Source organism: Rattus norvegicus, chromosome 18 (genome assembly GCF_021556685.1).
Source record: "Rattus norvegicus strain SHRSP/BbbUtx chromosome 18, alternate assembly SHRSP_T2T, whole genome shotgun sequence".
Lineage (NCBI taxonomy): Eukaryota > Metazoa > Chordata > Mammalia > Rodentia > Muridae > Rattus > Rattus norvegicus.
In genome coordinates this window covers 56,174,363-56,315,937 of record NC_141551.1, presented here as the reverse complement: position 1 = coordinate 56,315,937, position 141,575 = coordinate 56,174,363, and the positions used below count along the sequence as shown (strand labels likewise).

Below are 141,575 nucleotides of genomic sequence, written 5' to 3'. Positions count from 1 at the left end.
CTGCTGGCCCTGATACTCACCGTAAGCAGGTGCATCACGTGGTCCTGGGTCATGTTGCCATACTTGGTAACATTCTTCACGGGCTGTGGTAAAAGAACGGGGTTACCGGGACTCCAAGGACTGGCAGCTAGAGTCTAGTAAGAGTCAGGTCCTTGCACTCACCAGCTCAGATCTGCCACCTCCTGACAGGGCAGCATCACCCCTCCTCACGCCCTTCCTTCCTCCATGTCCTCTTGCTTGCATATGTTATATGTTTATGTATATACATATATATGTTTAATAAAACTGTTCAGTCTGCATCATGCTACCTTGTGTATTTCTAGGGCTGACCATTTGGCACTGTCCAATTGATATGCTCTTCCCTGGATAGGGTACCATTAGGTAATTATTTATGAGTAACAGCATTATTGTTACCAAAGGCTTGGAGGAGGTGAGGGTCTATAGGACGCTAAGGAAGGTGAAGCACTTTGCAAGCTATGGAATTTGCCCTCTCCCAACCAGGGTAACCCCTAAGAGCTCTGGCCTCCATCACCTTTGGTAAGTCTCTCTGAGGTGGGCCCTGTTCCTCCCAAGCAGTTAGGACCTGGATTCCTTTACACTGTTCCTTTGGCCCCTTCCCTTTAGCCCCTGCCCTTGGCCCACACCAGATATTATTTCCTTCCTGCCGCCTTCCTTACCGCTTGGAGCATGTTATCCATGGACAGTGGGCGCATCAGCAAGGGAGTAGCCATGCGCATCGGGCTCACAGGTTTGGCAGCTGTGGGGCAAAGAGGACAGCATGAGTCCAGGTCCCAGGGAGTAGGGCACCCAGGGGTTAAGCTCTGAAACCCAGGGAAGGGGAGGAGAGGTTGGGGGTATCGGGGTATCGGGAGGGACTAAATAGAGAAATGAGGTCTGTGACGGCGAAGTGGTCAGGGCAGGTGGAGCACGCACATTTCGGAAGCTTCATGCGAAGGTTCTCCAGTTGCAGGTTCTGGGAGGTGACGGTCAGCTTGTCCAGGCGGCCCTGCTGCTGGTACAGGAAGTAAGCAGTGGTGGCCTGCCCAGCCAAGAGCAGAGCCACCAGGACAGAGACACTGGTGTACAGGACTCCACGGTTGCAATTGCTGTGGGGAGGGAGTAAGAGCTTGAATCAGAGTCGGAGGCTGACTGGAAGCGGGGACGTATGCCCACTCAGACTTAAGCCCTCCCAATACCCTGGCTATAGAGGTACATGTGAGGACATCCACTCCTGTTGACCCCAATGTATTTCCCAGGAAGAAATCAGATCCAGGGCCCAAGCTCAAGGGGAAAAATGAGCCAAATTCCTTGCCTCCTCTCGGTTTTGGTGTCCCATCTGTGTATCGAGTTCCCTCTGTTAGCATTCTATCTAAGTTCCACCCCCACAATTACCTGGCATCAGCCAGGTATGCCTGACACTATAAAAGGGGCTGCTCGCCCCCTCCTTACTCTCTTGCTCCACCCCCACCTCCCTCTGCCCCTACTACTCTCTTAACTCCCCTCCCCATGCCCTGAATAAACTCTATTCTATACTATATCATTATGTGACTGGACCCTCAGGGGGAAGGGATGTGTCAGCATGGGGACCCACCAAGGAACCCCCTTCCTCCACACCTCCATAAAACATATCCCCCCTTTATCCTTTTACAAACACAAACATTGGTGCTGAAACCCAGGATACATCCTCTCTTTATCTTTTTATAAACACATCACCCTCTACTCTGGAGATCTGAGGAGCAGATCCCCCCTGGGAGGCAGGGAGGGGAATTTGATTTTGTTTGTTTTCCTTGGCAGAAAAAGGTAGGTGAATTTACTGTGTGGGAGGAAGAAGGGTTTTCATCCAGCTACGCCATCCCAATCCCTGCAGTGATGTCAGGTTTAAAGAGAAGAGGGAAGGAAGTGTGCTGGGGATGCCGCATATCTGAAAAGGAGAAGTGGGGCCTGGAGCAGCAACAGGCGCGCACACACACACACACACACACACACACACACACACACACACACACACACACACACTCCAGAGTCCCTCTGTCCCACAGTCTCTGGAAATCAGAACAGATCTTCACCAGTCTCCCAGTTCTCTCCTGTCTCACATGAGTAACCCTTAAACCAACAATGCTAAGATTTGGCTCTCTTCCAACATATGTGTGTGTGTGTGTGTGTGTGTGTGTGTGTGTGTGTGTGTGCGTGTGTGGCGTGTGTGTGAGTTTACATGTGCATGTGCATCTCCACGCATGTGTGGAGACCAGATGTCCATCTTATTTTTGAGGCTGGGTCTGTCACTGAACGTAGAGCTCAAAGATTCAGCGAGACTGCCTCAACACTAGGATCACAGATAGTTGATGGAGATTCAAACTGTGGGGGGTCACGCTTGTGTAGCCAGCACTTTACTAACTAAGGCACCCCCAACCCCCGCACAGTTTTCTTTTTTGAAACAAGATCTGCCTGTGGCCATAGAAGCATCTTGTAGTGATGAATTCAACAGCAACATAGATGCCTAGGCCTCTTGCTCCTGGGTGGCCAGACTTTCAGACTTCACTGAGTCCTTACAGTTTGGGGGCTCTGAGTAATGTTTGGGGGTGCATGCACACGTTGCGGTATGGAACATAAGGATCCTAACTGGGGACCCTGGGAGTTCCTGTCCAGTCTTCCCCCCATTTACCCCTTGGGTGGGAGGAACTGTCAGTGCTGTTGTTGAACACATCCCCTTTAAGATTCTAGTGTTTTCGTGAATGGAGTTAGGCACACCTGTACGACAGCTTAACAGGGGGAGTTGGTCTCCTGTCTTTCCACTGCCATATATTTACAACACAGCAAGAAACGCATCGTTAGATGCCAGCACCTTGATCTTGGAACTCTCAGCCTTCGTAACTATGGGAAATAAATTTCTAGATTTTTTTAATTATTTAAATGACCCAGTCTGTGGCTTTCTATTATAGTAACACAGACTCAGACTAAGACAAACTCCACTTGAAATCCTCATGATGAGCATGATGTGTTTGCATCTTGCCTATTCCAGCAACCAGGAAGTGTAATTTAGGACACGCCAGAAAACCTGTCTGCCTGGTAACTTATGATGTCACAGACACGGCTAATTTTCATTGGCTCTATGCTTGCCAACCCTCTGTATCTCCTAAGTCAAGGGCTGGAGAAAGAAGATCAGACAGAAGGGAGAATAAGTTCAATTTCTTGACCTTCTGAAGGAAGATGGAACCTGGGCTCAAGGTTGTCAGATTTATCTACTTTGGTGATTCATGGGACTCCTGAACCTCTCTACCACCCCATACTCAGATCTAGTCCCAGCTCTACCTGCTGCCACATGAGCTTGGGGAAGACAGGTCCTCCCCTTTCAAACTTCATTCTTTCGGAAGGCCAGTGGGCACAGGTTTGTATCGAAGATGAGAACCGTAACTAGCGCCCTGGCTTGTCTAGCTCTGGGCTCGTGAGCAAGTCAACACTTCTGTGTGCGAAACAGGTTAGAGCTTAGAACAAGAGGTTGTTAAATAACAAAGGAGATGAAACTCTTGGCGCCCGCCACATCTACCACACATTTTCTCTATTGCTAATACTGCTCTCAGGAGGCCACTAGCAATAACAGAGCTGCCCTACGGGAGGCTAGATGTCAAGTGTAGCATCATCTCTCCTTCCTCTTTTATTAAATTTATTGTTATTTTGTTTTTCTGAGATGGTCTCATGTAGGTGAGTCTGGCCTTGAACCCCTGATCCTCCCGCCTCCACCTCCCAAATGCTGGATTATAGGCATCCATAATCACATCCAGCCTCTTACTGCCTCTAGATTGGCTGGGTCTTGGTTCTGATTGAGTGCCAACTCTTGCCACCTCCTGGTTTTACTTCCTCTTTTGGACTTCCTCCTTGTGTTATTTAAAAAAAAAAAAAAGTAATTGGCCAAAGTCAGAAACCAATCAGAGCTATCAGGAAGCATGACACATATGTTGCCAGGCAGAAGTGTTCACAAAAGTGCCCCAAATCAAACCTGAAGGGAATGGCCTGAGAGCTTAAGGCCTGGTCAGTTTTAGAAGCAGTAACTGAAGTAAAGTGGAGATTCTCATGGATTTGATGAGGAGGCATTGTCTCTGAACACAACCCCGACTGAGGGGCCTGAGATCAGAGAGCCCACCTCCTCGCTCCACAAATGAGGCCTATACAGGACCCAGACAGGACTCAGACTGGTCCTGGTTCAAGTGCTATATCCAAAACTCACCAGCTGAGATAACCTAGAAGTTACTTACCAGAAATTCCTTATGTGTCATAATGCCAACCATGGTGACACACATCTTTCATCTCAACACTCACGAGGCAGAGGTAAGCAAGTTTCTGCTAGTTCAAGGCCAGCCCAGTGGCCAACTGTGAGTTCCAACCCAGTTACATATTAAAACCAGTCTTTTTTTTTTTTTAAAAAAAAGGCAGAGGCAGGAGGAGATAATAAAATGTCCAACTCCTAGCTACAGTAACTCTAAGGATTAAGATAGAGTCTATAGTTTTCTTATCATTACCCTGATGATCAACATTGTCTGAGGACCGGTGGAAAGGACCCAATAGACCGACTGCTCTCATTGCCATTGCTGTTAAGCAGTGGGACCCAGAAAGAGGCTGTGGTTTTATTGTGGTCACCCATGGCAGCAGTAAAAGTTGCCTTAGAATTCTCCCCATCACTCTAATAATCCACATCTGATTACCTTCTTTCCAGAACGCCATTCCTGGGCAATCTCCCAGAGTCTCTTTCAAACTCCTTTCTGCCTGGAAACTGCTGACGTCACATCTGGTTTTAGTTCCCCATAGACAAGCAAAAAGGCAGCTTGGGGTTTGGGGGAGCAGGACAAGAGGGAAGGGGAATTCTAACCCCTTGTTTTTTGGGGGGGTGGGGTTGGGAGCATAAGGCTGAGGTCATTTAGGGCCTGGGAGAGGAGCCAGGAGATATCTTTCCCTACACACACAGAAAGGCTCATCCTGTCTCAGGTGTGAACTCAGGTATGGTGAGGCTCTGCTCATCTGGGCTCATACACGTCTTCTAGCGATAAAAAGAAGACTATAAGTAATTACTTCTACTCCCCTCAGAAGTGGTTTCTGAGACCATTGGCATTGGAAAAATTAGCATTTTCCAAATTAGAGACCAGGAAAGCAAACAGACTTATTGAGGAAAAGGGAGACCAAATCCAAGGGAGGAACACTATGGTCTTAAATCTTCTGACTTAAAGTCATGGCCTGGCTTCCGAGAACCTGTGAAGCCCCTTACATCGTGAAACTCTGGGGAGTGAATCCAGGGTTCTCTTAACACAAGTCCTGAACGAGGCCCTGGGTTCACAGAGGGGAAGACAATGCACTCCGCAGGTTGTATAGAGGACGGGGGTGGGGGAGGACAGACGCAGGGGTGTCCAAGATTACTCAGAGCCAAGTGTGGTAAAGCATGCCTTTGATCCCAGCTCTTGGGAGGCAGAAGCTGGCAGTTCAAGGCCAGCCTAGTCTACATATTGAGTTTCACTATATAGAATTCCAGGGCTGTATAGATAAACCCTGTCTCAAAAGAAAAAAAAATGCACTCAGAAAGTCAGCACTCCAGGCCACTCAAGGTAACCTTCCTGCAACTCAGCTCTGTGTCCCTTCCCAGGCCTGCATTCTGTGCCCTCCAGAGTTAAAGGCTCTCTGCTAGATCTCACACATACCTTTCTGGGGCTCTAGCACGCTGGCCCAGGATGGGCAGCTGCTCATGGTTAGAGATGAGGTCGCGCTGGTCATCCATGACTCTAGCCTCTAGCTTTTCCCCCAAGTGCTGCTGGTGCTGCTGCTGCTGCTGCTGCGGCTGCTGCTGTGTATCTGGGACCCTTGAGCCCCGGGATCACCTCTTGAAGCTGATACTGGGAGGAATCTGATTCGTCCACAGCAGGTCACTCCGCCCACGTTGCTAATGTGGAACTGAAAGCCACAAGTCTGGAAATACCCCACTCACTCAAAGCTGCCCTCCCTGAGCAGGATGAAGGGGGAGTTCCCCAAACAGGTAGAAAGGTCTGCATGATCCCATTGGCTGGCCAGGGCCCTCATCACCTGTTTCTAGGCAGACCTCTGGATTCATAAGGCTCTCTGGATGTTTCTAGAAACAGGCGATTTCCCAGGCAGGAAATCATTTTGAAGCGGAAAGTGCCTTTGTCTACCCCTTCCCTCCCCCTTCTGCTCCTTGTCCATGCATAAATGAAGGAAAAAAGGGGGCCTAGATAAGTCCCCCTCTCTCTGGTCTGCAAGTCATCTCCAAATTGGAGATGCAGGTTAGACTTGGTGTCCTCTCTGCTCCTATCTACACAGTGTCCATGTGTGAAGGCTCTCGCGCTGACCCCGCCATCACTGTCTAAGCCGTGCTGGTGGGACACTGTGATCAAATCATAACTGGTGATGTTTTACATGATCTTTACAGTGTCTCAGAGGAGTGTGCCCTCTCCCGTGTTTCAAGTGGAGACTGTGATGTGTGCCCAGGCGCATACACGCAAACAGGGATGGATGGAGCCCAGATTCTTAGCCATTCTCTTCTACTTCCCAAGGCTCAGACTGTGTGGTGTCAGTGTGACAGAGACAGGAAATAGAGGCTGGAAAAGGGAGCCGTGGAGATTTAACTGTACTGACAAGGTTTCATCACCCACATCTGTGCCTACACTGTGGCCCAGCAAGAAAGATCTTCAGTCTCTGCTCTTGGTCTCTGACAAAAGAACCACTAAGGCCTTGGGATCTAGAGTGGCAAGGGCATTTTGTTGTTGTTTTAGAGAGGGTCTCATGTAACCCAGGCTGGCCTCAAACTCACTAAGTAGCTAAGGATGGCTCTGAACTTCTGATCTTCCCCCCCTCCACCTCCTGAGTGCACCACCACACCAAGTTTATGTAATGCTGGGGACTGTGAAGTAGAATAAGGTAGAAAAGGCCAATTATTATTGTTATTAGTATTATATATTAATTTATTGAATTATTTGGTGATTTATTTAAAGTGCTGCTTATACTTCCTATTTGCCCCCTAACAACCTGCTGACTGCCAAGTTCACTTCTGTAAAATCTTTCTTGCTTGCTTGCCCACCCCACCTTGTGATTCAAAAGCATAAACTTAGAGCCAGGTGGTGGTGCTTTAATCCCAGGAGAATCTATGTAGTTCAAGGCCAGCCTGGTCTACAGAACAAGTTTCAGGACAGCCAGGACTACACAGAGAAACCCTGTCTTTGTGTAACCAAAAGAGCATAAAATGAGAGAACATAAACTGGACCCACTATCAAAAGCTTTGAGGAGCTGTCCTCGCTTCGGTCCACGGTGACATCATCTCTTTTCCACTGGTGACATCATCTCTCTTCTACTGGTGACATCATCTCTCCTCTACTGGTAACATCATCTCTCTTCCACTCTCATTGGTGTCAGAGTGCTTATTTCACAAAGATCCCTACAACAATTAAACCCAGGGCTTCTTTCATGATGTGATAGACAAATACTTTATCAACTGATCTACATCCCCCAGCCCAGAGGATATTTTTATATGTTAATTAGGGTGGAGGTTTTCTGCCAGAATGACCAACCATTTGACAAGAGGATAAGGACTTGAACTTTTTTGGGGAAAGAGATGAAGATGAATCATAATCACATTAGCAAATAACTTTTTTTTCTTTTTTTTTTTTCCGGAGCTGGGGACCGAACCCAGGGCCTTGCACTTGCTAGGCAAGCGCTCTACCACTGAGCCAAATCCCCAACCCCACATTAGCAAATAACTTAATCATATTTTCATAAGCAGAACGTTTATAAAAACCCCAGTGGACACGGTCTCAGGCAACACTACAACAGAAGTTCCTGTGCCAGGGGACTATTTCACATTCCTCAGGTCATTTACTTCTTACCTCTGCATCTGGCTCTTTTAGGATAAGGCGGTAAATAGAGTGTTTCCCTGAGTGCCCATTTTACCCTCCGAGATGGTTTGAATAAGAATGGCCTGTGCCCAGAGACTCATATATTTGGAAGCTTAGGCACCAGAGAGTGGAACTGTTTGAGAAGGATTAGGAGGTGTGACTTTGTTGGGAGTAGGTGTTCACTGGGTGTGGGCTTTGAAGTTTCAAAGGTCCACCTCGGGTCCATTCTCTGTCTCTCTGTCTCTGTCTCTCTGTCTCTCTCTGCCTGCTGTCTTCAGATTAAGATGCTCTCAGCTACTGCTTCAGCTACTGCTCCAGCACCATCACTGTCTGCTTCCTGCCATGATGATCATAGACCAACCCTCTAAAGTTGTAAGCAAGCCCACAATTAAATGCTCTCCTTATAAGAGTTTTCTTGATCGTGATGTTTCTTCCATAGCAATTGAACAGTAATCAAGACACAGTTTGAGCCGAGCAGTGATTGCTTGTGCCTTTAGTCGCAGCACTCGGGAGGCAGAAGCAGGCTAACCTGGTCGATAGAGTGAGTTCTAGGATACAGGGATACACAGATAAACCCTGTCTTAAAACAACAACAGCAAGGACAACAACAGATGCAGTTTGAATCTAAATTGTTTCCCTTAGGCTTTTGTTTGGGTCCCTAGCTTGTGATACTACCCTGAAGGCTATGGAACCTTTAGAAATTGGAGTCTGTCTGGCAGTAGTAGGACACTAGGGGGTGGGCCCCTAATTGTGCCCGCTCTCTCTGCTTCCGAATCCAGTGTCAGTAAGCACTGCCTCCCAATTTCACTGCCATGGCTGAGCCACTGTGTCTCAGTTTCTTTGACCATCAGCCAAAATAAATCTTCCCTTACACAAATACTTTCTGTTGGTTGTCTAGTCACAGTGACCCAAAAGCGACTAATTCAGCCCTCCCTCCTATAAAGCAGCCTGACCCCTGACACAGAAAGGCACAAGCCCATCCTGACTTTAAGTATCCATCTTCCCCTGTGGCAGAATACCAGAAGTTAGGCCTTCTTCCTCCAGGGCACTGACAGAAGGAAGCTTCTTTGGAGATCATGACCATCACAGGAGAAAACATTTAAAGAATCTGGAACTGTTCTTCAGTAAGAAAACCCAGCTGGATAACCCTAAGCAGGCCCTCACTGACCAAGCCAAGTCCTACTCATGGGCCACACCTTCCACTTCAGAAAGCCAAAGTTCACAAGGCATCTAAAGGAATATGCACTACCATTAAAGAGAGCGTGCAAAAACAGTCAAGTTGAGAAAGCACAAGGAAGAAACAGGCTCGCTAACCTTCTAGTGCTGTAAAGTGTTGTGGTTTGCCCTGGAATTATCTGTATTTTGATGCTAATCCCACTACCCCATGGATGGTTGCCTAGCCCCACACTCAGGACTCAGGTGACTTCACCAGAACCTTCTCCCCATTTATGTAAAATACAGGTGAGGGGCAGGTACAGGATAGAAGGAGGCCTGTCATTGTACGAGAAGGAAGGATGGACGGGAGAGAAGTTTAAAGGAAGAGGAGGAGGAGGAGATTGGAACGGAAAGAGGAGAGACAGGAGCCACAGAGGGGGTAGTCATGTCAGAGAGAAAATGAAAGCTGACTTAAAGATTCCACTCTGTGTATTTACAGGTTGTTATTAATGTTCTTAAGGGGTGGATGTGTACAGGGCTTTGTATGCTTAGGTGGGCAATTATATCTTATCAATTGGGTCAAAGGTTATTGTGTTGTGTGGTTTTTCCTGTGGAGAATTGAGTTTGGAAGAGTGTGTGGCAGCAGAGGGCTGCCACGGAGTTGGAATGTGTGTTTCTAGCATGGAAATCTGCCTTGGGAACTAGATAGGTAGAGAGATTGCTGCCAGGCTCAGAGAGAGGCCTTCGGCAGTGTGATATGGGATGGAGCAGAGCGGGTGAGAGGCTTTGCTGACTGAGATTAAGATATCCGGGTGAGAGGCTTTGCTGACTGAGATTAAGATATCCGGGGCTGGGGATTTAGCTCAGTGGTAGAGCGCTTACCTAGGAAGCGCTAAGGCCCTGGGTTCGGTCCCCAGCTCCGAAAAAAAGAACCAAAAAAAAAAAAAAAAAAAAAAAAAAAAAGATATCCGGCAGATATCTTGGGGCGCTGAGGTGCTGGACCTAGTGGGGGATAAAAGAATGTTTTTTTTATTTTTTATATTTTCACAACAACAGTAAAGGATGGAGCTGTGTCTAGGGTCACTAGAGGGTGCAAACAAGCGTGACTGTGTTGAAGAATTAAGAAGAACTCTTGAAAAATTAAAAATAGAAGCGAGGCATGGTGACACACACCTTTAGTCCCAGCACTCCAGAGACAGAGGCAGGCAGATCTCTGAAGTTGAGGCCATTCTGGTCTACAGAGAGAGTTTCAGGGCAGCTAAAGCTGCACAGGTACACAGAGACGCCTGCCTTAAAAAAAAAAAAGAAAGGATGTGGATGTGGGTGGCAAGATGTCTCAGTGGTTAAGAGCACTTGCTGCTTTCCCAGAAAATCTAGGTTCAAATTCCCTGCACCTACATAATGGCTCACAAGTCACAAGTACTGGTAACCACAACTCTGTAATTCCAGTCCCTGGGGATTTGACACCCTCTGTGACACCTTCTTCTGGTCTCTGGAGCACCACGCATGTGCATGATTCATAGACAGACATGCAGACAAAACATCCTTATACATAAAGGAAATGAATAAAGCTTTTTTTGAAAGGCATGCATTAATCAATAATCATGGATTTCCCCCACAATTTCCAAGAAAGTGGTTGAGGAAAAAAATATCAGAAGGAGGGGTTGGGGATTTAGCTCAGTGGCAGAGTGCTTGCCTAGCAAGCGCAAGGCCCTGAGTTAGGTCCCCAGCTCTGAAAAAGAGAAAAGAAAAAAAATATATCAGAAGGAAAATATTAAGAAAATAACTTAATTACCAATCTAGAAAGGCCAACAGTCATATGCCAGAGTTCTAAAAACAGAGAACAGAGAAAATAGAGGGGAATAAATTACCAGTGACCTAAGTCAACACAATTCCCAGAAGTCAAGAACTTAAATTTCCAAACTGAGAGGACCCAGCAAGTACCAAGAACAAAATAAAAAAAATTAATGATTTTATAGCTGGGTGGTGGTAGCACACGCCTTTGATCTCAGCACTCCAGAGGCAGAAGCAGGCAGGTCTCTGAGTTCAAGGCCAGCCTGGTCTACAGAGAAAGTTTCAGGACAGCCAGGGCTACACAAGAGAAACCCTGTCTTGAAAAAAACAAAATAATAATAATAATAATAATAATAATAATAATAATAATAATAATAAATAATTTCACACAAAGGCATGAAGCTCCAGAAAAATAAAAACTAAGAATATTCTGTGAGTTTTCCGAAAGATAAAATAAAGTATACACAAAGATTCGACATTGAAATGCCTATTTGACTCTGGAAACACAGATAATGGAATAAGGCCTTCAAAATCCTATGGGAAAAATAATTTCCATTCTAAAATCTTCATGGACAGACATCATCACAGAGTGTATGTGAGCTTCCCAATACTGTGGCAAGTGCCTGATGAAAGTAAGTTCAGAAAGTGGTGACAGGGCTGGAGAGACAGCTCAGTGGTTAAGAGTACTGGCTGCTCTTCCAAAGGACCTAGGTTCAAAATTCCCAGCACCCACAGCTCCCAGCTGTAATTCCGGTTTTAGGGGTCCAGACTCCTCATTCAGACATATGCACAGGCAAACAGCAACTCCCATAAAGAGTTAGTGATTAATCTTGTCACTTTGATGGAACTTAGAGTCACCATGGAATTCCAGCACTCAGAGGGCAGAGGCAGGTGAATCTGAGTTCAAGGCCAGCCTGGTCTACAGAGTGAGTTCCAGGACAGGCAGGGGTAGACAGAGAAACCCTGTTGGGGGTGCAGGAGGACAAAAACAAAGAAACAAAAAGCTATCCAGAAAAGCCCTGTCTACAGTGTAAAAAAAAAAAAATCAGAAGACAGTATCTGAAAGTTATTCACACACACAGAAGCGAATTACTGAAAACAGGTGCTGAAGTCTGGAGATTTTATGAAAAGGACTGAGAGGGTCTGTTGTTGTTCTCACAGAAAACCTTAGCCTTATAGAAATATTTTATCCTTTTCCTTTGTTTGGTTTTCTGTTTTTTGAAACAAGGTTCCTCTGTGTGGCGTTGGCAGTCCTGGAACTCACTATGGAGACTAGTCTGGCCTCCCATTTACAGAGCTCCCCCTGCCTCTGCCTCCCAAGTGCTGGGATTAAAGGTGTGGTCCACCACTACGGAATTAAACTAGGTAAACTTTGATACAAAGTAAAACTAAATTTAAAACGAAGACAAAATGTATCAAAATCAATAGAGTCTGAGCGATCGTGGTAAAATGGTGCACAAACTCTTCTTCCTGGGAAGGAACTTTGACCCCCTTTCCATGAGTCTTTCAGGAGGTTGGGTCCCAGCTCCCAGGGTGGGCTGGACAATAATCCTCCCCAAGACTTCTAACAGGACCAGAGGTCACAGCACCCCAGACATCAAACAAACTCATTGCAGAGCAAGGTATCCCTGCTTCAGGACTCCTGCCTACGTAGGAGGAAGGCAGTTACCAGAGGCAGGAAGGGTTGACTATCACGCCCTCATGGGGAGGTAAAGTCGAATCCAGTTCTCCAATGTTGTAGGAAAGCCTCTGACTCAGAAAGGGGAAAGGAGTTGACTCCTGTCACACAGCAGGATCCATAGAGCAGGAACTGGCCCCCACAGTGTGTCGGTGGGAAGCACAAAGGCGCTCTGTCAGAGTCCCCAAGTCACAGCCAGAACTGGGCTGGTCAAGAGAAAATGCAGCACCCTGCAGCATCTATTTTCCCCACAGACCCTCAAATGCTCAAGCTCCTGGGTCTCATCAAAAGGACTATGGACCAACTTGAAGGGCCACCTGCCAGCCACATAAAGAACCATGCCATACCCCAGAAGAATAATTTGCCTGCTTCTGTGGACAGAGTTAAGGCTCCATCTAGTTGACTAGGAAAAAGCTTTATGGAGACAAGGCAGGAGAGGAAAAGGCAGACCGTGAGGATCTACTAGAGCTCAGCTACCTCAGTGTTTGTCCGCATTTCACCCCAGTGCCCCATGACTAGCCAACATGCTGGCACATGCCTGTAATTCCAGAATTCAGGAGATAGAAGCAGAAGGGGCGGAAGTTCAAAGTCACCAGGTGTGGGAGCACAAGCCTTTAAATCCTGGTACTGGAGAGGCAAAGGCAGGTGGATCTCTGAGTTCAAGGCCAGCCTGGTCTACAGAGGGAATTCCAAGACAGCCAGGGCCAGACAGAGAAACCTGCCTCAAAGAAACCAAAAACACAGAAGAAGAGGAAGAGGAAGAGGAAGAGGAAGAGGAAGAGGACGAGGAAGAGGACAAGATTAAAGCCATCTTCAGCTAAACAACAATTTGTAAAGATTTATTTATTTAATGTATATGAGTGCAGTGTATCTCTCTTCAGACACCAGAAGAGGACATTGAATCCCGTTACAGATGGTCGTGAGCCACCATGTGGTTGCTGGGAATTGAACTCAGGACCTCTGGAAGAGCAGTCAGTGCTCTTAACCGCTGAGCCATCTCTCCAGCCCCAAATAACAACTTTTAAATTTTAATTTTTTAAAGCAAGGTCTTCCTACATGGTCCTGGATGACCTGGAACTCTGTGTAGACCACACTAGCCATAGACTCATAGAAAGCTGCCTGTCTCTCTCTCCTCAGCGCTGGGATTAAAGATGTGCTACTCTGCCCACGTCAGAGTTATACTGATATGTGAGATGGTACTCTGACACAGCATAGGCTGAAGATGTGTGTTTTAATCCTCAGAGAAACTCTAGTAACCGTGAGGTTTTGTTTTGGCGTGAAACAGCCTCAGCTCCATCATTTTATAGATACAGGGTTTGGAGCAGGATAGTCAACCCCTCTGTGCCTTGGTTTCCCTACCTGTAAAGCAGTCATGCTAAGACCTGTCTCACTGGGCTGCTGCACAGGTTAAACACACACGTGTCTGACATGGAGAAAGTATGCCCTAAGACTTAGTCTGCTCAGCGATGCAATTTTCTTCTGGCAGATTTATTCAGTCTGACGGCAAAACCTGACATAATATTTGGCACCGCTCAATGGAGTGAGGGGACCTTCCTCTTCCTCTCTGAACCTTCCTAGAGTCTGGTCCTGTGCTCTTCTCTCACCCATACAATAGTTTGAATGTCTTCCTGAGATTCCTGCCTTCCCCAAGTGCATCTGGGCACTTGGGCTCCTGGAAGTATGACTTCCCTCCAGTTTACTTGGGTGGGTTCATCAGCTGGCGTGTCCTATGACCCCCTCCACACACGCGCGCGCGCGCGCACACACACACACACACACACACACACACACTGTTTTCCTCCTTGCCCTAAGTCTCTGATCTGATGACCTACCCCAGATCTCAGATCTCAAGCAGATCTTATATACCATCTCCCGAGGGGGTGACTGTAAAGGCCTTAACAGAGCCCAATACACCTTTGACCCTGACAAGGGATCTGAAAAGGTGCAATTAAAACCATCTCTTTTTATTTCTTTTTGTGCGTACCACATGTATGTGGACCAAGGAGGGCCAGAAGAGGGTGTTAATCCCTGAAGCTAAAGTTAACAGGTGGTTGTGAGACGTTCACGAGTCCTGAGACCCAAACCTAGGTTCTCCATAAAAGCAGCAAGCTCTCTTAGCTGAACCATCTCTCCAGCCCCTGGTCGATATTGTGTTGGGGGAGGGAACTGCCTGGGCTCTAGTGCTGTCCTCTGGTCAAGGCAAAATGGCAGAACCAAAAAAGCAAGTTGAGGAGAAAAGGGTTTGTCTTTTTTTTTTTTTTTTTTTTTTAAGATTTATTTATTTTTATTTATGAGTACACTGCAACTGTCTTCAGACGCACCAGAAGAGGGCATCAGATCCCATTACAGATGGTTGTGAGCAAGGGGTTGGGGATTTAGCTCAGTGGTAGAGCGCTTGCCTAGGAAGCGCAAGGCCCTGGGTTCGGTCCCCAGCTCCGAAAAAAAAAAAAAACAAAAAAACAAAAAAACAGATGGTTGTGAGCCACCATGTGGTTGCTGGGAATTGAACTCAGGACCTCTGGAAGAGCAGTCAGTGCTCTTAACCGCTGAGCCATCTCTCCAGCCCATTTGTTTGTCTTAATACTTCCATATTGCTGTTCTTTATTGAAGAAGTCAGGACAGGAATTCAAACAGGGCACAATCCTAGAGCCAGGAGCTGATGAAGCGGCCATGGAGGGGTGCTTCTTACTGGCTTGTTTTGTTTCGTTTTGTTTTTGTTTTTTTGGTTTAGCCTTTCTTATAGAACCCAGGATCACCACCCCAGGGAATGACACACACCCCCCATCATGCCAACACACAGAATGGGCCATGCCCTCTCCAGTTGATCACTAATTGAGAAAATGCTTTACAGCTGGATCTCATGGAGGCATTTCCTCAGCGAGGCTCCTTTCTCTCTGATGACTCTAGTCTGTGTCAAATTGACACAAAACCAGTCAGTACACCCTGTATCTGATATATCTGCCCCAGACAAGGGAACGTCCCTTTGGTCATTTGTTTTTTTCAATAACTGTTTATTGAGTATCTACTTTGTGCCTAACTCCGACCCAGGTGCTTAGGATACACGCGGACATGGTGTCCCTATCCATACAAAGGTGGGAAAGCAATCAAACCAAATTATGTGTTGCATAGAGGTAGGTGTTGGTGCGGAAAGAACGCTGGAGAGGCAAGGTTGGGACAGGTTGCTGTGTTCACGGGGAGTGAATAGGCCTGGCTGACAAAGGTCAGATTCAAGCTCAGGCTTGAAGGAGGTAAGGCGGTTAACACAGCTTATCTACGGAAAGCAAGCTCCAGGTGGCTGTTGCAGCCAGAGCAAAGGCTACATGTGATGCTGTGGTGCGGTTGGAAGGAGAGCCTGGAGGCAGCGTGGCTGCATCAACCATCCACGTTTCTTTGGCTTTACTCTGCAAGCAGCTGGGGGGAGCCTTGCGTGGAGAACGTTTATCAGACGTGTACTTTAGAAGGCTACCCGTGTCTGTCACATTGAGAGTCTGAGCTAGCTGAAGGGTCTCATGGGACAGCAGTGATGGTCGACAGGGAGACTGACTAGGGAGGATCTGTAGTAAAGGGCCTCTAGGTGGTCACGCTGTTACTGGGAGAGAGAGCCATCTATTCCCGCCCATCTGGGGGTGGGGGTGGGGGTGGGGGCTGGGCTGCTGAATCTAGTAGCTGTTAGGATTTCCCCATAGCTGTATACTTTTTTTTTTTCTTTTTTCTTTTTTCTTTTTTTTTTTTTCGGAGCTGGGGACCGAACCCAGGGCCTTGCGCTTGCTAGGCAAGCGCTCTACCACTGAGCTAAATCCCCAACCCAGCTGTATACTTTATATAAGCAATTTACAACCTGGGGCTCCCCAACTTTTCTCCAGTGGGAGGTACCATCTGGCAGGGAGGAAGGAAGAGGACACGATCCTCCAGACAACTCCTGAATCTTTCCTCTGGGATTCATTCATTCACTGGTGAAGCAGCAGTTCTATGCCAGCACTGACGTGGACCAGAAGCAGGGTCAGAAGGCCCCAGAGGCCCCAGAGGCCCCAGAGGCCCCAGAGGCACAGGCATCCGGGTGGGGTAATAACTGAGTCTGTCCAAAAGTCAGGTACTAGCCATGGCTCAGGGTCCAGGGGCCTGGAAATCAGAAATTTGTCTGTGGCTCCTCAAAGCTAGGGAGCCTTCAGGAGGCCTTGGCAAGAGGCTCCCATTTGGAGTGAGGAAGGGAGAGAGAGTCTAAGGTCAAATGGACTGACAAGAGACCGAAAGCAGGCTCTGCACTCCACTGAGTCTTCTTGCTTGGGTGATAGAGAAAGTGATGTTTATGCCAGCAGAAAGTCCTTGTCATATTTGAGGAACAGAAAGCAGCACCATGTGTTTGAGTGAAGCAAGCTGCCCAGGGGGAAATGGTGGGGAGAGATTTGGATATCACCAATCCAAATCTTTTTTTTTTAAGATTTATTTATTTATTATATATAAGTACACTGTAGCTGTCTTCAGACAGCAGAAAAGGGCATCAGATCTCATTACAGATGGTTGTGAACCACCATGTGGTTGCTGGGATTTGAACTCAAGACCTCTGGAAGAGCAGTCAGTGCTCTTAACCACTGAGCCATCTCTCCAGCCCACCAATCCAAATCTTGAGCCATGAGTCCCTGCTAGATTATGTCAAAAAACAATAGAAGATAGAGGGGGGTGCTGGACATGAAGGTCCTGGGTCTGCTTCATGTGTGAAGAAGATGTATGTGACATATATGTGACATGCATGTGACATATATGTGACATATAGGTCCAAGGAGGGCTAGAGGGGGAGCCAGGGACCAGAGAGATGGTGCTGGATTCAGGTGGAGATGGAGAGATCTGGGGGAGGGGTGCATGAGGGGAGGGTAAGGGAGGGGTGGGGAGGATGGGAGTCCATGATGATGGTATTCTCTGAGATGGGCAGGTCTGGGACAAGGGCAATGGATGGGACCCGGAGTTCCATCGAGCTTCTGACAGCTTACCGACAGCTGTGTGCACTCTTGCACTCTTGGAATATGGAACAGACAACAGAAGGTAGCTACCACGATGAAGCTTGAGAAGAATGAGCAGATCCCTCTGTACTGTCCTCTGCATGATGTCCTCTTCGTGTCATCCCTTCAGATTGGCCTCTGAAGCTTTGAGACTGGAAAAGTAGACCTGAGCAGTGATGAGGGAGGGAAGAGGGTACACTAAGGAGTCCTCACACAAGCCCGAAAGAGGGAATGGCCACCTATGTCAAATACTGCCCGGAGGCCAGGCAATAGGAAATAGGAAATGCCTATTAGACTTGGCCACTTGGTGACAATGATGAGGGCCGGTCTGAGAGCAGGGACCATGATAAGGAACTCAGGTGTGTGATGTGCTTGTCTGTTTGGAATACACCAATGGACTGGTTGGTGGCTGAAAGAGGAAGCTCACAGGTAGATCAGAAGCCCAGCTGGAAGGCACAGGAAGAGCTCTAGTTGGGCCACCGGAGTATCTTCCTCAGCAGCCAACCAAGATGTCTGCCACCTCTACATTCCTGCTCCTAGGACTCAAAACATCTCCATGCCTCGCTCCCCACTCTGCTCAGAGGGTTGGAGGCAGAACTGAGGGTTCATGAAGGCTAGCTCTGGCTGTCGTTCCATTCCAGGGAGCTCATGCCAGCTCCTTGGCGGCTCGTAAATGACTCCCGTGTGCTCTCTTGCTTTCCCATCACCACAGCCCTGTGGCTGTCAGTGGTATCGTGCTAAGTGCAGGAAGCAGAGAAGCAGGCTTCCAAGGCCAGGCCCGTCTGCTGGGCTCATTGTGGGACCCACCTCGCACACTGTCTTGCATAGGACCCCTTATTTTCTCCAAGCAGTCTTTCTTAGATGGTTTTTCCCATCCACTTATTTTGTGTGTAAGGATGCTTTGCTTGCACATGTATGTAAGCACCATATATGTGCCAAGTGCCCAGGGCACCTAGGAGAGGGTTTCAGATCTCCTGGAAGTGGAGTTACAGATGCTGGCGAACTGCCCTCTGGGTTCTGGGATTTGAACCCAGGTCCTCTGGGAGATCAGCCAGCTCCTGGCTACTGACCATCTGTCCAGGCAGCCTTCTCTGGGACTCATCTAGAGTTGTGGAAATACTTGGGAGGGAGAAGGAAGCAATCAGGCCCACAAGTCTCTGAAATGCCCATGATACCCCCTCTCATATTCCAGGAGACAGAGAGCCCCACAGGGGAGGACACTCAGCTTCTGAAGAAGCCAGTAGAGACAGAGGCTGCCACAGAGCTTGTCTCTGTGGGTCCGGATAAAAATTGCCTTCATGGGGCTGGGGATTTAGCTCAGTGGTAGAGCGCTTACCTAGGAAGCGCAAGGCCCTGGGTTCGATCCCCAGCTCCGAAAAAAAAGAACCAAAAAAAAAAATTGTCTTCATGCTTGCAAGACAACTTTACACACCAAGCTTTCTCCCAGGCCCTAAGCTGTTGTTTATCGTACAAGCATGATTTTCCTAAGATCAGGATTTCAACCTTACAGAGTCTCTGGTTGTCTGCCAGGCAAGCTCAACATTGCCAGATACACGAGGGGGAGAAGGGTAGCTTCAAGGTCTCCTTCCTGCCCTCAAAAGCATGCCTGTCTGTTCCCAGCCCCTGCCGTCTCTGCTTGGAATCTCTGCCAACAGGCCCCATTGACTGCGTACACTAAGCACCTACAGTCAGGGTGAGACCCTGCTAGGATGATAAAAAATAAGAAATTCAAAACTCAGCTTCGGGGTTGGGGATTTAGCTCAGTGGTAGAGCGCTTGCCTAGGAAGCGCAAGGCCCTGGGTTCGGTCCCCAGCTCCAAAAAAAAGAAAAAGGAAAAAAAACAAAAAGAAAAAAAAAAAAAACTCAGCTTTACGTGGCAGTACATGCCTTCAGCTGCTCTTGGGAGCAGACGCAGGCAGATGACTGAGTCAGAAGCCAACCGGGTCTAAACAGAAGCCATCAGGACTGTAATAGAGAGACCCCCCTCCTCCATCTCAAACACAAAGACATACACACAATTTAAACTCAATATATTATACTAGCTGCATATTATATAAAATACACTTTTTAAATTTATTTATATTAGTACACTCACTGTCTTCAGACACACCAGAAGAGCGTCAGATCCCATTACAGATGGTTATAGGCCACCATGTGGTTGCTGGGATTTGAACTCAGGACCTCTGGAAGAGCAGTCAGTGCTCTTTTTCCTTTTTTTTTTTTTTTTTTTTTTTCGGAGCTGGGGACCGAACCCAGGGCCTTGCGCTTCCTAGGCAAGCGCTCTACCACTGAGCTAAATCCCCAACCCCATGTCAGTGCTCTTAACTGCTGAGCCATCTCTCCAGCCCCAAAAATATACTTTTAAAATTAATGTCATTTTGTACTTTGTTTAGGATTTAAAATGGTTTTATTTCATGTATATATATGTGTGTATGTGCGTATGGATAGACAGATATATGTATTTTGTATGTGTGCCTGTGTGTGGTGTATGGATGTCAGAGTGCACTTGTGGAGGTCAGAGGTCAGCTTGCAGGAGTTGGTTATTTCTTTCCACCATGTGGTCCCCAGGGGTTGAACTCAGGTTATGGTTATGAACTAGACCCAAGGCCTGTATTTAGACCTTCGTAAGACAGGGTGTGGCCTTGACAGTATGTACTATGTAGCTGAGATTGGTCTCAGCTTCTGTCCTCCTGCCTCTGCTTACTGAGCTGAGATTGCAGGCACACACCTTTTTACTTTTATATTTGCATTTTGAGTGTTTTTTGTTGTTTGGGTTTTTTTTTTTTTAAGATTTACTTATTTTATGTGAGTGAGTACACTATCAATGTCTTCAGACACACCAGAAGAGGGCATCAGATCTCATTACAGATGGTTGTGAGCCACCATGTGGTTGCTGGGATTTGAACTCAGGACCTCTGGAAGAGTGGTCAGTGTTCTTAACCGCTGAGCCATCTCTCCAGCCCTTAAAAAAAATTTTTTTTTGGTTCTTTTTTTTTCGGAGCTGGGGACCGAACCCAGGGCCTTGCGCTTCCTAGGTAAGCGCTCTACCACTGAGCTAAATCCCCAGTCCCCTTAAAATTTTTTTTAAAAGATTGATTTCATTTTATGTGTATCACTGTTTTGCCTGCATATGTGTCTGTGCACCATATGAGAACCTGGTGCTGTCAGAGGTCAGGAAAGAGGGTTAGATCCTGAATGGCTATGAACTACCCCGTGTAGGTGCTGAGAATCAAACCCAGGTCCTGAGCCATCTCCTCATCAACCCCCTTTTGAAAAGATTTTATTATATATTATGTGTATGAGTGGTTTGGTCTGTATGTGTGGAAGTCAGAAGAGGACCTGGAATTCCCTGGAACGGGAGTTATGGACAGGTGTGAATTGCCATCCTGGTGCTAGGAACAACAAATACTCTTAACTACTGTAGCAGCGTCTCTCCAAACCCTTCGTGCTGCTTTTGTAGCTCAACCAAAAGGGCTCTTTGAATATTACACAGCGCCAACCTCCTCTCCGAAAAGACTGAAAAGAAACCGAGGCCCAGAGAAATGGCTGTGCACCACAGAACCTGCACCTCAGGGCTGAGCAGCGCCGCAGACTGTTTCCTATCGGAATGGTGCTGCCACCTGGTGGTCATCTGCAGAAAACAGACACGTGCGTATAGCAACTGGCGCTCTTCCTTCAGACTTAGAACTTCACTCCCTTTACCTCTCAAACCCCTCAGATGCTGGGTCACCAAAAGTCTACCTCTTCCGTGAACTCCGTGGCAGATTTTCCTCACTGAGCTCCAGCCTGCTAGAGATGAACTGGTATGACCCAGGACTGTGGACATAGATGGTTTGAATTCTGACTCAGCCCACTTCTACTGCTCATATATATATATGTATGTATGTATGTATGTATGTATGTATGTATGTATGTATGTATGTATGTATGTATGTATATATTGTTATTTGTTTGGGGGTTTCATTTTTTTTTCCGAGACAGGCTTTCTCTGTATAGTCTTAACTGTCCTGGAACTTGCTTTATTGACCAGGCTGGCCTCCATCTTCCAAGTGCTGGGATTAATGTTTCACACCACTACTGCCTTGAAAAACCCAGGAAGGAAGGAGGGAAGGAAGGAGGGAAGGAAGGAAGGAAGGAAGGAAGGAGGGAAGGAAGGAGGGAAGGAAGGAGGGAAGGAAGGAAGGAAGGAAGGGAGGGAGGGAGGGAAGGAGGGAGGGAGGGAGGGAGGGAGGAAGGACAGAGAATGAAAGGAAGAAAAGAAGGAAGAAAGAAAGAAAGAAGAGAGAGAATGAAAGGAAAAAAGGAGGGAAGAATGGAAGGAAGGAAGGAAGGAAGGAAGAAAAGAAAGGAAGGCACGTCTAAGCCTTTCCCCCAGAGTTCTGAAGGCAGAAGCCATGGCTGAGGTCCAGGGATCAGGATTGCAGATGTGCTCATGTCCAAGAAACACGTATAGCAGGTGGACTTAAGCACTCTACACAGGCAAGATAATGGCTAAATGGCTTAGGAATAAGATCATGGGGAAGGGGTATTAATGACAGCCTGGTGTGGTGGTCAAGGAGATGCCTGCTAAAATGACATGTTCAGAAGAGATCTGAAAGTGTGTGTGTGTGTGTGTGTGCGCGCGCACACACACACGCACAGACACAAGCATTTAGAGGGCATCAGGTGCCCTGCTCTGTCGCTCTCTCTCTTATTCTCCTGAAACATGATCTCTCCCTGAACCTAGAGCTGGGCTGGTGGTCAGCAAATCCCAGTGATTCTGTCTCTGCCCTACTCAGTGCTGTGATTATAGGTGTTCATGGCCATGACCAGCTTGCTTGGGTGCTGGGGGTTTGAACTTAGGTCTTCATGCTTGTGCAATAAGCACTTCATCCATCTCCCCAGTCCAACAGTGATAATACAAGCTTTATCTAGTTGCTTGGAAAGATTGAGAGCTGCAGTCTTTATGCTTTGGCATTTGGAGAAGGGACGTAGTGATCAAACCAGTGCTATATAACTGAGTTATACCCCAACATGCAGGCTTTTGGGTTAGTCACAGATCCAGTTCAAAATTGAGATTCTTGTCAGGCATAGTGGCATGCTTCTCTACTCCCAGTACTCCAGAGACAGAGATAGATGGACCTCTGAGTTTGAGGCCAATCTGATTTATATCATGAGGTTCAGGCCGGCCAGGTCTACAGAATGATACCTTGTCTCAAAACAAACAAACAAAACAAAACAAACAAAAAAAACCACCAAAGGGGGAAGAATGGGAGGAAAAGATGGAGGGAGGGAAGGGAAGGAGGAGGGGAAGGGGAGAGGAAAGGAGGGAGGGAGGGAGGGAAGGAGGGAGGGAGAGAGGGAGAGGGGGGAAGGACCTATTTACAATAGAGGATAAAGGATTGTCTCTGCCCCACCACTATTTCCCATATCACTAGCCTTTGGTGACCTGGACTACCCTTGTATCGCTGCAATGACAGTGACGTCATTATCTCATGAAGTGATTTTCTTCCAAAAGCATTGATGTTCAAGTCTATTCCTCTATAAACTCCCATCTATGACAGGCTTCTACCACTTTAAGACCATATGCATTTCTTCAAGGCTACCTGTTTCCGTCCCACATTCATCCTGTGTAGAAAGACAGACAGCTTTGATAGTGTTTCTCTGGATTACAGGGGGCTTTATGCACCAGGGAATGGGGGCTGCATGAAAGCCAGGAGCAGTCAGCAAGCCATGCAGAAAGGAAGCCTATGGGGTTGGGGATTTGGCTCAGTGGTAGAGCGCTTGCCTAGCAAGCGCAAGGCCCTGGGTTCGGTCCCCAGCTCCGAAAAAAAAAAATAGAAAAAAAAAAAAAAAAAGAAAGAAAGGAAGAAGCCTATTCCAATTCTGTTGCAATCTTCTGCTATCTTATTTCCAATTAAGCTATTCTTCTTTTGGCTAGCTCTAATATCTACCATTCAACTCATCCACTGTGTGTTTGATTTTTTGTATGTGTCTATATTTAATTTCAATCATGTATTTGTTCTGAGACTTTCATTTGGTCTTTTTCAAATATACTTCCATTTTTCTTTTTCTCTTTTCTTCCTCTCCTCCTCCTCCTCCTCCCTTCTCCTCTTCCTTTCCTCTTCTTCATTCTCCTCCTCCTCCTTCTCCTCCTTAAGACAGGGTGTCACTGTGAAGCCAGAGCTGTTGTGGAACTCACAGAAATCTGCCTGTCTCTGCCTTCCAAGTCCTGAGATTAAAGGCTTGCGCCAACCTGACTGGCTTGGATGTCTTTTTTCTTTGATTTCTTCAAAGTGCTTGAAGGTTTCCTTTACTTCTCTGGAATAATGAAATGCATAGGTTTTTTTCTTTGTTTCCTTTCATTTTACTGGATATCTAGGGAAGCCCTTCAAAGTACTGACTTGGCTGAGAGCAAAGGAGGGAGCCCCTTCCTCTACTCTTTCCATGGTTTACCAATCCTGTCAGACAAGCCCCTGCTTTGTACAGACTAGGCGGGAAGCTATAGAGGCAAACTCAGTACAGGGTCTATCCCTCCCTCCAGAAACAACACAGCAGTGGGGAATGGGCTATTGCAATAAATAAGTGGCCAGTGGGCCACTCAGAAACAAAAGGCAATATGGTAATTCAAGGGAGGAGTACCCTGAGGAGCCTCTAGACCAGAGATTCTTAACTTTCATAAGGCTGTGACCCTTTAATATAGTTTCTCATGGGGTTGGGGATTTAGCTCAGTGGTAGAGCGCTTGCCTAGTAAGCGCAAGGCCCTGGGTTCGGTCGGTCCCCAGCTCTGAAAAAAAGAAAAGAAAAAAAATATAGTTTCTCATGCTGTGGTGACCCACAACCTTAAAATTATTAATGTTGCTACTTCATGACTGTAATTGTTTTATGGCTATGAATTGCAATGTACCTATCTGATATGGCCAGATATTAGATATGAGACCCTTGCGGAAAAGTCATTTGATTATCAACAGGGTCTCGACCCACAGGTTGAGAACCACTGCTCTGAATGCTAACTTTGTGGGGGAAAAAATATATTCTAATAGGTGAGTCGGAGGGAGTTGAAGCCCAAAGAGCAAGAACTACCTGATGAATGTAGGAGTGGAAATTCAGAAACTAAGAGGAGCTGGGTTTGGCTTGGGTAGAGGAAGAGAGCATGGGGTATGGCCATGCTAGACCAAAGGCTGGGAGACTCCCTGAAGAGAGATTCTATCCTGGAGAAGAGCCAAAGGGTATGACTAAGTAGAGCAAAACAGCTTCTTTTGCTGAGCTGGGAGGCGAACACTGGGCCTGTCGTATTAAACCCTCCACTGAGCGCCCCAGCCCCTCAGTTTCGTTTCCACCGGCTACAGAAAAAAATAGGGTGACTAATTAGGAGAGAGACCATTCCATGAAACCCTGTGAGCAGGTAGCCAGAAGCAGGACAATGCTGGGCAGTGGCCATCTCCAGAGGGATGATAGGGTTGCCAGTTTCAAGCTGAGCTTCTGAGGTTGGGTTCCCATGCTCTATAGAGGCCAGGTCGGTAACAGCGTCTGTATCCTCTCATCTGCCTCAGGAGCCCATAGACTGCTAGGGCCCAAGCTGACCACAGCTTAGCTGTCCTTGAAAAACAAAACAAAACAAACCCCAAAAAAACCAAAAGTACCAATCCAAAAGCCAGTCAACCCCAAAAGAACACTCAGTGACCCGGCTGACCGCATCCCTGGTTGCCAGGCAACAGGACAAGTTGCAATGTTCCATCACAGGAAATAAGGGAACGCTCCAGGAACCGCCAGCGTGTTTCCACCAGGACCCCAGCCAGCTGTCCTTTATACGCTTGGCACAAGAACCGAACAGGCTTAAGAATAGCAGCAGCTTGTCTGGTGCTAAACACTTCATCCTGTGATCCCTTCCGAGGCGCAGCATCCCAGCAGTTGTCGCTAAAAAGGCTGAGTTGAAGTTCTTAGTCCCAGCATCGCAGACGGAGGCTGTGGAATGGCTGCCTCTTGACTGCGTGCCACATACACCTAGAAACCGGACCGACAGGATGAGACCACATCCCTTCAGTCATTACATTTGGTAGTAAGTTAAAGATATAACTTGGGTGTTCTCATCTACGACACCCCATCTGCCACTGCTGTGATATTTTTTTTTCAAAAGAAATGACACGGGTACATGTCCTCAATCTCCTCCGGTCTTGTCTTTGATGTTCAATAGGACGAATAGGACTATGATGCTCATGAGTGTCTAACTCCGTTCCAGGTTTCTCTTGTCTAGGTTGAGGCTCTGAGTCCTCTGGAAAAATTCTGTCGTAAGGTGCTCCTTAGGTCAGACTGGAGGACCCATCCATGCACGACATGATGATTTCCCTGGTGCTCTGGGCTTCCTCAGCTACTTCTAATTTCCCTTTGCCATGTTCTATTCACTGGGAAGTGAGTCACCCTCCATAGCCTACTATTAGAGGGAAGAAGTTCTTTCCAGTGAACTGATCTTAAATTGCTTTCAATTCTTTAATTAAGGAAGATTTGTGTCCACCCCCAACCCGCACTTTTGAAAACTAAGTTCAGCATGGATTTAGTTTATGACCTGGGTTTAGCCACACACTATTTTTTTTTAATGTGCTATTGCATTTATGTGTGTATGTGTGGGGGTGCCATGTTCCATAGTACCCTTCTGGAGGTCAGAGGACAATTTGTGGAAGCTGGGCTCTCTTTCCTCCATGCAAGTCCCAGGGACTGAATTCAAGTCAGCAGGACACCAGTGCCTTTACTTGCTTGACCCACACCAGAATTTTTAAACATTTAACTATTCATTTAAATGAACCACTCATAAATAAAATAAAATAATCTTTACTTTAAAAAAATTATTAATGTATAGGGGTACACTGTAGCTGCCCCCAGACACACCAGAAGAGGGCATCGGATCCCATTACAGGCGATTGTGAGCCACCATGTGGTTGCTGGGAATTGAACTCAGGACCTCTGGATGAGCTCAGTGCTGAACCATCTCTCCAGCCCTACTAATTTATTGTTATGTTCATGTATGTGCCTACTTATGCATCCATGTACCACTGTCCATGGAGACCAGGAGAGGAGTCTTTGACACTGTGAGCTGCCATGTGGATGCTAGGAATTGACCCCGGGTCCTTTGCAAGAGCAAGTGCTCTTAACTGCTGAGTCGTTTCTTCCGCGCCCCCAAGGCTCCCCAATTTTAAAGGTTTTATTTTGTGTGTGCCTGTATGCACATGTATATGAGAACATCAGACTCTAGCCAAGCTAGAGATAAAAGCAGAAAGGTTTCTGAGTCTCCCACACCCTATGAATACTGCGAATTTTGTGAATTTTTGTTCTCCACACACGTTCCTAACCTGAGCCAGCTTTTTTTTTTTTTAAAGATTTATTCATTTATTATATATAAGTACACTGTAGCTGTCTTCAGACACACCAGAAGAGGGCATCAGATCTCTTTACAGAGCCACCATGTGGTTGCTGGGAATTGAACTCAGGACCTCTGGAAGAGTAGTCGGGTCTGAGCCAGATCTTTATCCCATTTAATTTTCTCAACTTTTGTTTTGAAATTTATGTGTTTTGACTGAATTTATGTCTGCACTCCATGTGTGTTCAGTGCCGTTGGAGGCCAGAGAGGCATCAGATCCCTTGAAACTGAAGTTGCAGACAGTTGAGAGCCACCATGGCAGGGCTGGAATTGAACTTGGGTCTTCTGAAAGAGCAGCCAGTGCTCTTAACCACTGAGCCATCTCCCCGGCCTCCATTTAGGTAAAATGTGTAGTAGTTTATGCATCCAGAAAACTCTGTATTATCCAACAAAGGAATGGGGTGTGTGCATGTGCCACAATATGGATGAATCTTAAAATACTATGTCACCTGGATAGAACACTCCAGTAATCCCAGCACTGAGGAGCCAAGCAGGAAAACACAGACCATCCTGGGCTACATGGGGAACCCTGTCCCTTCCAATCAAAACAAAGTGCAACTCAGGAATCAAATATTTGGCAATGGGCTTGAGAGAACTCAGCAGTTAAGGCCTCAGCACCCAGGTCAGGTGGCGCTTACAAACCCCCTGTAGCTTCAGCTCCAGGATAGCAACCTCCTTCAATACACACAGCAGATGGACACACACACACACACACACACACACACACACACACACACACACACACACACACACACACACACACACAAAAGAAAACCAAAACGCCTTTGCCAGTGAAACAGGGTCTCAGTGTATGGACCCAATACAGAGTTCTGCCTGCCCTTGCCTCCCAGAGTTCTGGGGTTAAAGACATGCTCCCACTGCCTTTTTTTGAGGCAGGTTTCAAATTGTAACTCAAGATAGCCCCAATTGCATGGCAACCCTAACTTTACTAGGATTACAGGTGAACCACCAAGAGCGACAACTTTGCCAAATTACTTTTCATACCGGCTTTCTTAGCTGTATTATAGGAGAGTGGCACCTAAAAGGCTTAAGACTGATCTTTAAGACTCAGCGCATGGAGTTGGTGGGGGGTTGGGAGAGATGACTCAGTGGTTGAGCACTGGCTGCTCTTCCAAAGGGCCTGGGTTCAATTCCCAGCACTTACATGGCAAATCAGAACTGTGTCTACTTTCAGTTCCAGGGGATTCAACACCCTCACAGAGACATACGTGCAAGCAAAGCACCAATGCACATTAACTCAGTGCATGAGCGTGCATGGCAGCACACGCCTTTAATCCCAGAACTAAGGAGACAGAGGGAGGCAGTTGGATCTATGTTGAGTTCCAGGCTAGCCAGAGAGACACAGTGAGACCGTCTCAAATAGAAAAGCAAACCCTTCCAGAACGCTCAGTTCCTGATAACACTGTGTCCTTGGAGCTGGAAGCAAGCTTCTGGAAAGCAAGAACCGTTATCTGTTTTACTGCTGATGAAAATAGGACTTGGTATTTGTGGGGTGACTGGTTCTTAGGTACTTTATGTACCAATGTGGAACAACCTCAGAGAACTGCTAAGGAAAGCAACAGAAGTACAAGCTACCCATCTCGCACAGCCGGTGTTGGGGGAAGGAACACACCCACACAGGTTTATATATGGCTCAGGTCTGGAAGGCTCCTCCAGCTCAGGCTGTACTTGGATCAAGTTGCCCCTGCTCTGGCCCTTTAAGAACAAAATAGGAAGCTTGGTGGTGGAATGTGCCTTTAATTTCTACCTATTGGTGGAGGCAGAGACAGGCAGATCTCTGTGGGCCAGCCTGATCTACACAACTTATTCCAGAGTTAAAACTACACAGTTAAGACCCATTTGAAAACCCCGAAGGGGCTAGAGATGGCTCAGCGGTTAAGAGCACTGACTGCTCTTCCAGAGGTCCTGAGTTCAAGTCCCAGCAACCACATGGTGGCTCACAATCACCTGTAACAAATTCTGGTATATCTCAAGACAGCTACAATGTAATCATATACATTAAATATTTAAAAAAATATAACCAAACTGGCTAATTTATACCTGTAACCCCAACACTACACTCAAGAGAATTGAGGCCAGCCTGAACTACAGTGAAACCAGCCAAGAGAAATTGGTTCATGTGTAGATCATCCAAACAGCCCCACCTCTCTGGTATCTTACATTCCAATGTCACCCTGGCCTAGAGGTCCCTATGTAGACCGGATTGGCTCCCAACTTGTGGTCTAGCCCTGCCTGCTGGGGTTTGAGTGTCCCCCATTGCCTGGGTTATGAACAGGAAGTTTGGAGACTGGCTGGCAAATGCCATAGAGCTACTGTACTGCCTCAGCATCTCACGGTCCCAGTTTCCCTTTCCTAGAAAACAAGTTTCTAGAACCTAGGCTTGCCCAACCCACACCAGAAGCTGAGACAACCCTACTGTGTCCTATAGTAGTCTTTGAATCCTCTCAAACAATATACTATTTGCCTTGTTGTGTACCTCAGTGACAAATGACAATACCAGAATTGCAGGGCATGGTGGCAGAGCTTTAATCTCAGCACTTGGAAGGTGATCTCCTTAGTGTGATACCAGCCTCATCTACACTGTTTAAGGACAGCCAGGGCTATGTAGAAACCCTGTCTCAAAAACAAACACCAGGGCTGGAGAGATGACTCAGTGGTTAAGAGCAATGACTGCTCTTACAGTGATCCTGAGTTCAAATCCCAGCAACCACATAGTGGTTAATAATAAATTAAAAAATATACTTATTTATATACACACACACCAGGGGCTGGAGAAATGGCTCAGTGGTTAATAGGGTTAATACTGGCAGCTCTTCCAGAGGACTCTGGTTCAATTCTCAACATCCATGGCAGCTCACAATTGTTAACTCCAGTTCCAGGGAATCTGATACCTTCACATAGGACAGACACACAGGTCCTATTAGGTTTTATACATCAACGTGCAGAAAAATAAATTATTAAAACAAACAAGCATCAGAACCAAAATAGCTTACAAAGCAATTTATTAACAGAAAATAACTTGAGAAGTCCTGTTCACAGACGGCGACCCCGACGACCACCCTTCCTTCGAGTGCTGTCAGAGGGGATGGGGGTGACATCCTCTGTGAGAAGGAAAAAAAAAGTCATTGCCTGTAGCCACAAGTCTAACTAGCAGTAGACTTTATTCTTTCCCAAATGCATCTCCAATGGTCAGCAATTCCTCATTCCAACTCCCTTTTGGAAGGGGCCACAGGCCCTGAGAAGGTGCACAATCAGAGATGCAGGAAACCAAGTTCCTAAGTCAGAGCTACTGCTTCTAATAGAAAGTGACCCTACACTGATCAGCTGTGGCTGTTTGCTCTTTACACCAGGTGTCAGGAGCGACACTGTTACAAAGGGCCAGCAGGGAAGAGATGTGAGGGCAATCAAGGAAGTCATGGGTTAAGAGACAGAAGGCTGCTGAATCAGTCAGAAATGTTTTCCCAACATAGATGGGGAAAAGCTGTACCATTTAGAGATGAACTCTCTCCCATAATGCCTTTTACAGGCTCCTTAACAAAAGCCAACCAAAGCTGACCCATTAGGCATGTGGCATGGTTTGGAAGGGGTCACTGCTTCAAAGCAGCCCCAAGTGTTAACCAGAGGGGACTTACCAATCCGCCCAATCTTCATCCCAGAGCGAGCAAGAGCTCTGAGGGCTGACTGGGCTCCAGGTCCAGGGGTCTTGGTCCTAAAAAATGAAGACCATTGGCCAAGTAAGTCAGCAGAATTTTTTCTAATTTCAATCCACTTCTGAATTGGGGAAACCAACAGTTAAATACTTGTACACTGAAAGGGAGCCATACTTAATCTCCAATTATACAACACAAAACCCTCTTCAAGGGGGCTGGAGAGATGGCTCAGCGGTTAAGAGCATCCGACTGCTCTTCCAGAGGTCCTGAGTTCAATTCCCAGCAACCACATGGTGGCTCACAACCATCTATAAAGAGATCCAATGCCCTCTTCTGGTGTATCTGAAGACAGCTACAGTGTACTTATATATATAATAAAATGAATAAACAAAACCCTCTTCAAAATTGCTAAATGAGGCTGGAGAGATGGCTCAATAGTACTGAGACTGTAGCAGAGGGCCTGGACTCTGTTCCTACTGCCCACATGGTGGTTTACAACCATCTGCAATACCAGTTTCAAAAGAGTCACTGTCCTTTTCTGACCTCCGCAGGCACCAGGTATGCACATGGCACACACAGGCACGTATTGCACTCATGTAATTTTTTCTACCCTGTTTAAGGGCAGGAGGAGGACAGGGCAGAAATATGCTGGGATTAAAGATGCACCACAACACCTGTAAATCCTTAAAAGGAAGGGGGTGCACAAGGCACCCCTCACCTGGTCTGTGGCTAAACTCTTCCCCTGGCTCCTTCACTGCTGCATCTGAGACGCTGCTTCTTTACGGGACTACCTCGACAGCTTCCTCAAGCGGCTGCCCGTGGAGTGGCTTCCTGCTCTAGTTCTCACACCATGTCCTTGCTCTGTCCCATTAGGACCGAAGACCTAGTGAGGCCCTATCCCACTCTTGGATCACACCTAAGCCTCTCATTCCTCCAATGCCCAACTTTTTTGTCTCTACTGGACTATGTACCCCACCTCATCATGTAAGGACCAGTTGTATATAGACTCCCATCAGCCTCAAAATCATTGTGTGACCAACCACCAACCTCAAACGCTGGATGCTCCCCACATCCATTTCCTGGTGTGTACCACAGTACCCAGCCATGTGGTGTTGGGGAAAGGAGCACTCTACTGTATTTAATAAGTCATTCCTACCACCAACTCCACACTCTGCTTCCTAGTATTTACCACAGACTGAAACCATGCAACCTCCTGCATGTTAGGTCTGAGTTTCCTGCAAAGGTGAGGTGCCACCCAAAGCCACTACCTGGCATTCAGTGGTTAGTCAATAAACACAAAAAACAAATCATCTTTTTTTTTGGGGGGGGGGGGAGGAACTGTGTAGCCCAGGCTAATCCCAAATGTAGCTCCTCCTACATTTGTTCCTGTGTGCTGGGATTATAGGATATCAGCTACTATGCCTAACTAAGAACACCCTTCCATAGATAATAGCTTGCCCTGAGACAAAACAGACCTTAAAGCCACCCACAATATTCCGTACCTGTTTCCTCCTGTGGCCCGGAGTTTGATATGCAGGGCAGTGATGCCCAGTTCCTTGCACCTCTGGGCCACATCCTGGGCAGCCAACATGGCTGCATACGGAGAGGACTCATCTCGGTCAGCCTTCACCTTCATTCCACCAGTTACTCGGCAGATGGTTTCCCTAGGGACAAAAGCAGAAAACTATGTCATTTTCCAACAAGGATGCTTGGAATACTGTGATTTGTATATGCTTGGCCCAGGGAGTGTCCGGATTAGAAGGTGTGGTTCTATTGGAGTAGGTGTGTCACTGTTGGTATGCGCTATAAGACCCTCATCCTAGCTACCTGGAAGCCAGTATTCTGCTAGCAGCTTCAGATGAAGATTTAGAACTCTCACCTTCTCCTGCATCATACCCACCTAGACACTGTTCCCACCTTGAAGATACTGAACTGAATCTCTGAACCTATAAGCCAGCCCCAATTAAATGTCGTTCTTATGAGTTGCCTTGGTCATGGTGTCTGTTCACAGCAGTAAAACCCTAAGACAAATACTTATTGAACCCCCAATGAGCAGTGTAACGGTGTATCTATGTATGACAAGGCTGGTTAGCCTGAGCATATAATCTGGTTCTGAACAAGACAGTTGTATTTATAAGGGGGGGTGTGTTTCAATCTCTAGGGTTACATAAAAATCACAGCAAGGGGGTAGAGGAGACATGATCTTAAGTTCAAGTTTACCCTCAGCTCCAAGAAACACAATGTGTTTTCTTATAATTCATGGCAAATTAAGCAAAAACAGTAATTCTCTAGGGCAAATTCCATCAACTATAATAACCTTTCTTTACAGTCAGTCCCTTTGAGGCTTGTTTTATGCCTTTCTGAAGTACTCACTTGCCAGAAAGATCAGTAACATGGACAAAGGTATCATTGAAGGATGCAAAGATGTGGCAGACACCAAATACATTCTCTCCTTCAGCCACCTGAGGTCCAAGGCTGATGACCTGTTCTTCCTTCTTTTCCTTCCCCTTGCGAGGTGCCATTTCTAGGTGGAAGAACCTCAATGTTAGCAACAGGCAAAGGGTCCCCAAAACATTTTCTCTTTACCTAAGGGAAAAACCCAAGTATTGCTCCTAATATCCTGTCTCTGCTCTTAGCATTTACCAAATCATACAATTTCTCAAACCTGCCTTTAGGGTGAGCCTATACGGTCCTAGTAACAAGCCACACGCATTCCTAACATTCACGAGTAGCTATGCAAAACAGACAGCATAGAAGGCAGGTCTCAGGCCAGAGTTAACACTCCAACTCTCCTCCTCCCTTCCCTTCTGCCTCCATTTGTTCTGTGTAACCCAGCAGACAGGTAAACGGAAGAGACAACAACCAAGTTGGGGGCGGGGGTTGGTCTCTGCCCACACATAACGCTTAAAACCCAAGTTTCCTGGGCCCAGATACCATTTACAGTTTAGGCCCAAAGCAGCCTAAAAAGACCAAGAAGTCAAAGAACTTTCCACTTTATCCTTGCCCACACTGCTGCAACATCCTATCGGATACCTCCCAACACAAGTTCCTCACAGCGTCACTGCTCAGAAAGCAAATTTTCCAACTTTTCCTAGTGCCAAACGTTAAAAGCAAAGTGTGGTGGCATGTAACTTTAACTCCAGGACTGGGGAGACAGAGGCCGGAGCATCTACACACAAATTCTAAGACAGCCAGGGCATGTCTTCCAGGAAGTCTAATCATGAGAATGGTGGACAAACCAGTGAGTGTTTAGATCACTTAACTCTAACCTATAACCACAGTGCATTCATGGGAAGAAGGGAAAAGACACAAACAAGGAGACTGATTCTTTTTCTCCAAAAGGCCCAGGCAGTCCTTTGACCAACCCAAGGGGAGGTAGTAGAACAAACTATCACCATTTCCAGAAGAAACTAGTTATTGAGCAGCACTCAAATTACATTAGGCTACCTCCCAGCAGCTAAGAAAACTAAACAGGATCGTCTGTCTGGAATGATACTGTGCCAAAGCCTGCCTTGTAGTCTCTTCCTAGTACCAAGATGCCCCTCCTACTCTCCCCACAATCCCCAAACACCACAGGCCTTAGAAATAGGCTTCTAGGTCCCTGGGATCTCTCTTGAGCCTCTCTCACACGCTACTTGGGGTCCACTTCCCAGATGCACAAGGGCAGGTCTAGAAATGTACAGTCACCTCAAATTAGGCTAACACGCGATTCGGTAGGGTACAAATCGTCTGGGCAGGATGGTTACTCAATGCAGCTTCGCTGTCCTCGGTGGGGATGGTTATCAGAAGAACATAAACATATGGCATCAGTCCCACCGCACTACGGAGGAGCACGACAGGCAATGTGTCCGACTCGGGAGTAGCCGTCATGGATTAGGATTAGAAGCACTCCACACAGGAACAAGGTTTAATGTCATCCCTTTTAATCTTCGATTTACAGAAGGGATCGGTACACATCCTGCTCGTACTTTTCACGAGAGGAACGAGGTTAGGGGCAGGCCGGCGACTGCCTATAACTTAACAGGGTACAGGCGGCGGCCCACGCGCGACCAGGGACCCGCTCCCCGAAATCACTCAGTGCAAGACTGGCCAGAGGCCCAGTGCAGGACCCGCACCCACTTCCACTTCTGACTTCCCCCATCTCAGGCCAGAGGCCGCTACCGGGACACAGCGGAGCCCTGGACCGGGATGGGTCGGGGAGAGCGGGCGGCTGCTCGTCTCCACCACTCACTAGGCTCGGCTACCGCACACAGACCCCGGCCCAGACCCCACAGAGAGCCCTAACCAAAGGATGCCTCACGATTCTCAAGGCCTGGGCCTCCTACCTGAACGTCGTCTCCAGACTCCTCCACCGGAAAGAGAGAGACGGAAGGGGCGGGCAGACGGGTCACTTCCGTGTCCCGGAAGTGGAAGTGTACCTCTGAGGTCACGGAGAGCGGTAGGCTCCCGGAAGAAGTCTCTATCACGGTTTCCAACGAAACTAAAACCGCCCGTAAGGAAGATGGCCTATTGAGGAAGCCGGTGCTGCGTGTTGCTGTGACCGGATCTGCCTATGAGAACTCACGGAGCGGACACGCGTGGAGAAGAGGCGGGCTATACTCCAGGTCTCGGTTGCCGCAGCTAGACAGACTTCCGCCAGCAGAGCCTCAGGCCAAGCAGCCTGGGAGCGACAGCGCTCCTTGTGGTGCGGAGGAGAATAACAACAGCAAGCAACCTTGTAATGCAACTTTACCGTATTTAGCACAGCACAGAGCAGCGTAGTGATAAATTATTCAACACTTCCCTGCTACCCTGCACTATGCATCTTATGTTCGGTGCTTCAGTTAATTCTCACAACATAAACTAGATTGATTTTTATTTCCATTGTACAGATAGATATATGAAACCATTTGTGTGAGGCAGATTTGGGGTTATGACGTAAGACCCAATATCTAATAGTCATTTCGTATAACCCTCTAATAACAATATTGCAAGACATTGAATAATTGGGAAACTTTGTAGATGAAAACATCGAGGGAAGCGCAGACGTATTACTAGTAGAACTTGAAAAACATGGGTGCAATATTCATAAACAAACACTAGCATGTATATACATCTTTAGAGTCATATTACATATATAACCACATGTATATATTTCAGAGCACGGCAAACAGTAGAGCTACATATATATATTGAATATAGCTCTGTTTGTGTACTGGAATTACTGCCATTCTGAAAGACTTCAGCTTAGGGAACTTTTATTTTTTGTTGTTGTTTTAGATACAGGGTTTTAGTGGGTAGCCCTGGCTGGCCTTGTACTCACTCTGTAGACCAGACTGACCTCATACTTGGAGATCTGCCTGCTTCTACCTCCTCAGTCCTGGGATGAAAGGCATCGTGCACCACCATCTCCCAGCTAAATTTTTATTCTTTTGAAACAGGGCCTCACTGTGTCACCATTACTGGCCTGGAACTTCCTATGTAGACCAGGATGGCTTGGAACTCCCAGAGATCCCATCCATCCACCTCTGTCCCTAGACCACTAGGATCAAAGGCATGTTTTACCATGCTTGAAGGAAACTTTCCTTTAAAAAAAAAAAAGTATCATTTGCTTTCTGCTTTGTAAAAGCAGCTACAGAAAACCTATAAAACAGACACCCTAAAGTAAAGGAAAAAGAAAAAAAAAAAGGAAGCCAGGTGTGATATAATTTCAGCACTTGGGAGGCAGAAGCAGACAGATCACTGTGAGTTCAAGGCCAACCTAGTCTACATAGTTCTAGAATAGACAGAAGTACCCAGTCTCCAAAAAGACTCAGGACCTCTGAAAGAACATCGGGTGCTCTTAACCACTGAGTCATCTCTCCAGCCCATTTTTGTTTTTTTGTTTTTTTATATTTTGAGACAGGATCTCATGTAGTCTAGACTGGTATGAAACTTGGTGTGTAGCTCAGACTGTCTTTTAACCCCTGATCTTCCTGCTTCTACTTCAGACACATTACACATGTATGTTACTGCAGCCAGCAGGGTGGTTTTTTTTTTTTAAAGATTTATTCATTTATTATATATAAGTACACTGTAGCTGTCTTCAGATACACCAGAAGAGGGAATCGGATCTCTTTACAGATGGTTGTGAGCCACCATGCGGTTGCTGGGAATTGAACTCATGACCTCTGGAAGAGCAGTCGGGTGCTCTTAACCACTGAGCCATCTCTCCAGCCCATGCAGGGTGGTTTTAAAAAGCCATGTTTATTGTAGACAATTTACACAAAACAAAACATGGGTCCAGAAGCTAGCAGTGGAGAAGCACACCTTCGATCCCAACATTTAGGAAACCAAGGCAGAGGTTTGTGAATTCAAGATCAGCCTGGTCTACACATTCCTTTAAAGGGGACAGGGGCCAGCACTAAAGAGATGACTCAAGGGTACTGGCTGCTCTTCCAGTGGACCAAGGTTTGATTCCCAGCACCCACATGGCAGCTCACAACTGTCTGTAATTCCGTTCTCAGGACCTAACACTCTCTTTAGACTTCCATGGCATTGGTGTACATATACACAGGCACATACCCATACACATAAAATAAAAATAACATTTAAAAAAGAAATTTTACATACACACACACACACACACACACACACACACACACACACACATATATATATATATATTGAGTGTGTATGAGTGTGTGTGAGGGAGAGAGAGAGAGAGAGAGAGAGAGAGAGAGAGAGAGAGAGAAGGACTGAGTGGTAGAGCATTTGACTACAGTGTTTAAAGCCTTAGATTTGATCCTTAGTACTTTAAAGATATAAATAAATAATAAAGTCAGCTGTCACCCCCAGTCTCCCTTCTATAGATGCCACTGTTATCAGATCTCACAGTTTATTCTAGAACCGTCCCATGTTTTTTTTAAATTATTTATTATATATAACTACACTGTAGCTGTCTTCAGACACACCAGAAGAGGGCATCAGATCTCATTACAGATGGTTGTGAGCCACCATGTGGCTGTCGCCATTTGAACTCAGGACCTCTGGAAGATCAGTCAGTGCCCTTAACCACTGAGCCATCTCTCCAGCCCCTACCATGTTTTTATGTCACCTACAGCTTATAGAATTCCATTTTTAAACTATTTTTACTCAACATTATGGACACCTTTTCATAGCATATGTATTATATATATTATGTATATTACATATACAAATATGTTGACACCTTTTCATAACACTAAAGATCTTCAACAATTTAATTTTTTTTAACAGCATAATTAGTGGTGGAACCCACCATGCGGGTTCTGAGATTCAACTCATGTCCTCAGGCTTACTGTAGAATGCCTTTCCTACTTGGGCAGCTCTCTAGCCTATGAACTTTTTATTATTAAAAAAATGTTTAGGGGTTGGGGATTTAGCTCAGTGGTAGAGCACTTGCCTAGCAAGCGCAAGGCCCTGGGTTTGGTCCCCAGCTCCGAAAAAAAGAAAAAAGAGAAAAATGTTTAGCTGGGCCGTGGTGGCACACACCTTTAATCCCAGAACTCTGAAGGCAGAGGCAGGGGATTTCTGAGTTTGAAGTCAGCCTAATCTACAGAGTGAGTTCCAGGACAGCCAGGACTACACAAAGAAACCCTGTCTCAAAAAACAAACAAACAAACAAACAAAAAAAAAACAAGAAAGTTTAGATGTATTACTTTATTTTACATATATGAGTATTTTGCCTACATGTGTGCACACCACATGTGTGCCTGGTGCCTGTGAGAGTCAGAAGGGGGTGTCAGAGCCCATGGAACTGGAGTTATAGACAGTTGTGAGTCTGGGTACCAGGAGCCAAACTGAGTTCTCTGTTAGAGCTGGAACAAGAGCAGTTACAATAAATGCTCTAAACCACTGAGCAGCTCTCCAACCTCACAGCCTAAGAATCTTAGCATAGATTTACATGAAGTTAATAGGAAGGAATGAGTTCAGAAAAGGAAGAAGAGGGGGCACAGCAAGCATGTGTGTGGCTTCTCAGGAATCAGTCATCTGTTTTCTGGTTTGGGTTGTGTTTTGATTTGTTGGGATGTTTGAGACAAAGTCTCTTTCTTTTGGTTTTTTGCTTGTTTGTTTGGTCCCTGAGTAGCCCTGCCTGCCCTGGAACTTGATTTGTAGTCCATGCCGGACTCGAACTCAGAGATCTAGCTGCCTCTGCCCACTGAGGCCATTGCTTACACATTGGCAACACTCACGACCTGTTAGTCTTTCACAAAACACCATCATACTCTAGATGCTGATCAAAACCGGCAGGCAATGTGTTGGGTTTAACCACCCCTTGGTGAGTATTCCACTTAAACATATAATCCGTTCTTCCCACTGTCTCCATGCTGTCCCTCATGCCCCTGACATTCATTCCTCCAGCTTCCCAGCATGCTCAGTCCCTCTCACAGTTTCCTTCCTCCTGCTTTCTGTTCCCTTGTCTCCTCTTGAGGAAAACCAGAGCCTCCAAAATCTATGCAGCTGAGGAGAGATGCAGATCTGAGGAACAGACTGCAGAGGGGCTGCCGGCCCCCCCCAGACTAGCATGTGGGCAGGTCTAGGTATCATGAGACGAGTGAATGTGTTCAGTGGGTCGTAGTGGGGACTGCTGAACCCCCATCACAGCCAGTGACTTGCATCCTCATCTAACTGAACTTTCCCAGTGACCAGTAGAGGCAAGGTGTTACATTTTACAACCTAAGAAACAAATAAAATTCTGTGAGGGTGTGGTGGCACATGCCTGTGGCCTACATACTTGGAAGGCTGAAGGAAGAGGATTCCGAGAGTCTAAGGCCAGCCTACCCTATACAGTGAGCTCCCAGCTAGCCAGAACTGTACAGCAGTCCCTGTCAGAACAATTAAAAAAACAAGTGTCTTAGCTTCTCTCTGTGTTTCTGGGATTAAACATCTTGACAGGCCAGGGAGGGATAACACATGCCTTTACCTTTAATCCCAGTGCTCAGGATGACAAAAAGCAGCTGAGTCTCCGAGTTTGAGGCCAGCCCAGTCTACAGAGAGAGTTTCAGGATAGCCACAGGTACACAGAGAAACCCTGTCTCAAAAAACCAAACCGAGACAAAACAAAAACAAACAAAGCAACAACACCAGAAACCGGAATAAAAAAGCTAAGGAGGAAGGGTTTGTTTCAGTCCACCGTCCACAGAGGTGTGAAGTCACTGTAGCAGGAACTTGAAATCACTGGTCACAGCAAATCTATTTCCGGAAGCAGAAAGCAGTAAATGAACGCATGCTGCCCCCAAGGTTCCCAAGCCCAGAGAACAGAACCACCCACTGAGAAGGTCTTCCCAATTAATGTAGTTAAGAAATCTCTCACGGCCAGGTCTGTCTGGTCATGCAGACCTTTAATTCCAGCACCTGGAAGGCAGAGGTTTGAAAGTTTAAGGCCGACCTGATCTGCATGTGAGTGTCAGGCCAACTAGAACTACACAGTGAGACCCTGTCTTTAAAAAGAAAGAAATCGGGCTGGAGAGATGGCTCAGCGGTTAAGAGCACCGACTGCTCTTCCAGAGGTCCTGAGTTCAAATCCCAGCACCCACATGGTGGCTCACAACCATCTGTAATGAGATCTGATGCCCTCTTCTGGTGTGTCTGAAGGCAGCTACAGTGTACTCATATATAATAAATAAATAAAATATTGAAATGTAAATAAAAAATATGCAATAAAAATTAAAAAAAAAAAAGAAATCTTTAACAGGCACTCTCTGGCCTTTCTCTCAGATGATGCTGGGTGGTGTCAAATTGATGATTAAAACTAACCGTCCTGGGCTGGAGAAATGGCTCAATGGTTAAGAGCACTGACTGCTCTTCCAGAGGTCCTGAGTTCAATTCCCAGCAACCACATGGCGGCTCACAACCATCTGTAATGGGATCTGATGCCCTCTTCTGGTGTGTCTGAACACAGCTACAGTGTACTCATATACAAAATAAATACATCTTAAAAAAAAAAAACAAGCTAACCATCCTAACTCCACCCCTTATCAATCTGAACACACTAATGTATCACTTTAAACTATAGTCCCTTTGCCCCTTTGTCCCCATAAGTTCATGGTCACCTTCTAATACAAAATACACCAGGCAAAGTTTTAAAGTTCAATCGTTTAATACCATAATGCCTAACAGGATTCACACTTTAAAAGTCCAAAGTCTCCTGAGTTCCTATAAAATAAACCGCAAGTCGCATCCTTCCAACACTGCAATGGCACAGAGTACACACCCCTGCTCCTCACACCACAGCAGAGCCCGAGTCTGTACGGCAGACACTAAGTTCTAAGGTTCTGGGTCCTGGATATGGGCCTTGTAGTATAAACACCTGGGCTCTGAAAAGGCTTCTGTCGCCTGGCACCTCCATCTCCTCTGCCCTTGGCACACGCAGAATCTAATTAATTAGTACTATCGCATGTAAATCTCCTCAGCGCATGGTCCAATGGTCCTGGGGTTACCGATATTCTGGGGTTACCAATGTAGCTTTAGGCTTTAACTTCATGGCTTCACACAATAGCTTCTTGGGGCCTCTTGCCAGAGCCTCCATGGCCCACCCCCAAATCTTGCAGCTTTTATGCCTGAAGGCATTAAAGGCCAGTAACACTTGGACAACAGATGTAGCCCAGCCCCCTTGGGCCATAGCTGCATCGTCTTATGCATGGTGACCCCAGGGAAACATTGTTTCCTCTCAGTATGGAGTATCAGATTCTCCTTTTAAAAAATTACGGGGTTGGGGATTTAGCTCAGTGGTAGAGCGCTTGCCTAGCAAGCGCAAGGCCCTGGGTTCGGTCCCCAGCTCCGGAAAAAAAAAAAAAAAAAGAAAAAAAGAAAAAAAAATTACATGGAGTATGGGCTTGGTGGCACATGCCTTTAATCCCACCACTTAGGAGGCAGAAGCAGAAGGACCTCGGTGATTTTGAGGCCAACCAGGTCTTGATAGCTAGCTCAAGGACACCAACACTACACAGAGAGACCCCATCTAAAAACATTTACATTGCTATACTCTGTGTGTGGGCATGTCTGTCTGAGTGCAAATACTGTTGTGCTAATGTGGTGATCAGAGGACAGCGTGTGGAGTTGGTTTCATTCTCTCCTCTCACTGTGGATCCTAGGGAGTGAACTGTGCTAGTTTGACTTTGACCTTCTCCCACTGAGCTTTCCTGTCAGCCCTAGGTTTCTCTTTAATGGTGATAACCTCCCTCCCTCTCTCCTCATCCCTCTCTGGGGCAGATACTATGTAGCCCTGGCTAGCCTGGAGTTTGTTATGCAGATCAAACCAGTCTCAAACTCACAGGCATCTGTCTTTCCCTCTCAAGTGCTGGGATTAAAGCATGTGCCCCCACACCCGGCTAATTTCTTATTTAATAGTTACAGCTGTTTTGTTGCCTACATTTACCTTGTCTGAAACGTTGAACTTGCCTACACTACATCTCCTTTTGTTGAACAAATTAATTCATCATTATCTTTCTATTCAAACTTCACTCAATTCTCAGGACATAGGCAAAATGCGGTCACAGTCATCCCCAAAACATCACACACAAATTGCCTCTCGCTTGGTTCATGATGCCATTCCTCTTCTCCTCTGAAACCTCGTGAGCCAGGAGCCCACTATCCGAATTTATGTCATAATTTTTAATGTGCATTGGTATTTTGCCTGAACGTACATCTGTACGTATGAGAGTGTCAGGTTTCTTGGACCTGGAGTTACAGACAGTTCTGAGCTGCCGTGTGAGGGCAGAGATTTGAACCTAGGTCCTGTGGAAGAGTAGCCAGTGCTCCATCTCTCCAGCCCTCGGTCAGCATTTGTAGCTTCCAGGCTTCTACCAGAATGGCCCATTAAATCTTGCTTCTAGCATTAACTGTTTTTCTAGCCCAATGTTCCAAACTGATACTCATTCCTCCCCCGAGACAGTTCCGAGGGCCCATGATCAGGTTTATCACAATAACCATTCCTAGTACCAATTTCTGTCTTAGTTTATTTTCCTGTTGCCATAATGAAATACCCTGACAAAGGCAATGTAAGGGAGAACAGATTTATTTCTTCTCACAGTTCAAGGTGTGGTAAAAATGTCAGGAAAGCAGCAGCTTGAAGCAATTGATCACACCAAATCTACAGCAGGAAATAGAGAACAACGAAGGTGTGCACTCTGGCTGCTAGCACTCAGCCCCTTCTCTACATTTAATACAACCCAAAATTCCCGAGCCTAGGGAATGGTGCCACCCACAGTAGATGAGTCTTCCCATATCAATTGGTTTAACTAAGGTATTTCCTCACAGACACTCTCAGGGGCCCTTCTTTTAAGTGACTTTAGATTGTGTCAAGTTGATGATTAAAATTAACCCCCATAGGAGTTGGGGATTTAGCTCAGTGGTAGAGTGCTTGCCTAGGAAGCCTGGGTTCGGTCCCCAGCTCCGAAAAAAAGACCCCCCCCAAAAATTAACCCCCATAAAAATAAAGCAAAACAAAATACAAATAACTGTAAGTTGGGCACTGGAATCAGATCTTTCAGTGTTTGAAGATCTGAAGACAAAGACAGAGGTCTCGAAGACACAGGAGTAGGGCTTCTTGAAGGGTCCTTAGCTCCATCTCTGAGAGCTGAAACTCAGAGCAGTGACTCTTTTTTTTTTTTTCCCGGAGCTGGGGACCGAACCCAGGGCCTTGCGCTTGCTACCACTGAGCTAAATCCCCAACCCCAGAGCAGTGACTCTTGTCGCTGTGTCCTGCCTAGCACCTAGGAGGTTATGGGTTCAATTTCTGTCAACCAAACAAACAAAAACCCATAGACAGTGTATGGAGCCTGGCATAGCCGGACATACTTGTAATCTCAGCACTTGGGGAGTAGAGAAGAGGCCAGGAGAAAAGTTCAAGGCATGTCTGAGATACATAGTAGTCAGCCAAGGCTACATGAGATTCTATTTCAAACAAAACAAAAGATTACCAGTGAGTAGGAGGACTGACAGAAGATTATAGATGAAGGGAAGCTAGGAAATCGGGGTAGAAAATTCCTGTTCTTACTCAAGTATCCACTAGATGGCGCCTGGCTCCACGATGCTGGTAGTAGGACCGGGTCTTAGCTCTGGAGTTTGTTTATCCATTCCAGCCCGTACATCCCACTTAAGACGTGTGATGTGACCAAGGCTATAGAGAAGCTGAAGCAGCACTCAATCTACTTGCCCGCTTCAGAGATGAGCAAGGGGAGACATTTTTTGCATCCGCGCCTTTGTGCACTCAGCCACAGGCTAACTTGCAGGGGAACTAGCCTCCTATGCTCTCTCAAAGGGAAGAACCACACCCATTGGGTTGTCTGTACTAGAATATACAGCCTGTACCACGTGTTCAGTCCACACATTCAATGAACTCTCGTTATGTAATGAATGACAAAGTAGTGAGTAGGGAAGTCGTTATGTCTTCTCTCCCCGTGGAAAACACTATCTAGTGTAATTAACAGGGCATCGTGTAAGTACCCTGGCCACAGTCATGTCATTACAGACTGTGGGAAGTGCTGGGAAGAAAGACGTCCAGACAGTAGTGGGCCACTATTCAAGAAGCGGGCAAAGACTGCCAGGGCCAGGAAAGCCTTGTAAAAGATTACGAGGAGGTAGAGAGAGTTAGGGCAGGGGGAGATCTGGGAGGGATGTTAGTGAGGCCACTGAGGATCGAACACAGGCACTCTGCAAGAGAAACAAGTGCTCTTAACAACTGGGCCATCTGTCCAGCCCCCTAAATGGTGTTTTATAGGTCTGTTCTGGAGATGAAGTTCAGTTGGTAGAGTGAATGTCCAGAATATATGAAACCTTGGGATCAATCTCAAGTGACACATAATCCAGACATGATAGAGCAGGGCTGTAATCTCAGCACTTGGAAGGTGGAGGCAAGAAAGGTCTAAAGTTCATGATTACCCTAGCTAGTAAATTGGAGGGCAGCATGAGGTACTTGAAACCTTTTTCAAAAACAGATAGATATGTAAGTAGGTAGGTAGATGGGTGGGTGGGTGGGTGGGTGGATGGATGGATGGATGGATGGACGGATAGATAGATAGATAAACAGTAAACTCTGGCTTTGGTGAACGAGTATCAGTAGAAGGGTAACAGGAGCGGTTAAGAGCCCTGGCTGCAGGGGCTGGGGATTTAGCTCAGTGGTAGAGCACTTACCTAGGAAGCGCAAGGCCCTGGGTTCGGTCCCCAGCTCCGAAAAAAAAAGAACCAAAAAAAAAAAAAAAAGAGCCCTGGCTGCTCTTCCAGAGGTCCTGAGTTCAATTCCCAGCAACCACATGATGGCTCACAACCATCTGTAATGGGATCCAATGCCCTCTTCTGTCTGATGCTCTCCTCTTTCATGAAGACATATTTTCAAATAGAGCACTCATGAACATAAAATAAATTAGTAAATCTTAAAAGGGAAACGAAGAAAAAGAGAAGGAGGAGGAGGGGGAAGACAGCTGTGTAAACAGAGATCACCGTGGTTCAGACAATAGCTATGGAGAGAAATAATATAGATTTCAGAGGGAGGTGGAGGTGACATTGTGCAAACTCAGAGCCTCAGAGACAAGTGCTCTATCATGAAGCTACACGCCCAGGGCAGTATCCACATTGGAGACCAATTTTGGAAGCAGACTCTAACCTTTTAAAATTGGTTGGCCTAATCCAGGGCTGAGAATGATTTAGGCTTGAAAGGTGGGTGAAACTGAGACCTTGTGTCAAGGAGGAGACCGGAGCTAGGTGCTTGCTCCCTAAGTGAAGGTATGCATTGAGCTAGGCCCTGCCATCCTTGGTGCATCACTGGGACACCCTAGCAGAAAGACAGTGGTCTAGCGTTTGGAGGTTATCGGAAAGATTAAGCCTGCTAAAGTGTATCAGCAGCCTCTAGATTCTACTCCATACCAGGGTGTTGGAGGAGACCTCTTTAAACACCCTCTAATCTAGATACCCAAGGGGTAGGGGGCAGTGAGGACCATTACTATAAGTAGGGGCTAGCTGATGTTGGTCAAGGCTGCTGGAGAGAGGAGGCTTCTTAGGCAGGAGGTAGAAGGAAGGTCACCCAAAGGATATGAGAAACCGTGCGACTCTTGGGCAATGTGGAGGGGTTGGCCATACTCTAGCTCTTTGTGTGGTTACATCAGTGGTCCCCTTCCCCCATGGCCATATGGCAGGGCCCAGCTGCTCGAAGATCTGGGGAGGGATGGCGCTAGGTGCAGCCTCAGGGATGAGGCTGTAATTTCAGCTGGAGACAAGGCTCCTACATTTCAGCCTTCTGGTTCATGTTCTTTCCAGCAGTTCTCATGTGACTATCTGGGCAGTGAGACTCCCACTCCACCCCATCTCACCCCCCGCTGCCCCAGAAACTTCACCTCTCTCCAAGGGGGTGCCACCTGCTGACTCCCAACCGGAAAGGTGGCACAGCATCCCTAGGGACCAGAGGATAATTGGAGGGGGTTGCCAAGTTTAATGAGTGGTTATGAGGTGTTGGAACCTGCATCTGAAAGTCCCCACACAGTGTCTTTCATCTTCAAAACCTCCCCACCAGGCTGGATGAAAGGGCTGCGTGGAGGGGAGGTATTAATAATAATTACTAGTTGCACTAATAAAGTTGGAATTATCAGCAAGCTCCTTCCCTCGCCTCTGTGGATACTCCTCTTCCTCTTTTTCTCAACACTTCAATTTGTTCTCTTTCTGTCTTGAGGCCCTTGGTCTCATCAGTATTGGGGGGGTACTAGGACAAATGGAGAACAGCCCTATGCTAGTCTGGGTGGTACAGAAAACAAAGAGGTAGGAGATGTGAGGTAAAAGGTGCATGCTTTTGGGGGCTGGGGATTTAGCTCAGTGGTAGAGCGCTTACCTAGGAAGCGCAAGGGCCTGGGTTCGGTCCCCAGCTCCGAAAAAAAGAACCAAAAAAAAAAAAAAAAAAAAAAAAAGGTGCATGCTTTTGAGTATCTGTGTTCCCTCAGCCATCCCCATTACAGATGGTTGGTGGGAACTGAACTCCGGACCTGTGGAAGAGAAGTCAATGCTCTCAACCATTGAACCATTTCTCCAGTCCCCTTTATTCACTGTTAATAGGGCTTATACGAGATAGTCGAGATAGTCCCGCTATGGGAGCTGACTGTTACTCATATGCTACCTAGGTTGGCCTTGAGTCTGCCCAATCTCCTTGCTCTGCTTCCTCAGTGCTAGGATTAGGGGTGTGCCAACAGGCTCAGCAACAAAGTCTTAAAGGAGTAGTACACCAAGTGCTAGATTAGGCACTGGGGACTCAGTCTGAGCAGGACAGACGTAGGCTTTGCTGTCACGAGTTAATGTTCTAGTAGGGAGGGGGGACAATAAACAGTAACTGGCCAACACAAATGATGTCATAGATCAGGATGCACTCTGTGAAACGCCAGTTTTTGTGGCATGGTTTGATTTGGGGTGTTTTTTCATTTGGGTGATTTTTTTTTTTTTTTTGTTCTGTTTTGTTTTGGTTGGTTTGGAGTTTTTGAGACAGGGTTTCTCTGTGTAGCTCTGTCTGGAGCTCACTCTGTAGAGCAGGATGGCCTTGAACTCTACCTGCCTCTGAGAGGGAGAGGAGAAGAGATCCACCTGCCTTTGCTTCCTGAGAGCTGAGATTAAAGGTGTGCACCACCGTTCTCTCTCTCTCTTTTTTTTTTTCAGTGCTGAGACTTGAACTCAAGGCCTTAGGTGAATGTTAGGTAAAGTGCACTAATACTGAGCCAAACTCCAGGCTCTAAATAGAAATACCAAGGAGAGCTATGTGGGCGGCTACTTTAAATTAGGGAACCATGTTGGTTGGTGACATTTAGACATAGTCTTGAATGATAAGAAAGATCCGTTAAGGGGTGGGGTGATTGGAGAAAACAGTAGGCAAGCCCTCAGCAGGAGGGGTGAACCAATGGTTATCAACCGCCAATGGTTCTCAACCTCCCAACACTGCGACCCTCTAATCCAGTTCCTCGTGTTGTGACGACTCCCCCCACCACAAAATTATTTTTTGTTGCGATTTCATAACTGTAATTTGCTACTGTAATGAATCATAGCGTAAATATTTTTGGAGATAGAGGTTTGCCAAAAGGATGTCGACCCGCAGGTTGAGAAGCTCGCTGTTTAAGGAGGGGGAGGGCAGGAAAGATGGCTCAGCGGTTAAGAGCAAAGGACCTTTGCTCTTGCAAAGGACCAGAGTTCGGTTCCTAAGAAGCCACACTGGATGCTTCACAACCGCTGATAATTTTGGCTCCAGTGACGTGATCCCCTCTTCCGGCTCATTAGGTATCTTGAACACATGTTCATGCACACAAATAAAAATAAAATAAATACTTCTTTTGTTTTAAAGATTTTTAAAAGTACGTGTTGGTGGCGGCTGTGCACATTGTATCTTACAGCAGTTGTGGGTGGCTGAGTTCGTTCTAAACTTCTTAACTTGCTTAAATAAGAAAAGGAGGCCTTTCTTTCTTCCTTCCTTTTTCAGGAGTGACGATGATTTTGAGTTAGGGTCTCTCTAGGTAGCGCAGGTTAGCCTGGAGCTTGAGGTGATTCCCCTGCCTTTTTGTGCTTGGGTTTATATACCTTATTATAGTTCCTGGCTTGAACTGGGCTCTGCGAATTACAGAGTTGGCCATTGTAGGAAAAGCTGGCAAAAGAAGTGGGTGTCCATGCACGGAAGTGTGTGGGCCAGTTGGCTGGTGTTTGATGAATGAATGAGTGAACGTGTGGGTGAACACATCTAGAAGCATTCTGGAAGACTGTCAGAGGGCCACATAGACCAGAGAATGAAGCCACTTCCACCCAACAGATACTGCCCCTTTTCCGTGGCTCCCAAACTCTGCACCGCTGTTACATTTATTTTTAGGGGCTGCTACGGCACCCAGGACTATGTGGACCCTGCCTAAAGCGATGCAGTGGATATCTAGTAGGGGCCAGCTTTGCCCTATTTATTGTCTGAGGAATGGGGTAACCCACTCGCCGTGGGTGATAGGGGCCGTGTCTTAGCTAAGAGCTCTGAGACGTTGGAGCTAAACAATCTCGAGAACATGTAGATGATTTACTTCTCTAAGCCTTGGTTTCTCGTCTGTGAAATGGGAATAACTACTTACAACTGTTGAGAGGACTAAGTAAGGTAACGAGAGGAAAAGTCCTTGCAGTCAGAGCCCCGCTTTTGATAGTAACGAGATTCTTGTTTGAACAGCAGAGCTGACTCTGGTGGTGGAGGAGCTGGTGGGAGAGCGGAAGAGCTGGCCCCACTTGTCTACTGTGAGGTGCGGTCGGTCTGAGATGCTCTTCCCCCCCTACCCCCACCCCTCACTCCTTACCACCTGTGGCAGTCAAGAGAGCTGACCCCAGGGTCTGAGAGTGGGTGAGCTGGCTCTGTCCCTAGCCATCTGTAGCACTTGGGAGAGTGGCCCTGGTGGAAAGAGTGTAGGTGAGTCAGCCCTGAGGGCAAGAAAAGCCTGCCTGCTGTTCCTGTGCCCTGAGGTGGTGTGGGAACCTGGTTAGATGCCCTCCCCCTTTTCTTGCTTTCCACCTTCGGTAGTCAGTAGGAGAGCTGGCCCTGGAGCGGGCAGCAGCGTGAGATTTCATTTCAGTCAGGAGAGCTAGCCCTGCCCACTCAGTGACTGCAGCAGGTGCTGCACCTTGCCTGGGTAACACATGGAGCTGGCCCTGACGGCAAATCAATTTGTGAGCCCATCCCAAGGGTATGAGAGTTGGCGAGCTGGCACAGCCCCTGGTGAGCACTGGGAAAGTGGGCTGGCTGGTGGCCGGCATTGGGTGGTCTAGCCGGAGCAGTGCTAGAGGGCTTGTCCTGGTTGTTCCGCTAAGGGAGAGCTGACATGCTGACCAGTTCAGCTACCACACAGGCCCAGATCCAGGGCTCGAAGTTGGCCCTCGCCAAAATCTATATCATCTGTGAACAATCGGAATCATGAAAGGGCCAGTCCTGCTGATCCAAAGCTGTAGGGTCACTATGACACAGGACAACAGCAGGGTAATAAGAGGTATCCTGGTGAGGCTAATATTGATGGTGTCACAGAAGCCAGAGATCTCGAACCAGAACATGAACATTTTGAACATTTGCAAGTGAAGATGTGTGGACAGAGAGGTGTACTGTGAGACACACTATGACTGATGTACTATAGCTTCCCCAGTAAGATGGTTTCTGTGCTCTCTCTCTCTCTCTCTCTCTCTCTCTTTCTCTTTCTGTGTGTGTGTGTGTGTGTGTGTGTGTGTGTGTGTGTGTCTGTGAGTGTTTCTGTGTGTATTTTAGGGGCAGTGACAAGAGTGAAGGGTAGATATGAGGAGACAGGAAGGTGAATGGGACTGGGGTACATGATGTAAAACTCACAAAAAAAATTAATAAAAAGTTAAAATAAAAAAAGGGGGGGCTGGAGAGATGGCTCAGCGGTTAAGAGCACCCGACTGCTCTTCCAGAGGTCCTGAGTTCAATTCCCAGCAACCACATGGTGGCTCACAACCATCTGTAAAGAGATCCGATGCCCTCTTCTGGTGTGTCTGAAGACAGCTACAATGTACTTATATATAGTAAATAAATAAATCTTTAAAAAAAAAAATTGGGGTTGGGGATTTGGCTCAGTGGTAGAGCGCTTGCCTAGCAAGCGCAAGGCCCTGGGTTCGGGTCCCAGCTCCAAAAAAAAAAAAAAAAAAAAAAAAAAGTTAAAAAAAAATTTAAAAAAAAAGTTAAAAAAAAAGATTCTTGCTAGAATGTGGTTCAGTTGCTAAAGATGAATGCATGAAGACCCGACTTAGAGGATCCAAAAAAACCTATGTGTGGTGGCACAAGTCCATAATCCCAGCCCTTGTGGGGAGGAAGCAGGAAGTTCAGGATCAAAAGAGAACAACACAAACAAAACAAAACCACAAAACAAAAATACCAGCTACTGTTAGCCTCCAGTTTCTGGAGACGGCCGAACATTCTGAGTCATAATGAAGAGGTCCCTTGGTCCTCCTGGTCTCGCTTTCCTCTTCTGTTAGGTCAGGGTCATCACAGTCGAACCCATCTCTACTCTGGATGGCTGAATGATCCACCATCCTCGCTAGGAAAAAGTCCACAGATTTTGGACACGTGTGAGTTTCACACAGGCCAACCTCCACCCCTCCCTTTTGGGACGGGCCTTTTCCAGGTCTGCCCACTCAGAAGGTGTGTGCCTCGCAGCATTTCCTGTCAGCATCTAGAACTCTCTCTCTCACTCTGAAAAGTGTGCCTGGAGTGAGCCTCAAGCTCGAAGTCTAGAGTTGGGCAAGAAAGAGGAAGGTCGGGCAGATGGGGGAGGGGGAGGATCAAGGAGGGAGGGGTTAAGGAGCTGAAGCCAAAATCGCCAGTGGCTTTCTTCCTGCGTCTCTTGGGGGCAGGAAGCAGTGGAAAGCTGCAGAGAATTAGTCTGACAAAGGGCCTACTTTGTCTCCACATCTGCTCCCCAGAGGTGGATTTGCAGCAGGCCTCCAAAACTCTTGAATCCTGAGCAGCGCCCACCACGGGGCCTTGATGGTGAGGGCTGACAGGCTCTAAGTCAGCTCAGGGTGGGAAACTTTAGTTTTGGGGTCAGGGCTGTTTCAAGTGTGGGTCAGGCTGCCAGTAAGACCTTGGAGGTTACTCTCTTTTTTTTTTTTTTTTTCGGAGCTGGGGACCGAACCCAGGGCCTTGCGCTTGCTAGGCAAGCGCTCTACCACTGAGCTAAATCCCCAACCCGGGGGGGTTACTCTCTTGTGTTTCAGTTTTACCGTCTGAAGCATGGGGACAACAGTCATGCCTTCTCAGCCTCGGTGGTGTCGCATGTCTTACATAATCACAGCACTCAGGAGGCAGAGGCAGGTGGATCTCTGTGAGTTTGAAGCTATCCTGGTCTAAAGAACATGTTCCAGGACAGCCAGGGCTATACAGAGAGAAACCCTGTTTCAAGAAACAAACAAACAAACAAACCAGACAAACAGTCATTTCTTCTCATAGCGCTGTGGGAAGAAGTGGGGGTTCTCAGTGCTCAGCAAATCCTGGTGCAGAATGGGTGCTGTGGGAAGGTGACTTAGTATGGTGTTTTTGCAAAACTGATGCTGTCCAGCAAGTTGGGAAGGAGTCTGCCACATCTTGGGTACCAAAAGCCCCACCACACACACCTCCCCCTACAGTTGTCTTGCCGCACGACTGCATGCAGGTAGGCATTTGTTTGCTTATTTAACATGCATATAGGGAGTATATAGTAGCATGTGGTGGCAGATGGTCCTTGACAGATTCCTGGAAGTGTATCAGAAGTCCAGGGTCATTCTTCTCTGCAAAGTGATTTTAAAAGCCTTGAAGGGCTATCTCTGTAAGACCTTGTCTAAAAAAAAAAAAAAAAAAAAAAAAAGCTATTGCTAACCTCCTTTGGGAAACAATAGCGTCTACCTCTAATTGTCATGAACAAGTCACTCACATTTGCTAACTATCTGTGGGTGTAGCTGCCAGAACTTAGCTTCTTGTTACCCTGGACACAACATTGCAGTTAGAGGAGGGAGTCGGTGACTGAGTCCCTCAGACCACACAGCTCTCTGCACAGAAGTTCTGAGTACTTGATGACACGCCCCCTCCTCCCTGCACCGTTTGTCTCAGATCTAGATTTAGAGACTGCCTTCCTGCTGGACACCCCGCCCCTGCCTGCCTGCCAGTTTTCTTTCACCTCTGCTTGGTCAGAGCTGGATCCCCTGAAGCCCCAGGCTGAGCTGTTTTCTGTTGCCTTCCACAGGATTTTTGTCATTTCCTCCCTGATTCTCCTGACCACAAAGAACCGTCCTGGGGTTTTCCTTGCATGGGGAAGCCCAACCTGGAGGCAGCCCATGTTCATGACAGCTGTGGGCCATCTCTGGACATTTGTCTCCTTAGTAACAGAGCACAGGGTGTCTGGGAACAGAGTGGTGAACCTCTTGGGATGGGTGCCTAGTCAAGGTCTTCCGGCTGCCTAGACTCCTCTGGCTTTGAGATGAGTCCTTTGCCTCAGGGGCTCAGTTTCCCTGTCTGACCAAGAGGGGATGCAATAAAGTCTCAGAGCTGGCCGAAGGTTGGGTTTTATCTGCAGATGGCAAGTCGTCCTGCCTGCTTTTCCTCTTGGGTGTAGGGGCTGTGGCTAGGAAAGGCCTTGAGCCACAAAGAAGATAAGGGGCAGATGAGGAAGCTGGCTTCTGCTGGCAGAGACCCTTCTGTTCAAGCTGCCACCTGGAGCTGCTTGCCTCTTCTAGGATGGTGACCAAGCCCTGCTGAAACTGGGCTCCAGGCTCAATGGGAGCCTAGATTAAGTCTTTAAAAACAAACATGTACTCATTTAATGTGAGTGTATTTGTGTGCATGTATATGTGTGTGGTGTTGGGAATTTAACTCCGCCTTGTAAACAAGGGCCTTTATGTGATAAACTATCATATCTCGACCCCACCCCCACCCCTTTTTTAGGTCTAGGACCTCACAGAAATAAGTAAGGATTTTCTTTTCTCTTCCTCCTTTTTTTTTCCTCAAGGAGTTCTTTATTTATTTTATGTATATAAGGTCACTGTAGCTGTCTTCAGACACACCAGAAGAGGGCATCAGATCTCATTACAGATGGTTGTGAGCCACCATGTGGTTGCTGGGAATTGAACTCAGGACCTCTGGAAGAGCAGTCGGGTGCTCTTAACCGCTGAGCCATCTCTCCAGCCCCTGCCCCCTTCTTTTTTAACAGTCTTAGGCTGTTAAAAAGTATTCCAGAGTGGCCTTAAACTTGGTGTGTAGCCACACCTTGAATTTATGATCTTTCTGCCACAGTCAGGGTTACAGGTGTGTGCCACCATACCCAACGTATGCCATGTCAGAAATTGACTCCAGAGTGCCATGCACGGTTGGCTGACACACTTTGCCAACCGAGCTACATCCCCAACCATTTATAAACTGTGAGGGGCTGAAGATACAGCCCAGTGGAAGAGCACTGGCTGCTCTTCCAGAGAGTGTAGGTTTGAATCCCAGCACCCACATGATTACTCACAACCATCTATAACTCTAATTCCAGGGGGGTCTCAAGGCCCTCTTCTGGCCTCCACAGGTACCAGGCACACACAAGTCATGTACAGGCATACACATAAACCAAAAATTCCATACACAGGAAAAGTAAAAGTCTTCTTTGGGCGGAGGCATTCAAGACAGGGTTTCTCTGTGTAGCCTTGGCTGTCCTGGAACTCACTCTGTAGACTACATTGGCTTGGAACTCAGAGATCCACCTGTCTCTGCCTCTGGAGTTGATGGGATTAAAGGTGTCTTGAACTTTCTCTCTTCCTGTGGAACCAGGTTTCAGCAGGATGTTATTTCTGGGCCTATCTGAGCTTCTCCCTGTGTGAAAGCTGTGTGGCCCCAAATCTGTATGTTGAAATCCTAACCCCAAGCTCATGGTATTATGAGGCGTGAGCACCTACGTGTGGGATATGGGTAGGTCCTAAAAACTGAGCCCTCACAACTGGAATCAATGCCCTTACAAAATAGGCCCAAGGAACTTGTCTTCTCCACTATAGGAGGGCAGAGCAGAGTCATCTATGATACAGGAAGTGGCTTGCCTCAGACTCAGAATCTGCCAGATCCTTGCTCTTAGATATCCCAGCCTTAAAATTGGGAGAGACAGATTTCTGTAGTGTACAAGCCCCTCCATCCATGAGATTTGTTCTGGCAGCCCAGACAAAGAAACACCCCAAAGCCAAGAAGGCACTACCAGACAGCCATGTGTGTGGCCTCCCACAGCATCCTTGACATCCAGCCATGCCCAGTTTGCTCCTTGTCCTCCCCCACAGGAAAGTGGTGATTAGGATGAGGAGCTTGGGGGCAGAGGAGACTGTTGCTAAGCAGATGTTCCTGTGGGCATAGTGCAACACTCACCTTGGGCCTAACTTAGGAAAGCCCTCTGTGCTTAGGTCTGCTTCCCCATCCTCACAGTGAAAGGCACAGCACCTGTGACCTTCAGAGACGTCTGACTCTCTGCTGCAAGGCACAGGCTCCTGACTTCTGTCCTCCCAGGTCCCCAGACTCCAGCCTTGAGCAAATGGAAGCCTAGCTCACAGCTGGGGAATTCTATCTGGGCTTAACTGACCTCAGATGCTGTCCTGAACCCCCAAGGGAGAACCCAAGAGAGGGAGGCAGGGGCATGCCTGTTTCGCACAAAGACTCAGGGCACGAGTCTCCCTTGCAGACTTATTATGCACACGGGTGGAGAAATGAAGAACTCCAGGGATGACTGAGAGGCAAGGTCCCCCACGTGGAAAGGCACACCCATCCTCTCTCCCACAGGCTGGGCCAGATGGTGCAGGCAGCTGAGGGGAGGCTCTTTGCTCCCACCTTCCCCCACTGGCTCTGTAGGGAGCTGGATTTATTTCCACAGAGAGCCATGTGGAGAAAAGCCTTCTTCACAGGCAGTCCTGGGGCTCAGGAAACATTTTTAACCCAGTAGAATCACAGTTGTAGCGTTATGGAGCCTTTAGCAGACTGCCGGATACCAGACTCTCAAAGGCCCAGCATCCTGGAAGGCTGGAAAAGTGAGTCACAGGATTTTAGGCTTTGAAATCACGCTCTCCAACACTGTAGCCATAGGCACATGTGGCTTCAGAGTGTTTGGGATGTGACTAGCCCATGTGTTCTATGGGTAGAACGTATAGGTTTAAAACAGCTCATTGACACTCTCTCTCTCTCTCTCTCTCTCTCTCTCTCTCTCTCTCTCTCTCTCTCTCTGTGTATGTGTGTGTGTGTGTGTGTGTGTGTCTGTCTGTCTGTCTGTGTTTTTGTGTGGGGAGGTATTCTTTTTTTTTTCTTCTTCCACTTAATGCTTCTCAAATCCAGAATCCAGAAAAGAATTTTGTTCGTGGTATCTCATCTGGAGTGTTTTGTTTGTTTGTTTGTTTGTTTGCTTTGATGTGCCTTTTTGAGACAAAACATCTCCCCTAACTCTTTCTTTATAATAGCCCCCACAATGTTTGAAATCCTGGGTCCATGAATCCCTCTGTGAATGACCTGTCTTCCAGATGGCTCGTCTGCCCACTCTACTCACTCACCTTCTACTGCAAAGTCTCGGCGGCTCTCTGTGAGCATCAGAGATAGTCAGAACCTAACCTTATGCTAGGCTTCCAAATCTTTTCATCAGACTGAGCCTTGAATACATACGTCATGCCTCTCATTCACAGGCCCAGTCTGCCTCCTCCTCTCCAGGGATCCACTGTGCTCCGTGCTGCAGGACATCGCTCAACACGTGTCCCCAATGGTGGGCTTCAGGGAGCTCCCACTTGGGCCTTCTGCTTCTGATGAACCTCTCTACTGTTCTTTCCTCAGAAGAACCAGTCCTGGGGATGCCAGAAAAAGTTGGGGTCCTTCAGGTCTCTTCATTCTTCTGTAGTCTTATTTTATTTTTTTTCTCCTTGGCAACCAGCTGCCCTTTGGAATCTCCAGAGCCTACTGGCTGCTGGTTCCAGAAAGGCCTGTGAAGGCAGGTGAAATTGGGTGAAAATAATATTCATGAGGATACCTGTGGCGGACAAGGTGCTAAATGGTTTCCTAATATCTCATATAATCTCCTTGGTGACGCTATGAAAGAAACCATCAACCCTGTTCTATCAATACCTGGAAGCAAGGCAAATGCCTGTACGTGAGGGCTGGCCCTGGATTCCAAAAGAGAACCATTTGGCCTCAGTGCTAAGCCCTGGGCAAGGTCAGCTTGCAGGAAAAGGGTCCAGAGCTATGGGGAATGTGTACCTTGAGTGTGACAGCATCTGCCCTGTGTGGACATCCTTGTTATGTCCCTCGATTTTCCCCACCTAGTCTCCAACTCTTACTCCATCTCATATCCAACCCTGACAGGTGGACATGAAAAGGGTCTCGGGATGATGAGGATGCTCACATTGAAGCAGGTAGGCTGAAACAAAGGGCTAGCCATATTGCTGGTCCCAGGGCCAACTTTCCTTCAGGGTCCACACTGCTCCCCTTCCCTTATGATAGCTCTCCAAGGACCCAGAAATAGCATCTATATTTGGCACTAGTTAGTTATGAGAGGGAGGAGCCTCCCTTGAGGAAATGCCTCCATGAGATCCAGCTGTAAGGCATTTTCTCAATTAGTGTTCAATGGGGGAAGGTCCAGCTCATGGTGGGTGGTGCCATCCCTGGGCTGGTATCTTGAGTTGTATAAGAAAGCTGGCTGAGGAAGCCATGGGAAGCAATCCGGTAAGCAGTAAGTCCCCTCCATGGCCTCTGCATCAGCTCCTGCCTCCAGGTTCTAGTTCCTGTCCTGACACCTCCTCCAGTGATGAACTATAATCTGGAAGTGTAAGCCAAATAAACCTTTCCTCCCCAGTTTGCTTTCTGGTCATGGTGTTTCATCGCAGCAACAGAAACCCTAAGACCCCTGGTCTAAGCTCTTCTTTTTGCCAATGGTGCTCTGACAAATTCCTACCCTCTCTGGGTCTTAGTTTCTCTATTTCCTTTTCTTAATTTTTTTTTTTTTTTTTTTTTTTTTTTTTTTGGTCAGGCAGTGGTGGTGTGCACGCCTTTAATCCCAGCACTCAGGAGGCAGAGGCAGTTGGATCTCTGAGATCTCTGAGTTCTTGGCCAGCTTGGTCTACAGATTGGTTTCCAGGACAGTTGGGACTGCACAGTGAAACCATGTCTCAAAAACCAAAAACCACCCACCCACAAAACCTTCAGCCCAAATTGTGTCCTGTCTACAAGGTGTACAGGGACAGAGATGGAGAAGAGAGGGAGGGACTGGCCCAACCGGAGACCCATCCCTTGGGCAAGAACCAATCCCTGACAGTATTAATGATACCCCCTAATGCAATGCTTGCAGACCGGAACCTAGCATAACTGTCCTCTGTGGGGCTTCACCCAGCAGCCAATGTAAAGAGATGCAGAGACCCACAGCCAGACGTAGATGGAGCTGGGGCAGTCTTGTGGAAGACTTGAGGAAAAGATTAAGGGACCTGGAGAGGATAGGGACTCCACAGGAAGACCAGCAGAGTCAACCAACCTTGACCTTTGGGGGTTCCCAGAGACAGACTCACCAACCAAAGAGTGAGCATGGGCTGGACTTCGCCCCTCCACCCCAGCACATATGTAACAATTGTGCAGCTTGGTCTTCATGCAGGATCCCCAACAACTGGAGTGGGGTCTGTCCCTGACTCTGTTGTCTGCCTGTGGATCTTCCCCTAACTGTGAAGACTGCCTTGTCTTGCCTCAGTGGGAGAGGATGTGTCTAGTCCTGTAGTGACTTGATGTGGGGGCGGGGAGTGAGGGGTGGACACGGGACGGACACATGGGGGGGACAGGACAGGACAACGACGACGATGACTCCCCCTTGTTAGAGGAGAAGGGGAGGGGGCACGGGATGGGGACAGGAACTGCGTGAGTGGGGGACTGGGAGGGGGGTCACTGATACTGGAATGTAAAGTGAATAAATTAATGGAACAAAACCAAACCAAACCAAAAACCAAACCAGGCCAAACGCCAACAACAAGTTTATTTTCCGTTATGAATGTTTTTTCCTGTATGTATCTATGTGGACCATGCCCAGTGCCCATGGAAACCCGAAGAGGTGGGGAAGGGTGCAGGTTCCATGGGTACTAGGAGCTGAACTCCAGTCCTCTGCAAGAGCAGCAAGTGCTCTTAACAACAGAGCCGTCTCCCCAGCCCCTCTCTTTCTTTAAGGAGAGCTGGAGTAGTTCAGAAGTCCGAAACTCAGTCACCAGTAGGCTCAAGGGGAATAATGAAAATATATGATATGAGCTGGGGTGGGGGTGTGGCTTAGCAGCAGAGAGCCTGTCTAGTCTGTGTGAGGCCTGGTATCCCACCATTAGCTCCCACTGTACAACAAAGGGAAGGCGAACTAAAGGCTGGAATGTTAACTCAGGCGGTCCGTAGGGTGCTTGCCTACCATGCATACAGCCCGGGGCCGGGGGATGGGGGTGTTCCAGGGGATCTGATTCCTCAGCAAGGCATAAAAACAGGTGTGATGGCATAGGCCACATTAGAGGTAGAGGAAGGAGAGTCAAAAGTTCAAAGTTATTCTAGACCACACAGCTAGGTTGAGGCCAGCCTTGACTACATGCGGCCCTGCCTTAAAAAAAAAAAAAAAAAAAGTCATCCGCCCTGGCAGCCTGCTCCTGGGTCTGCAGCCTAGATAGACAGAGGCTGGGCTCCTCCACCTGGTGTGTCCTCAGGGAACCTTGAGCCACTGGTTGATAACCGTCACTTAGAAACCGCTGGCCCCTGAGAGTGGTTTTCTTTGTCCTCCTCCAATTGTAATGGGAGCATAACAATAGCGGTGTTAAAGGGGGGATTACGGATTCACTGAGGCTGACTTGCTTGCTAGAGGCCTCTCTTCTTTTCTTTTCCTCCCTCCCCTCATCTTCCACCTCAAAACAAACTTTGCTTCCCAACCCATTTCATTTTATATCCATTGTCCATTGGATTACCTGCCCATTTTACAGGATGGTCTCCATTTGCTTAGTGGGGAATCAGGTTTTTCCGGTCCTTGCCACTGAACAGCCCCTCTGTCTCTGTGTCTCCGTGTCTCTGTGTCTGTCTCTCTTTTGGGGGTGTGGTGGGGGAGGGGAACTGTTACGCCATGTGCCATGTGGTCAATGCTGTAATTATGGTGACCATGTTCTCCAGACCACAGATCAGGTCACATGATCTGACACAGGCTATTTTCTGCCTCCACTGCAGTCCAAACATAAAATCAGAGGTGGTTATACATTCATCAAATCACCTTTAATTTCTTTTTAAAAAGCAAATGACATGACATTTGGATTATCCTTGACAAATCCCACTATCCACAGGAAATCATTAAAACCGTGATCAGGGCCTGGGCAGGCCTCTGGGCAGAACAAGGTTTCCTGGATGAGGTGCTGTGGATCTTTGGAGGCTGAACAGGTTTGCAGAGGGAGAAGGAAGGTGGCCAGAGTCTATTCTGCACAGGGCCTACTCTCCCTGCTTTAGAGAAACGCAGCCTAGGTTCTGTGGAAGCTGACTGAAAAGGGGGGTGCTTATGTGAGTTTTGCTCCACTTACGTGACTCCAAGGACCCTTCGGAGCCCACAGATGCTGCACCTTTCTATGTGTTTACATGCATGTCTTTGCAGTAGCTAATACTGTGTATTGGCCTTACCTTTCTCGCTCATCCCTCCTCCCTGCCAGTACTGTGTGAGGAAGACTCTAAAGGATAGACGCCTCTGTGAACAAAGGCATGGACCGCCTTCAGTGGGCATTCTGCGGATAGACACGGTACTGGCCGTGTCCTAGTACTATGCAGGGCGCTGAGCCTCAGCGGGGTTCCAAAGTCAGTCCTCCCTCCAGTGTCCTTGGACTAGAGAGGAGAAAGCTGGGTAGCTGGCAGGCACCAGGAGGGTATGAGGAAGGGAATGGGAAGTGTACACCAGAAGGCCTGTGCTGTGTCAGGGGTTTAGGAAAAGCCCAAAAAAGTTTAACCTGAGGCCTAAAGGATCTTCATTTTCCGTTAGCATTTTATATAGCGCTTATCATATGATAGATACCGCATGAAGGGCTCCCATATTTAATTCTCACACAGCTCTCCAAAGCACCAACGCTTATTACCCACACTGCAGAGATGAGAAAGCAGTATAGACAGGTCGAGAGGATAACCTTGGCCACATAGTTTAGATGTGTCAGAGCCAGGAAAGACTGGCCTTGGGACATTCCTTTAACAAAAATCAGCAGCCTGGGGGCTAGGCTTTACGGTGAATGCCTTTGATCCCAGCACTCTGGAGGCATAAACCAGCCTGGGTTATAGGGCACATTCCAGGTCAGCCAGGGCTACACAGTGAGACTGGGTCTCTAAATAAATAAATAAATAAATAAAAATAAATAAATGGACAGGCAAAGTGGAAGGTGGGGCTCTGTTCACTGAGGATGAGTAGGTAATGAACAGACACACCCAGGCAAGATTTAGCCTCGGAGGGTGGGAAACTAAGCTGGTGTGGTTTTCAACAAGAATTGGGCATGGAGAAGAGGGAAGGGTGGAGCAAGCTAGGGAGGCTCCGGAACAGGTAGAGCAGATGAAGGAGAAAGGGGTTGGGAAAGAAGAACCCCTTGGAGGCAGGAGGGATGGGAAGGCTCCTAGATGAGAGGTGCGGGATAGAGCCTGAGGAATGATGAGCTCAACCTTTGCAAAGATGGAGCAGAGGGGAAGCCCCTGACAGCAAGAAGGCCTCAAGCCTGCAGGGGGCGGGGGCGGGGGCGGGGGCGGGGGCGGGGGCGGGGGCGGGGGCGGGGGCGGGGGCGGGGGCGGGGGCGGGGGCGGGGGCGGGGGCGGGGGCGGGGTGAGGGTCACTGGGCCTGAGGAGTGGCCGTAAGGGTAGAAAGGGGTAGAGTCTTAATAGTGTCTAGAGACACTATGAAGAATGTAGATTCCCGGGGCTGGAGAGATGGCTCAGCGGTTAAGAACACTGACTGCTCTTCCATAGGTCCTGGGTTCAAATCCCAGCAACCACATGATGGCTCACAACCATCTGTAATGGGATCCGATGCCTCCTTCTGGAGTACATGAAGTCAGGGTACTTTTTTCTTTCTTTCTTTTTTTTGGAGCTGAGGACCGAACCCAGGGCCTTGCGCTTTCTCGGCAAGCGCTCTACCACTGAGCTAAATCCTTAACCCCTAATAAATCTTAAAATAAAAAAAAGAAAGAAATGTTGTCAGAGACACGGGGTTACCAAACTCAGGTTAGCCCTCCAAGTCTGCTTTGGACATGTCCTTGACCTGACTGGCTGCCTCCTGCCTCATTTCCCATGAGAAGACGTCTCTTTACAGCAGGACCTCAGGATTACTTTCAGTCCAGGCTGTCCTGACACCCTTCGGTCTTTTCTGAGTCAGCCTTTCCATCCTGCTTCCTCTGCCATGCCCCACACAGCGGCTTTTCCAGAACCACTTCCACATGGTCCCACAGATCGTTCCTCATAGTAGAGGAGTCCATCTTCCTTCCCCAATCTCTCCATAGCTGCTGTTCTTCTGATCCAGCTTAAAGGCTCAGTTCCCAGGAGCCCCTCTCTCTTTTGCTCCTTCAATGCCCCACCCCACCCCCACCCCCTCAAGATTTCTCTGTGTAGCTTTGGCTGCCTCATGTGCAGGCTGGCCTCAAACCCAGCCTGCCTGCCTCCTGTCTCTGCCTCCTGAGGGCTGGGATTAAATGCCCGTGCCACCACTGACCGATATTCCTTCATTCTTGAGAAACCATAGTCCTTGCACTTAACAGGAGTGGTGGGGGTGCTCATGCCCACTTAAACTCTTTCAACACTTTGATCCTGCCGTCTCAACTTCCTGAGTGCCGTGGAATCATAGGCATGCACCATACACGGGGACCCAACCCCGGGTATCCTGACAACTAGGCAGCATCTCTACAGACTGAGCTAAATCCTCAGACCATAGCTTAAGCACGAACTTCTGTCCTTTTCAACCCTGCCCCTCCCACACAGTTTCTAGAACACAGAGCACGTTCACAGGGCTGCACGCGGATGGATGGGATGGACCTTCTTAACTGACCCAAGCCTCAGCTTTCAAGGACTTCATGCACTGCCGGCTATGGAAACTCAGATTGCCAAGAATCTGCCGGTCTATGCTGTTTTCCCTGGCCAAACTGGTGGTGGCTGCGGTATGTACTTGGGTCACATCCTGTCCATACATGGCCAGCAGTAGTGAACTGTGTCCCTGTCTTCAAGTTCAGTCCCATTTGACTACATTCTCTCTGAGGTATATCCTGGGCACAGAGAGGAGGCAGAAGCCTGGTAGTGTCTTAGCTCCTAGACTTGCATCTCTCTGTGTTTAGGCCTCAGCATCTCCATCCCCTGGGAGATACAAGTAGACTCACTAAAGAGCTCCCTGATCCCATTGGGCAAATCCAAATGGGCCTGTCCTGATCTCAGTGCCAGCTGCCTTCTCTGAACCCTCCACTCTGCTCTGACAGCTCTGGTTTGGTTGGTTTTGTTTTCAGTTTTGTTCCTACAGCTAACAATCCGGAGCCTCTGATGGTGCTGGAGAGTCCAGACCGTTGTTTCCCGTGGCCTCAGTTTGCCTGGTAATCTCCCCTGCAGTTTACTGAGGCTGAGGGATGGCAGACCTCTCCGGGCTGGGCTGAGAACAAATCTTAGCACCAGCTGTTAAGGGCTCTCGGTATAGTATAGGAGACTCAGTGTTCTCATCTGCTTAATGGGAGGAACCTTTTCCAACTTGCTGAGTCTTTGAGATGGATGGAACTGTTGAGGGTGAAGAACAGGCCAGGTGGGAGAAACTTTTGCACAAAGCCATGAACCTCTTTGTCTGCCTGCTATATGCCACAGAGGGGACTGATTTAAGCTGGGGACAACTTGTTGAGGGAGATGACATTCTAGTAAACAATAAAATCAGTGCTGATCCACACAGTAAGGGGAATGCAAGAGTGTTTCTTTCAGGGCGAGGGCGTGTGGGTATGGGTGTGAAGTCCTGCCCTGAAGAGGTCACACCGACAGGTACCTGTTGTCGCTGAGGAAGCCCTGGAGGGTTGTCACGGACCAGCGGGACAGAACCCGCAGCCCCAGGGCCCAGCCAGAGAGATTCCAGGCCCGTAAGTCGCAGGGAAAGCGAGTCTTTGTCCCCCCTCCTTCCCTTTGCCGCCTCTCCGACCCCCAGCGCCGGTTCCTCCCTGACCCCAAATAACTTGTTGGCTTCCCCAGGGCTTTGTTTGCTCGGGGTCATCGCCTCCGGGACCCTGGCCCCGGCGCACCGCCCTCGCGGGTCCCGCGCCTGACACCTCTAGGGCCGGGGCCCCCGCCCCCTACCCGCTCCGAGACCGGGGTCAAAGGCAGCCCGCGTCACGTGGTCGCCGAGCAGCACCGAATCGGCCGGGAGAGCCGAGGGAGAATCCGGGTGGAAGCGAGAGATCCAGCCCGGCTCGCGGCGCCCGGTCCCGCCCCGGCGCCCGCCGGGCCCCCGCAGCGTGCGCGCCCCGCGCCGCCGGATCGAGCCCCGCGCACGGCCACGGCGGGGGAGGTAGGCGCGGGCCGAGGGAGGCGGGCGGCCCGGCAGCCTTGTGCGCGCTCCCCACGGGCGGGGGCGCGGGCGCGGGCGCAGCGCGGCCAGCAAGGGGTTAAGCCGGCCCGCAGCCCGCCTCGCGCACGCCCGGGACCGGTGGCCGCGCGGCCACCCGCGCCGCTTTCCTCCCTGGCGTCCCGGCCGAGGCAGGTAAGAGGCCGGAGGGCCGGGCGGCCGGCGTCCCGGAGCCGAGCGCTCGGAACCGGGGCACGGCGTGCAGGCCGCGCGGGGGCCCGAGCGGCCCCGGTGCAAGTTTGGTGCGCGCGGGCGCCGGGAGGGTGGTGGGAGGACAAAGGGGTGGGGGCCTCGCGGGGCCGGGCGGGCCGGGGTGCGGGCCGGGCAGCGCGGCAGCTGTAGGTCACGGATAATGTCACCCACGAGGAATGCCCCCTCCCCCTCCCCGGCTCCCGAACAGGGGAAACTTTTGTCTAGCATGGGAGGGGGCTGGAGGCCGGGTCCCAGCTTCGGGAAGCGGGGAAGGCAGCCGGACCGGTTTTCTCCCGGGCCCTGAGCGGCCTGGTCCCTCACTCCCCTCCTCCCTCAGCTTCTCGGAACCGGGACTCTAGCATTTGACCAGCATGAGGAGGGGACGCCTGTAGGACGTGGGGGTCTGAGAGCTGCCAAGAAGCTGAGGACTCATCCATCACCTGGCTCCTGCGTGCCAGGATCCCTACAGAGCCCACATCCCACTGTTGGTCCTCCTTGCTGTCCCTAGGAGAGCTTGGGGGACATTCTGGAGCAATATTACCCTTTGGACTAAGGGTTAGGCGGACCTCGGTGTTCGTTGCTACCCAGCTATGTGACCTTGAGCATGTTTCTTACTTCCCCTAGCCTCTGTTTCCTCACCTGTAAAATGGGTGTATCTGTCAGAGTTGGGATGAAGCCAGGGGTGTGGGACCTCGGAAAATGTTGGCATGCTTATATTCAACAAGTGTTCATTTGCATGTTGCCATGTGCCAGGCACTGGGCTAATTCACTTCTTTACGTAGTTTTGTTTACAGACTTTCCCCACATTACTTTTAGGCACATTTTACAAAAGGGGAAACTGAGGCCCTGAATGGAAAAGGTCAGGAAGGTAAGAAGTAGGAGCTGGGATTTGTCCCTTCTCTCAGTCCTTATTACCAACTACAGAGCCCTACTAATAAGGCCTGCGATGTGACTGGGTTTATAGTTTCAGTTTTAGTTGAACCATGTGAGCTGTCTCCTTGCCCCATCCCCCTTCCCCCAGGTGAGGCACCTTTCTATCTGGCACTTGCCTGGGTGAGGTCTTGTGCCCTTGTTCTTGTTAGGCTGGGCAGCTGGAGCTGGAGGGGAGGTCGCTCGGAGCCTGTGATCTGAGCTTCAAGATGGTCCAAGTTCCGTTGCTGACTGGGTCCTGGTAGGAATGGTCTCCCTGTGTAGGTGGTGGTTCAGGGAGGAGGAGTCTGTCTCCCTGGCTCCAACTGGGGACAGCTGGTGGCTTTGTCAACAGACTTTTCCCCAGCACCCAGGAGACCTGCAGAGTCTTTTTATCTCTCTTTAGACCTGTCACTTTCAGATCAACAGGGGGTAAGAGGTTGGGCTCAAGAGTAGAACCCTTGGGCAGATAGAGACCTGAGGTCAAGGATTTATGTCCTGAATGTCTTAGCCACAGGGTCCACTGCCAAAGTGAGAAGCAGGCCTTGATTCCCTAGCCTTAAAGGCCCTTGGAGCTAGTATGAACTTTGAGCCAACATCAAGACTGCAGAATCCTCATGGAGATACCTCTCCGTGTGTTCTGGAGTCCAGCTAGCCCAGTACTAGATATCTTTTTAGCCTCTCAGGAAAGACCCCATTAGTGACTGTGAAGACCAGCTCAGAGTCCTACTGGTTTTCCTGTGCTAGGCAGGCCCGATCCTTTGGGGATGTTGAAGGGGTAGGGTGGGGAGGGATGATATCATATGATTACCAGTCAAGCTCTGATTGGGGATTTTGAGTACTTAAAAGATGGGTTGAGTGTTGCTAATTGATGACACCTTGGAACCTTGGGCTGAGGGTTAGTGTGATGGATACGGTGGGTTCTTTGGGCAGGCTGTTCAAGCGTGCTCCAAGGCCCTCCAGCCCAGAGTGTGGGATTTACACGATCCACAGGCTTTCCTTAGGCCCTGGGAATAGAGAGCTCTCCACGGCTGACATCACTGTCAGCTTGTAGGAACAAGAATGGAAATTCCGCCGCTTAGCCTCTTAGCTCTGAAAAGCTCGAGGGATTAAGTAAGTAGAGGGCTGGATGGCCTGGAAAGGGTCCTGGGGGCCAGGGCTATCCCTTGTCATGTGGTCAGACTTACTTGTTTGTCATTGTGATCAGAGCAGAGGCTTCTGGGAGAGTCAACAGGTAAAGGGAATCAGCAATGGAGAGATGGCTAGGGAGAGCCTCCTGTCACAGGGTAAGTCTTCAGACTGAGAGGTGTGGTCAGGAAGAGAGAAAGAGAGAGAGAGAGAGAGAGAGAGAGAGAGAGAGAGAGAGAGAGAGACAGACAGTCTCTGCCCTGGTCTTGGGGACCCACTCTGCCTGTGCTTTTGGGCCCACATGTCTGTACTTTAGAACCAGAGCCAGACTTAGAAATCTCTAGGGCTTGCTCAGACTTCTGCTAGGTTGGAATTTGTTTTGGGTATGGCTTGAAATAACAGGACTATTTGGAGGGCTTGGACATTCTTTACTTGAGATGGGGAGTTTGGGTAACTTCTGAAATCCGTGTGGAAAATTTCTGTGGCCAGGAGTGACAGGGGACATGAAATAGGGGTGCCAAGTGCTTACTGGATTTCGTCTACAGAGGGCAGACATGCATCAGAGGAGGGACGGCTGTGAAGCAGGGTGTCATAGGGTGATCGGCGTTAGCTGGTGCCCGCAGGATGGTGGAAGGGAGAGCTTCCTGGTTGGTGATGTCAGCAAGGGTTCCTAGAGGAGGAAGTATGTAAGGTTGCAAGCCCTTGGACGGGACAGTGGGCACCAGACTGGACTGAGGGGGCTTACAGCACCCTGCTCCTGAGTTTGGGTTTTATGCTGTAGCAGGGAAGACAGAAGGTTGTAAGCAGCTTGTTGACATGGTGTCTGTTACTGTGCTCTGCGTCAGGCATGGTGCCAGGTTCCTTACAGACACCCCATTGACTCCTCACAATACCCCGCAGAGTAGCCACTGCTGGTTACCCCACCCCGTCCTATTGGTAGGTTGGGGAAACGGAGGCTTAGAGGGGTAGTCACTTAATAGGGACAGAATTTGCACCCAAACTGTTCTGGTTCAGTGCCTCCGAGTTGCCCTTCTCGGGGTCATGTGGCCAAAGATGGTGGCGAGAGTGACAGGGTCGAGATCAGAAAACTCATGGCTTGTGGCCCAGCAGAGTCAACCTAGTCAGCTCACGCAGACTCAGGCTGAGGCTGATGGTAGGAGAGGGGCTGTAGGCCAAAGTTTGGGGAAGGATCTCAGTAAAATCACTGCTTTGAATCCTTAGAAAGCTCCCTAGGGGCAGATGCCGTAGGCTGTTTGGTCCTGTAGGGTTGGTTTTTTGAGGTCAGAGACTGAAAGGTCAGGCCCAAGGCTTCTAACCTGGAAAGAGACTGCCTGAGGGGCAAGGGGAGAGCCTCACTGCTGAGGCTCTGCGGGAGAGCGGGAGAGCGAGCCTGTTGAGGATGTGGGAGGATGCACCTACAGGGTCAGGATAGGGTGGCTGCTTTCAGTTCCCTTTTTGCCTGAGAACCCAGAAGTAGGGTAGTACTCAGCGCACTTCCAGCCCCACTGTTCTCATAGCTCTTGAAAGTGGCCTTTCCTGTGCAGCTCAGGAAGTACCAATACCCGCTGGCCCGCACAGCTCCCCCTCGACTCCTGGACTGTGGGCACACCCAGCCCCACCCAGCCTTCTTCCCACAATACTGCTTTTCTTTTTTCTCTTCTCTTCTCTTTTTTCTCTTTTCTTTCTCTTTTATTCCTTTTAAAAAATGTTTTCTGTCTTGCTTCTGTTTCATGCGTGTGGGTGTTCTGCCTGAATGTATGTCTGTGTACCACATGTGTGTTAGTCTTTTGGGACGGGAGTTACAGAGCGTTGTCTCTGGAACCAGCCAGAGCCTGGCCTGCTGAGGGCTTGGTTTCCATTTCCACCATGGGGTCAGGTTCTCCCTCTCCATCTGTGAGCAGGTACTTACTGGATCGTGAGTTGGGAGAAGGGCTCCTATGTCTGTGGGCTTAAAGGTGAGGAGTGGGGGTGAGGTGAGAGTGTGTGGCGGGCTTGCTCCCTCCTTCCTTGTAACAGAGGTTAAAGGAGGGTAGGGCTCTAGAGGATGCCTTCTCCTACTCTGGGGCCTGTTCTAATGTCTGGTCATCACCCTGGGTTCTGGAGTTTAGGACTCAGTGGGGGAGTGGATGTGCCTTGCAGCCGCAGAACTAGAAACAGGATGCTACCTCAGCTTTTTCCTCCAGATGGAGGAGACCATGCTTAGTTGCTTTATGGCTTGTTACTTTGATGTGGGTTAAGTTAATCAAAATTGAAAATGTGCATGGTGAACAGCACTTGATGAGGTATAGAGGTGACTCCACTGTGTAATGGCAGTGCCCTGTGTCTCCTGCCTCTCAGCCATCAAGCAGAGCCTGTTCTTTTTCCTTTCTCCAGCTGTGTCCTTATCCCTTCCCTCGCCTCCGAGGAAGCCGCATCTCAGGTCTCTGTCCTCCCCAACCTCCGAACTCTCCCCGGTGAGCGGCTCTGGGGTCTCCCTTCTCCTATGTAGACATTCTGACATCTCTCAGCTGCTGTTGCCTGTGCTTACCACATTCATGGGACCTGTTGGCTGGACCCTCCCTGCACCTTCTGTTCTTGCTTTGAACTGTAGCTTACAGAAGTGTCTAATCTTTTGGCTCTGTATTCCAGAAGCAGAAGCTGCCTGGGGTCTGTTTCCAGAGGGGTGAGCAGCTTTTTGGAGTAGACTCCGAAGTTGTGGGTTCAAATCCCAGTTCTTTCACTAGATTTAGCAATTAGCTAATCCCTGAATCTGAGCACTGGTTTCCCCAGCTGCAGAACAGTGATCAGGATAATCCTGTTGGGCCTGTGAGATTGCTCAACTGAGTAAAGGTACTTGCCACTGTTCTGAAGGTCTGCGTTAGATCCCTGGGGTCCCACATGATAGAAGGAGAAGACCAACTCTTATAAGTTGTCACCTGACTTCCACACATGCCCCAAACATACACATGCTCCCTCATACCCACTCTCATAGCTTCTTTTTTTTTATTATTAAGTATACATCATACAGCTTTCTGCTTGCATGCATGCCTGCAGGCCAGAAGAGGGCATCGGATCTCAATTCGGATGGTTGTGAGCCACCATGTGGTTGCTGGGAATTGAACTCAGGACCTCTGGAAGAGCAGTCAGTGCTCTTAACCTCTGAGCCATCTCTCCAGCCCACTCTCATAGACTCTAAATGTAAAACAAAGCCAGAAATAAAGCCCCAAATGCCTCTTTTGGAAAGGATGGTTGACTGTTCAAAGTAGCCAGAGTAGCTTTTTTTTTTTTTCTTTTTTTTTTCGGAGCTGAGGACCGAACCCAGGACCTTGCGCCTCCTAGGCAAGTGCTCTACCACTGAGCCAAATCCCCAACCCCCAGAGTAGCTTTTTTACTGTATAGGACTGGGAAGTGCAGGTAAGGAAACTGAATCCACAGTGCTAGGGCGCTTGCAAGGCCTGCAGTGGCTGTGACTGTATCTTAGAAGCTGGTCAGGATTTCCTCCCCATGTTAATTCCTCTGCTTTCTCTCTTCCTCCTGTCATCCAAGTGAAGGGACTCAAGCCCCATCTCCTCCCTGGCGACCATATTGAGTCCTGTCTTAAGCTTGTGCCAGGTGACTTGGGCAGGTAGCCTTAATTATGGTGGCTCTCATGACCAGAGACCATCTCTTACTGCCTGGACTGTGGGCTTGGCACTTCTAGGATGGAAGGGTGAAGGCACGGTGGTGGGAGAGGTGAGGGACAGGGAAGGAGGGACTTAACCTTAAGGCAGTAGTGAGATCCTCACGGAGTCAAGGCTGAAAGAGAGACTGGATACCAGACAGCCTGTGGCCAGGTGCCTGCAGTCACGCTTGCCTACAGAGCCTTGGGCCAGGAGTTCAGTTCTTCACCTGTACAAAGAGGACAGCAGTTGTCCTTTGAAGCATTTTAACTGTAGACAAGTTTTGGTTACGTATGGTTATTGGGACTTTTTTTTTTTTTTTTTTTTTTTGGATAAAGTCTCTTTTCAACTCTGCTGGTTGGCCTATAACTAATTGTTACTGGCCTGGAACTTTCAGTGGTCCTCCTGCCTCAGCTTTCTGAGTGCTGAGATTATGTTTTGGTTTTTTGTTTAGTTTTTGTGGTGGTGGGAGGTAAGGTTTCAAGTAATCCCCATTTGCCCTCAAACTTGCTGTATAGCTAAGGATGACTTTGAATTTCTGACTGACCTGCCCTTCCTTCTGCTCATAATAGAGGCATATGCCACCACACCTGATTCATAAGTGCTGGGAACTGAACCCAGGGTTTTGTGAATGCTAGGTAAGCACTTTGCCTTCTTTTCTGTATTACCTCTCCCCGATTTCTGGGTAGATAGTGGGTCTGATTTAGTCTAGGATGGCCTCAAATTCACTGTGTAGCTGGCTTTGAACTCATGATATCCTGTCTCCACCTTCTAACTGCTGGCATCACTGGTATACATCACCATGCTCAGCTCGAAGTCTAACTTTGATAGTTGTTTATCAGACACAGGCAGGGTCTTACTGTGTTTCCTCTAACTCACGATATAGACCAGTCTGGCCTCCAACTCTTGCCTCCTGTGTGCTTGATTCAACTGTGTACCACCAAACCTGGCTTGATAGTTATTCCTGTCTGATTCCTGACCCAGGGATTACAGCCAGTGTTTGCTGGTTTCTTTTTTTTTTTTTTAAAGATTTATTTATTTATTTTGTATATGAGTACACTGTAGCTGTCTTCAGACACACCAGAAGAGGGCATCGGATTCCATTACGGGTGGTTGTGAGCCACCATGTGGTTGCTGGGATTTGAACTCAGGACCTTTGGAAGAGCAGTCGGTGCTCTTAACCACTGAGCCACCTCTCCAGCCCTGTTTGCTGGTTTCTAAAGGGCTCCTCTGGCTACCTCCTTGTCTGTGAAGCATTGATAGACAGGTTGAAGGGTCAATATACCAGAGGGGACTGATCTCAACTGTGTAATAAGAAAACAACATATCACAACAGGACAAGATGGCAGTGTTTGTTTCCGGAGGGAGCAAGCACCGTATTTCTGGGAGTGGATCTCAGGGCTGGAGAGATGGCTCAGCAGGTAAGAGCACTGGCTGCTCTTCCAGAGAACCCGGGTTCAAACTCCCATCAGCCACATGGTGGTTCACAACTGTAACTCCAGTTCCAGGAGATGTGACACCATCTCTAACCTTCATGTGGGCAGTGCACACAAGTGGTACAGACATTCATTCAGGTAAACACTCATGCATATATAAAAATAAGTTAAAAAAAAAATCCTAGTGCTTATGTGATCCTGCCTTTTTCAGACCTGACATCTGACCCCGTGAGGGAAGGTCTGGATTCTCAGCACCCTCAGGCTGGCCAAGGACTGGCTTGTCTGGACAGGTCTCCAGGCGGTATAGGGTGGAGGTTTGCTGTAGTCTCTGCTCAATGGCAAGCACTTTGGTTTGTACCCTCCGCTTTGCTTGCACATAGCTACCTGCCCAGGCAGATGCCAGGCGAGAAGAGAGTGTTGTCCTAGCAGGCCCTTTACTCAAGCTGTGTCCTTCTGCCCGTTTGCTCTTCCTCCTCATGGTTGTGACACCCTGGCTCCTGCTTTTATGGGAATGGAAGCAGTAGGTGGCTTCCCTGCTTCTGCAGGTTTAGCAGGAACCTCTCAAAGTTGGGCTGTGGCTCCTTGGCATCTGTATCACCTGGGAGCTGGGGGATGTGCAGAGGATGGCTCCCTACCCAGACCTCCAGGGTCAGGTGCTGAGTGGTGGTGCCCAGCAGTGTGGTGTGTGTGGTGTGTGTGTGTGTGTGTGTGTGTCTGTGTCTGTGTGTGTGTGTCTGTGTGTGTGTGTGCGCGCATGTATGTGTGTGTGTGTCTATGTATGTGTGGTTGCTCTCCAAGTGGTTCTCATGCACGAGGACACGGAATTAGGGCCTCTTCCCTGTTTCCAGTCTACTCAGATTTCCAGCACCAGGAGGAACGTTCCTATCCTAGGTCATTTAAAAGAGAAATGCCTCTTTCTTTGTACTCCTGTTCCAGCATTTTCAGACATGAAACAGTTGTGGGGGCACTCACAGAAAGCCTGATTTCTCTCTACTTCTTTTTTTTCAGTCCAGCTGTGTTCATTAGGAAACCCTGGCTAGTCTGCTACTGTGTAGACCAGGCTGACCTTGAATTAATAGAGGTCCACTCCTTTTGCCTCCCTACTACTGTGATTAAAGGCAGACACTACCGTGCCCACTCTCTACCCTGTTGTGGAAGAGCTGCCATTTTGGATTAGCGCCCTGTTCCCCAATATCCAATCTTATAATAGCATTGGGGTACTGTCAAACTCTGTGAGTATAAGAAAGAATATTGAGACAAATTGAGGAAGACAGTAGTGGGAGGGTGAGAGTTAGGGAGAGATTGTGTTGGCAAGAATAAGTGTCAGGAGGCCGGGTAGGGTGGCATGCCTTTAATCCCAATACTCATGGGGAGGGGGCAGGATTTCTGTGAGCTCAAGGCCAGCCTGCTCTACATATTGAGCTCCAGGACTGCTCTATTTGAACAATGAAACAAATGGGAACTAGGGATGAGCCAGCTATGTTCTGGGCCTGGACCAGGGTTGGGGTCAGAGAGCATGGGTCCTGCTTTGGAGCCTGGCTGTGAGGGATGAGTGGGCACGTACACCGGCCAGTGGCCCGATGTGCTCTGAGAATCCTTAGCTGTCAGCAGTCAGTGGTTTTAAGCATCTCAGTGATCCTAATCATGATCGCAACTGCTACTCATAACTATTGACAGTTTATCAGTGCTTACCAGACATTTCCATGTCGAGTTCTCAGAAGCAATTTCCAGAATAGTCCTCTAAACTGGGGAGGCACTGTTGTCCTTTCTGTGTACAGGGGAAAAAGTGCCTAGGCCACGCGTAGCTGTGAGAGACTAGATTTAGGGACGTTTGTTTATTAGCGTCTTACTACATAGCCCTGGCTGACCTGGAACTCTCTACGTAGACCAGGCTGGCCTTGGAATCACAGAGCTCTGCCTGCCTCTGCCTTTGATCAGAGACACACTCCACCAAGCTCATCTTACTTGTTCTTGAAACAGGATCTCACGGGGTCTAGGCTGGCTAAAGGCCTTAATGCTCCTCTCGTTCTACTTTTCCAGTGCTGGGAACACAGGCGTGTGTGCGCCACCATTACCCGTTCATATCGAAGCTGGGGTTCTGTGTGAGCTAGGCATCACTGTGAACTGGGCTGAAGTCTCAGCCTTTGTTTCTGCCTGTTTATTTTTTATATACAGTCTAATACAACCCAGGCTGGCCCTAGCTAAAGCTGCTCTTGAACTCCTAACCCTTTTACCTCCACCTCCCAAGTGCTGGGCTTGCAGATGTATGTGTACCACCAAGTCAGTAGTCGATGGAGGAGCCTGTAACATTCTGCAGGGTGAGGGTCTCAGGAGAATGGTGGCAGGGATGGCTTGGGAGTGTGTGTAGCACGACTTAAAGTGGAGCCCTGGATAGAGTTTATTCTATCAAACGAATAAGAGAAGCCTGTAAGATCCTGTTGGGTGATTGGGGCTCAAGGTCCCAGCGTGGGGTGAGAGGTTAAAATTGAGAGATAAAGTGGGGTTTCTGTTGGTTTGATTTGTTTGTTTTTCTTTTGGTTTTGATTGGAGAAGTGGGAGGGTTAAAATCAGTTTACAGGGACTGAAGAGATAACGAAGCCACTAATGGGCAGTTACTGTTTCATGGAGGACCAGGATCTCAGGACCCTCACAGACACCTGTGACTTCAGCTCTAAAGGGTCTGAAGTCTACTCCTGGTCTCTGTGTGAGGGCACGCACGCACATAAGTAAGAATTATTAAAAGTCTGTCTACCACCTCTTCTGTATTTTTTTGCCTGTGTTCTCAATGGCCTTTCTAGGAGCCCCAGGACCTCCCCTGGTGGTACAGGAATCCTTAATCTCACAGTTGAAGACTCAGTCAGGAGCAGGGGCTCACTCACTCAGGCAGCAGAGGGTGTCAGAGTCACTGTAGGACCAGAGCTCAGTATTGTCACTGTTCTTCCTAAGCAGGGAAAGGTTTTCCCCCTTAAACGGTCCCATTCCTCTAGTCTTTGGCAGACAATGTAGCCGTATCCTCAGGGTGGCCCAGGGCAGTTCTGGGAAGAGAGATGGGGGTGCCCTGGAAGACAGCTGCCAAGAAGGGGCGGGACAGTTTCCATGAGGAAGATCACCAAGAAGCCCAAACCCCAGACGGAAACCAAATGTGTTTTCTAGGTCCTGAGAGGATATTTGGAACAATGGTGATAAATGGGGGAGGTTGTGTTGGAAAAGGCTTTCTTGACATCCTTAAACAAAGTTGAGTCTGTAGGTTTGACTTTTGTTTCTCTGAAGGATGTTTATGTAATTTCCCAAAGGCAAGCTCCAGAGCTCTGTGAAGTTGTCAAGCCTGTTGTTTACATATCCAGGGCTTTGGGCCTGGGCAAGGCTTCATTAGGGAGCCTCCCCATCTGACTGGGAGACTGAGAGGTGGGATGGGGCTGTCAGAAGTCACTCAGTGGGAGGCAGCAGAGAACCTGGGGATAGAGTGAGGTCTCCTTGACTTTGCCACTTTCAGATTTCTCTGATTTGTTGGAGACAGCAAGGGGCATGGGTAGGTTAGGGGCTTTGGAAACTCATTGCTACCAGGGTTGGGGAAGGCCAAATTGGGAGAGAGCACCCTGGGCCTAGCTGTACACCGCCTACCCAGCAGCTAGGAATTATGAGTCACACTCTGTGGGGGCACAGAGTCACAGGCCATGGTGTGTCCTGATTCATTCTGTTCTCCCGGTCCTGCAGGGATGACTAGGCCCTGACCTCAATCGCGCCCGTAACTGTGGGTGAAGGGCTCCAGAGCTACAAATACGAGAGACCTAGAGGGCCTGTGAGCATCCTTCCCTCTGCTCCTTGTCTCCTGTCTATGGGGTACTCTGTGGTCACGACCCCCCTGCTCTTCCCAGTACAGGGACTTGTGAGCCCCTGACATTAGATGTGGCATTTTGCAGGCATTTTTTGTGTACTGCTTCTTTTCCCCCCCTCTCTTTTTTAAAAATTAAATAAGTTTAAATCTATTTTATATGTATTGGTGCTTTGCTTGCACGCATGTCTGTGCACCATATGTGTGCCTGGTATTTGTGGAATGTAGAAGAGGGTGTCAGATCCCCTGGAGCTGAAGCTAGGGATAGTTGGGAACCACTGTGTGGGTGCCAAGAACTGATTCTGGGTCCTCTACAGGAGCAAATGCTTTTAATCTCTCTGGGCTCTCATTTCTGAGCTACTTCTATTGCATTTCTTTAAAAATAAAAAAGATTTCTATATTTAATGCATGTGGATGTTTTGTCTGTATACACATGTATCAGTACACGAGTAAAGGTCACCTGATCTTATGAGGATACGGTTACAGATGGTTGTGAGCCACTGTGTGGGTACCGGGAATTGAACTCAGGTCCTCTGAAAGAGCAGCCAGTGCTCTTAACCACTGAGCTCTGTCTCCAGCCCTCTGTGCGGTGTTTAAGAAAGAGTCCTGTCAGCTTGCCAGATGGAGAGAGTGACAGGCATCCCTGTGGTGGGTGCCGGCCCTGTGCACTGTAGGCTGGAGAGACAGGACCATGTCGCACTGATATCTCAAGTACGGTCACAGAGGCTGCTGCCAGTTCCAAAAGGCAGCTCCTCCATGCAGGATCTGAATGACCTTGGCGACTCTGTGCTTCAGGTTCCTCGTGTGTAAGAGGGCGGCAACAGGGATGTTTATCTGCTCAGCCTGAACGTGAATGTGGAGAACTCCCCCATTGCCTGGTTCAGAACTGTCACCTGAGGAGAGTTTGGCACACGGCTGTCCTTGCTGCCGGTCTGTGGTGGTTTGGCCTATGTGCCTGGCCCAGCTCTGGGTCTCTCCCTATCTCTGGGCTCACCTGGAGCCACAGGGCAGGGTTGTGGAGCTGCAGTGGGTAGGCGGTGCGGGCAGCCCTCTGCCTTCTGGGACTCTCAGGCCAGGCCTTCCCATGCTTTGTCTTGATGCAGGCTTATGTAACAACCTAGCCTGGCCAGGCAGGACGCGATTCCCAATCTCATTCTGTCCCCCCCAACCTCCATTGTGTCTTCCTCTCCCTTCCCCCACGGAGCTGTTGTTGGCCGGCTTCCTCAAGCTGCAGGTCTGAAATCGGACCCCTGCTATTCTCCCAGCGATTGATTTAGTCTGATTGATTTAGTCTGCTGGTCTGTGGGGCGGGCGGGCGGGCAGCCCCTCCCCACACCCAGAGCCTGTGCTTGCTCTGGAGGCTGGCAGGCACCTTGGATTTTTGAGGAAATGTTGGCCACTAGGCGTCATGGGCTCCTGGTCTGACCTGCCAGCCTGTAGGGACAAGAGGTTAATGTTTCCTATGGTCCCAGTTTGTATCCATACCTTTTCTAAGTGACCCTCCCTCTCCCATCTCACTTCTTAACCCAACCCTGGTACAGAGAGGCTGTCTGTCTTCCTGACTGGTCTCCACAATGCTAGTCACACCTCCTGAGCTGAACTGTGCAGCAAACTCAACACTGTGTTTTCTGTCCTTAAGAGAACAGAGGCTAGAGGCTGGCAGGCCATCTCTGCTCTATGGGCATGCTCCATGCCAGATACCAGAGCTAGTGGTCAGTAGGAGATTTTATACTATAAAATACTTCTGGCTTTGCCAGAAAAATCGGAACATCAAGCTGGCCATAGTAGTATATAGGTGCTGTTAATCCCAGAATTTGGGAGGTAGAGGTAGGATTAGGAGTTGAGCCAGCCTTGGTTCTGTGAGACCCTGTCTCACAGCCTGTCCCGTTCCCCATCAGAAGCCTGAAAGCCGGCAAGCCTGCCTTCTCCAGTGCCTCATGCTGGGCATGAGGCCCAAGCCCTGTACTGACCCCTGCCTGTCATTTCGAATGCTTCATAATTTTGTACCCCAGAGGCATTGGAGTTTGCTACCCTGCCCCTAAGGCAGAGGCTGCTTTCTCTCCTGCTTGGTAATGTGCGGCCTGCCTGCCTCCTGTAGCTCTTCATGGGCAGCAAGGGTTTGGACTTCTCACATCTGTATCCTGGAAAAGTGCATTGGCTCAGGACTGTGCACACAGAAGGAGCATAATAAATATATCCTGTGGAAATGAAGGCTGTCCTTTTGCCTCTGTGAACCAGCCTGCCCTGGGCCCTGGCATTCTCTTCCAGACTGGCCACAGCTGGCATTTGTTTGTTTGTTTGTTTGTTTGTTTGTGTGTAGGTAGGATCTCACTAGGTAGCCCAGGCTGCCCTGAAACTCACAGTGATCTTTTTGACAGGCCTTCCCAGTGAGCTGTAAGCATGAGCCTTGTCTGGCTTTCTGACGTTGGGAGCAGCCTCTGAGAGTGCCACTTCTCACTGTCACGGCACATAGTGGGAGCCTTTTGCTTGCAGTGGTCCATTGCATGCTGACAGAAGCTCATGTGGCTCAGCAGTCCTCAGCTGTGCCATGTGCATCTGTCTGTCTGTCCCTGCGCATCCTGGGGCAAAGGGAAGGGTGAAACCAGTGTGCAGTTCTGGTATTTACTATCACTAGGCTCTCCTGGTTCCTTCTTGCTGCCTTATTTAGCCATCAGCTCCTGTCTGTCTGTCCATTCAGAGTTTATTGGACTTGTTTTTCCTTTTTTTTTTTTTTTTTTTTTTGGTTCTTTTTTTCGGAGCTGGAGACCGAACCCAGGGCCTTGCGCTTCCCAGGTAAGCGCTCTACCACTGAGCTAAATCCCCAGCCCCTTGTTTTTCCTTTTTAAAAAAAATTTATTTATTTATTTTATGTATTTGAGTACATTGTAGCTGTTTTCAGACACACCAGAAAAGGGTATGGGATCCCATTACAGATGGTTGTGAGCCACCATGTGGTTGCTGAAACTTGAACTCAGGACATTCGGAAGAATAGCCTTAACCTGAGCCACCTCTCCAGCCCCCTGGTTTTTTGTTTGTTTGTTTGTTTGTTTTTGTTTTTTTCCTGAGACATCTTCCTAATTGTATAGCCCTGGATAGCTTAGAACTTGCTATATAGATCAGGCTGGCCTTTGAACTCACGGAGCTCCACTTGCCTCTGCTCCAAAGAACTGGGATTAAGGTGTGGGCCTCCATGCCAACGAAGATGACACTTTTTGGAAGTGGCCTTTGCTAATAAATCACAATTATTCTGTGGATACGAAAACCCTGGGAAACTTAAAAAAAAACTGCCTATAGATTTCTGTTTCCTGCCTTTGACCTAGGATACAGTCTTTCCCTCCCCAGAATATCCAGCCATGGAGAACATGTTGAGCTCAGACTACATGTTGAGCATTCACTCTGTCCTGGTACACAGAGCCCAGGGCTGGTAGAGGACCTCAGAGTAACTTTGACAGAACACCTCCCCTACCGCCCACTGCTGGCTTCTCTTTCACCCTCTGGGCCAGCACATAGGGCTCCTCCCTGTCTCTGTGGCCCTTCATGCTTCTTGAGCAACTCTTCAATGATAGCAATTAGGCAGGTTTGTGAGGTGGGGTAGAGACCCAGAGGGTTTCCCTCCACGTGGGCTGGCCGCTCAGGAGCTGGGTACACTAAGAGAGGTATGCTTTGTCTGTTCCAGAAGGGCAAGAAGCTTGGCTCTTAGCAGGTAGGCGCTAGGCCTCTGCTCTCAGGCCTTGTAAGAAATGCCTGGCCTCCTGAGGTCCTGTGGCACATAGACTGAGAGATTAAGTACAAGACAGAACAAGCCATTTACAGCTGAGAGAACTGAGATTCTAAAGGGAGGAGGCTCTCTAAATGTTAACCTCGAGTATATGCAAATCTGGGCTGGAACCTCAGGTCTTCTCACTGCAAACCAGGCTTTGCTTCTGTCTTCCTCTCACTCTGCAGTTAGTGGCAGATCACCCAGTGGAGACAATCGCTGATTGTCTGAGGAGGAGAGGGTTGGGGCCTGGAAGACTGAGCAGGACCACAGTATCCTGGAGGCATGAAATAGGCTGGGTATGCAAGTAACCCCTTAAATACCCTGCATCCTGTTTCTTGGTTTTCTCTCGCACTGTCTCCGATGGGCCAGCTGTCTCTGTGCCCACTTCTGCCTGGCACTAGCTTTGTGCTTTCTTTTGAGAACAAAGCTAATATCCAATGGTTTTCCTGCTGACAGAGGAGAAGGGCAGACAAGGCCTTGGCTTCCCCCTCTACCTGCTGAGAGCATTTGTGGGCGGTGGGGGAGACCAGTAGCAGCCCTGTGAAGACTCCTTCTGGCAGTCCAAGTATTAGGACCTAGAGCTTCTCTCCAGGGGCTCAAAGGCTGTAGGCAGAGAGAAATGGAACGTAGAATCCAGTGGTCACATAAAAGCCTAGAGATTTTGCTAAGGCCCAGGTGTTCTATCACATTCAGGGCTTAGGGACTAGCTGTGTCTAACTAAGGGAGGCAATGGTCACATTCAACCCATTTTTACCAACTTCTGCCTCATTTAGGCCTTTTCTAGGAACTGACACGGTACACAGACTAGACCAAGTCTCTACGTTCATGTCACACCGCCAATGGGCCAGTGCCAGCAAATCAGCAGACATACTGTGTGTGCTGAGTGGTACCTAGGAGAAGAATAAGGCTGGTCGGGGGAGCAGGTGGGTGGCTCTGGAGGGAGGAGCATGCCAGGCGGAGGGAGCATCAAAGCAGGGCTGGGAGTAGGCACGGGCATCTGTGAGGAGCAGCGAGGCACCTGGGCAGGCAGACGGTGGGAGGGTGGGTGGGAACGGCTTCTTGTCTCTTAGGAGGGAGGACATTGCTGTTTAAGTCTGAGTAAAGGGGAAACTGTTAGAGGGCTTGAGTGGAACATTCATCTGCTTAGCTTTTCATGCAGAGGGGGATCATGAAGAGGATAGGGGAAGGGCAGGGGCTCCCCCTTGGGTGACAGTGGCTCAGTAGCAGGGAGGCGGGGCACGAGGAGTTGCCTCTGGATTTATCTTGCAGGATGAGCTGACAGATTTGCTGAGGGATTAGCTGTGGGGGTGAGAGGAGAGTGTGGCTGGCTGGCGGCGCCGGAAGGACATTGTTGATACTGAGAGAAGATGGAGAAGGCTCAGAACTAGCAGGCTTGGAGCGAGAAACTGCGATTTCTGGTCAGTTCTGTTGGGGCACACACTGGTGGAAAGTACCTGGGGACCCTGAGTGCTGCGTGAGGGTCGTCAGGTGTGCCTCGTCCTCCCCAGCTTCAGGAATCTGTTCTAAGACAAGTAGTTTACCTCCCTCAGTTCTGTCTTCTCTTGGCAAACCTACCTTATCCTTCCTCCTGACAGCGGGCAGCAGATCCTGGCAGAGGTCTCAGACCCTCTTCTGGCATGCCTCATGGGAAGGAGTTTTGTTTTTGAAGGGCAAGACTGAAGAGGGGGAGCCTCAGACTCTGGCGCTCTGCGCTGCTTTTCCTTCCTCTGCACAGCAGTATTGTCCTGGCCTCTAGTTCCAGGGCAGTAGGACCGTTTGAGGGGATAGCATAGTACAGTGATTAAGAATTTGGGCTTGACTCAGGCAAATGGCCAGTGAATACTTCCCCTGCTGTTGAGCTGTGAGATTCTGGGCAAATGAAAGAACCTCTCTGATCCTCTATTTTCTCATCTGTATAAATGGGCCCATCCTAACACCTGCTTCACAGGGGGTTACTTGGAAAGTTCCTTATAGAGGTGCAGAAAATACTTGACAAAGATTTGACACCACACTCAATTAGAAGAAGCTGTTAGCAGCAATGGGCTGTGTGGTCCATCAGGATGAGAGGTTCTGCCTATTAGGTGATGGGTTCTCTGACAGCGTTTTGAGCAAGAACACATTGACTTGTGGGTTAATGGGGCAATTGTAGGTGTTGAGATCTGGGATAGTGGAGGTCTGGGGAGTGCCAGGGATTCCCTTTAGTTAGGTGGGTAAATTGGGGAGTGGGGAGGCAAGATGCTTGACAAAGTCCCAGAAGGTCCCCTTAACTTTGTCACCTTCTGTTCTTAGGAGTCTTGCTTAGAATCTTAGCAAGTTCCTGTTAACTTCTGCCTCAGAGTGAGAACAGGGCTGGCCTTGGCTCGGCCCCTTCCCTAGCTTTATGAAGTTGGCATGGCAGCACAGGTCTCAGGGAGGAGGGTGGTAACTTTCCTTTTCCTAGAGACTCTGTCTCTGCAGTTCAGTGGTCAGCCTGAGGGAAATGTGTGTGGGAGGCTTGGAGGGACAGGGGTCATTGAGGTGACTTAAGGGCATTCTAGACATTGAGTTAGGTGTGGTGGTGCATACCCATAGAGCTAAGTGTTCTAGAGACTGAGGCAGGAGCATCGCTTGATCTCAGGAGTCCAAGTGTGGGCACCACAGCACTTGAGATCCATCTTCAATACATAGTAAGACCTTGACTAAAAAAGAACAAAACAAAAACAAAAAACCTGCTGCCAGCAGGACTGACTGTGGGGCAGGCTGGGCTGGACTGACATTCCTCTGCGCACTTGGATGTGGCTGGCCTTGGCTCCTGGTGGGGTCCAGGCAGGGTGGTGCCTGCTTCAGTGGAGCCCTGGAGAGGTTGACAATGAATGGAATGTGGCCCCCTGAGGACCTACACACACTTCACTGGCCCTGGCATGCTAGTTGAACCCTGTGCTTCTGTAAGACCTCTCCAGCAGTTAAGCTGTGCCAGGACAGCCAAGGACATTTCTCAGTCCCTGGGGTGACACTGGGCAGTGCTGGTTTTCTCAGAGTCCAGGGGTCTTTAGGTACGTGGGAAAGGGTCTGGAGCTACTCCAGATGCTATACTCAGTACCCGAGTAAATTGATGTCCAGAGAAAGCAAGACACTCGACCAAGATCTCACCAGGCCTTCCCCTCACACCTGTCACCTCCTTGTGTCCCTGTGTCCTTTGCTCAGATTCCTGGCCTACTGCCCAGACAGACATTTACATCAGCCACCCTCTTGTGGCTCCCCACGAGCTTTGTTTGTCCTCCTGTTATCATAGTTTTGCCCTGCCCTGCCAGGCACTCACACTACTTGATGTGTCTGACCTCTTGTCCCCATCCACTGTCTGCTAGCTATGGAGCCTCCTAGACAGTACAGAGGTCTAGGCCTCAGACGCTGGAGCCGTACATGGGTTTGGATCATCAGCTCTTTGGTTTGTGTGTAGCATGGTGATCCTGGGAATAACTTGCACCCCCTCTGCACAGTGAGGTCACAGAGGCACAGGCGTGTAGGGCTGTTGGGGGACGGTCTGCTGAGATGACAGGTGCTGTGCTGGCAAGACATGAGCTCTCGCATGTGCTCATGGCTGTCACGAAGGCTGGTTGGCAGGTCGAGCGTGTGGTGGACTCAACTCTGCATAGGGAGGCAGAGGCGCGAGCTTCGAGTTTAGCATTTCCTGTGTGCCTCTGAGGGAAGTTATATGTCTTTGAGAGTCCAACTTCCTCCTTCAGGGGGTGGGAGAAGAAATCCCTATTGTTTTTTTCAAAGCTGTCATGTGATATTAAAGCAATGGTGTGAGGAAGTGTTGCCTGTGTGTATATGGTTTTAAAATGGCAGGTGGTGGTTGGTGGCAATGAGGCCATTAACCATAGTGGTGAACAGGTGGCCGGGTGAACGACTGGCCAGTCTGCAGAGTTCTCAGTACCCACACACTCTCCACCTACCTGTTCCCAGCCACCATGCACTTTAATTTCAATGTTATGTACTAGGAAATAAGTGAGGTACAAAGACCCGTGGCATTTTCTAGGACCTGGTAGGGTTGGGATAACTACTATGGCCATTGCCACAGTTAGGAATTAAGACTCAAGACTGGCACCAGTTTGAATGTCAGCTCCCCCACCGGGAGTTTGAACAATTCCCTTAACCTCTATGAGCCACTCTCCTCATTTGTGAAGTTAGGCCCGGAAGATACAGACACGAAGCAGTCGGTGTAGAGGAAGCAGTGGTGAGCTGGACCGTTGTGTCTTTTAGGGAACGAGGCATATCAGCCATGCCTGTGCTTGAATTGCACAGTAGAGGGTCAGGAGAGTTCATGACACCATCTAGTACAGATGAACAAAAGGAGCCCAGAAAGAGGAGGTACTTGCCTGAGGTCCCAGGAGGTTATTTCAAAGTGAGACAGGGAGATGTGTGGGCATGGAGGGGCCACCCTCACCCACGGAGCCTGAGCCACGTTTCAGTTGTTCCCACACCTTGCTTGCTTCACTGAGCAGAGTTCTAGGAATAGTGTGTGGCATAGGAGTCAGATTCAGCTCTCTTTATATCCAGAGCCTTTGGGATACTTGGTGACACCCAGAGTGCCCTGGCCCCCTTTGAATGGATCCTGTCTGAAGTAGGTCGGCTGCACCCTTTGTTCTGGTTTCTGCTTTCTAGAAAGGCCATGTCTTCCTTCACGGGTCCCTTCCTACCCTCTCTGCTAGCTGTGCCTCCTAGTAACTGCACTGAGCCCCTCATGCCCCAGGTATATTGGCAGCAGGCTCTTGTCATGGTGACAAGCTCCAGCAAGTCTGAAGGGACAGACTGCTTTCATGTGGGGCTTTAGGAGGCATCCTCTGTCTCAGCAGGCCTGTGTTGTGCCCACCAGGCCTTTAGGAGATTAGGGGCTTCTGCCAGAATCATTCTTGCCTCTGGCTTTCCTCTGTACTGGCCTTAGGGCCTGCAGGCTTTTCCTGTCCCCAGGGCTCTGCCATCTTTCCGGCTGACTGGTTTTAGGGTACTCTTCTGCCTTGCTGTTCCCCAGATGTTTGGTTTGGTTTTTGTTTTGTTTTTTGTAATGTAGGGTGATATGCAGCTCCCTGCTGTTTTCCCTCAGCCTCCCAAGTGCTAGGGCCACAGATGACTTCTTAAGAGGTGGCTTAGGCTGTTCATCCCACGTAGGTGTTTCCTGGGTTTATCTCTAACTGGCAGGGCCCCTGTCATGCTTGTGGTGTGACCCGAGAGACTATAAGATTAGCCCAGGGTCCATCCTGGCACCCCCAAGTATGCGTACACAAGTAGGTGCACACAAGTGTGCACACAAGTATGTGTACAAGTATGTGCACACACTATCTTACTGTCTTTCTGCTTCCTCTGCTGCTCTTGGGCCTGAGTTTCTGCCATTAGTGAAATGCTGTGTTCTTTTTATTTTTCCTTTTTCTTCTCTCTCTCTTTCTCTCTTTCTTTCTTTCTCTCTCTTTCTTTCTTTCTCTCTCTCTTTCTCTCTCTCTCTCTTTCTCTCTCCCTCTCTCTCTCTCTCCCTTCCTTCCTTCCTTCCTTCCTTCCTTCCTTTCTTTCTTTCTTTCTTTCTTTCTTTGTGTGTGTTATCTGTCTGTCTGTCTGTCTGTCTGTCTGTCTGTCTGTCTGTCAGTCAGTCAGAAAGCAAGTCCAAGTCTCATTTCTGGTGGACACTTCTGTTGGCTGCCATTAAGCCATCCTGACTGGCCTGACCTTTCCCAGTTTACTGTGTAACCAGAGCCAACTTGGTGCTTCTCTCTGGGCTGTGTAACAGCTTTGCAGCTCTACTGTGTGTACACTCAAACGGACTCTGACACCTTCCATACCTCTGCCAGTCAGTCACCTTTCTTCCTCCTCTGTGGGGCGGGACAGTGGGAAGGGCCTGTCAGCTCAGCTAGGGCGGCGTCAGGAGCCAAAAGCCACCGCACTGGATACTTTGACTTCCAGATGGTACCAAGACAGAATATCAGTCCTCCCTCCGTTTCCCAGGTCAGGTAGGAAACCAGAGGCTGAGGGGGAGGTTGATGGGAAGTCAAGTGCAGCAGGCACTTGTTGATTGCCTCCTGCTCCTCTGCTCCATTTCCTGAGAGGGGCCCGAGAAGCCAGATGCTCCAAGGGTTGGGGATATGCTTTTCCCTTTGTATGGCGGGTGCTTCCAGGTAGCTTCTACTTGCTTGGGGGTCCCTGTGCTTTGGGAGACCTGGGAGGTCCAGGAGTCCTGGCTGGCTGCCCTACAAGAGAGGTGAGTGAACCGGAGGCCTCCTGGAACAAAGTTGTTGGCTCTGGGTGGCCTAGGGCCATCTCCTTTCCTCCTTCCTTCTCCCCTCTTTTCCAGAACTAGGCAGACAGTAATGCCGTTTGTCCTGGCTCTCAGATTAGGTGCAGCTGTGTGAAGTGTGTGTGGAACCCCTGAGAGATGCAGCAGATGCAGAGCTTCTGAGAAGCCACTGCCTGAGCACCTGAAGCTCTGGTGGGCCCTGTCACCTCACCCTGGTTCCCTGTCTGTGATGGCCTCCTTGGGCCTCTTAACTAGTCCTCAGTCCCCTGCCCTATCTAATCTGAATGTGTGGTAATGTGATGTGTGTGTGTGTGGTGTATGTGTGGTGTGTGTCTGTGTATGTGTGTGTGGTGTGTGTCTGTGTATGTGTGTGTGTGTGTGTCTGTGTGTGTGGTGTGTGTGTGTGTGTCTGTGTGTGTCTGTGTCTGGTGTATGTGTGTGTGTCTGGTGTATGTGTGGTGTGTGTGTGTGTGTGTGTGTCTGTGTATGTGTGTGGTGTGTGTGTGTATGTGGTGTATGTGTGGTGTGTGTGTGTGTCTGTGTCTGGTGTATGTGTGGTGTGTGTGTGTGTCTGTGTATATGTGTGTATGTGTGTGTGTGTATGTGTGGTGTGTGTGTGTGTATGTGTGTGTGGTATGTGTGTGTGTGTGTCTGTGTCTGTGGTGTATGTGTGGTGTGTGTGTGTGTGTGTGTGTGTATGTGTGTGGTGTATGTGTGGTGTATGTGTGTGTGTGTGTCTGTGGTGTATGTGTGGTGTGTGTGTGTGTGTAGACCCACACAGCTGAGGCCTGTGTACAGCAGGCTCCTGAGCCTAGCTTGGGGTTCTGCCTGCCAATAGTCAGGAGGAAAAACAGGTTCCATGAAGTACCCTGGCAACATGGGTTGCTATAGAGGGGAGGGTGGATTGTTGAGGGGGATGAGAAAGAAGAGATGGCGTTGAGGGATGTGAAGGGGAAGGGTTTATTTCTACAGCTTCCTGGGGTAGCTGGGGGGAGGAGGGTCAACAGCAACACCTGAGGGAGGCAGGCAGGCACAGGAACTGCAGGTTTCCTTCGGGCAGTGGAGACCCTGGAGTGCTGAGTTCTAAAGCACTGGCTGTTGCACACGTGGCTCTAGTTTCGTCAGACCAGAGTTGGGTGCCTCAGTCTCTGGTATATTGCTAGGAAGACACCATGACCAAGGCAACTCTTTAAAAATTTTTTTTTCTCTTTTTCTTTTTCTTTTTCTTCTTCTTTTCTCTCTTTTTTCTTTTTCTTTTTTCTTTTTTTCGGAGCTAGGGACCGAACCCAGGGCCTTGCGCTTGCTAGGCAAGTGCTCTACCGCTGAGCTAAATCCCCAGCCCCAAAAATTTTGTTTTTTGAATCAGGGTTTCTCTGTGTAGCCCTGGCTGTCCTGGAACTCTCTGTAGACTGGGCTGGCCTCAAACTCAGAGATCTGCCTATCTCTGTCTTCCAAGTGCTGGGATTAAAGATGTGCACCACCATCAGCTAATGGCATCTCTTATAAAGGAAAACACTTAATGGGGTTTTGAGGTTATGCTCAAGCTACACTTAAGTTTCAGAGCTTAGCTCATTATTACTATGGTAGGGAGTATGGCGGTACACAGGGCCCTGGGGAAGCAGGTGAGAGATCCTGATCTGTGGTTAGCAAGTGCAGAGATGGGGGAAGGGGGTGGGGGTGGGGGGGTGGGGGGAGTACGCCTGTGAGCGAGCGCACGAGGAGGGGGGGAGAAGGAGAGAGAGAAGAGAGAGGGAAGGAGAGAAGGAGAGAGAGAGGGAGGGAGAAAAGGAGGGGAGGGAGGGGGAGGGAGGGAGGAAGGGAGAGAAAGAGAGAGAGACAGAGACACACACAGACAGACACAGACAGACAGACACAGACAAACATACTGGGCATGGCATCAGCTTTTGAAACCTCAAAGTCCATCCCCCCAATGACACACTGCCTCTAGTAGGGCCACACCTTCTCCAGCAAGGACATACCGTCTACTCTTAATCGTCTCACACAGTTCCACACCCTGGTAACTGAACATTCAAATATTTTATTAATCTTGAGATTTGTCAGAGAAAAAAACAGTTCCACCATTTTGGGCCAAATGTAAAGCAAGCTTATTAAATGTTAGGTACTGACCAAGAGGTGGACTTTGATCAGGACCATTCCCTAGATTTTCTTAGCCAGAATGGCCCCAAGACACACTGAGGTTTGAGTAGGAATGACCCCCATAAATTCATGTGTTTGAATGTTTAGCCATAGGGACTGGCACTATAAGGAGGCGTGGCCTTGCTGGAGTTGGAGTGGTTGTGGCCTTGTCAGTGTGGATGTGGGTTTTGAGGTTTCATATGCTCAAGCTACACTCATTGTGACTGACACACAGTCCTTCCTGGCTGCCTTTGAGTCAAGATATAGAACTCTCAGCTCAGTCTCTAGCACCATGTCTGTTTGTACACTGACATGTTTCCCACCATGATGGTCATGGACTGAACCTCTGAAACTGTAAGCCAGCCTGAATTAAATATTGTCCTTTATTTATTTATTTTTTTTCTTTTCTTCTTTTTCGGAGCTGGGGACCGAACCCAGGGCCTTGAGCTTGCTAGGCAAGCGCTCTACCACTGAGCTAAATCCCCAACCCCCAATATTGTCCTTTATAAGAGTTGCCTTGGTAGTATTGTTGCTTCACAACAATGAAACCCTAAGACACACGTGCTACAGGAATTTATAAACAAATCTATAGGTCACTGTACTTTCCAATCAGCCTTTCATTATATTCCTAGAACTACAACTCCCAGCATTCCAGGAAGTTATGTGGACCTTGGGCAGATAGGGCTTACAGGTTAACTTTGGGCATTACATTATGAACCTCTGGGATACTTATTCAATCCACCACAGGTGTGCCAAAGAGAAGGTCCCTGGAGTCCAAGTTCTTTTTTTTTTCTCATCTTCTAAAAATGGTTTGAGAAGATTGTAACATTGTAGGATTCTAGTGAAGACTAGATCACAGTTTGGTGTGGGAGCAGTGATGAGCCCTTTCAAAAGGTTAGGTATGACTTAAGAGTTCATATTTTTTAAAGATTTATTTATTTTACGTGTGTGAGTACACTGTATCTGTCTTCAGACACACCAGAGGAGGGCTTCGGATCCCATTACAGATGGTTATGAGCCACCATGTGGGTGCTGGGAATTGAACTCAGAACCTCTAGAAGAGCGGTCAGTGCTCTTAACCACTGAGCCATCTCTCCAGCCCTGAGATCCAAGTTCTTAACTTGGCTTTTGGTAGGGACTGGTCACAACCACCAAGAATCTGTGGATCTGGGGAGAGTCTGCAGCCACTGTCGTAGTCTCAGAAAAGATCGCAAACTCCTCCTGCTCTGGTGCCCACACCATGTCACGGTGTGCAGCAGGGGAAACAGGCTCAGCAGAAGGGAGCACACAGATGTCTTCCTGCTCTGCTGTTCTTAGCTCTGACCTTCTGGTTGGTGGAGGGGAGTGTGCCCTCTTATTCCAAGTCTGACACCTGGGGAGGGCTGGGTGCTGGTGTGGATCACACATTGGTTATATGCTGTTTCTCAAAACCACAGGGGAATGCTTGTCAGCCTGGAGTGGGAAAGCAGGAGGGGATGACATTTCCGTTTTCCCTGGAAGGAAGGCAGAACAGAGACATTCAAGGCATAGATTGACCTCTCCTGGGAACACATGGCAAGATGTCCTTCTTTCAAGTGTATTCTTTCCCCTTCTGTTCTTTAGCATGAGGCCTCTGACTAGAGAGTGTGCATGCATTCCATGTTTCTCAGTAGGGCTCCTACCGGGGTGGGGGAAGACAAGGCTCCTGTGGCTGACCTGGCTGAAGAATGGTGTGGAATGCAGAGCGGGGCTCTAAGGAGTTTATGAGTGGACTCCACAAGTGGACTGGAACGGTCATTCTAGTTCCATGACTGCTCAGCTGTGTGACCTTTAAGCCAGTCACTTGCCCTCTTTTTCGGTCTGTACTTTCTTTCTGTAAAGTACACACCCAGTGACCCCAACTAGTGTGGTGGGCACAGCAGGTCTGAGGAGTTCCCTCTGGGTTAGTAGCTGTCAGTTGGAGTGGGGGGTTGAGAGAGTGTTATGCTTGTAAAGAAATGTTCTTTTCCTTTAAGACCAGCTCTTTTCCTGTGATCAGGACCTAGGGAAAATAATTGGGATGGATTTAATGGTTTTAGACATACTGGAGTGAGCAGAGAGCCCTGTTTTGGGGAAGGTGTCTCTGGAGCATAGCTTGTCCTGCCTTGGCTTGTTATCCACAGAGCCCATCCCCCACCCGCTGTTTGTTTGCTTGGTAAACCTTTTCTCAGAGCTGGTACGGAGATAAATTTTCAACTTAGGCCCTGCTGGGAGTAAGGCATTAGCCACCCACAGCCTTGGGCCTGCCTTTGCCTGCCAGGAGGAGACCCAGAACAAATTCCCAAGCTGAGACACAGGGTGAGCAGTGATGTTTGGTGTGCTTGCCAATGGAGGGCGGGTTTGTGGGGCTCCTTCTAGAGGGGGGTCCCTGCCTGTGAAACATGGTGGATAGAGCAGAAAGAGGGGAGATGCATCGTGTAGGGCACTGGACAAGCAGCGGTTATCTCTGGTGAATTAGGCCACAGAGGAACAGCCTGGGCTTCCACGACTGAGAGCCTCTTGGGCCTCAGTTCCTCATGCAGAGACCATCAGGGGAATAGAGGTCATCAGTGTTGTTGCAGAGTGAGGGTAATCTCACTATATGGATGTCCAAGAAAGGGAAGTGGCTGTAACGGGTGTAGCTGTCTGAGACTCCTGCCTCAGACTGAGGGGAAGGTGTGGATTCCTTGCTGTGAGTGCCTGCTGGAGACTTGGAAGCTCTCTACCTTGGGAGGCTTGTGGAGAATAGGGGAGTCCTCATCCAAGTGCTCCTTTAAGCCACAGCAGCCAGTCTGACACCCAGCAGGACCTGGCTTTGTAGGTGGTGGACAAGGCTTTAATGGATAAGAAAAGGGGTCAGAGTAGGTGGGAATAGGGCATTCCTGGTTGGTACAGTTCCAAGAGTCCCTTCCTTTCCTCTGTCAGGTCCTCAGAGCCCTGTGTACTCACTGCAGGGTGGACTATGCCCTTGTCACCCTATGAGTCCAGGCTAAACCACGTACAGTCTTTGGCTAATGGTGGCTGTGGTAGTGGTGGGGTGACTGACAGGCCATGTCACCACTTGGCCACATGCCAGTCAGCATTGCAGGATCATGGGGGATGGGAGCGCCACAAATTCCACCAGGAAGGGATTGTACCTCATCTCGGCCGGCATCTCGGCCGGCCGGCCTCCTGGGAGAACTTAGAAGGGAACAGCTCTCCCACTGCTGGGAAGCAAATGTAGAGGGTGGGGCAGACCGGGCTGGTGGCTTGTGGGGTGTGGCTCAGCTGTAGGGTGTGTCTGGGTGGTGGGTGGTAGTGTGACTGGATTGAGGGGTGTAATGGCTGGGAGGAGCTGGGCCAGCTGTGGGGCATGGCTCCAGGTACATATGAGACTAGTGTCTGGGCCTACAGATGCCCCAGTCTGTCTTCCCAAGTCCTTGGCCCAGTCCTATTATGAAGACCCTTTGGAACTGCCCGCTGGGTTCCTTGCCATCTCTCAGTGTCTGTGTTTGTGGATGCCCAGAGTAATGCCTTTTAGCATGGCTTGAGTGTGCCCGTGCATCCACAGGAGCTAGGGTCTGTATTGGAAGGTGGCCACCCTGCGTTAGCAGGAATGGCTCAGATTGCTGTGCTGTGAGGTCCTTCCCTACTCACCTGAAGTAGCATTGCGCTGGAGACCTAAGACTCCTACAGCTCCCAGAAATCTTCCCTGAAGCTCTGGGTCACCACTGCCTCAGCAGAGCCTTGTGCTGGGGCTGGCACCTCATGGTATGTGACAGACAGACTGAGGGAACTGGCAGGTCATCTGTGTGACTGCAGCTCCTAGAGTGACACTGGACCTTCTCTTCACTGGTGTCCTGGAGCTTCTCTTCCTGCTTTTCCTTTCTGCCTCCGTCCTCTTACCTTCTAGACCACAGGCCCTGTTTTGCTTTGTTATGTTATGAGACAAGGTATTACTGGATTGCCACGGTTGACCTGAAAATCCTTGTAGACCTGTCCGGCCTGGAATTTACAGAGATTCATATGCCTCTATCTCCTGAATGCTAAGATTAAAGGTGTGTGCCATTGTGCTTGGCTTCATTTTTTTTAAAAAATCTAATTTGGAGTTACTGTTTTTAATTTAATTAATTTATTTTTGATGTTTTTATTGTTAATTTTTAAATTTATGTGAAGGGTGTTTTCCCTGCACTAACGTCTGCACATCATGTGCGTGCCTGGTGTCTGTGGAGTCCAGGAGAGGCTGTCAGAGGCTCTGGGATGAAACTTAGAGACAGTCGTAAGCTGCCATGTAGGTGCTGGGAACCAAACCCGAGCAGCTCTTAGTTGCTTGTCTCTCTCCAGCCCACGAGATGCATTGAAATGCATTGTGTAGGTTTATAGGCTAAGGTTGGATCACAGGTAAAATGACTGAAGAGTCCTTTACAGAGTTCACAGGAACGTTAAGGATTATGTCTTGATGACTGGGAATGTGCTTTGTAATCTCGCTTGTGAGAGTTTTTGTTTTTATTGCTCCTGGTTCTTAAGGTAGGGTCGGGGGCTGGAGAGATGGCTCAGAGGGCAGGAGCAGTGAGCTTGGAGCCCCGGCACCCATCTCAGAAGCAGGTATGGCCAGTAGCCAGGCACAGCTACAGGTATTGGAGAGCAGAGGTAGAGACAAGAGGATTGCTGGAGCTTGCCGGGTGTCAGCCTAGCTGAAAAGCGGCCGATTTCAGCTTCAGTGAGAGACTGTCTCAGGGGAGTAAGGTGGAGAGTGTACGGTAACAGTGTCTTCCTTAGTCACTTCACATCTAGACTGTGAGCATTGACATCTGCACATTCCCATAAACTGCACACATGCACACACGCGCACGCACACACACACACACACACACACACACACACACACACACACAACCTGCACACACCCATATAGCTACATACACCTGCATGCATGCATATACACACAGTCACCTACCTGCATGCGTGTACACATACACTTACTACATACATACATACATACATACACACACACGCACGCGCGCGTGCACACACACCACCTGCACACACACATATACCTACATACACCTGCATGCATTCACACACACACACTTACCTGCATGCATGCGCACACGCACACACACACACAGACCCCTTTAAAAAAAGTCTCTCTAGAGCCCAAGCTAGCCTCAGACTGTTAGCAGTCTTCCTGCCTCAGCCTCTTGTGTGCAGAGATTACAGGTATAAGACACTGTACCCAGCCATCATGTAATAGAAAAAGTCTGTGGCATAATTACAGCAGAGGAAAGGAAACTGAGGTTCAGAGAAGTTGAGAGACTTGTCTGAAGGTCACAGGCTGGTAAATAAAGAAGCCAAGATTCCAGTCTGGCAGGCTGCCTTCAGCCTGAGCCCTGACTGCAGCCAGCAGCCACTTTGCTTCTGTTTCTAATGGTGCTGGGAAGATGAGCACAGAGTGCTTTTCAGGACCTGCTGGCACATGGTGACACACTTCACCCTCAAACCCACAGCTCACCAGTCTGTTCTTGGGACCTCAGTCTCAATCCTGGAGGTCCTCTTTCAGCTGTGCCAAGTTGCTTGGCCCTCTCCTGCCGCCTGCCATCTTTCTGAACAGTTTGCTCCATAAGAAGTCTTTAGTTTCCTATGGCTTCCAAGGAGGTCGTAGAGAAGCTTTGAGCTAGGGATATAGGGTAGAGAGTGACTTTCAACTCTAGAGCAGTGGCCACATTTCCCGAAAGTGCTGGGTTGCCATGGCGTCTCCATGACGACCAGAGCATCTCATTCATTATCTCCAGCACTTTGGCAGGGAAGCTAAGGCCAGGATTGGGAGAGTGCAGTGGAAGTCAGGCTGAGGGCTGGAGGCCTCTGTGGCCGTGGGTCCTCTCAAGCTGCACAGCTAAGGGTCCCCTGTGGCTCTGGAGTACTACTGTTCATGGGGTCTGGGTTCAAACAGCAGCTGGGCAGTGGGCTAGTTTTGTGATTTGGGGAAAACGGCAGTGTCTAGGTCTTGGTTTTTCTCCTCTGTAATCGAGGATATCGATACATTAGTGTAAGGCTTACGTGAGGTAAGGTATAAAAGGTGGTAAACACAGTGTGGGCTCATAGTAATGCTTTACGTGTGGTGACAGTACCAGTCATGGTGGTGATGATTAGGACTGTAACTTGTGACTTTATTAGAGGAATGAAAGACTTAACTCAAAGTCAGGAGGAATCAAAGTTTAGTGCTTCTCCTGGGACTGGAATGGAACCTTGCCTGGAGCTAGTCTTAATATCTGCAGACATTGGGATCTGAGAGAGAGTGGGGACTTCTAAGATGACTGGGACCTTGGTCCTCACCTTTGTTTGACATCAAGGGCAGAAGCAAAGTCAGGTAGACAGGGTCTCAGTGGATGGCAGATGTAGGAATGTTCACCTAATTGTTACTGGAACATGCGTGTGTAGTGTGGGTATAGATGTGCAGGCATGTGTGTGGGCATGAGTGAGTGTGCATGTGGGCTGTGGAGGCCACAGGCTAATGTCAGATGTCTTTCCTAATTACAGTCTTCCTTGCACGCTGAAGCAAGGTCTCACTTGAACCCAGAACTCTCTAGTTTGGCTAGTCAACTGGACACACTGCTGGGGGACTCCTGTCTTTGCCTTCTGAGCACTGGGATTACAGGTGGCCTGCTGTGTCTAACCTAGCATTTGTGTTGGTACTGAGGATCTAAACTCCAGCTCTCACTCTTACGTGACCCACTGAGGCATCTCCCTAGTTCTGGGTGTGCCCTTTTGAAAGAGAACTTAGAAAGGGTCAGATCATTAGGGAGAAATCTCCTAAATGAAAGAAAAATGTGTAGACCAGAGAACACACATCTACCTTCTGGTTTCAGACCTGTATTTCCCATCTTTTGGCTAGGGGTGGGAGGCACTAAGGGGTTAGGCTTGGAGTGGGAATGTGGTGGTTGGGAATGACTTCAGAGAGGCCATGGCATTGGAATTGGGATGTGAAGGATGACTGAATGTCTCAGGAGGTTGGGGGATAGGAACATCATGAGTTACCTGACTATTGTGGTGACTGACTGGGCAAGGCTCTGGTTTACAGGAAAGAGCCCAGCTGGCCTCAGCTGGTCCGAAGCCTTGGTGATTCTGAAGAGAGTAGATATTCCAGTTCTTTACCCCATGGGCCCTGGTACTTCATAATGGAGAAGGTGAGAAGGGCTTTCAGTAGCTACTGTGGGTCACGTAGTCTGTGCAAAGGCCCATTACCAGAGAGCTGGGGAGTCTGCTTTGTTTACAAGGGAGCGGGTTATTTTCTTCTCTCTCTGGTCTGGACTTTGCTAAGACTTTGTCCCTCTTCTGCTGGGGAAAAGGAATTCTTGGAGGAGGAGGAAGAAGAGGAAGAGGAAGAAGAGGAGAAGACAGTTGTAAGGACTGCATTTGCGGGGTTGGGGATTTGGCTCAGTGGTAGAGCACTTGCCTAGCAAGCACAAGGCCCTGGGTTCGGTCCCCAGCTCCGAAGGAAAAAAAAAAAAAAAGAACTGCATTTGCTAGGCAAGGCCCTCTAGTGTGTGGAACAGGCACCCTGCTTCTGCACTTGCTCTCCCTCTGTGAAATCAGGGCTTGCCCCTGCTAGATTCCAGGGCTGCCAGAGAGGTGAAGCTCTGCAGCGCTGTGTAACTACGCTGTTGTCCACGTTGTGAGGATTGTTGTGAGCGTGGTAAGGAGGCAGTGGGAGTGAATAACAGCAGTGGACAGCTCAGTGTCACGTGCCAAGCTGCCTCTCTCAGCTCACTTCATGTTCCTAAGCCTGAGAAGTAGGATGTAATCGCTGTGGCTCGTAGGTAGGAAACTAAGGCATCACCTAGTCAAGTAAACTGTCCAAGATTGCACAACTCCTGGGCGATGGGGCTTGATTTGATCCGAGGCCACCTGGCTGCAGCCCGCATGTGGAATCTGAAGGTTTCATGTTTACTTAGACTTGGGACATCTGGTCTGAGTTCTTTGGTATTACTGCATTTACAGAATGTGTATGTGTGTATGTTTTCAGAGTTGAAATTATTTTTGTTTTGTATTTGAGTGTGTGGGAGTGCTAATGGGGAATAGAAGAGAGCGTTGGATCCCAGGAGCTGGAGTTACAGGATGTCAGGATGTCGTGAGCTACCTACCTACCATGGGTGGGTGGAGGGAACTGAATTCAGGTCCTCTGGAAGAGCTTTTTACTGTTGAACTGTCTCTCCTTTTTCTAAAGAACACCTCTGCTTCCAGTAACACTGACAGGACAGTAGTGTTCCTTGCTGCACACACGGTCTCCCCCATTATCCGTGACCCCCACTGCAGCAGTGCAGTGTCACAGCTCGTAAGTCTGTGCATAGCCCAGTTTCATTCACAGCAGACCTCAGTCCTGATGTTACACATTGTGTGGGTTGGGGCACATGTGTAAGTTAGGATTACAGCATGGCACAGAACCACCTCACTGTGGAAGAATCACCAAGGCTCTGCCCAGTCAGCCTTCCAACCCCATCAGCCTCTAGCAACCATGCACAGTTTTAAAATCACCCTTTTTTTATATCTGAAAAATGTTGTTGGATTCTCATCAGAGCCCTTGACCCTCAGAGGCCCGGGGCCATGAACTGCATTATTAACAAGCAGAAGGGCTGTTAACGGGACAGACAGAAGGCAGTGACACATGCTTGAGCTCACTACCTCCGCTTCTGTAGGGCCAGATGGATGGTGTGGGCAGGACCACTAGGGTACCCCCTCCCCCTATGCTCATGGGCCCCGCTTTGTGTTCCTGTGACGACATGGTGCAGGGTCAGTCTGGCTACAGCTGTGGCTGTAGATAGCCTTTACATTGGTGAGTGAGATGGTGGTCACTTTAGCCTTCCTGGCTGTCAGGATACCTGCCCTTTCCTGCCTTGGTCTCTGGTACTGCAGGAGCCCTGGAAAGCTTCCTCACCTCCAGGTTGATGGATTCCCTCTCCCACCCCTGGCTACTCCTTCTTCTGGCCTGCATAGGTACCACTGAGCCCACGAAGCCTTCCCCTTCCCTCCCCTTCTCTCCAGAGGCTGAATGGACTCACTTCTAGACACTGTGTTTCTCTCAGCCACACTTGTTGCTTCCTAGCATGGCAGGCATCTGCTTTCTGACAGGCAGCTTCTCTCCCAGAGGCGGTACACAGTGTAGAGCATCAGAGACCCAAGCCTCCTCTAACCGGCAGGAAGCTCAGAGAAGGAAAGCTGTATGCCTAGAGTCACAGTGCATCATAGCACACAGGTAGGACCAGCTCCTCACTGCATGACAAAAACAGAACATGAAAACCGTCAGAGATGCCAGTGTTAACATGGGTTTTGTGTGACAGCTTCTATCCTGCATGTAAAAATATTTAACAAAAATAAGGATATCTCTATAGGTTGTTTTAATAGTATATGTGGCAAGGGGCTGGGGTCAGCGAGGTGTACACCTTGTAAGCACGAGCATCTGAGTGCTCTCCTAACAATACATGTGGGAAAAGTAGCCTGTGCTTGTAATCCCAGCACTGGGGGTGGAGACAGGCAGGTCCCTTGGGTTCATTGGCCAGGCACCTAGATACTTGGTGAATTCCAGGCCAATAAGAGACCTTATCTCAGGAAAAGATAGATATTATCTGAAGAATGATGCCAGGTCTCTTAGCTTCTACACGCATGTACGCAGGCACCTGCACCCCGCCCCCCAAGTCCGTAGCAGATGTTTGTGTCCTATGTGCTTTGTTTCCCTAGGATCTTCTTGCCACATTAGGATTTCTTGTTTGGTTTTTATAATTTGCTTGTCTTTGAGACAGGCCTGGCTGTGTACCTCTTGTGGGCCTTGAACTCACTACATGCAGAAGGTTGGCCTCAAACCTGTACTGGTCATCCTGCCATGTCCTCTTGGGTACTATGATTTCACGGGTGCCACCATGCCTGGCTTGCATCTTGGTTTCGAGAGCCTACCCTTACGTTGGCCTACACTTGCTATTATAAGCTGCACTGGGATTTTGATTCTTGTAGAGAAATCTTTTTTCTTTTTTCTTTTTTCTTCTTTTTTTCGGAGCTGGGGACCGAAGAGAAATCTTTTTTTTTTTTAAAGATTTATTTATTTTATGTATATGAGTACACTGTAGCTGTCTTCAGACATATCAGAAGAGGGCATCAGATCCCATTACAGATGGGTGTGAGCCACCATGTGGTTGCTGGGAATTGAACTCAGGACCTCTGGAAGAGCAGTCAGTGCTCTTAACCACCGGGCCATCTCTCCAGCCCCTGCATCTGCCTTCTTATGTGGGCTGTAGGGGTCCAACTCAGGCAGGCTTATCAATGGCTTCTCCCTGGCCCTTCATATGACTTTTAAGTTTGAATTCAGAACGATGGCTTTCTTTATGATATTGTATGTGAATTTTTTATTATTATTTAAAAATTTTTTGGTTTTTATTGTGGGTATGGGTGTATTGCCTGTATATATGCTTTTGTACCACATTCGTCCCTGGTGCCCATGGAGAGGCCAGAAAGGGCATTGGACCCTGGAGCTGCAGTTACAGATGGCTGTGAGCCACCATGCCGGTGTTGGTCCTCTGGTGGAGTAGCTGTGCTCTTAATTACTGAGCCATCTTTCCAGCCTTTGCACTTTATTTTTTTATTTGTCCCTCCGTTTCCTTCCCCACTCCCCACCCTGTCTTGCTCCTCCCATGGGGAAATCTTTACATGCTTCTGCAGTGATTATATCCAGGATGAATTCCTAGAAGTACAACTCTTGGAGGTCTATCCTGTGGTCCCATGCTGGGCCGAGGAGGAGATTAGAGATCTTTACCCATAAGGCCAACCCGCAGAGCCCCAGTTTCCCCATTTGGTGCCTCGGCCTAGTCTGTCTCACTTCCGTGATTTCTGGCTTGGGGAGCTTCTGGCTAGCTCTGCAGGGGTGTCCCATGTGGTGAAGTCACTGTAGTTTTCACTCACATAACGGGTGGGGGTGGTGGGGGTGGGGAGGCGGAGGGTGGCGGCAGCCAGGGCTGCTGTGGGAACATGGGAATTGGAACCTTTGCACAATGTGTGTGGTCTCTGCTCACTCTTTCCAGAGAGAGAGAGATGGGTGTTTTGGCTTGGACACCCTGCTGGGGCTCAGGCTAGGGAAAGAGCTAGAACCTAGATTTCTGGCTGTCTGAGTGGGTAAGACCGGGTAGAGGAAGTCCTCGCCTGCCCCATCAGCCCTCAGGTGTTGGTGGTTACCTGCTGTCCAAGGTTGCCAAGCATGTATGTGAGGAAGAGAGATTTCATGGTTGCATCTGGGCAAACCACCCTTTTCTGAGTGTCCTTGTGTCAGGCCCCTTAGACACATTTGCTCCATTGAACCCTTAGCCACACCCCACGTGGAATGACTCTCACAGGGAGAGTTCACTGATGCTTCTGTGGGCTTTTGTATACAGCTCTGGGTCGGATTCCTGCTCTGGCTGCTTCTGTTATTGAAGGGGGTTGCTGGGCTCGTTCAGAGGAAAGAAAGGCTGGCGAAGGAAGGAAAAGGAGCAGGAGGCAGCTTGTGGATGGGAGGATGTGCTGCTTGGTCCTGATACAGAACTCTACCTCTCCCTCCCGAGTCTTGGAATTGCTCAGTGTCATATTTTGCTTTTGGATTTTTTTTTTAAAAAGATACCATATTTGTTCTTATTGCTTGTAAATTAGCGTTTTGCCTGCATGTATGTGTCTGTGCCGTGTGCACGCCTTGTGCCTGTGGAAGTCAGAAAAGGTCATTGGATTCCTTGGAACTAGAGTTTTGGATAGTGGTGTGTCTCCATGTGGGTGGTGGGGGTCCTCTGCAAGAACAGCCAGTGCCCTTAACCCGAGAGCCATCTCTCTAGCCCAGGGTTTTTCTTGTTTAGTCTTGGCCTAATAATAATGAAACCTGATAGCTACCCTGATGGCCGCTCCGTTAAGTACATTCTTCATGATTTCTGTGTGTCGTTGGTCTTCACTTTCCCACCCCTTATGAAATGACTACTTTTGTTGCTTGCTCTGTCTCACACGCGGGGAGGCAGAGGCTCGGAGAGATAAAGGAGGAGGACCAGGTTGGGTACAGTTCTTGAGTGTGAGCCCACCTTGTCAGACCTGTGTATCTGTGGTCAGCGGACTCTGAGGGCCGACTCTAACTCTCTGCTTTTCTCCCCAGCTCCCTAGCCTTTACCCTGTGGGCCCAACGTGAAGAGCGTGAAGAGCGCGGCATGCAGCACCCCCTGGCTGGCCCGGTGTCTTTTGACCTGCTGTTGACTGCTCCCAGGAGGCCCTGACGCCCTGGGGCACTTTTGCTCTGCACAGGACCACGTTGGGGTTTGCCATGGTGACATAAAGGGGTGTAGAGGAAGGAAGGAGCAAGACCAGCCTGTAGACTGTGCCCCTGGCTGGGCGAAAGGGCCAGGGGCCCGGAGCCTTCTCTCCACTGCCCTCTGAACGTCTCACTTCCTAAGTCTCTGCATTTCTCAGTCAGTGGACAACTTTTGGAACTCCTGTGTGAGGACTTCGGGGGACCAGGCCAGGCTGGGCCTCTGCTGGTTGAGATCTCGGGGGCCAGAATGCCTGCCCTGGCGTGCCTCCGGAGGCTGTGTCGGCACCTGTCCCCACAGGCTGTCCTGTTCCTGCTGTTTGTCTTCTGCCTGTTCAGCGTGTTTGTCTCGGCCTACTACCTATATGGTTGGAACCGGGGCCTCGAGCCCTCGGCAGATGCTTCTGAGTCCGACTGCGGGGACCCACCACCTGTCGCCCCTAGCCGTCTCCTGCCAATCAAGCCTGTGCAGGCGGTCGCCCCTTCTCGAACAGACCCGCTGGTGCTGGTATTTGTGGAGAGCCTCTATTCACAGCTGGGCCAGGAGGTGGTGGCCATCCTGGAATCCAGTCGCTTCAAGTACCGAACAGAAATTGCACCGGGGAAGGGGGACATGCCCACACTCACAGACAAGGGCCGAGGCCGCTTCGCCCTCATCATCTATGAGAACATCCTCAAGTATGTCAACCTGGATGCCTGGAACCGGGAGCTGCTGGACAAGTACTGTGTGGCCTACGGCGTGGGCATCATTGGCTTCTTCAAGGTATCCGGGGAGTGGGTTCCTGAGTGGTTCCCAGCGCTGCCTCTGTACTTGCTCTGCTAGCTAAGCGCGTGTCAGTTCCCACTGCGAAATGAGTGTGCTGGTGGCTCTTAGCTTCCTTGTCATGAAGGGTGAATGGCGCCTACCTGCAGCTGCTGAATAAGTATTTGGAGGCCCTGCCCGGTACATATGGGGCTCAATGTATAATAGGCACTTGTCTGAAGGATACTCGTGTCTGGGTGCAAGGTAGGAAGGGCTCACTCTGCTAGGTACTCTGAGCCTGCCATAGCAGTTGTCTCGGAGGACAGCAAGTAAAGGCACAGGGTTAAGCTACTCATCTGAGGCAGTTTGGTTTTCTACCCGTGGTCTTCCTCCTGGGGACAGTGGAGGGTAGAGTTTGTGCAGAATGTGCTCCTAAACCCAGAGCTACTTTCCACAAAGAGAAAGGAGAAGGAAAACCCAGTGTGCAGGCGAGGAACTGTTCTGGGCTTGTGGCGTTGTTCCCTGAACCATCCTTGAGATTGGGGTCATTGCTGAAACCTTGTCGTAGAGGATCTGCCCCTGAGGAGGGGGCAGGAATAATGGATATGTAGTCATGCAAGATGAATGCAGCTACCAGCTGGAGACCTGACTTGGGGACTTTGGGGGACATTTGTTTACTGGATGCTTCCAGTGTCCTGGGCCCTGTGCTAGGTACCAGTACATAGAGTAATGAATGGAAACAGAGAAGCCGCAGCCGAGATTCTAGCATGTAGGGGTGGAGCGGGGGTCTGGCTGCGCAGAGGCTCTGGAGGTGTGATAAATCTTTAATGGGGGGGAGGGGACAGAGAAGGGTGTGCAAGAGGGGCTGTGGGGGACAATGCTGGATCTGTGGGCAGCCAGGAAAGTTGTTCCTCATGAAGCGGCCCGAAGGGGCTGGGAAGGGTACAAGGCTAAGGGCAGCTACTGCATGGTGTGAATACAGAGGCAGGAGTGGGATCCAGGCAGAAGGTGCCCATGTCCCAAGCCTCCCTGCACATTGTTCCTTTGTTCAGTGCTGGAAGAGGCTGCTTTAGCCCAGGCTTCCCACAGCATGCTCTTTCATGCACTAATACAGCAGGAGGCTCTGCCGGTGAAAAGAGAGTGAGTCAAAAAACCAAAGGCCCTTAGAAATCCTGCAGTGGGGCGGCCCAGTGCGATTTGTTTCTCAGCCAGCTTGATCTCTTTCACAGAGCACCCTCTGGGGAACACTGGCCTGGTTTACGGCTTCACAGAGGCAGAAAGTTGGGCTGGCTCCATTGTCTCTGTGCTTTTTTCTTTTCTCCTGCACTCTGTACCCTTCTCTGCCATGAACTTCATTAAGGTTGACTCAGAGCCCCAGGCCTGAGGATCGTCAGAACGCAGACAGTTATTGAGAGCTCATTCAGTGCCATGTGCTGCCTGCCTGCTCCACACAAATGAACTGACTTCACACTAATAAGCCGTTCTCCAAGGCAAGCAGAAGTGCGCTGATTTAAGAGAGGGGTAAACTGAGGCACAGATAGGTTAAGCTCACAAACTCACACCCCTACCAAGTATTATCTAGGATTCAGGTCCAAAAAGCCCCAAGCCATAGAGACCTGGTCTTCCTGAGGTTTGATGAGGAGCCATGAGCTGAATTCTGTGCCAGAAGCTCTGTGTTGTGTTCTAGATTCCATGCCTGGGGTGTGGCCATTGAGCATGCTTAAAACAACAGAGCTTGGACCCTATGTATCCCAGCTCCGTGTTTAAGGTGACCATGAATGACAACCATTGAAAAGCAGGGACAAGCTCAGAGTCTCATTGGGTCAGTGGCAAATGCAGCCAGCCCTCCCTACTCTGCTGCATTAAGACTTCAGGATTTTGAGCTGAGACTTTGACTGTTTTGTTAGAATATGCGCCGCCTGGTGGCTGAGGCACACCACGGCTCTCTCTGCAGAGCCTGGCTTCCATGCTGCTCCCTGGACTTGGCAGACTAAGTGCCTGTGCCAGGGCTCAAGTTCCAGATTCTCCAGGCAGGGTGAGATCACAAGCTTAAAGGTCCAGACTCCGGGCCAAATCTTTCTGAAACTTAGAAGCAGTGTGACCTTGGTCAGGATGTTCAGCTAATGGCACAAGTGACAGCCCCTGCTCCTCGACTATACTAGAAGAAAGACCATTGAGGGAACGAGGAGAAGGGCCAGCACCTGGAGTCACTCCCTGTGTAGTAAACACAGCGTTCACTTGGCCTGTGCCTCCGAGAAGTCCTTGAGGTAGGGGTTGGCTCCTCATCTCTGCCCATTCGTAGCACTGTTCTGTGTCAGGCTCACAGAGTAGACGGACGCCCTGCGTCTGGATGCACACAGGGTTGGTGAAGGCCATGTGATCATTCAGTGCCCAGCACGTTGCTTTGCTTGCTCTGTCACATAGAGTAGGCACTTTGTTTTCAGATAACATGACAAAGTGGCTTTACCAAAGTGACATGGTTAGTATGCCACTCACCAGGATTTGACAACCCAGCTTACTGCTTCTAACTGGATGACCACAAGGCTACATAGGAACAGACTGACTAGAGACTCAGAGAAGGGATGTAGGTTTCTCAGGGCAGATTGCCTGCTTGTCAAGAAGTCTCTGGTAGGCCTCTATCCCACTTCTTGGTCTGGCTTTTCCTTACTTCATGGAGACCCCTTTAAAAGGGAGAGTGGCTGTCTCCTTAGTGCTGAAGAGTAGGAAGAAGATCTCATCTAGATGGACCCTGTGACAGAGCCAGCATCTCCTGTGCCTACGCCTTCTGTTCCCTTCTCTCGCTGGATTCTTTCAGGGCTGGCTGTTGTGGCCTGGCTTCTTCTTCCACAGTGGCTCCGTATCTAGACAAGCCACAGCGCCTCTCAGCAAGCTCAGGGCCAGGACTTTGAAATGGGATCCCTGAGCAGGTAGTGTCTCCTGGCGTCCTGGGCCTGAGCAGTGGAAGACATGGCCTGATGTGTCTCAGGCCCCCAGATGGGTCACACTCTGGGCCAGTGCTGACTTAGGGTGGTGAGGATCTGAGAGCCCAGGGAGGTTGTCTCTGTGGATGGGTCTCAGTCTCTTGCACCTCAGTATTGAAGCTGCCTCAGAATGGGGACTTGGCAGGCGTTCTGTGCATCTGGAGATCCAGTGTGGTTCATTATCACAGTTTACAAAACCAGGCCCCTGCAGAGGCTCTGTGGGACTAGGAAAAGTCTAACTGTTAAGATTAGTAACCAGCTTTCTCTGGGCAGGCTGAGCTCTGAACCAGGCACAAGGCTCAGACTGAAACCTACATCCACTCTGTTCAGCATGTGCTGAGGCATGATGCTAACCAGGGCAGCCCCACAGGGGCTTCCTCCTCCAGATGCTGTGGATCTGTGACCTCAGTCATTACCCCTGACAGCTCCCGGGACCTGGGTCTATCCCCATGGCCTTCCTGCCTCTTCTCCTTTTTTGATGTGTCCATGGCTCCTTGTTGTTTCTTAATCATGCTGTGCTCTCTCCTGCCTCAGGGCCTTTTCACTTGCTATTCTTAGGCCTTGACCTCTACCTTCTCCAGTTGATCACTCATCCTGTAGCATGCTCCAGAGGCCCTTTCTCCAGGAGCCTCCTGAGCCAGCTGTCTGCCCAGCATGTGCTGGTCCGCAGCTCTGACCTTATGCATGTATGCACACTGTGTCTTACTCTTATTTTGTGGTTTTGATGGTTGTTGCTCCTTCCTGCTTGATTCTAAGGAGAGGGCCACATCTACCTTTCTTCTCAGTTCACACTCTGTTTCCTGTCTGTCTTTTTTCTCACTCTATCTCATTAAATACTTAATGTCTGGTACAGTACGTAGCTGCAGACTGATAAATCAGCCCTGGAACCCACAGCTATCAGATGTTAGGTATTGGCAGTTGTCTGTTTCTCTTTCATTGTTAAAAATAGTTACTTATCAAATGAATGTGTGTCCCTGTTGGGTGTCAGGGATCCAAAGTAAGAAATAGAACCTTGTTCTCAAGTAGCTGCAGGCTGGTAGAAGGGAGGCTCTGAACCCAGTGCGGTTGAGGCTTTGTCGTGATCTTAGGGAAGCCGATGGAGGAAGCAGGTATATGTGTTGGCTTTGAAGGATAAATAGGAGTTTACCAGTCCCAGGGGAGATAATTGAACCAGTGTAGGAACAAGGGCAAATGTACCTTATTTATGGGCAGCTGTTTGGAAGGGTGAGGGAGAGCATGGTGGAGTGGGGAGACCAGGAAGAGGAGATGAGCACGGGGAGTGGGGGTAGCAGGAGGCAAGGGAGGTGGTCTCAGTGGTGGCTGGTGGGCCAGAGAGCTGCTTTCCGTGTGGGAGGGTGGCCTTTATGTCAGGTGTGTGTATGTGTGTTTGTGTGTGTGCATGCATGCACGTGTGTCTATCTGTCTGTGTCAGTGTGTGTCTGTGTATATCTGTGTGTCTGCATGTGTATCTGTGTGCATGTGTCTGTGTCCATTTGTGCGTGTGTGTTGTGTGTTGTATGTTGTGTATGTATGTCTCTGTGTGTATGGATTCAGGGATATGGTAGCTCTTGTGAAGTTGTAAATATTGTAATTGACGTTACGGTCATCAACTGTGCCTGACAGCTCTTCTACCCTACACTGCTGTAGGCCAATGAGAACAGCCTGCTGAGTGCACAGCTCAAAGGCTTCCCTCTTTTCCTGCATTCGAACCTGGGCTTGAAAGACTGCAGCATCAACCCCAAGTCCCCACTGCTGTACGTGACACGGCCCAGTGAGGTAGAGAAAGGTGTGCTGCCCGGAGAGGACTGGACGGTGTTCCAGTCTAACCACTCTACCTATGAGCCAGTGCTGCTGGCCAAGACGCGCTCCTCTGAGTCCATCCCACACCTGGGCGCAGATGCCGGCCTGCATGCTGCCCTGCACGCTACTGTGGTCCAGGACCTGGGCCTCCATGACGGCATTCAGCGTGTGCTGTTTGGCAACAACCTCAACTTTTGGCTGCATAAGCTCGTCTTCGTGGACGCTGTGGCCTTCCTCACAGGGAAGCGCCTCTCACTGCCTTTGGACCGATACATCCTGGTGGACATTGATGACATTTTTGTAGGCAAGGAGGGCACACGCATGAAGGTGGAGGATGTGAAGGTAAGGAGAGACCTGGAGTTCGTCATGGGGCCACACCCCATCTGGGCCTTCATGCTGCTATTCACACAGACCTATTGATCCCCACTTGGGCCAATTGCTGTCTTACTATGTGCAAGAAGCATCTAACGTTTGGTTAAAGTGTTAAATATGGAGGGATTTCGCATGTATATTCTGGAGTTCAGGAGGAGGAGAACCAGGTAGAAACAAAAATGAATCCGGCAAGGGACGTAATCTGCCTTTTATCCCAGATGTGATTTTTAACTCTTAAAAAACTGTTCACCATTGTCAAAGACCCAACAAGATTCTTCAGAATGAGATCCCAAGTCACATTCACAGTGTGTTTTAACAGCTGTACACTGATAGTGGGATGCTTATGTTTAATTCCGAAACAATTTACCAAATTGTTTGCAGAAGCTCTTTGCAAACACACCTGTGCTCTCACCAAGAAAGATGTCTGCTAGAGGACAGTCTGAGATGCAGTTGCTTCCAGTCATCTGGCTTACTGGAGTCTGCAGAGGAGACAGCATGCCCGTGTCAGGGCACCAGTGTAGGTTGCCACCACAGAGGGCAACCATAACAATAAAGCAGATGGAGACAAAACAGGGGATTAAGTCCCCAGAGCGCTGCCGGCTGACTGGGTGTCCTCTCTCAGGAGATTAACAGGGCTAGAGATGTATTAGCACCAGCACAGACCTCTTTGATGCTACAAGAGGCTTTAGACAGCGTGGCAGGCTCCTTCTCCTGAACTTGAAACCTCTGGCAGGGCTGGCCCAAGGTCTGGAAGGAAGGGTCCACTGGGGTTGTGGCCCTGTCCTGCTCAGAGTTGAACTCTGCAAAGAGTAGCATGGTGGTCTTGGGTAGTGAAGACCCAATTTTAGTCAGGTCCCAGTGTGACTCTGACTAGGTGACTTGGAGAAGTCCCATCCTATCACTGAGCCTAACTAGGCTTACATAATGGTGCCTTACTCAGGTGGGGGAGGGGCATGTCCACATGGTCAGGCTCCTCCCTCCCCCATCCCCACAGCAGGCTTGGGCAGTGCTGATCTGCTGTTAAGGACAGTGCCGCTCCTGACTTTTCTTTAGTGTTCTCCTGTTGAGGCTTTTAAGTTCACTCCAGTTGAGCCTTCCAGCCAACACCGTCCTGCAGTGCCCCTACCAACCAGCAGTTGGCAGTGTAGCTCTGGCCGTGCAGTACCGGTTCTGTGGTCCCAATAGAACCTGTGTAGCTAAGGGTTGGTGAGTGCTAGGCTCTGTGCTCAGCTGTCTGTGTGCATAACCTCATTGCCTCTTCACAGCAGAGGGAGCAGAGGTGTGAGTGCCACTTATGAGGAGGCCACTGTGGCTCAGAAAGATGGAGAGGCATCCTCGAGGCTGCGTGGCTAGATCATGTGTCTATCAGGCAGTGATTAACCTTGGTCAGATGCCTGAGGTAATAGTGCTGCCTAAAAGCAGGCTCTTGCAGGTGTCAGAGCCTTGTGAGCAGTACAGTCCTATCCCAGAGGTCAGCCTCCTCTATGGACTAGCAGGGTGCTAGATAAATTCACAGGAGGACCATTGGCACACAGAACACAGAGTATGTCCGTGGAAGATCAGGATCCTTTGATCCAGTCTTGCCTTCCTCTGAGAAGGAAGGATCCTTCGTGTGACGATACTGCTTCACCGTAAGCTCTCCTTCCATGACTTTGCTTACCATAAGTTAGACAGTGTCACAGGCCGAATCTCACCTCTCTGCTCCCTGAGGACAGAGATCTTCTGGTCCCCTTTGCGATTAAGGCCTAGAGAAACTCAAGAGCTTCTCAGGCATGCGCTACTCAGCCAGGCTGGAGCTTAGGTCTGTCCAAGCCAGATAGAGTCTGTGTAGGAGGTGGCATGGGCTGGCTTCTCAGGTGTGCAGCCTATGCTCCCCCTCAAGGCTTAGGTAGAGATGATCCCTATGTGACTGAGCCCTCCTGGCATCTGCTTCATGTTCAAAGCATCAGCAGAACAAGGGCCCAACATTTGCATCTTGGGGCCATGCTGAAAATGGAACCCAGGCCTCAGGTATGAGGTGAGACAAATGCTACATCACAGAGATAGACTGTTGGCCCTGTGTTGGGCCCTGTGTGTCTTGTGGGTGGTCCTGTTATAGCAGGATACCCCTCAGATACTCAGTGGGAAAAATCTGGCCTCCTGACCTCCCCTCACTTCTGCCTCTCCTCTGCCTGTCCTAGGCCCTGTTTGATACACAGAATGAACTTCGTACACATATCCCAAACTTCACCTTCAACCTGGGCTACTCAGGGAAATTCTTCCACACAGGTACGTGACGGACCACCTCTACAACCACACAACTTCTTGGGCTTCTCCCAAACTGCCCCTTCAGATCGTTGTTGCGAGAGCACCAGGTACACACTGGGTTGGGGGATGGGTGACTCCAGAACTCATGGTCCACAAGAGAGGTCCAAGCAGAGGGCATTTGGGGACAGTAGCAGCAATAAGGTTTGTGACTTGGCAGCTGTGCAGCCCTAGGTAACGTATCTTCCTTTTGTCTCCTCACCTTTAGATTTCCACTTACAAAAGATAATAGCTGAATTGAAATGCTTTTATTACATTCTTACTGTGTGTATACATATATTTGGGTTCATGTATCATAACGTGTGGAGATCAGAGGACAACTTGGGGGTTGGTTTTCTTCTTTCACTGTGTGGGTGCTGGGAATTGAACTCAGGTTGTCAAGCTTGGCCATTTCATTGCTGAGGGGCACTGCTGAGCTTTTTCAGTGGCTGAGTTTTAAGAACACTGTAGGAGTTCATAGCATAGAAATTGGAAGCACAAATGGCTGTCCTAACCCCTAGCACGGCCACCCTTCTCTTGTGTTTTGTTTGCAGTAGCAGGACTGAGGTTGAGGGTTCTTCCAAGTTCCTTCCATGCTGGGCAAGTGAAAGGGGACCAGCCCTGAACTGGTGGTCTGCAGCCACCGAAGTTCTGGTCAGGGCCACTGTAGTCAGCCATAGGTTGAAAATGTGCACGAAGGCCCACTGGTACCTAGAGTGCTGCTGGCGCTGTCTGCACTTGGGTGTTCTTAGCCCTGAGCAGGTCAGAGATGGTTGCAGTTGTGCCTCTGAGCCAGAGGTTTAAGCATCCTGTATCCACTCAGAGGCGTAAGCATCCTGTATCCACTCAAAACTTGTGTATGTTAGTGGGTTAGAAAGCACATGGTCCAGTTTGGACTCTTGGAATAGGATGAGAGTAGGCATTTGAGAGGCAGAAGAAACACCTCGTATTGTTTACTTCAAACACAAGGGCCCACAGAGGAGATAGTGTGGTCAAGCCACTTACTGAGGGAAGGGCGGTCTAGACTCAGCTTGTGTTTCCCTGTGCCAAGGCTTAGTTGGCTCTTCCACATAGCTCCTAGGGGACTGTGCTGAGTATTCTATCTGCAGTCAGGGACCAGGTGGGATGCTGTGTGACCGGCCAGCCTTGCTGACCACTCTGTGCCGCTGCCATAGGTACCGATGCTGAGGATGCTGGGGACGACCTGCTGCTGTCCTATGTGAAAGAGTTCTGGTGGTTCCCCCACATGTGGAGCCATATGCAACCCCACCTCTTCCACAACCAGTCTGTGCTGGCTGAGCAGATGGCCCTGAACAAGAAGTTCGCTGTCGTGAGTAAGATTCCCTATGGGACAGACCTGGAGGGGAGCAGGGCTGGGCTGGGATTCAGTTTGATAGCTCTGTTTCTGTGCCAAGGCTGGGGGTAAGCTGCTTTGATAGCCACTGTTGCCTAGACACCGCCAGAGGGCAGTCCCACTTTATAAACAAGGAAAAGTTCATGGGCCTGGTGGTACATGTCTGGAATACCTGCATTTGGGAGGCAGACATGAGATCCTGTCTCAAAATAAAACAACAAAATCCAAAAACCCAAATAAAAGAAACTGAGGCTTAGGAGGTCACCTCAGGGCTCATGCCGAGGCCTGTTCATTTCCTGGACCTGAACTCTCACCTTCAGGCACAGAAGAAGAACCTGTGGGGAGCTGGCAGAGGTACTTAAGAAAACAGTCAGAAGACAAGCTTGGACCACACTAGCCAAGCCAGGCAGGAGACGGTTCCAGGCATATGCACTGAATGAGAGGAGGGAGACCCGAGGTCCAGGCTTACACCTGCCAGTCACTCTTGAGATTCCAGCCCCTCCCTTTCCATGCCAGGTTTCAGTTTTCCCATCTGTACCTATGGGCTTAGACCACGTGCCCCGTCATTCTAGCCTTTGGCTTTTTTCTTGTGTTCTAAAAAAAGAGAAACAAGATGCAAAGGGAAAGTCCCCCATTCTCATCCTGCTGGGTGATCCTCTCCCCAGGAGCACGGCATTCCCACAGATATGGGGTATGCAGTGGCACCCCACCACTCTGGTGTGTACCCTGTGCATGTGCAGCTGTATGAGGCCTGGAAGCAAGTGTGGAACATCCGTGTGACCAGCACAGAGGAGTACCCGCATCTGAAGCCTGCCCGTTACCGCCGTGGCTTCATCCACAATGGCATCATGGCAAGTGGCTGGGAAGGACATGGTGGGCCCTCATGGCGGGGCTGTGCACTATGCTGGGAGGCATGACTGCAGTTGGCTGGCTTAGGGCTTTGGGGCCAATTTCTGCTATAGTTCTGCCTCAGAGACTCTGTCACGGGGCGGGCGGGCGGACGGATGGCCCTTACCTTCTGTGACAGGATTGGGAAAGCTTGCTTGCTCTTTTAAAATTTATTTTTATATGTGTGTGTGTGTGTGTGTGTGTGTGTGTGTGTGTGTGTGTGTGTGTGTGTGTGTAGGTCAGACGACAGCTTGTAGAAGTCACTTCTCTCCCTCCACCAGTGAGATTGAACCGAGGTCATCAGACTTGGTGACCAACATCCTGACCTGCTGAGGCTTCTTGCTGCCTCTACCTCCTTTTTAATTTTTATTTATTTATTTATTTATTTAATTAATTAATTTTATTTTTTAAAGAATTTTTTATTTTATGTATGTGAGTACACAGTAGCTGTCTTCAGACACACCAGAAGAGGGCATCAGATCTCATTACAGATGGTTGTGAGCCACTATGCGGTTGCTGGGAATTGAACTAAGAACTCCTGGAAGAGCAGTTGGTGCTCTTAACCCTCTGAGACCTCTCTAGACCCTTTATGTTTTATTTTAAGACAGGGTCTCATCGCCCAGGCTGGCCCTGGGATGCATGTTAACTTTGGGTATGAGGTAGTTAGGAGGCATGCTCATCCTGTTCCTAGAGCCTGGTTTCCAGGAGGGAGACAGACAGCCTGCGGTAATATAGGTTCATAACTACTGGTTTGAGTAGCTGAGGCTCTGACATTACCTGCAGTGCTGCTGTGTTAGAGGGTCAAAAACCCTCACTGCAAATGGTCCAAGTTTCTAGAAACTTCCGTGCTACTTTTGGGCCTGTTTATTTTGTGTAGAGAATAGCAGCAAACTATAAGGCAAGGGCAGTGGTTCACTTGGGTGGCACTGCAGGCTGTAGAGCCCTTGGGAAGAAGGACTCCCAGGAGTGGGGCCTGTGTGGCCTTATAGGAGAGCATCTTCCCGAGGAGGCCCCAGCCCTTCTCCTGAGGAAGCAGCCTTCCTTTCTTGACCATGGCTGGAGAAATCATGGCCTCTCTTCTGCTTCCTCTCAGGTCCTCCCTCGGCAGACCTGTGGTCTCTTTACACACACCATCTTCTACAACGAGTACCCTGGAGGCTCCAGTGAGCTGGACAAGATCATCAATGGGGGCGAGCTCTTTCTTACTGTGCTCCTCAATCCTGTGAGTGCTCCACAGCCCAGGGCTGGTAGGAGGAGGGGTGCTGACTGTAGCCTAGGAGCTTCCCAGCTAGGCTGGCATGGGGACCTAGAAACAGGATGTCCGCTGCCTACTTGTGGTACTAGTGTCCTCTGCTGTGTGACAGACAAAGAAAAGCATTGGTATTCCTCTTTGGTAATTGTGAATTCTTACAGAAATATTAACACTTTTTGCTCATGTTTCCTTTTGATTCTTTGTGTGTGTATAAGTGTGTGCACATCATACATACTTACACTTGAAGCTTTCTGGGTCTCTCTTTTCTGATTTAAGGGGGAAGCAAGTCTTCTTATATGAAGTAAGCCATGTGTGTATTATCCTCCAACCTTATGAGCTGCATACCTCTCAGATTCTGTTTTCACACCTGTTGTGGTTTATAAACAACACAAACAGCTCCCGCCCCGGGCCAGCTTCCTACCCTAGGCCTGTACTATTAGCAGTCAGTCAGACCTGGGTTTTCCTTGGCTGAACGCAGGCCTAGGCCCACAGTTTGTCGATAGTCCAGGTGTGCCTTGCTCTGGGTATCAGTGTCCAGGACAGGTGGGGTCAGGTGTGTAGAAGCTGACCCTGCCCCACCCCCCTCTCTCCCCGGGACAGATCAGCGTCTTCATGACACACTTATCCAACTATGGAAATGACCGCCTGGGACTGTACACCTTCAAGCACCTGGTGCGCTTCCTGCACTCCTGGACCAACCTGAGGCTGCAGACGCTGCCCCCTGTGCAGCTGGCCCAGAAGTACTTCCAGATCTTTTCTGAGGAGAAGGACCCACTTTGGCAGGTGGGCAGAGTGGTATTCCAGTCATGGGCTCAAGGCTCGGCCATCACACTTCACACTCCCTCAGTGTGGGCACACATAGGTGCAATGTATGCACATACTGTACATTCCCCACCCACCCTTAAATGTGCGTGCATGCATACTCATACACAAACTTGAGGAAGAGCCTTAAAGAACTGGGGTGAGACTCAGCTATGCACACTGTAGGGAACGCCTGCCCGCCAGTGTCATGCCTTCTCCTTCACCTGCAGCAGGCTCTAAGCTGCTGGTAAAGGGGCTGAGGGGACTTTGGGGCAGACCTTGGGAAAATCTATACCAGGACTACTAAAAACTGGAAACAGAAGCTAGACTCGGGCCAGGGATCCTGGCCAAGTCTGGCTTGTGGTCTGTCTTTGTAAAGAAGGTTTTGTTGGGTGTCTGTGCCATTTTTGTGTTAGTGCAGTAGAGACCAGAAGAGTACTGTAAGCCTCCCGTGTTTACTAAACACTTCCCAAGAGGTGTACCCTGCTCCACGGGCAAGTTTGCTGAACCCTGGGTTCAGGCGTAGCGTACACAGTTAAAGTCAACAAGTCCTTATGAGTTCCTGTTAGTGATGAGCACATTGCAGGCCACTTGCCAGACTCACTGGAGTTACGGCATTAACCAGAAATGATTCCTATCTGTCACAGAGTGGCGTCTGGAGGTGAGGATGTGGCCAGAGTGCAGGGTAGGTAAGAGTCATGTAACTGTGGTGTGTGGTCATTTAATACCAGCATTGGGGGCAGAGTCAGGTAGATCTTTATGAGTTTGAGTCCAGGCTGGTATGCAGAGTGACTTCTAGGCCAGCCAGATTTATATAATGAGACCCTGCTTTAAAACAGACAGACAGACAGACAGACAGACAGACAGACAGATATGCTCATATATGGAGGGAGTTCATTCGCGGATCTTAGGCCTCCCTCACATCTTTCCATTGCTGTTTTAGGATCCCTGTGAGGACAAACGCCACAAAGACATCTGGTCTAAGGAGAAGACATGTGATCGCTTCCCAAAGCTGCTCATCATTGGCCCCCAGAAAACAGGCAGGTCTCTTGACCCTTGACCCAGCTTCCCCCACTTCCTGTTATCTCAGCCACAGAATTCTGGAGACCATCTTGCTCAGGTCTCAATCTTAAATATTTTGTCTCCTCTTAACCAGAAATGGGAGCAACGTGGGGACGAATATGAATTGCCTGTCATTGTGGGGGTGGAAGCAGAGGAGACGTGGCACTTATTTTGAACCACAGCCTCAAAGAACACTTCCTATGTCCTCTTAGGAGCCTCTGAGAAAAGCCAGGAAGGATCCCTAGATCACCTACTCTGCAAATTACAAAACTGGCAAAGAGGACTGTGATCAGTTAGTCATGTCTGTCAGAAAGAAGCACGACAGACAAGAATGCTAAGCATTGTCCACTCAGTTCCACAAGGATAGGTAGATAAGACTAGAGGCTCCCAGAAGTTAAGAGACTTTCTGTAACGTAGTTGGGAAGTGAGGATTCTAGCTCTTAAGGCCTGATTTCTATGACCCTGCAGCTTATATTGATCATCACCAAACATCAGTCTCTCTCTAGGTGTGCTGGCCGCACAGGCACCAGAGAATGAAGAAAGGTCCTCTCAAAGAGGAGGAAGGGACCATGACAGGGAGTCACCAGCAAGAAGGCATAGTGGACCTGGCCTTCATGGCTTCTGGAGGTTTTGATGTTGGACAGGCGTGGTGTCACAGGCCTGTAAACCCCAGCACTCAGAAAGCTGAGGCAGGAGGACCATGAGTTTGAAGTAGCCCGAGTTACCTAACAGGACTCCGCCAAAAAGCAAGGCCAGCAAACGAAAAAGCAGCAAGAAAGTAAAGAGAGCAAGAACTTCCCATGGACAGGCCTGGAGGGTTGGTGCTTCTCGTCCCTGGGCTGTTGCAAGGTTCCATGTGGACAGAGGCCCAGAGCTAGAAACGACCAGCAGGAAGCACCTAGTTCTGAGACTCTGAGGGGACAACAGTTAACTGGGTTTGGAGTGTAGTGGTGAGAAAGACTCTGAGGTCAAGTTCTTGTTTGGTGATGAAGGATGCTGTAATATATTAATGGATCTGGAAGGTTATAGGACATGGCTGTGTCTGCACCTAGGGCATCCTTTATAGGACATGGCTGTGTCTGCACCTAGGGCATCCTTTATAGGACATGGCTGTGTCTGCACCTAGGGCGTCCTTTATAGGACATGGCTGTGTCTGCACCTAGGGCATCCTTTATAGGACATGGCTGTGTCTGCACCTAGGGCATCCTTTATAGGACATGGCTGTGTCTGCACCTAGGGCATCCTTTATAGGACATGGCTGTGTGTAGACCTTGCAGCCTGCATTAGTGTATCCTTCATTATACTCAGGAGGGAGCTAAGACTCCAGACGGGAAGGGATTTTCCCAGGCCCTCCTGGTGCATATGGAAAATAGGTCCACATCCTGCTCTTGTCTTGTTGGGGGTTGGGCTGAGGTCTCAGCTGTCCTCCTGTCTCATAGGCACCACAGCCCTCTACCTGTTCCTGGGCATGCACCCCGACCTCAGCAGCAACTACCCCAGCTCCGAGACCTTTGAGGAGATCCAGTTTTTTAATGGCCACAACTATCACAAAGGCATCGACTGGTAAGTGGCCTTCTGTCCCCAGCTGGACAGGGAGACCATCGTGGAGCCAGCTGGAGTGTGCAGTGTGGCCACAGCAGGAAACAGCTGGGGCTTGCTCACACTCAGCTGCAGTCCCTGTAAACAGGGACAAGGCACAGTGACTCTCGAGTCACGGTGCAACAGTGTTGTGACAGACAGAACACTGGATGAGGAAGCCCTTTGCTCAGGGTCAGAGCTAGCTACCAACCCCTCCCTGACTGTCATAGAGTTCTCAGGGAGCGAAGGTTACACCCATGTGACAAGTCAGCTGGGCAACAGCAGGGTGAAAATCCAGGTGTTCTTACTGCCTGTTTCTGTGTGGCCAGCTGCTGGGAGAGGAGTCCTTGCGGGCTTCTAGGATTCTCTGGGCATGGTAGAATCCCGCTTCCCATCAGAACTTTCCAAAGAGGGCACTGTACAGGGGGTTACTATGGGCTGGTGTTACTTCCCAGTCTTTCTGTTTGTCTTTTCCCTGTCCTTGCTTTTATAAGCCCCGTGAGCACGTGTTCCACCATTACGCATTATTAATTAATGGGCTCCCCGGGCGCAGGGATTATGGGCCTGTGTTTGTCTTTTGCTGTTTTTTTCCACATTGTTTTCTTCCATTTGCCATATAGCATATGTCCATGTTTACTCATCCTTCAGTCTATATTTTTAACAAGTGTATCCTCTTACTTAAAGCCTTGTGGCCAGATGTATCAGTGCAAGCCAGCGTGTTTAAGATTTTAGGAAGGAAATGTGGATAAACAAACCGTCCTTAGAGCAGTCCACCGCCCTTCTGCCTGGGCTGCAGGGTACCCAGCTGCACTCTCACACGTAGGTAGTGGGTAGCCGTGGGAATACCTCTGCCAGGAAGGTTATGAGTTAGTTGGGTATTATTGCCGCACACTCCAAGCTTAGGAAATGAGTCTTCTGTCTTCTGAGCTTTCTTGAGTCAGGTATTACAGATGAAGAAAGTCAGTCTAAAATAAGAGAGGCTGACTCCTTGACCCCATTCCCAAGACTTTAGCTTTGTTTTATAGGTAGGTCTGGGGTGGGCATGGAGGTCTGATAGGTCCTAGGAGGTCTGTTTAAAGGTTCTTAGGATCACTGAAAAAATATGTACTTTTTTTTTTCTTTTTTCTTTTTTTCGGAGCTGGGCACCGAACCCAGGGCCTTGCGCTCGCTAAACAAGCGCTCTACCGCTGAGCTAAATCCCCAACCCCGTACTTTTTTAATTAGGGTGTACTTTTTTCCTTCTTGGTATCCCCAGGATGATCTGGACTGTTTGGGTTGGGGGGTAGGGCATTAGACGTAAAGCTGGGCTCATACACAGAGGTCCAGTGTGAGCTGTACGAGTGGCAGAAGGTGACTGGGAAACACCATTGTAAGTCCAGAAGTGGCAGAGGACATCCTTCTTCCTGGACATGTCCTTCCTGGATGGGAGTCACTCTGAGCCCAGCTTGTCCTGAGAGACAGAGGAGTCAGGGCCAGCAGGTCCCTCTATGGAGCTGCAGAGTCCTTTCTCCTACAGCCTTCCACACATTCTTTAGAATCACCAGACTTTTGACTCCATGACACCCACTGAACAGAGGTGAATTTGGAACAGGAGACTGCCGAGTGTCAGTTCCTTCTAGAATCCCCATCAGAGCCACGTCCTTGCTGGCTAGGGCAGTGTAGTGTGCCTTGCTTGGTTTTTGAGGAAAGTCCACCTACAGTGACTGTCACCCTGCCACACTGTATTCCTGGGGCCTCTCACTTATGAGACTTTGGTCTTGAGTCCTGTCTCTGGGCTTCCTGCAGGTACATGGAATTCTTCCCTATTCCCTCCAACACCACCTCTGACTTCTACTTTGAAAAAAGTGCCAACTACTTTGATTCAGAAGTGGCACCACGGCGAGCAGCTGCCCTATTGCCCAAGGCCAAGGTTCTCACCATCCTCATCAATCCAGCCGACCGGGCTTACTCCTGGTACCAGGTGAGTGGGCCAGGCCGAGTCCTCGAGTAGGGTGTGGCTCCGTCTATTTACTCGGGCAACACTGAGCAAGAACCACTGTTGGGCCCTGGGCACATCGCCTGTGGTGTGATGGGTGAAAATGGTCTTCCCTCTGTGGTGCTTCTGGTCTGGTAATGGTGGCAGACAGAATTGATGTTGAATGTCAGCACCATCTGTCTACCTGCCCACTCCGGGCTTCACGTGGACTCCGATAGCCATGAGAGCAGAGGGTGAATCAACTTAGAGGCAACCTAGATTCCAAAAGCAGCCATCTAGTTTATGCTGGCTGTGGTTTCCTACCCATGATAGGTAGCTGGGAGCAGGGACTCAGGGCGGGATGAATCCCTCCTAAGGGGATCTAAGAAGGCAGCTCCCACCTGGGGCAGAATAAAGTCCAGACAGAGGCCTTCTTGTTGCTGCCTGGTGTGTGCTCCAGGCCTTTCCGAGTCTCTGCCTGGTTGACTTCTGCGTGCGCTCCACTGGGCTCATGGGAATGCCTCTCACCCTGGCATGGGGCTAGAAAGGGTTCCCCTCTTCCTGTCTTCTCACTCTTTCTGTGGGAGTATGCCACACTGCCAGGCCCTGTGATCAAGTGGCCTTGGTGCCTGAGGCTACTTTCCTGGCCATGTGCATCAAGAAGCCATCAGACTGGGTTTGACCAATGTCAGGCTGTGGAATACCTGGGCCTCAGCCTATAGTTAGTTACCTGGGAGGTATACACTGTCCTATAGTTATCTGGGAGGTATACACTGTCCTATAGATACCTGGGAGATATACATTGTCCTATAGTTACCTGGGAGGTATACACTGTCCTATAGGTACCTGGGAGGTATACACTGTCCTATAGGTACCTGGGAGGTATACACTGTCCTATAGTTACCTGGGAGGTATACACTGTCCTATAGTTACCTGAGAGGTATACACTATCCTATAGGTACCTGGGAGGTATACACTGTCCTGGCTGGGGAGGTTTTTCCTCCTAGCTACTTACAGTAGTGGCTGCTTCCTGGGGCCTTGCAAATCCTGTGTAGTGACAGGGTTCCTATCTTCTCCTCCCTCAGAACTCCCACTCTTAGCCATGGTGGTAGAGAGCCCTCCCTTTCTTGTTCTCTGGGATGCTGGTTTATACCTTGTCTTGCCGTTCGTCTTAATGGGGAAGCCAGAGTGCAGCAGGCAGCTTCTCTTTCCTCTGTGTGTACACCACTCATGTGGGACATGTAGGGATTGAGGGTGCTCTCATGGGTCCAGTCAGTGCTGCCTGGTACCAATGACAAAGCAGCATTGTTTCCTTCCTTGAACTCCACAGCAGTTTTCTAGAAAGCTGACAAGGGTGTGTGTGTGTGTGTGTGTGTGTGTGTGTGTGTGTGTGTGTATGTATGTATGTATTTTACATAGGTTTCATGTGGTGGAGTAGTAGAGTTCTCTAAAGGAACAGAACCGATTGGATTGGCTCACATGATAGATTCTGAGTGGTCTAGTCTGGGTAGTCGTGACTCTCACACTGGAGTGGTGAGAACCCAGCAATCCCAGTCTGTCGTTGAAGGCCTGCAGGATTCATGGAGAGCTGCTGGTCTTCACTTGACATTTTGGAACAGGAAGAAGTTGAATTCTGATACACAGAAACGACCACAGCAGTAGTAGCAGTAGGTAAACATGCCAGTGAGGGTCAAGACAGACATGCAGAAGCCAGGCTGGGTTCCTCCCTCCTTTCTGTCCACCGAGAGACCCTGTCCACATTCGGGTGGGTCTTCCCACTGCAGATAGCTCATCAAGAAGGTCCCTTGGGTCTCCCTGTGGCTTACCTGTTGGTTATAGATTACGTCAAGTTGACAACCAAGATTCACCATCACAGATGGCATTTTGGATGCCTTGCAAACCTAGGGCCTTATTCTCTTTCCTGTCCATGATCGGGGGAGCAGGCTTCATAAGGAAAAAGAGCCTGCTCCATTCTGGGAGAATTTAAGAAGGTTCTGGGAGGAGAGGAAGGGAGCTGGTCTGTCTTCAAAAAGTCAGGAGAACCAGAGGCTATTTTTATATATCTTTATGTACATTATTACCCAGCCTGCCCTGCCCTGAGCTGTGTGTGATCTTCGGTGATGAGCAGGGTCAGTTAGCATAGGCAGGTCCCTGGCCTCTGACCTCTGAGATCTGCTGGTTGGTGACTTACAGCATTCCAGGTTGGCCAACCTGGAATCTCCCCTTCTGTGAATTCCGTCAGTCCATCCAATGTCTGTCAAGGACTTTCATGTCCTCTCTAAGAGGCAGCACTGTGTCATTTAGCTGGCACTGGGAATGTGGTTGCATTATGTTTCTCTATCAATAGGTTATCAATAGGTGTTTTCTATATGTAGCAACTGACTCTAGTTTTCCATTTCATAGAGGCTTCCTTGTTACTTGGGTTTTAGAAAATTGTTGTAAGAAGAAAAAATGAGGGCTGGGGGATGTGGCTCAGTGGGTAGAGTTTGCCTAGTGTACACAGGACTCTGGGTTTGAGCTCTACACTGCACATGCCTGTAATCGTAGCACTGAATCAGTTCAAGGTCACTGGCCATCCTCAGATAGATACACAGTGAGTTTGAGGCCAGCATGGACTATGTCACACTGTCTTGGGAGCAGGGTGGGAGAGTAGAGTCACTGTATAGAAGCCCAGATTGCTGTTGGTGCTTGCTGGGGAGCAGGTCCCCGGAGTGCCAGGAGTCTCAGAGACTGTGCCAATGAAGAGCATTTGGGAAGCTGATGTAATACACCTCCTATCGTGCAAAGATATGGAACTTGGGGCTCTGGGGTTAATGACTCCCTGAGGCTGAAGCAATGAGAGGTAGAAGTAGGACATCAGCCTAGGCCATCTGCTTGCTTCTGCTCAACCTGTGATGTCCCCATCCTCTTCCTTTGCCTGCAGCACCAGCGGGCCCATGATGACCCGGTGGCCCTAAAGTACACCTTCCATGAGGTGATCACAGCTGGCCCTGACGCATCCTCAAAGCTGCGTGCCCTCCAGAACCGATGCCTGGTCCCCGGCTGGTATGCCACTCATATTGAACGCTGGCTCAGCGCCTTTCATGCCAACCAGGTAGATGCCTGCCCTGCCTCTTGGAGAAGGGAGTGGCTTTAATTTAAAGGGACCTGGACAGCCCTGTTGGGGATTGGGGAGGAGGAGGAGCTATGGCTTGGTGGTGGAGGGGGTGAACTCTGGATGCTCAGGGCCCTGTGTTTATAGCCAGGCTATTCTTGCTGCAGTGGGCATGACCCTTTGCCACTGTGAGGGAAGCAAATCCTATAGCCCCTTTTCCTTTTTTTGTCTCTAGATCCTGGTCTTGGATGGCAAACTGCTGCGAACAGAACCTGCCAAAGTGATGGACACAGTGCAGAAATTCCTCGGGGTGACCAGCACGGTTGACTACCATAAAACCTTGGCGTAAGTGTAGCCTTGGCCTTTGCATGAGGCAGTTTCCCTGGCCCAGAGTTGGGCCAGGAAAACAAAGGCTTGAATGACTGGGAGAGACAAGGAGAGTTGATTCACGTTAGTAAGCAAACATGCAAGTCTTCCCTGATGATGACTCTTTAGCAGAAAAGTGAGTGTTAAGATGGCTTGAGCCATCTTAGTAAAGCTTCGTCCTTATGCCTTTCTGGGAGGCAGGCTTGTGCTCAAGCCAGTGTGAGCTACAGACGGCACATATCAGCCAGCATATTCACATAGTGTGTGGGGGGGGGGAGACTCCACATACACTAGGACAAGAGTGTGGCCTTGAGGAGGGAGGGCAGACCACTCACCTACAGGCTTCCAACCTCTTCAGGTTTGACCCAAAGAAAGGATTTTGGTGCCAGCTGCTCGAAGGAGGAAAAACCAAGTGTCTGGGAAAAAGCAAGGGACGGAAATATCCAGAGATGGACCTGGATGTAAGTGGGGGTTCTAGTCCCAGGCCAGTGTGCTGAGTGGGAGGGGTCCCTCTTTGGGGGGATCTTTTCTCTTTACCTTTGAGTATGGCAGTGACTTGGGACCTCTTACACAGCAGTCATTCTCTAGAGAAGGATAGGGGTTGGGCTCTGGTCAGTGTTGCTGTAGTCGAACAAGTGTTCATTAATTCTAGCATGGGTGGCACTGTGGGTGCCATGAATAAAGCATGGCCTCCACACACGAGGAAGTAGAGTCTAAGCAGAGTGCCCACACGTGCACTGGACGTTCTGAGCAAGGGATGTGTTTGTAGACTAGAGGGTAGAGTTAAAGGCCATACCCCAGGATTTAAACCGGTGCAAGAGAGAGATGGGCCACTCTTGCAGAGGAGAACATTGTAAGCACGTTCAGGTCACAGGGTCGCAGATTGACCCTGTTTTGTTTTTCCTTTTTGCCGTTGGCTTTGATGAATGCTCTCTTCTCTCCCGTGGGTTTTGACCTTGGGTATTGTGCTTTGGTGCTCCTCCTACGTGAGCATTTTGTCCGGAGGTTTCTTTATAGGAGAGACAGAGTGTGGTGTTGTGGGAGGCAGTTATACTGGCATGTCACCCCTCACCTCAGCTTTCTTCCCATTGCAGTCCCGAGCCTTCCTAAAGGATTACTACCGGGACCACAACATTGAGCTCTCTAAGCTGCTGTATAAGATGGGCCAGACACTGCCCACCTGGCTGCGGGAAGACCTCCAGAACACCAGGTAGCCTTGGCCACCACAGCCAGCCAGAACGCTTGTGTTAGCAGGGATGTCCTGCCTCACACTGAGCCAGACTGACCTGCCTCGAAGGATGCTGGCCCCAGCCAGCCAGGAGCAACGAGCAATACCCTGCTAAGGCCCACCAGAGCCGGAAGCCCAGGCAGGTCTGCAAGCGCCTCAGAGCATCCACTGCTGGATGTGTGGCTGTGGGACCTCTGTGGGACCAGAGGTCCATTCCGTTCCTTCGCAGCCTCCCTGCCTGGGGAGAGCACTTCCTGTTGGTGGAAGGTCATTTCCTGGTAGGAGGAGTCCTGGAGACTCTCTCCTGTCCCTCACTGTGTTCGGCCAGTCCTGCCCTGTTCTGTGTCATACCACCCCTGCTCCAGCAGGATGTCCCCTCAGTATTAGCTGTCATATTTCTCTGTCCTCCAGACAGTAAGGGAGAGGAGCGCAGCTGGGCCTCTCGCCCAACTAGAGAGAAAGACTGGGCATGTCCCTGAGGGTTTGAGCCAGGCCCCGCCAGGGTTTAGGTAGGCACCCAGATGCACTCATAGATTGAATGTGAGGGTGGCCATCTTGAGAGGACATACGACTCAGTATTTGGGTTATTAGTATCAATCTCATCTCCCCTTTGGGGGAAAGACTCTCTGGTCCCTATTGTATCCACCTAGTGCTCATGGTCTCTTGTTGGCCCTGGGCCACTGCCCTGCCACTGGGCCCAGAGACATGGGCCTTGGCCCTGTCCTGTTCACCTGGATGTGACCTGTGGTGTTTCCTGTGGTAAAGGCTGAGGCGAGTCAGGAGTCTGCCAGTGTTCATACTCCCATGTACATATACTGTCTCCCAGCCACCGCCTCGGCCCGGCAGGCAAGCAGAGTCAGCAGCACTGCTCTCTACTGCTTTGCCTGGCAACCTGTGGCTGAGGGTCCCCAGAGACCCCCCCAACCTCCCAAATACTAAGAAGCTAAAGTATTTTAATATTTTGTGTTTTTTTTTCTTGGTGCCAGAGTTTATACCCTGGGTGCTGGGGTCACACTGTGTTTTATATATATATATATATAATGTGTATATATATATATTATATTTTTTTTTGGTTGGGTTTGTTTTTAATTCAGTCATACACAACGGTGGCAAGCCCTAGCCTCAAAGAATGTCGTATCTTAATGCTAGAGAATGAGGTGGAAGGGAAGGTGAGTGTCTGTGAGCGCCTAGGCCTCAGGGCGATGGCTTAAGGGTCCCTCTGCCCTCTTCTGCGGAGGGAACAGAGATGCACAGATGGAAAGAAGACCAACTCTCCCAGAATAGTCTGGCCTTACAAAGCTGAGTGGCCGTGGGGTGTTTGGGCCACAAGGAAAGGCTGGCCTGGGCTGGGGGCCCTGGGGCCCTGAGCTGGCCTCCCCCTCCCCCATCACATGGTGCTAGGTTAGGGGCTGCCTTGGAGTGGGGTGCCCACAGGGACCTACAGAACTGTCTCTAGTCCCTGCAGACACAGGGTCTTTGGCTGTTTTCTGTTTGGATTCTGTTTCTGTCCACCTTTTCACAATGTGAAGTGACTGAGGTTGGGTTTCCTCTTCTCCTGCAACCCTCACATCCCTTCAACTGCCAGTCCAGTGTCCACCAGCCATCCAGGACATTCTGGCTTCCTGGGCATGGAAGGGTCCCAAGACGATGGGCACAAGGTGGGTCCAGGAATGGGAGGTGGCTTTGGTCAAGGTCACAGAGCTGTTAGAAGCAGGCTCCTGATTCTGAGCCCCATGCTCTTCCAGTACCATACTGCCTCTGAGCCCACCTTGAGGACCCCACTGTGTTCTAGGTTCCTGTCTGTCCCTCAGTCACAGAGCTGTGGTCATTCCAGGACATGGGGACAAACCATTCTTTCCTAGCCAGGTGCCTTCGAGCCTTCCCTTCCAAGACCTGCACTTTTCCTGCTGTGTTCTCTTGTTTCCAGAGCCCATCCATCCTGGGAGCTGGGGTAGTCTTCATTATGAGCTATTCTCTTCTGGAGTTCTCCACTGTGGTGGAGGGTGCGGAATGCTCAGAGGGACCTGCATGCATGGTTTTGGTGTGCAGAGAGCCATATCACATCGTGTTTCTCACTGGGGTCTTGGAACCTGTGGATCTTAGTCCCTACACAGTCCCTCTGAGGCATGCTCAAATGCCCTGCCAGCAAGCTAGAACCAGACTCAGGGTTAGGTCAGAGCGCATGCCCTTAGCCTCACCTCCCACCTGTCAGTGAGGATGGCTCCTGTGTTCTGAAAGCTACTCTCTGTGTGAGACCATGTGAGAGCTGAGTTAGGGTGGTTGGAGTGGCCTTGGTACAGCATGCAGCCCTGTTAGTCTCTGCCTCTGGCCTCTGGTGGAAGCAAGCTGGTTTGAGACCCTGGCAGAGCAGGGAAGAGGTTCTCTCTGGTCCATTTCCTTCTAAAACCCTGGAGGAGATTGCTGCTGTGTCCCTTTCAGTGCTGGGCCCAGACACTGCCACACCTTGTAGATATGGGGTCTTGCTCTCAACTAGAATGTCCACTGACTGACTAAAAACACTTAGACAAACAAAAACAAGTTTGAGGGAAATCACTTGGGTTGATCAGGCCACTCCCTCCTCCCTGTCCCTTCTGCAGTCTCTACCAACAGCCTTTGCCTTGTGGGTGCAGCTCACCTGCAGCTGCCTCATTCATTCCAGGTTCTAGAGCTTTCTATGGGGCAGGCACCTTGGGGAACATAGGGGATGAGGACAAAGCTAAAATGGACCTTTCAAACCCCTATCGATGTATGAGCAGTGGGTGCTTCTGAGTCTGCTCATTTCCAGAGGAGGAAAACTGCTGGCCTGTCTCACCCTAGAGCCCCATAGGTGTGTTAGTGGCAAGAGCAAGCTCAGGACTGTCTCACCGTTGGTGTGTGACTGCCAGTCACCTTTCAGCTAGACTGAAGGAGCATTGGCCAGTTTGTTTCCTCTCTGTCTACACGTACCTGTGTTTTAAGTGTGAGGTGCAGTATCAGGAGACTGCTTATCCCTGGTGTTGCCCTAAGAGGTAGGGCCTTCTACCAGACCAGCCAGTGCCACAGCCAAGACAGTAGTCCCCTCCCACTAACAGCCACTGTCTAGTCTGTACCTAAAGTTGCCCCCAACCTCCCATTATACCTGGTTTTAGTATTGGATCCAGTCAGGGAAAGAACATTGTATTTTTTTTTTCTTTTTTTTTCAGAGCTGGTGACCGAACCCAGGGCCTTGCGCTTGCTAGGCAAGCGCTCTACCACTGAGCTAAATCCCCAACCCCAAGAACATTGTATTTTATTTACAAGTTTCTTTGAAAGCTAAAGAGTTTTCCCTCTGCCCATCAGATTTAAAAAAAAAAAAAAAACCTTTTGTTTTTTTGGTTTTTTTTGTTTTTTCTTTGTTTGAGACAAAGTCTCATTATATAGCCCTGGCTAGCCTGGAATTTGCTATGTAGACCAGGCTAGCCCTGGAACTCATAGAGATCCACTTGACTCTCAAAAGCTGAGATTAAATGTCTGCACTTATAAGGCCCAGTTCAAAATGGTATTTTGTTTGTGTTTTTGAGACATGGTCTCATCATGTAAATCTGCCTGTTCTGGAAAATATTGTGTGAACCAGGCTGGCTTGGAACTCAGAGATCCACCTGCCTCTGCCTCCCGAGCTCTGGGGTGAAATGTGTGTGCCACCTCTTCCATCCCCAAATGGTGTTCTTTTAAGGCCAGAGGGTGTGTTGTCATATAGAAATCCCACATTCCAGGTCTGATGTTTCCTCCTTTAGCCCACCGGCTTTCAAGGGCAATTTTATATTTTGTGCTGATGTGGCATTTCCCTCCTGCCTGTAGTGTGCCTCCTTCCACTGCCACCTGAAGGGAGGGCCGAACCAGCTTGGAGGAGGGGAAGGGGCTCCCCAAAGAAGCAGCATCACATTGGATAGGGGCTGAGGGCTCTGGGTGGGATGGCCTGCTGGACTGACCATGGCAGGCCAGCCAGGCTGGGCACTGAGTTGTCAGAATAATTGTGCACAGCTTAGAGGAGCCGGGCTGCCCCATGCTAAGCATGGCATCTGTCTTTCTCCATCTCTTTCCCTTTCTGTCTTTGTTTTGGTTTCCCTGCTTCTGTTCTGTGGGGTCTTCATTCTCTCGTTGGTCAGTGTGCACTGGAGCAGAGACAAGACCTCAAGCTATGACAGGGAGGGCTTCGACAGAGAAAGGCCTCCTCTGGGCTGAGGTGTGAGAGGACTGGGTACAGTGGGTGGCCACGTCAGTCTTCCTCCATAAAATGAGGAGATGAAGGCTTCAGCTGGGGTTTTCATGTCCACGCAAGACTCGGCTGTGATCTGAGGCTGAGAGTCTGCCCCACCCCTTTTCCCCAGGCCTCCCATGCAGTGCTGGGGTTAGGGTTGTCTGTCTGTGGGCTCTGAGCAGCAGGGCAGTGACTGAGGGCCAGCGGGAAGGCCAGGGGAGACTCCCGGCAATGTTTCACCTAAGAAGCTCCTCCCCTCAGCCTCTTTCCCTGGCCTGGAGGAGGATCCCAGAGGAAAGGGTTTTCTATGACTGAGCTAGCTTTTCTTATGGGCAAGAGGGCTCTTTTTGTAATTTGTGCATGAAATTCATGTTATTTCCTGGGGAGAGAAGAGGGCCAACTGAGTGGGTGGGGGGCACGTGTGGGAAGCAGGCAGAGGGCTCCTTCCCTGCAGGGGTGGGGAGGGGTCGCAGAGGGCATGCTACCCAGCTCACCTGAAGAGGGCTCTTGAACCAGCCGTTTTGGGTTGTGTTAAATGTGGGAACTTTCCTCCATTAATGTACAATCTTGAACTAACTGCTAATAAAATGGGATTCTGTTTGTATGTATGGGTCCTGTTCTTGTGTCTGACCTTCGACTCCAAGGGAAGGTGGAGATAGGAGGTTTGTGCCATGCTGTGAAGACACTGAGGAAGCTTCCTGAGTCACGGAATAGGAAGGCAGCAGAGGCAGGTGTGCTCTAGTTGGAGTGAGAATGAGCACCTCAGCTTATTCTCGTCCATCTGTCTGTCCATCCATTCATCCATCTATCTTATCATCTCTCTGTCTGCCTATCTATCCTCAAACTATTCTGGAATTCTATGATTCTGTGAAATAGAAAAACCTAGCCCATCTGTTTGCAGTGTTCTCAAGAATTGCACAATGCTAACACCTTGGTGAACCAAAGTCCCTCTGACCCTCTAGCCTGACTAGACTGCACTGCACCCCACCCCACCCCACCGCACCACACTACGTTAACCAAGTGTCCCAAGCCTCTGGAAGAGACTTTACAGAAAAGCCTTCGGGTAGTTTTCTAGTGTGGTTTCTTTTGCTTCAATAAACACCATGACCAAAAGCAACCTGGAAGGAAATGGTTTATGTCAGCGCACACCTCACAGCCCATCACTGAGGGAAGCAGAGCAGGGACTTAGGGCAGGAATCTGGAAGCAGGAACTAAAGCAGAGATGATAGAACGGTGCTGCTTCCCGGCTTGCTCAGTTTCCCCAGCACCACCGCCCTAGTAGCAGTACCTACAGCAGGCTATGCCCTTTAGGTCATACAACAAGAAAAGGCTCCACAGGCTGCCTACGGGCCAGTCTGACTGGGACAGTTTCTCAGGTGACTGGCTGTGTCAGGTCGACAAGAGAACTAACATAGCTGACACCCTTTTAAACCGCAACACATAAATACAGCACTATTACATCACAACCTCTTCTTTCTTGGCCCGAAGATACCATGTTAATGTCACCAGAGCATTTAAAAGTTTGGTCTCTTTAAAATATCCAAAGTCTCTCAAAAAAGAGCTTCCCTCTCCTCAAATGACTCTAGCTTGTGTCAAGTTGACAAAAAAAAAAAAAAAAAAAAAAAAAAAAAAAAAAAGTCAGCACAGGTGATGTTTCATAAGAGCAAAGTACCAGGAACACTCCTTGATAGGGAATCCTTATGACGTGACAGTCAAGCGCTGGGACCTGAGTTTAAGCCTCAGAGTTCATGATTGATTGATTGATTGATAATCTGGTTTTGTTGCAATTCCAGTGAGGGGAAGAGACACCCGGGGCTTGCTGACCAGTCGTTCAGGCCTGCCTGGCCATCAGACTAACGAGAGAAGGGCGGCTAACAACACCTGACAGTGTGTCTGGTCTCCACATTTGTGTGCACCTGCATTCACATCTGCACACATGCACACTAATTGCCCCAGTCTCCGAATCTTGGGCGGTTTCTTTGTGACTCATCCATACGGTGTGACCGGTTGTGTAATGAGAGTGTTGGATTATATACACTGGATATACAAATGTGTCCCCCATCAAACCTACTGCCCTGGCCGTTTCCGGAGGAGGGAGAGGGGAGTTAGGAGAGTTAAGGGGCCTTTAGCCTCTGCTGAGACATCGATTGCAGAACCAAAACTCTAGAAGAAGCAGGAAAGGGGGCTCAGGGCAGCTTGCCTTGGAATGGTGCACTGCGGGGGGAGGGGGGGCAGTGCTGCCCCCACCCAGCCCTCAGGTTCCTTCTAGGAAGGGTTTTGAGCAGGCCCAGGATGCTGGTGGAAGCCTTTGTCGTTTGTTCTGAACATCTGCGAAGCCCTCCAGGTTGAGAACCTGACTGACTGCAGGCAAACCAGCTCCCCTTAAGGTTGGTTCCTCTCTCACAGGGGTAGGGTGGGGTGGGTGCCCAGGTGGGGTGATGGTGGTGGGGTTTGGAGTCGTAATCATCAATATTGGAAAGACTGACATCATGCGGCCCCTGATGAAATGCCCTGAGGACCTAGCTTTCTACCTGTGAAATCACCATCCAAGGGGAAGAAACACATCACCATCAAGACCTTTCACCAAGTAACTTGCTGAAATTCCCAACAACAGCAAGGCTAGGAACTGAAGAAGACTGACCTGGCATTCGTTTGCCACAGACAACCCCAGAAACAAACCTGGGCCATTAGATAACCAGCTATGAAGGTCAATTTGTGAATCTGGACTATGCTGTCTAGGGAATAGTGTTCTCTCAAAAATGACACCATGATTTCTGCTGTTATCCTATTTAGGAGTTGGACATTGTCTAGGGTACACACTGAAGCTGGGCCTGGTGACTCATGCCTGTTATACCTGCACCTGAGAGCTTAGGCAGGAGGATTGCCATGAGTTCGAGACCAGCCTTGTCTACATAGTGCACACTGGAATATTTCGGGCTAACAGGAAAGCAAGCTGGATTTTGTTGTGCTTTTGGTACAGTTTAGGATGTGCCCACCAGGGGGCACTCTCAGCCCAGTTTCTCGAAGGTGATCGCTCATCTCCAGACTGGGCTTGTGGTTACTAATGTGAGGTAGCATTACACTAAGGCTGGGGGACATTAAACACGTAGGACAAAGGTGCCCCCGCATGTTGGCCAGGCACTCTATCTGCTCTTGGGAGCTGTCCTCTCAGTATTTGTAACTAGGCCCTGAGATTGATGGTCACACCTGCAGATAGAAAATCTGAAGTCCGCAGATCTTTGATAATGGCCAGTGTGGCTGACAGAAGTCAAAAGTCCCCTCTGTAGTCCTGCCTCCTGGGGCTGAGGCTGGCAAACAGCTCTGGCCTTGGGGACAGAGTGGGACGACTCCCTGTGCTTGACTCTGTTCTCACAGGGCTGGACAGGCAGCCTAGGATGGGCCACCTTAGGACCTTAGAAGAATATATTTTCAGCAAAATAAAACCAGCAAAAGCTTAGCAGGGTGTACTAATGCGCGTCCCCAGAGCACTGCTCCACAGGAAGCCACCACAGCTGGCTTTGTAGATAGATCTTCCCAGAATTATTTTATTCCTGTAAGCAGCCGAGCAAACAAACATTCTCCTGGTTTGTTTTCTTCGTGTCATTCTCTGTTCCTTTTCACAGAGCTCCTAGGCACCAGTGCATGGCAATCCTCTGCCTTGTACGGGGTGGGGGGGGGGGCGGGGAGAGAGGCTCCTGTGTCACGGTGTGTGGAGAAGTTGGAGCCTGCCATTCTGAGCCTTTGCCCCATCCTGGCATCATCCTGTGAAAGATAAGCTGCTAGCATAGCCATCAAAACATTTCAAGAGGATAGATCTGATCTCATATCTGGCCAGATATCAGCCCTGTGGTTTGGAGCAGGCGACTTGGTTCCCCATTTGTAAAATGTGACTTGGGTAACAGAAGCCAAAACAGCCTTCTGGGAGGTGTGAGGCTTCTGAACCTGAAGAGCTCATTGTAGAAGCCAGTTGTTGTGTAGGAAGTGTGCCAGGGTCTTCTCTAGATCCTGGTGTCCAGTCCATACAGCCCATCCCTGAGCCTGAAGCGGCACTGCCACATTGGTCCAGAGGGGCCGTCCTGCACAGAAGCATAGAAACACCATATTTGATGGCTTTTCCCAGAACTCTTGGAATTGAAGGGTTGGTGATCTGGGAGTCTGAGTGATCCTTAGAGTACAGGTGCAGCTGCTGGCTAGCACAGAAATAAAAGGAGGTTGGGAGACCACAGGAACAGCTGCACAGCAACACACCCGAGAGCTTAGGTGAAGTGGACAGATTCCTAGAGATGCCCAGAAGCCATGGGCCATCCAGTAGACAGAGTCAGGAGAGAAAAACACTCCCAGCAAGAGCATGGCATACTGGGACACACTCGAGGCAGAGGCAGGGAAATTATCACGAGTTTGAGGCCTACTTGGGCTTAGATAGCAAGCCCTCTCCCTCCAGATCGCTCAACCAGCTGGCCACTGACCAGCCAATCAAATACTTGGTCTTAGCCACAAGGTGGAGAAGTGATTGTTTTGTTTTTTTCTTCTAGACAGACTCTCAAGACTCCAGGCTGTCCTCGAGCTGTCCAGCTGAGGATGACGACCCTGTGATATCCCTGCCTCCACCTCTCAAGCTCTGAGATCACGGTACTAAGGAGTAAACCCAGGGCTTCATGCTACAGGAGCACCAAACTGAGCTACAAGCCTAGCCCATACTCAAACCCAGCAAATGGAAAAACCCTAAAACTTCCCAGCAAGGAAAAGCAGAGTGCTTAAGGAGCCACCACTGTCAGTTCCCCAAGGAAGCATCAACACCGATCCCTTGTGAGCCGCCATGTGGTTGCTGGGCATTGAACTCAGGGAGACCTCTGGAAGAGCAGTCAGTGCTGGGCCATCTTTCCAACCCCCCCCCCCCCCTCAAACTCTTAAAAAGCTGGAAGAGGGAGGAATAGCACTGCCATTCGCATAGGTCAGCACCATTTAATAGTGACTCGTGGGCTGGAATGTAGCTCAGACATTGATACAGAATCCCAATGTGCATAAAGAGTCGTGTACTATCACTGCCAATTTCATTACTTCTCTCCTTCTCCCAACATTATACCATTCCTTCCCTCCCCTCCCTCCTCCCCCTTCTTTCCTCTTCCTCCTCCCCCTTCTTTCCTTCCGTTTATCTCCTGGAGACAGGGTCTGTTCATGCAGCCCAGGTGGACTTTGAACTTGGGATCCTGCCTGAGCCTCCAGAGAACTGAGACAGGAGTGTACCCACCATGGCTAATGCTTTTTGTGTCTGTGGGTTGCTGACACCGGGCACTTCATGTGAATGAAATTCTGTATGATAGGGCTTTTGTGCCTGGTTTCTTTCACTTAGCTTTTTTTTTTTTTTTTTTAGATTTATTTACATGAGTACACCATCACTTTCTTCAGACACACCAGAAGAGGGCATCAGATCCCATTACAGATGGTTGTGAGCCACCATGTGGTTGCTGGGATTTGAACTCAGGACCTCTGGAAGAGCAGTCAGTGCTCTTAACCACTGAGCCATCTCTCCAGCCCAGCTCTTTTTCCTCTTCTTTTCTTTTTTTCTCTTCTCTTCTCTTCTCTTCTCTTCTCTTCTCTTCTCTTCTCTTCTCTTCTCTTCTCTTCTCTTCTCTTCCCTTCCCTTCCCCTTCTCTTCCCCTTCCCTTCCCCTTCCTTCCTTCCTTCCTTCCTTCCTTCCTCTCTCTCTCTCTCTCTCTCTCTCTCTCTCTCTCTCTCTCTCTCTTTCTTTCTTCTTACTCCTTTGTGAGTGTGCATGATGTATGTAAGTGCAGGCACATGGATGCCACAGCATGGATGTGGAGATCAAAGTACGACCTTGTGAAGTTGGTTCTCTGCTTCCTGAGTTCTAGGGATCAGACTCCTGTGGCAAGCACCTTTACCCACTGAGCCATCTTGCCAGCCCCCAGCATGGTGTTTATAAAGTTCAGGTATCTTGTAGCATCTACCGAAACTTCATTTTAATACAGTTTTTAAGATAAAGGGCGTTTTGTTTTTGTTCTTGCTCCTGTTTTTTGCCAGGCATGGTGGCAGCACTCGTAAGCCAGAGGCAGGAGATCTCTGTGATTTTGAGGCCAGCCTGGTCCACACGGAGAGTTCTCAGCTAGCCACAGCTACAGAGTGAGGCCATATCTTTAAAAATGTATGGCTTACATGTACACACATGCATTAACATGTATGTCATGAAGATCAGAGGACAACTTTCTCGAGTTGGCTTTTCCCCTTCCATTTGTAGGTTCCAGGGATCCAACATGGGTCGCCTGGCTTGTCAGCACCTTTACCAGCTCGGCTGGCCATCTTGCTGGCCCGTTTTGATGTAATTTTTTACTTTTTATTGTTTGTTTGTTTGTTTGTTTGTTTATTTATTTATTTATTTATTTATTTATTTATTTGGTTCTTTTTTTTGGAGCTGGGGACCGAACCCAGGGCCTCGTGCTTGCTAGGCAAGCGCTCTACCACTGAGCTAAATCCCCAACCCTACTTTTTATTTTATTTATTTATTTATTTATTTTTTTTTTGGTTCTTTTTTTCAGAGCTGGGGACCGAACCCAGGGCCTTGCGCTTCCTAGGTAAGCGCTCTACCACTGAGCTAAATCCCCAGCCCACTACTTTTTATTTTTTAAAACAGGGTCCTGCTATGTAACTCATGATGGCTTCAGATGGTACCTTATCAAGTATAGATAGGGGTTGCAGGCCTGGACGTTAGCTCTGCCTCCCAGAGCACTGAGATTAAAGGTACATGCCCCCCCACTGCCCAGCTAAAAACTTCATTTCTGAAAATGTTTTTAGCTGGGTGGTGGTGGCACACGCCTGTAATTCCAGCATTTGGGGGGCAGAGGCAGGCAGATCTCTTGAGTTCTAGGACAGCCAGGGATACACAGAGAAACCCTGTCTTGAAAAAAAACAGCCCCACTAGTAGTAGTAGTAGTAGTAGTAGTAGTAGTAGTAGTAGTAGTAATAATAATAATAATAATAATAATAATAATAATAATGATTTTCACTTATTTGTGTGCACGTGTGTGCTCATACATGGATGCCACAGCCCATGTGAGGTCAGAAAAAACTCATAGGAGTCCCCAGTCTGTCCACCATTTGGAACTCTGTGATTGAACTTAATTGTTCAGTTTGGCTGCCAAGTGCCCGGCTCTGTTGCTCCGAAATTCTCACAGACCACAACAAAGAGCATAGGTGGAAATGCCGGTGTGCAGAGAATGGCTTGTCCAGGTGTGACCTCGTTTAAGAAAGTCGTGGCCTAGGGCCATCTAGAAAAGGAGGTTTTGATCTCGGAGGCAGGATTGGAACGTGTCCCTCACTCCCGCCTACACCCGCCCTGTAGGATTCAGAGGGAGGACTGGGAAGGTCCCATGACCAGCCGTAGAGGAGGGCGGATGTCTGCAGGCGTGCCAGGGGAGGTTTGGGACGGGCTCCGCTGCTGGAGCCCAGGTCAACTGCTGTGATGTGGGCAGGAGGTGGGGCTCCTGCCGTACCCTGGGCCAGAGCGAGGACCGACTTGGACAATCCCCGGCCTGTTCCCTGCACGAATCTTTCTACCCTTCAGGGCACTTTTTCTGGAATGGCTTCTGTGTGGGTTTGTGCTCTCGTTGGTGCTGTTTGACTTCACTGCCAGGGCTGGAGTGCAGAGTCTTGTGCTTCTGGGTGAACATTGTGTCTTTGACTCTACCTGGGCCCCTAGCTGCCCCTGCTCTGAGAGCCTTTGTACCTGCTCTTGGGCTGAGCAGCTGAGAAGCTTCCAGCCCCTGGCACGGAACTCAGGATGTTGAGATAGGGGAGGCAGTGTGAGCTATCTGTGTGCGTGTGGGGGGTTGAGGGTATCCTGGAACCCTAACTACCTATGAGGACTCCCCGAACATGGGGTGACGTCCAGCTGCCTGACAGTGACTGCCTGACAGTGGTCAGATGGTTTGACTTGGGCAGGAATCGTGGGTCGCCCTCTATCCCACAAGCCATCCACAGAGCAGAGGTTCCCAAATGCCCACCAGGCCAGATGGCTCGCATCAGGCAACTGGTACACAGTCAGAAACTCAGGTCCTGCTGGCCTGGCTCAGATTTTCCTGGTCGCATGCAAGCCAGTTAGGCTTCACCTCGCTCCCCGGGGATTCTGTTGTGTAGGCAGGATTAGAGCTCCAGGACTGGCGAATCTTGGACATTTTAGCCCAGAGTGCTTGATGAGCCTCCCCACAAGAGTCTTAGGAGCTCCTTAACCCGCAGATTTCCCCTTTACCTGCCACTAGAGCTTTGGAGGCTTCATCTGCCTGTCACTCAGGCCTTCTAGCTCCCTTCCTACAGGAAGTCCCCCTGGCTTGTCTTTGCATGCTCTCCCATTGAAGATACCCACAGATGCTTCTATCAACATTAAAAGATGTACCAGCAAGCAGGGTGTGATGCTGCATGCCTGTAATTGCAGTACCTCCTTCAAAGGTGGAGGCAGGAAGGCCGGGACTTAGGACCAACGTACATCAGATATTGTCTCCAAAAAGAAAATTAGTTTATTATAGCATACATTTATGTTACCAATTTGTTATGTATACCTAGTATAGTATAGACAAATTGTGAGAATTTATGCCTGGGCATTGACTTGTGAATTATTTATAAAGTACTAGAACTCATGTCCAGTTAGTTTGTTACTGCCTTTCTTCCCCAATTTATACATAGGTAATGCACCTTAAATGGCTGAGAATCTTTGGCCTCCATGTTCTTACTCTCTTGAATGTGATTTCACCCTGTGCAGCTCTCCCAGCAAGTCTGTAACTCTGGGTAGTTCATGGTCTAAGGAAGAATCAGAGGGCATTCCTTGTGGCCAGCCAGTCCCCTCCGGTCCCAGTGTGAATGAGGGCCAGGGCCCATCTGCACAGCTGGAGTCATTTACCCAGATGTTTATGGGCCTCTGCCTGTGGTGTTTATAGTTCTGTCTTTGGATCTGCTTTGAGTCTCCAGTAATTGGAACAGTTCCCCAGGAGGTGATGTGGGGTGGTGGGCGCCCACTGGATAGGAACCCAAGCCCTGGCTTCTGCCTTGTCTGGTTCCAACACAGACTTCAGATCTTTTATGAAGGACTTGGGAAGGGCAGCAAGATGGCGCAAATTAGAAGCAGGTGTGAACGTCTGTGTGGGGATGGGAACAGCGGCAGCGTCAAGGCAAAGCCTGGGAGTACAGTCTGAGTGCTTTTAGCACAGCCAAAAACTTCGAGCCAAATCGTTCCCTTAAGGGATACGCATGCTCACATATGTACATGTTAATCCCCAAAGTTATAAATATCCATGTGGACGATGCAGAACATACAGGCGATTTAGCCAGTGCCGACGTCCTGGTTCCACATCCCTAAAATGACCACCGTTCACCTTTCAGTGTTTGGCAGAGAATTGTTTTTGTAACAACTACTATAGTTTTTTAAATAAAGCTTTAAAAAGATTGTTTATTATTATTTATTTCTCCGTGTGTGTGTGTAGCCATACATCTCTGCTGGTGCCTGAGGAGGCCAGAAAAAGGCATTGGATCCCATGGCGCTGGAGTTATAGGGATAGAACTCAGGTTGTCAGGCACGGTAGCAAGGGTCTTTACCTGCTGAGCCTTCTCACTGGCCAGCTCTACTGTACTTCGCAAGCTTTCTTTTAATCAGAATATTTATCAAAGTCTTTACGTGATATTAAATATTTTTCTGCTACATCAAATTATGTTATTCTCATTCCATTGTAACACAAGCTCGTAAAAGAACTACACCAATTCTCAAACTAAAGCATAAAGGGGGCAGGAAAGATGTCTCATTGGTAAAGTGCTTGCTACATAGCATGAAGACCTGTTCTGATCCCCAGCACCCATGTAGAAGCTGGGCATGGCTCTATGACCTGGAATCCCAGGGGAAACAGAGGGGTTCCTGGGGTTCCAGCCAACCAGCTCCACTGAATGGGTGATTCCCAGAATTAGTGAGCAACTGTGTACCACAAAGAAACACAAAGAAGCGGAGAGTGACTGAGGAAGACACCTGTTTTCAACCTTTAGTCACACACACACACACACACACACACACACACACACACACACACACACACACACACATTCACATGCAGTCACATACGCGTGCACATCCCAAAACGCACACTTTATACAGGTGACACACATTCACTGCAGATCATTCTGGAAGTCCAAGCACACAAACGAGATAAAAGTGACCCAGCAGTGGGATCAAGCCCTGCTCACGGTGCTGTGCAAATTGGGTTAGTCTAGGCTTCCCACGGTGTTCAGGGTGGCTGATGTACAGGCACCAGCAGATACCAGCACTCTCCCCATTTTGTGGTCTCCTAACTTTTATGACTGCTAGATCTCCCACAGTCCCTGGGCTTGAGGTGGCAGATCTGCCTGTGACCCCTAGCGCCTCTGCAAGCCCCTTTCACCCCTGTCTCACCCCTGTCTTTATCCTCTGCTTTCTTTACAGAGTTGCCTGGAGCCAGCTCTTCCCAAGAATTTTATATTCAGCCCTGGTCCCTGAGATACATTTCCACCATCTCTTGGTGTCATGTAACCTCCCCTCTGTGGGATTAGGTTTTGTGAAGGCACCAGACTTTAACCATTGATTATGTGGGTTACTTTAGATTGTTTTGGATTGTAAACAAAAGCATGCTGAACATTCTTGTGGTCAAGCCCTTGAGCGTGTCCACACCAGAGAAACTTTCCTTCCTGGCTGACCAATCGTATCAAGAGCCAAGCAGGCTGAGGGTAACTCTGGGCCCCTGGAGAGCTGTATATGCCCCATTCTTACAGGAGTACCACGACTAGAGGGATGTCCCAAGCCATGTAGAAGAGAGTGACACATTTAAACGGCTTCGCACTGAGCTTGGAGACCTCTGAGAGCCTAAGAGCTAGCTGGCACTCAAAAGACACGAGCCTGTCACCTATAGCTTGGCTGCGGCTGGGTCAGAATAGGTACAAGGGAAGCCAGTCCGTAAAGATGGGTGTCTTCTCTCTGCTGGCTAGAACAGTTCCTTCGTCTGCAGAAATGGATTCTGAATTCGGGGTAACTCCCTGAAGCCCTGGGCTCTGCTACCAGAAAGAGAAACCTGTGGGGCACAGAGGGGCCTCACCCAGTCAGACCTTGAGTATCACAGTGCATGGGATGCCTGGCTGGGCCTCGAAGGACGGTTAGCAGGGGTGGAGGAGGAGCTAGTGGGGCCCTCTGAGCCAGGGTGGAGGTGTGACTGGCCTCACAGTTAGGCAGTTAGGCAGCACAGTGGTAATTTCGGGAAGACAGAGCAGGGAGTGAGGAGCCTGTGGGGTGTGAGGGGAATGGAGCCTGTATTTTCTCCCCCGACTCTGGTCCAGTGAGGAGTCATCAGTGTGATTTGAGCCTTCCAGAGCCTTTCCCTCCCATCTCCCCACTCCTGTCCATCTCAGGTACCTAGGATCCCTTTCTCTACGGGCTGTGGGGTGCTGGGTGAGGTGGGATGAAAGATACAAATCCGTGGCCCTCGGCCTTGACATGGGAGGTCCTGTGCACAGAGTGGAGACTGGGCGGGGTGATTGGGAGTAAAACAGCCTGTCCTTGGAGGCCCACAGAAAAGGCATCCTCAGCTTCTCTGAAGAACCCCCCCCCGGGAGGAGGTGGGGGTTGAGAGGGGGGACTTGATGCTCCCTGACAGGTTGGGGTGGTCTGTAGCCCTCTTTCAGTGAATGGCCAGGTTACTTACCTTTTCCTGCTTTGTCAGATACAAGAAGGGCCAAGGGTCAAGATGATCTCGCCATAACGTGGGTCTTAGCTCAGCATCTGCTGACGTGGTAAAATATCATGACCAAATCCAGCACCCAGAGGAAATTCTGCTTACATCCTCCAGTTTATTTCACTTACGTATCCCAGGTCACAGTGCATTGAGAGAAGCCAAGGCAGGACCTCAAGACAGGAACCTGGCAGCAGGAACTGAAGCAGAGACGGAGAGGAAGGATCGGAGGGATACTCCTTACCCACTCGATCCCCAGTTTGCTATGTTTGCTTTCTTGTACAGCCCAGGACTACCAGCCTAGGGGTGGCACTGCCCACAGTGGGCTGGGCCCTCCCGAATCAGTCATTAATCAGGAAAATGCCCCACAGGCTTGAGAAGCCAATCTGATGGAGGCATTTTCTTAAGTGAAGTCCCCCTTCCCAGGTCACCCCAGCTGTGTCAAGTGGACAAAAGAGAACCGGAAGAGTGTGGGTGAAGAGTGCCACACCCAGCAGTGTTCGTGAACGACGGATGACCGTGTTCCTGTCATCTAAGCTCTGGCTGCAGCAGAGGAGGGTAGCTGGTTTGTCACTGTCCGGGAGGTCTCTTCTGACTAGGCTCAGGTGAATTCCTTTGGAAGTGAGCAGAGAGCCTCAGGGGAAGGGGCCCTGGAGCCAATGAACCACAGATGTAACGGGAACCCTTTACCTACTTCAACTTTCTGACCTTGCTCGAAGCACACTACCCTTAGTTACTCACTTTTGTGGGTCCCCTGTCCCTGCCCTCCAACAGGTTGGGCTGAACATACCAAGTGCTTGCTGTGTACCAAGTGCTACTTCTCAGAGTCCTCCCTGCCCTGCCGGGAGCTCTCTTCTTCTATGCCAGGGTGGGGCTGAGGCTCAGAGGTTTCCTCAGCTGCCTAGACACTGACTGTGGGTGGCAGGGCTGGAACTTCACCCCTCTGTGTGAACACAGGCCCTGGCTCGTCCCTGTTGTGCTGTACTGTGGCATTGCCCCAATCCCCCTCCCCAGCTGAGGTCTCCTTGCACCCCACCCTCCCTGAGGCTGCCTACCTGGCCTGCCCCGCCTTGGAGGTGAGCCCTGTGGCCCTTGCACAAGGCACCATTCATTCAGTCAGGCTACTGATTAAAACCATGTGTGGTGTGGCTGGCCCTGCTGGCGGCAGCTCCGGAAACCAGGCCTGGCCTGGGGCCTGTGGCTCTAAGGGCTGGGGGAAGGGGCCGGTGACCCATAGGCCTATGAGGCTGAGCGCACTGGAACAGGACTGGAACTCTTACCCCAACTCGACACATTCCCAAAGTACTCTGAGCCGGGCTCTGGGGTTCAGGCTGGGTTGTGGGAGACAAAGGTTCCTCTCCAGGTGAAGGTGGAGACCTTGGTTCAGAATACTTCAGGTCCTTGCAGGGGTCTTCCCAAAGATGTCTGAAAAAGGCAGACTGTGGGCAGGCTTTGGTTCCCAGGGATGGGTGTGTATGTGTGTGCTGAGATCTCCACACAGCACCCCTGGATCCCTTGACCTCAGGATGCCTTCGGAACTTTAAAGGGTATTTTGATGCAGTGGTTGTTACCATGGGCTCTGGGTGCACAGGGATCTGGCCTTGTCTCTGGTTGGTTTGCTCCAGACTGTTTTACAGGAGGAAAACTGCTCATCTTCTTTGAGCCCTCTCTCAGCCCTCACCTGCCTGTGAACTGCACAAAGGAGCTGCACTGGCTGAGAGAGAGGAAGGCTGGATGGATGCTTGTAGCTCCGCTCTACTGATGTGCCAGCCCTAATCCTCAGACCTCAGCCCTGACCCATGTGTTGTGTCAGAGAGCTCAGAGGTACGGAGTGTGTGGCCTCTGGGTTGTTTGGGGGCAGAAGATGTGATCTGTGGGGGATAAGTGGGGGAGTGGTGTAAGGTGTAGCTGAATTAGCCAAGAACAGAGTGAGACATTGTTCACAGAGCCACTTCCCCAGGCGCTGAGGCCTGCACCGGAAAGGGTGGGTGGTTACGCCAGACCACAGCCTTCCCTGACCACAGGCCTGGCTGCACTGAGACCCTTCCAGTCGAATGCTTTGCCTCAGAAGTTGCTCTGGCTTCCTGGGCGTGCAGATACTACTAAGTGACCTCCCACCTCTGCAGCTGAGGAGAGGTCCGCAAAGTGATTTTGGATCCCGACCAAGCGGGATCAGCACCTTCCTTGGATAGGACTAGCCTACAGTAGGACTACTCTGGAACAAGGGATCCTGTATGCTACATCGTGCTCCCAAGCTAGGCCCTTCAGTGTCAAATCCAGCAGAGGGGTGCCCTTCCTTATCCAGGGCAAGGCCAAGGCTGGGAGGAAGGCAATGATGTGTCATCCAGGGGAGGGATTTTGTGTGGTGTTTTCCTGTGATGAGCTGTTGAGGCGAGGTGGAAGGCAGATGGCTCTGGTGAGGCAGGAACAGGCATGAACAGGACTCCTTCTCCCTGCTGAGTAACCAGGGTGGCCACCTACCCTTCGCAAGACTCCATATCCCTCTAAAGCCAGCAAGAGCATCCTGCCACAGAGGGCGGTGAGATTAGAAAATGAGTCAGGGGCCCTGGTTCTTAGCCAGCTCTCCTCTTAAATAGCTGTGTGATCCTGGACAACTCAGATTCTTCTAGAACCTTCCTTGTGGGGTTGTTAGGAAAACGGATCGGTTGCTATGGGGTTGGCACCATGTTCACACGTGGTCTGTTTCTGGCCCTGGTATTGGGTCAGACACGGACACCAATGTTGGCCTGAGGGCACGTTTGTGGATGAGATTGAAATTCAGAATGAGTTTGCACTAGGTAAGAGACGATCCCACAAGATAGGCATGGCCCTGTCTTCATCTCTGTGCAAAGCTGAGGTTTCCTTCAAGAAGCCAGTCTGCTTGTGCATGCCAGGCTGCCAGCACTACACCCAGCTGTCCTAGTTTGCCCTTCCGGAGGGCCTATCCCTCTGGGTTAGGTGGGCTTCTCCAGAGACAGAACCAGCAGGATGTGCCTATGAGCATCTATGTAGACGTGTGAGTGTGTCTGTGCGTGTTTACGTATTTGTATACATAAAGTATTATATAAATAATATTTGCTTACTATTATTTAGTACACAGAGAACTGGCTCCTGACCATTCAGATCAGCAAGCTGGAAACCGAGAAAGACAATGTTTTAGCTCAAATCTGAAGGTACGAGGAAGCAGATAACACAGTTCCGAGGCAGCAGGCAGGAAGCACTCTCCTTCCCTCCTGGGATGCTTTTTCAACTCTTCTTACATCTGACTGGTTGGATGAACTGCCGCCCATCCCCCAGCCTCCCACCCTAACCCTCCATGGTGAGACCATGTGCTTTACAGTCTTCCCATTGGTTCAAGTGTGAATCCCATCCAACGACTGCCTTATGTAAAAGAACAGTGTTTAAAAAAATATCCAGGCACTCCTTAGCCCAGTCAAGTTGGCCCATAAAATTAACCATTACAGGGTTGGGGATTTAGCTCAGTGGTAGAGCACTTGCCTAGCAAGTGCAAGGCCCTGGGTTCGGTCCCCAGCTCCGGAAAAAAAAATTAACCATCACACTTGTGGATTTCAGACTCACCTAGCATAATGGTTGGTTTTGTCAACTCGGGGTTAACCTAGACCTACTGTGGAAGAGGGGATGGTGGTTGAGAAAATGCCTCCATAGCATTGCCCTCAGATAAGTTTATAAGGTGTTTTCTTGATTAATGATTGATGTGGATGAGCCTTACCCACTGTGGACTGTGTTACCCCTGGGTAGGTGGTCTGGAATGGTGTCAGAAAGTAGGCTGAGTAAGCAGCATCCCCGCATGACTTCCAGGTCCCTACCTTGACTTCCTACGATGACGGACTGATGGATCGCAGTTTGAAAGTGTCGGTGAATTGATCCCTTTCTTCCCTGAGATGCTTTGGGCCATAGGTCTTCCTTGTATCATAAATAATAAATCCTTTCTTATATATGCAAATGCACACACACACAGACACAGACACAGACACACACACACACACACACACACACACACACACACACACACACAAACACAGACACACTAAGACATGTACAAGCCTGCTGGTTCTATCTCTGGAGAAGCCAACCTAACCCAGAGGGATAGGCCCTCAGGAAGGGCAGACTGGGACAGCTGGGTGTAGGACTGGTGGAAGCTGGCACGCACAAACAAACTGGCTTCTTGAAGGAAACCTCAGCTTTACACAGAGATGCAGATAAGCCCCATGGGTTTGCATACAGCACACCATTTGGGAAACCCAAAGAGGCCCGTCTCATGAGGAACATAAGTCCTGGCAAGTTTCCCCACAGCTCCAAAGGGGTCCAAACAGCAACTTAACCCCCTCTGGGATGCTACAACCAGACTCACTACAAGCAGGTAGGCTTCTCTGGGTACCACATGTGCAAAAGAGGAACCAGCCACTCAGCTCCATTGCATGCAAGCCTTCTACTAAACACTTTACCGCAAAGCCAGCTCTGTCCTCACAATAGCCCTCTGAGGTCGCTATTGTTTTTCCTCACTTCACAGAAGGACAAAGTTACAAGGAATCTTAAAAGCCCATAGCCAGGAAGTGGACAACTGTAAACTCCATCTGAACCGGGTTGCGCAACTGTGGGCCTGCCGCTTGTAGAGTGTGGAGGAGGATTTGAGGGCCAGTGTGGGTTCTGTCTAGATTTTCCCTCTTTACAAG

General features: G+C 49.4%; 3 protein-coding genes and 2 long non-coding RNA genes across 12 annotated transcripts in view; 1 reads left to right on the top strand and 4 right to left on the bottom strand.

The window, feature by feature from the left end:
• Cd74 (CD74 molecule) overlaps positions 1 to 5,851 on the bottom strand; it is a 9,186-nt gene extending 3,335 nt beyond the window's left edge. The window contains 4 exon segments of one of the 2 annotated variants that reach the window (NM_013069.2): positions 21 to 83; positions 678 to 757; positions 934 to 1,106; positions 5,682 to 5,851. In NM_013069.2, coding sequence (NP_037201.1) covers positions 21 to 83; positions 678 to 757; positions 934 to 1,106; positions 5,682 to 5,758 — 393 coding nt within the window. In that variant the 5' untranslated portion in view covers positions 5,759 to 5,851. 2 annotated transcript variants of the gene reach the window in all.
• A 24,098-nt stretch (positions 5,852 to 29,949) lies between these two features.
• Rps14 (ribosomal protein S14) lies at positions 29,950 to 34,925 on the bottom strand. Its single transcript, NM_022672.1, is given in 5 exon segments — positions 29,950 to 30,017; positions 30,549 to 30,625; positions 32,069 to 32,230; positions 32,940 to 33,090; positions 34,892 to 34,925. Coding segments are annotated over 4 exon segments (456 nt in total). The 5' UTR covers positions 33,089 to 33,090; positions 34,892 to 34,925.
• Positions 34,926 to 52,994: 18,069 nt separating this feature from the next.
• On the bottom strand, positions 52,995 to 64,954 carry LOC147999821 (uncharacterized). The gene is made up of 2 exons (XR_015643030.1): positions 64,841 to 64,954; positions 52,995 to 55,994 (listed from the first exon to the last, which is right to left on the bottom strand). It is a non-coding gene; the product is annotated as an uncharacterized LOC147999821 (long non-coding RNA).
• Ndst1 (N-deacetylase and N-sulfotransferase 1) lies at positions 63,378 to 125,741 on the top strand. Of its 7 annotated transcripts, none has more exons than XM_087592656.1 (15): positions 63,378 to 63,542; positions 99,017 to 99,929; positions 104,537 to 105,031; positions 107,242 to 107,329; positions 108,520 to 108,674; positions 109,364 to 109,549; positions 110,680 to 110,808; positions 111,439 to 111,621; positions 112,583 to 112,679; positions 114,141 to 114,264; positions 116,065 to 116,239; positions 119,157 to 119,327; positions 119,563 to 119,672; positions 120,052 to 120,154; positions 120,788 to 125,741. In XM_087592656.1, exons 2-15 carry the CDS (start codon positions 99,417 to 99,419, stop codon positions 120,905 to 120,907), a joined length of 2,649 nt encoding a protein of 882 aa, XP_087448782.1. In that variant the 5' UTR covers positions 63,378 to 63,542; positions 99,017 to 99,416; the 3' UTR covers positions 120,908 to 125,741. The 7 variants fall into 7 exon arrangements, with proteins under 7 accessions (XP_087448782.1, XP_087448785.1, XP_087448781.1 ...); XM_087592659.1 differs by having other exon boundaries at positions 108,520 to 108,678; XM_087592655.1 differs by having other exon boundaries at positions 63,378 to 63,734.
• Positions 125,742 to 128,657: 2,916 nt separating this feature from the next.
• LOC120098275 (uncharacterized) lies at positions 128,658 to 137,328 on the bottom strand. Its single transcript, XR_015643031.1, has 3 exons — positions 137,013 to 137,328; positions 136,855 to 136,931; positions 128,658 to 129,213 (listed from the first exon to the last, which is right to left on the bottom strand). It is a non-coding gene; the product is annotated as an uncharacterized LOC120098275 (long non-coding RNA).
• Between the last annotated feature and the right edge of the window lie 4,247 nt (positions 137,329 to 141,575).

Bases quoted from the DNA above. Each gene is read 5' to 3' on its own strand.
- Ndst1 (XM_087592656.1), top strand. From the start codon at position 99,417: ATGCCTGCCCTGGCGTGCCTCCGGAGGCTGTGTCGGCACCTGTCCCCA. The intron at 108,675-109,363 runs GTGAGTAAGATT...TCCTCTCCCCAG, and splicing joins TGAACAAGAAGTTCGCTGTC to GAGCACGGCATTCCCACAGA. The intron at 111,622-112,582 runs GTGGGCAGAGTG...TTGCTGTTTTAG, and splicing joins AGAAGGACCCACTTTGGCAG to GATCCCTGTGAGGACAAACG.